The sequence below is a fragment of the Pinus tabuliformis genome, chromosome X (assembly GCF_031772625.1).
Source record: "Pinus tabuliformis cultivar Carrire ecotype Pingquan chromosome X, CPIR1, whole genome shotgun sequence".
Classification (NCBI taxonomy): domain Eukaryota; kingdom Viridiplantae; phylum Streptophyta; class Pinopsida; order Pinales; family Pinaceae; genus Pinus; species Pinus tabuliformis.
The window spans coordinates 164206328-164350506 of NC_142308.1; the positions used below are offsets into that span (position 1 = coordinate 164206328).

Sequence of the window (144179 nt, forward strand, 5' to 3'; positions counted from 1 at the left end):
GATACGGAAAGCGGCGTGTAAGAGAGAAATCCGCCACTGTTCTCTATGACAGCATTGATAGTAGTAAGGATTTGGGCTGGTTCAAGGTTTAAACAAGATAGGCGAAAGTGGAGAGATAGGCCTCCCATCCATTGTAAAATCAAGCGAAAGACCACAAAGGGAAGAATGAGAAAGGCAGGGACTAATGAGAGCAGGGAAGGATGCTAGACTGGGCAGGATAAGAGCATGAGCACCCCTCGAGAAGGTGATGAACAGAAACAGTTGGGTATGGAAAGGAAGACGGGAGGGGAGGAGGTGAAATCTCCAGAACAGAGTTATCATATTCAAACAAGAAAAGGCGGAATGGGGAAAGTGTGGTTTCCAGAGGACAAGCAACCAGAAGAGGTAAGGAACCGGGGGAAGAAAACAAAGGGGTGTGGAGGAGAAGGATTCTCTGGAACCTCCTCCAGTATAGCAGGCCAGGATAGCAAGGTAATGGGTGAAGATAAAGATGGTCGCCCAGGACGGGGAAGGGGATGCAGGGGCAGAGAGAGAGGACACCACGCTGGAAGCCAGGAACAGAGCTCCCCATCTCCGGTTGGAAAGTGTCTAGGCAGGAAAACGTTGAAGAATAAGGTCCAGGAGGTAGAGAAGGCGTACAATGAGGAAACTGATGCGGACATTCGAAGGATAATACAGGATTTGGAGACAGTGGCCATGCAGGAGGAATCGGACCCTGAAATGGAGGATTGGGAATACCTGCTGCCAGACCCAGGAAACACCAGAGGCCACATGTCTTTATATAAGCAGGCCCTTCATGTTTATTGGGTGATGAAGAGATTGCTGGCTAAAGCAATGGAGCAGGTGGCTATGGAGATGGTAGAGATGTCTCAGGGAATTCCGAATCTAAAAAGAGAAATGAAAAACCTTCAGGTAACTCTACTAATGCAGGATAGCAAGCTCGAGGAGATCCAACAATAGTTAAAGAAGATAGTTCCTGGGACAAAGGAAGAAGACAATCCATTTGGAAACATGGTAGACTGATTCCTTTAGCTATGTATAAGGTTTTCTTAGATAGATTTCTAAGAGCTGGCTCTCCCTTTTGGTCATAGATCTTTATGTTAATAGGAAACAAGATTAGTCTCTTTAGCTGTTTAGTACATTTGGCATGGACAAGCAGACTTATCATTTTTTGTTTTTGGATGGCCTATAAAAACTTAAGATGGCCAACAGACCCGGTTTCCCTTCAGGGCGGGTTGAGGTCATCGAATGCATGTATATGTTTCAACCCGAATTAATAGAAAATGAAAGGTCCTATGTTAGCTTACAAAAAAAAAAAAGCCTCAAGAAAATCAATAAGACGTTTGTGGATGAACCTTGAACAGACAAGTAACCCAAGAAAACGGTTTCTCGACGAAACTTCTAAAGGGCTAGGTCACATGGTCCAAGAAACACAAGACTCACTCAATGAAATCAAAGAGACAGTACCCTAACCAAAAGCAATTAAAACAAGCTAATGAGAGACAAGAAACAATAGGGGATAAACAAGATTGATGAATTCAGGAGGTAAAGTTGTAAAAACAACTTTACAGGAATCATCGCAAGTGTTACATTGACAACTAGAGACCATTGCAAGTGCTACACTGACAACTAGAGCTGTCGTCGCTGTTGTTACACAGATAACTAGAGCTGGTCGCGAAAGTACACCTATTTTCCGCGATGATCTGATTTCAAGAGTCGTCGTGGGAATTAAACTAGTAACCCGAGATCGTCGCAGGTACAAAACTAGAAAATGGCGACGATGTCGTGACTATTAGGCTATCTTCCACGATGATGCTAAAAACACAGACAAATGAACAAGAAACTCCCAAACAAAAACCAGTCAATCCAACAGACAATAGAGGGATTTCCCAGATCGATCTAGGTGACCCAAAAGACTGATTGTTAATCCTCGAAATTCAAGAGAGACCAAATCAAAATCAAAACAAGAGCAAACAAGAGAAGAACATAGGACAGACTCCCCAGCGGAGTCGCCAATTTGTGATGCAGGAAAGTATTCCCTCTGCGGATAGAGGCAACCCCTCTAGCCCTATAGTGGGTCTAGTCACAAACAAGGACAGATCAACAATAGATTTCCTTAAACAACCATAGTTGGAGGCCTACCTCAGCCGGTGGTCGATGGAGTTCTGTTGCGCTGCTCCAGCTTTCGCTTCCTTCTCCTCAATGAGTGATCAACCTGAAACAATGCAAAGGAAATACAACAAATGATCTATTTATTCACAAAGTCAAGAAGTCATGAGCTATCAAGTAAATTACATACAAGACATAGGAAAACATCATTGGTTGTATTAATAATGAAATAAGAGAAAGCTTACAACCAAAGTCTTAACGCCGCAAGCCTTCTCAAAGGGATCTAGCCAGCATGTTCTTCAAGCATTCACTCTTTGAAGATGGATCTCCCAACATACAAAGCTCTCTCTCACTCATAAGTTTTACACAAAATTAAGGGCACTTCACAACCTTCCACAAGCTATCAACAATCCCACACTTGTCACACTCACACCAGCTATCTAGCAAACTCACAAACACTAACAGCACTGCTCAATCCAAGAATTTACCAACTAGCCAACTAGCAGAGCATAGCAATGGTGAGAGTTTAAATAGGAGAAGGAGTCTCCATGAAAGGTGGAAGAGAGAGCTTATCCCCAAGGAAGGTAGCACAATTGATGGAACTGCCATACCAGAGAAGGAAGGGCGACACAACCTATGCCAACAACCAGGTCTGGAGACATCCAGAAGGCCGACTGTTGGAACGAATTCGCCCAATCTAGATCATCGTGAGTGCATAACAGATCCTTAGCGCTGACATCGCTAGTGAGCAATGTAGCTAGTCAAATCATCGCCAAAGATAATAAGTCTCCTTGCGCTGGAGCATGAAATCGGTCCGTCGCGGGAATCAGATGTACTTCCACGCTGGAAGCGTGGCTGGACTATTTACAAGCACTGTTCATCGCGTATATTAAGCCCAGAGTCGCGATGAGGCAGAAAACTTTAGGAAAAGTGGGTCACTTGGCAGCACAAGAGAGCATTTGTTCAATATGAGCATGTTTGACTTGGACACATGACACAGTAGAAAGACTGGGGTGAAGGCAGTGACAAATTACTGTGTAACAATCCCCGACAATTTATTTATTAACCCAAATAAACATCGATTTACCGAAAAATAAAATCATTGGTATTTTAACTTCTAGAATTAAAAATATGCAGTGGAAATAAACTAGAGAGATCTGTTATCACTCTGATAATTCTTTTGAAGGCAGAAGAAAGAAAAACCAAAGGTAACCACAAACCACTTTTGGAGATCAGGACCTAGCCTTCCTGATGCTCAGAGAGGGCTCTCTCTTTATAATTTAACTTTGTTTTAGTTAAGATGATTTTAGGCTAGTTATTGCTTGCACTTGGGTTTTGTTTTGAAAATTTGGTGGTGGGATCACTTTACTTAGATGGACAGAGTTTTGGCTTATACCATTGGGCTATGGAGTCGGATGTCTGACAAACAAGACTGGATTCAGTTCTAAAAACAGGGTCTACAGGGCAAGATAGATGAGTTACTGTAGATCTCAGAGGCTAAATGGTGAATGGCTTCAAATCAGATCCAAGGAGCAATTAAGGGTTCCCTAGACCGGACTTTGGAAGGAATGAAAGAAGTCAATCGGGATGGGAGAGCAATTAAGGGTTCTCAAATCTGGGTATCAGAAGAAAACATGTAAATAAATTACTGTGCAAAATAGAGTGTAATTAAACAAATTCTGAGTGATATTTCCAGTTAATTCATTTAGATTTTAGAACACATTTAAGATTATGAAAACACATAAGAAAGGTAAAACAATCACACAAAGAAAGTACTTCACTGCAAATGGCTCATCTCATGAATCCTGTAGCGAAATGCTTTTATTACTTGCTCCAGTCTGTTGACTTGAAAATGGTACAATCACCCTTAGGTTCAAGATCACAATAACTCTACAAATGTAAAATAATCCCCCATAATACTTCAAATTTTGAAGTATTTATACAAAAATTTTATTACAAAATATTTCAAACTAATTTGAGAATTAATCTAGGAAAAGGAAAATATATTCTTGCAAGAAGATAGAGACAACTATTGAATTGTTTCATGTTGTCCCTGTTATTTTGGTTTTGCTGGCTATTATGCTTTGATTTTTAGCCCTTTATGCTAGTAGGCTGTTTGGCTTTCACGCTGGATAGTCTGTTTGACTTTCATCTTTCATCTGATACTCTTTCACCTGATACACTTTGACTGTGTTGACCTATCTTCATCCTTTTACCATGCTCATTTACTTTTTACTGTACACTTATATTTTTACTGTGCTTTTACTACAGTAAATCATAAAGTTTTTGTCATGTTTCTTCATCTAGTAACTGGATGTTGAGCATTTTCCTATATATCTCATTAGCCTCTGTATATTTGGCAAAAGTAGGCTTATTAATAAATAAGTGTTTCACCTCATGCTGGAGGTAAAACAGATTTTCAAAAGTTTGGTATAATACTCTGCCAGTTTGTATACCACTCATTGATGAGGTATTTGCCTGTTCTCTGGCTACTTTGGGAATGGGAGACTCTCAATTAAATTGAAATTAATCAAATTCTTTCAATTATTTTAAGAATTTAATGTTCTTTCTTTAAAGAGAGGGTAATTCTTGGTTCTTGTTCAAATACCTGGAATTTACAGTCGGGGCTGCAACTGGTTTTCAATTGGGGTTTGCAGAGGGCTTCGGCAGCTAGGATGGTGTGCAGTGGTGGTGTCGGAAGGCTCTGATAGTTGATAGTTGGTCACAGAAGTTCGGAAGGTGTAGGTGCTTCAGAGGTTTAGCGGTGCGATTTGAGCGAAAAAGGGTGAAAATGGGGGTTAGAAGGCTTTTAACAGTGAACGGTTGGAAAAATGGCGGGGAAAAAATGTTTTATGAATAGTGTTGGTTTTCACTTTGGCGAGGAAGTGGTTTTGGAGGCCATCGCACCGCTTATGGGGGTCGGGCAGTATTTTGCCGGGGGAATGCAATCTATGCGAGAGGCCGACACGTAAGCAAATGGGCCTTGAGAAAAACCACCCATATCGTGTGCTCTCAGGCTGTTAAAGGTCAGACATCGCACAAGCGCGATATGGACGATAGCTGTTGGATCTAGGGGTGGATGATCGGACGACCATCGCGTGGGAAAGTTGTGCGGTCGGGTGATGGGGCGGAGGTTAGCGGGACCCATGGGTTTTAATTACGGTTTAGAGTAATTAACCCATGTTTAAGTGCGGATTAATTAAACTGCAGAGTTTTAGGGGTAGCGGGGTTAGTTTACCTCACCAGGGTGGCGGGTTAAACTCGAGTTTAGTTGGGAAAATGGTTAAGTGGCAGAGTTAGTGAGGCGGGGGTTTTAGAGTTAGGATAAAGGGTTTATAGGGGTTTTGGTAATTATTTAAGTGAAAACATGATTTTAAAAGGGAGGAAAGGGGTTTCACACTTAGGGGAATGGATTTTAGGAGTAATTGACTAGGGAAATGTGTGAAACTAAGGAGTAGGAGTAAAAATGAGGGGGAAGGGGTTTTCATAAGCCATGAAGGGGTAAAAGGGAAGTTAGTGAGTATATAGTGGGGGTGAAATGCAATGAAGGGGGAGTTAGGAAAATCAGCTTATGAGCATGCTTTTTTCATTGATATCTGCTCCTACACACTTGAAACACATAGTTAAGTATGATAGTAGTGCTTATGCTCCAAATGACTTATATTTCTACAACCTTTCTTTACTTACCTTTTTACCTACCCTAACATTTTTTCTTCACTTTGGTGGGTGCACTTAAGCTAGCAAACCCTTTTCTTTCCTTTTCTTTTATAAAACAAACTCTTTACTTCTAACCTTATATCTTCCAAGGGCTCACATTAAGCTGATAACTCCTTTTATTTCTCTACCTATCTAATGATCTGCCAAGATTGAACTGTTTGGTCAGATTTTTATTCTCTAACTATAAACATGAAATTCAAAGCATGAAATAGTCAAGATTAAATAGTTTGACTATCATGGGTTGTGGCATATAGGACAAGTTGCACACAACCATTATTTAAGACATTAATAGTAAAAAGTAGTGGCACTTGGACTTGCACACTTTCATGATCTGTTTTTTGTTTGGGGTTCATGTTTTTTCATTTTTTTTTAATCTTTTCTTATTTTTCTTGTCCTTTGATATTTCTTTTAGGACATACCCTCTTTACATTTTTTATTTTTAATATGGAAAACATTTGCAGAAAGCAAAGGTATGTACAATATTACAAGAGTTAACCTCAGCCAATTGAAAATTATGAATCCTATCACTATAGGACTCTAACAAGGTCAATCACACATTGCAAAATTAACTAACCCACAACAATTTCCTGTCATTTCATTATCTGAATAAACTGAGTTTTTTCTACCCACAAACATAAAAGGAAAAATACAAAAATGGAACCTACAACTTGACTCTCATAGAATGAATTCAGCCCAAGTAAATCAGCCTCTGAATGAAATCAACCTGAAGAACTTGGCCTTGAACAACTCAATTTGTTCCCTCCAACAACTAGACCTGCGCCCTGCCACTAAGGTGCATTGGAAAAATCCCCAACACTCTAGCAACTCGACCTCCTCCATATAAATACAATATCTCTTTGGCAACTCAACCCTACAATCTCCTCCTACTCGTCCTCCCTAGATTCACACAAACCCACTCACACTTCTCCTTCTCTACCCACTGGTCCACTAAGCCACTCACACTATTAACAAATCACTCTCTCTTTGTGATGACTTCTCACAACTTGTGTTCTTCTTCTTGTATCCTCACCTTGCTAGGCTTCCTTTATAATCTTCATCAAGTTCAAATCCCTAACCTTGCGCTCCCTTCTAGAACCATCCTTGAGATCAACAATTGAGATTAATTACAAGTATCGAGTTCAAACCCCTAACCCCACGCTCCCTTCTAGAACCATCCTTGAGATCAACAATTGAGATTAATTACAAGTATCGAGTTCAAACCCCTAACCCCACGCTCCCTTCTAGAACCATCCTTGAGATCAACAATTGAGATTAATTACAAGTCACTTAAATAATTAAATTATCTGTCCTTTGAAAATAACTCAATAGTCCACAATAATTAATTTTATTTTATTGTTGTAGTTTTCATAAGTTAGACTTAGGAAATAATACATAAATCACTAGTAGAGGCAAATAATATCTTCCACATGCTAAGACACCAAGCTGATGCAAAAGATCTTATGATGTTACTACTCACATCAACATGTATTTTCACTAAATCACATCCATAGCCCACCTTCACTCATGTACAAACAAATATATGTGTATGTGCATAAAGGGGGAACATGACACATTGTAATATCATTTCATGTGTCCTATTTAGATTAAGGGGGGAGGGGTGTGGAGCGTTGAGATTATTTGTGTAATCATCAGTTATGGCCACATGTCAACCCAATATGTTGGTAATTGAGGCTCTTAATGGTAGACATTTGGGTAGTTAAATTCGTTGCATTTTTTTGTTTTGCTTTTGTTTTATAGTTGGGGTCTATGCCTTTGTCTTATGGTCCCAAAACCTCCTCTTCAAAGGATGCTTCCATTTTCAAAGGAACAACTCCCTTGTGCACAACTCAAGTTCTCATTCATATCATCCCACTTAAGCGATATCAATAATTCTTTTGTTCGAAGACACCTATAGTATTATGTGTTCTAGTTGTGGTGGCTTTCTCTTAGTTATGGTTAAATTACCTCAATGAAGTCATATTATGTGAGCTTTCATGTGATATATGTTAAGTGTTGTTATTTTTTTGTATGTTGGATTAGAGTTTACTAGAGAGAACATCATAAATTCAGTATCTCTTATAATCTCAATAATTATTTACACTCACGCGCTCTATAATTGAATTTGGGGGAGATGTTGCCATGTAGTTTTACATGACACGAGATTTAAAAAAATACTCACATTAAAAGAATACAAGTCCATTTATGTTTTTGAATTAGAATTAGAAGTAAAGAAGATTGTTAGTTTTACAAAATGGCAAAAATAATAAAAACAAGATTTAATCTTGATTACAAGTTGGTCACAAAAATAGTAAAAAAATGTTTATTTAATTAGTTTGTAATAAGAAGATTAAGGGATACTTATTTATGTTCATAAGTTATTAATGACAATGACCAAAAATGTTTAGACTTTAATTGATTGTCTGCGAGGGTCTCTACATTCTACATTCTAGTATGGGGGAGATGTTGTCACAAAAGTACCCACATGGATCAAATTTCTCAAGATACAATTTTTTTCAATCATTAATTACTCTTTGTTTAAGATGGATTTATATTAGTGTAGGTATATACACATGTAGTTCTTTAGTTTTTTTACTATCATAAAATGTTATGTAACAACATCTTCCCCATACTAGACTCCAAAGCACCTATCAGTGGAATCAACTATGAATAAAGTCTATTTTTTTTCTTCGTTGTCATTAATAACTTATGAACATAAATGATGAAAAAAAAATGACACTTTAATAAATTTAATCCCTCTGAGTGCTTTATATCGAATCCATGTTTAAGATGGATTTGTGCTCGGTTTTTTTTGTTTTTGTTTGTTTGTTTGTTTGTTTTAGTTATGTAGATAAACAATTATTTATTTTTTGTTTATATTTTTCCTTTGTTTGTATGTGTGTGTGTATATACATATATGCTTGTCACCTAAATTATGTTAGGTGACAACATTCCCCGAGTTGTAACTAACTATGCATAGAGTAATCTTTTTTATTCATTGTAGAATTAAAAATGGTGTATACATATATATACACACACACCCACCTCATGAATATAGATACATATTTCTTAACTGGGCTTGGAGTATGCCCTAAAACTATTTTTTCTTGGTGTTACACAGTAATTTGTCACCATTGGTCACCGTCCCTGTTACCCCTTTCCCGTACTTTGGAGGACTCATTCCGGGACCTGTGAGCAGTGACATGACTTAAAAACACTTGCATTATGTTCCCCTAAGTATGGACTTCATGTGCCCTGAAGACACCTCCTGCAAAATATCCCTGAAAAGTGCCATTTTTCCACTAGCGCGGGTCCACAGTGTACTACCCGCACCAATGAAGGAGATCCTCAAAAGAAGGCGCGCCCATTGGCGCTTTGTCTTAGAGTTATACCCGCGCCAACCAAGTTTGGAAAAGATTTTTACACAAACGCGCGCCCGGATGTTTTTTCCCTTCAAGTCATGAAGTCTTTTGAGGATAAAGCTAATCTTCTAGATGTCGAGATTCATCATCTATCCCTTACATCTATCCACAACGGCTTTTTGGAGATAATGCCAATCCATAATGGGTGTCTTGATTCATTGTATCTTCTTCCCCTTCTCCATCTATAAAAGTATGTCCTCATGCATTTGGCAAGCTAGTTTTTTGAGTAGTAGTGATAACGCTTGTCTCGAGTGATAGTAAGAGTCTTGAAGTATAGGGAGGTTATGCTGCCAGAAGTCTGAGCTGTGTAGTCATAATCAAAGAGAGAGAAAGGTCTATTGCAAGACATATGTAGCTGCTCGCCCAGCCAGAGGAGAGATTCAACGTCAGAACTTTGGTTGTATTTTTCTCTGTTGATTATTCATTAATAAACGACTATCATTATGGTTCCGGTCTTATTGTTCATTATGATGATGTTTGATCTATGTCTTTTCTGACCGATGTATAGTTGTATTTAGTGGATTTTATGCTTATATTCGCTTCGTTCTTTGCATGTGCAGGTATCCATTCGCGGAGATCGTGAGGATCGTGACTTGCCGGAGCAAGGGAACGAAAGTATCAACTCGTCTTCGACACTAGCGTTGGACTCCAGGTTGGTTCTCATAATCCACTTTCAATTTGCAACTAGGAACTTGCATGGTAGCGTTAATTGATTGTTGCTAGACCCATTTTGGGCTAGTGGGATCGCCTCTGTCCGCAGAGGGGATTTACCTCTCCAACATGGAGGAATGTTTTCTATGGAGTTTTTAGCTCTTATTTATGTAGGTCTTTTGGATGATGTGATTGTAATGCCGTCAGACATCTGTAAAATGTAATGTTGTCCTTGTTTTCAGGTGAATAAAATTACGATTTTTTCTTCAGGAAAAAACTATTAAAATTCACTTGTATTTTTATTTTTAAATAAATAATTTTATTACTATTATTAATCACATATAGTAAAATTAACAATTTTATTTTGAATAAAAAAATAAAATAAAAATAAAAAATAAATAATAATAATAATAATTTAAAATTGACTTATATTTTTTTAAAATGATTTAAATTAACAATTATTTTTAAGAATATCTCCTTCACATTAGATTATAAAGTGCCTCTCAATATAATAAATAAAAATAATAAAAATAAATAAATCTATACTTAACAACCAACTAACTTAAAGAAAACATAACGAGCATAAGTTCTACTTTAAAGACAACATTCTGGAAGAAGTTGCGGATTACAAATACCTCAAAATTGACTTCAACAAAAATCTAAGCTGGAATGGTTGTAGAAAGAAAAGAACTTTGGGGGATTGGAAAGCATTTTATGCTTTTCAAAATAGGTGTAGAGAGACAAAGTTGCGGGACAGGAAAACCACTCAAACTCTTTTTGGGCTTCTGGTTATTTCGGTGATTCTCTATGGTTGTGAACTATGGGCCAGCAGTACATCTGACATGAAGTGGAGACAAATTGAGAAAATTCAGAAGCGTTTGATTACAAACAAATTCAAGATTAAAAGTGCAGTTCTTTATGCTATATTGTTAAGTGAAACAGGGACTGCTCCTATTGAAGCAATTGCTGTGGTGCGAGTCATAAGGTATTTAAAAAAAATTAAGCAAATGGAAGAGGGTAGATAGCCTAATGTTGCGTTTAATGACAGATTGTGCAAGAGAAAAAAATCTTGGATGCAACAAAATAACAAATGGTTTAGTAAATGGGGTATTTGCTTAAACGCGTGTCCCATAAACATCAAAGAGATAAAAACTTTTATTATGTAAAAGTTCCACAAGCATACTTGGGATAAGGAGCTAGGAAGAAAGAAAAAGTACTATTTTGAAGTGTTTAATCCCACTCATAGTCATCAAACCAAAAGCATACATAGAGGCCAATATCTTTTGGGGAGCCAAAATTCTTATTGCTCAGTTAAGGATTAATTCTCATCAACTCCGTTGTGAAACAAGGCGCTAGAAAGGGCCAAAAGAAGTGTGGGAGGAAAGAATATGCATTTTTGTTCTTCCGGAAATTTAGTGGAAACAAAAAAAAAAACATTTCATTTTAGAATGTGAGGCCTTCAAATATAACATGGAAAGTTATGCAAATACATTGACAGCTAGCTGTTGGGATAATCTATTAAGTGAGGGGTTTGTTGAGAAGTTCAAAGCATTTCATTTTGTTGGACACCTAATCCTCAATGGGTTAGTGTGGAAGCCGAATAGACAAAAGGAGTCCAAGAGACCTTGGGATGTGAAGCCCAACGGTCACAACATGTATTATAGATGTAAATAATTTGTTAATAAAAATTGTACTCTCATGTTTTATCCTTCAGATTCTCTCGCTGCCCATGTGTGTTTAACATGGTATCAGAGCAGGCGTATTCCTGCCCTGCATAATTTCTTTGAGCCATTTGTTTTATGGTCTTTATGAGCAGGTCCTATTTTTAGTATTCCTGCCTTTGTAACTCCTTGTATCAGTCTTTCTGCCATATTCTCTCTCTGCACCCTCTGCTCTCCCTGGGCTGTGCATAATTTTCCTTTCTGCACTCTCTGGGCTCTCTGCCATAATAATTATCTGTGCCCTCTTCTCTGACCGACCTTTTTCACGCTCCGCTTCTCTGCTATAATATCTTCCTTGCATAATACCTTCTGGACGTTGCCAGAGGCGTTGGAGGAATTGTCAGTCTTAATCGTTGGAGGCAGACAGAAGAATCCTAATCCCTGTCTTGCTGTGAGTGTAAAAAAAAAATAAAAATCCGAACCCATCTCTGTATTGGAGCCCTGCTGCTCTTAAATAAACAAGATTTCTCTGGTTATTTTTTTGGCTTCTATTACTTTGCCTTCAGAGACCAATCGAAGTGTTTCCCATATCCCTCAAGAATGCGCGCCTGAGTGTGTTGTTGAGAGTGCCGCTGTTGAGTGTGTTGTTGTCTTGATAATCGTGCTTTATGTGCAGCATCAGGATCAGCAGATTTTAGTGCCAAAATATGGGATGCGTTGACAGGAGATGAGTTGCATTGTTTTGTGCACAAGCACATTGTTCGAGCATGTGCTTTTTCTAAGAGCGCAAGCCTTTTACTCACTGGAGGACATGAGAAAATACTCCGTATTCACCTTGTTCTGATGAATATGTTCCAATGCCTGCTCTACAATATGAGAGTGGCTGTTATCAATATCTTCAATCAGTTCATTAATAGCCTCAATTACTCCATGCTTCAATTTCCAGCTCCTTGAGTTTTTGTCAGATTTGCTTTTTCCTTCAGACTTGCCTCCTGAAGAACCAGTGAGAGGAGCAACTACTGGGCTAGGTATAGATTCTAAAATATTATGTAATGAGGGAGCTCGCAAAGCACTTCTAGATGCAGCAGCAAGAGCAGCTGCAGATAATGCCGAATCTCAATAAGTGCTTTGAAGAGATGAATGGGAATCCTTCTCCTGATTAATTTGTCATGGAATGGATACGCATACATCCAGAGTCTTTATTTCAAAGTCATTCTCATTGCATCACTTTCGCAATTGATTCCAGGAATAAATATTATTGTTAGTATATTTAACCTTTTGTCAGAAGTGTTTATGCTCAACATCTAGGATTTGAGTGTGGAGACTTCCGTGAACAATTTTCGGAGCAACATTGCTACAGTAGGCATGTAGATATTGCTTGAGTGATGGAGATGGAGCAGGAACAGTCTAGTTTCTTGAACACTGGTTGCCTGAGCAGTCTAGTTTCTAGAACGCTGCCCCATTGAGGTTTGAACGTTGCATATGTTAATGCAGTTCTTATATTTACGATGTCTTGTGTATTACATTGAACGCAAGATGTATTGATCACTGCCCATCCATTGAACGCTGAAATGCGTTAACACCAGAGTGTGTTCCATTCGCCATTAACCCTCCACGCTGCTCGCTGTTGGGTAGACCTTACTGCCTGTTGGAATACCCCTACCATCTACTGTCCAAGAATAATGTTGTCCAAGAACACTATTGTTCTGGTGCATTAACTCGATGACTATGCTTGGTGCCTTTTTAATATTGGATTCATAATTTCTGCGTTGACTTCTTCTTATGAAGTGTGGAGTTCTCCTTATGATGTGCATGGAGGAAAGGATGACTGGTATTATTAATATGATTTATGCTCGCTGGGTCTAAAGTTGATATCAAATTAAAATTTTGAAGTTCTTCCACAAGTATTTGTCCAGCATATTATATATTTACATGAGCCAACAACAAGGAATGCACCACCTCTGCTGGACGTAGCTGTGATACCCTTCTGCGTGGAGTTTATTCTGACATTGTGGGGGCCATGAAACACTGTACTGTTGACTAATATAAGCCAGAGGACTAGCACTGTACAGTTTGCTAAGTATTTGGACATGTAAGGAGGTCTATCACTGTTGTTTCAGCGTGCTAGAGACTCATTCCAATGCCTATGACCTGAGCAAGTGTTGGAGCAGCATTCTGGGTCTGAAAGTCCTTGCTGGAATTTACTCTCATTGCTTATCTTCATTGCCAGAAAGTGGCAAGATCAGAGAATATTGATTTACTCTCATTGCTTATCTTCATTGCCAGAAAGTGGCAAGATCAGAGAATATTGATTTACTCTCATTGCTTATCTTCATTGCCAGAAAGTGGCAAGAACATAGAATTGTGTTATAATTGTTGAAGTTTTGATAGCCATCATTTCTGATTTAAAATTGAAGGAGTATTTGAAGGATCCAAGCAAGTTTGCAGTTGCTGCTGCCCCAGTTATGGTATTAAAACTCATTATAGTCTCTGTCTACATATATATGCATTGATTCCTTGATTCATTTGTTGCACATTTATAAAGGATATTGCTGTGTACTGTGAGTGGGTATTACTTTTCTGCACTGAGTAGTAGTTGTGATCAGTTTTTAAGGTGTAAATATGACATTGAAGAAAAAAAAATGGCTAGAATCAGTGAAGTATTAGAGTTCCTCAAAACTCTCATATTGTCTACTAATCATGAAACATTAAAAGTCAACAAAGTTTCTCTCACAAACATTCAAGTCTGTCTACAAAATGCACAAGAGAAAATTGATTTTTTGCAGCTTGAAACTCAGCTACAGCAAGAAGAACTAAAACAGAGGAGTCATTCTGAACATGTTTTTGTTCAGAACATTGAGACTGCAACCCATCAGAAGCAAGTCAATAATGTTACAGTTGGTTCAGATTTAGTACCCAATAAAGCAGCAGTTGTACATGCAGATGTAGAAACTCAGTCTGCACTTCCCAAGCCCATCATCAGACCTTGGGAACAACTTGTCCACAACAAGCACAGAACTGGTCTTGGATATGACAAGGACTTGTCCTTTCATATTCCAGACTACGCCAAGCCCATTCAGTTTCAGAGTGCTGGATTCCTTCATGACAGTTCACCTGCTCCTCATGACAGTTCACGTCCAGCTTTTCCAGACTCTGCCCCTCTTCCATAACAACAACAACAACAACAGATTGTGAAATGCCAACACTGTGACTGAGTTGGCCATTTGGAAGATCATTGTTTTGATCTTCATCCATGTAAGCACTGTCATAAAACCACCCATTCTTCACACAGATGCTTCATAAATAAACGTCCTGCAAGAACAAAGATTCATCTTGGATGGATCGCTTCTTGGCAATGGGCATCAACAGCCAAGAATATATTCCAATCACATGTCAGAACCTGTTCCAGAGTATTGAACAATCTTGCAGTTGAGTTTTCTCCATCATCTCACCTTGTATCTGACAGGGGGGGAAATGATGGTCATCTACAAGCTTCAAAGCCACATCAAGCGAGCCTGAGCCACAACCTGCCACACCAGCTTCAGAGCTGTAGCCAGAAACAAAGATGCCCCTGAGCATGCCTCCAGTTGGTAATCTGGGACACTTCCTCTAGCAGAAGACTTCAGCTTCTTGCTAGTTTCAGAATAATTCCAGGAACAAAATTGAGAACACTTCCTCTAGCAGAAGACTCCAGCTTCTTGCCAGTTTTGGAAGAGTTCCAAGAATTTCATTAAGTATTCCAGAGTTGTTGGTCATCCTTAAACCATCACAGGTTGAGACTTCCTTTTTCAAGTTGAAGTTCTCCCTTTTATGCGAGGTGAGATCTCCCTTTCATGGTTGAAGGTTTCCCTCTTCAAAACAATAGGAGCACTTCCTCTAGCAGAAGACTTCAGTTTCTTGCCAGTTTTGGAAGAGTTCCAGGAACTACACTAAGCGTTCCAGTGTTGGTGGTCATCCTTAAACCACTGCCCTTTATACCAACATTTCATAGTGCACATTCAACCTAGTGCTGCCATGCATTTTTTGCATATTTTGTATTACAGCTCTCTTCTTGGACTCATACATAACCCTTCGGATTAAGGGGGGGGGGGAATGTTGGACAGCTAATCCTCAATGGGTTAGTGTGGAAGCCGAATAGACAAAAGGAGTCCAAGAGACCTTGGGATGTGAAACCCAACGGTCAGAACATGTATTATAAATGTAAATCATTTGTTAATAAAAATTGTACTCTCATTTTTTATCCTTCAGATTCTCTCGCTGCCCATGTGTGTTTAATGAATTTGAAGCTTCACATAAAATGGCTAAATACATTAAGCAGATGAAGAAGCAATCTGTCCCATGAGCTAGCTTTAGCCTCGTAGACGTTAAAATAATTTCTTCTTTCTTTCCATACCTATTATTTATCAAATACAAAAAAAATCATTTCATATAGAAAAGATCATAAAATTTAAAATTTATAATTTTAAAAATTCGATAATTTTAAGTAATCCATAAAACTTTCACATTAATGCATCTATAGCATTGTTCCATAAAAATTCTATATCTTAATATTTGATAATTTTAAATTTAGATTCAATATAAATGTGTAATCCATAAAACTTTCACATTAATGCATCTATAGCATAGTTCCATAAAGTGTGGGAAAAAAATATGGCCATAGCGTTCCTCCGTTTAGCCCCAACCGGTTCTTCATAACTCTCATCATCGAAAGAGCCACCGCCTTACCCCAAAAGGAAAAACGGTTTTTGAAGTCAGGTTTGGAAAAGCGAACGAAAAATAGAAGGAAGACTATTGAAAGGGTTTTTGAGACTGCTATCATTTTCTTATGACGCCTAGGGTTTAACCATAGCATCGGTCGATTCCTGCTCGGAGAAGCAGAAGCCTTCGCCAAACATTTTTTTGAAAACGGGCCGGTGCCGTTGTCGCCATGAAGCTCGTCAGGTAATTAGTTTTTCTTTTCAAAACTTCCTTGTTTATAATTTTTAAACATGAAAAAAACCCAATTTTTTTTTAATATGCACAGTCTAGACTGCGTATAACAAGGGTTTTGAAGAATTTCTCAACGCACCAGCACTCTATATGTGTGAAAGGTGCGGTACTTGATAAGAATCGAAGAGCAAGCACTACAGATAACAGTTGGTTTAAGCCTGAATTGTTCGTACTTTATTATAAATGTGTTAACTATGCTTGCTTGTATATTTCGAGTGCTTGCTGTATGTCTCTTTGCATTGGCATTTCCTTCGAACTTGAATGTATTGGCGTCCCTTCGAACTTGAATTGCTCTGTTATTTCCAAAATGTCCACCTTTTGTCTTTCAGCCACGCAGCCTGAAAACCCTAGACGAGTTTATTGTTGTGAAAAAGCGATAAAAGATTCCTGTATCAGTGGAGCTTCTCAATCAAGAGAAAATTTGTGTGCGCGCGCACGCGCGTCGAAAAATGTACCCCAAGGTCAGGTGTTACACTACATAGTACGTTCTTTCTTTGGCCTAGACGAGTTTATTGTTTTGTGAAAGACTGGTCAAAGTTTTCTGTATCAATGGAGCCTCTCTTTGTGCGCGCACTCTTCGGAAAAACTCGCCTGGAGGTCAGGGGTTGCACTACATAACACTTTCTTATTTCGGCTCAGGCGCCAGGACGGAAGTGTATATATTCTACCAAAATTTCCAGTCTCACACGCGGACCGGTCCCTTTTTTGACATGCCATTTAGGTTGGGCACATCACAGGGAGAATGGATCCAGTCTTGCACGCGGACCCGTCCCTTTTCTGACATGCCATTTGGGTTGAGCATACCACAGCGAGAATGGAACCTTTGCGGAACCAAAGCCTAGGTGGCATCTGTTTTATATTTTGCTATAAACAGCAATGCAACTTATTATATTTCTTTGTACGTTTTATAACTTCAATATCAAATTTGACAGGTTTTCTGCCTGGCCTTGTTCCTTTTTTGGACATGCCATTCAGGTTGGGCAGATATCGGTGAAAATGGAACTCTGGTGGATGGCTCTATACTCCATCATCCTCACTACTGAGCCAGCAGTATTTGTTTTATATTTTGCTGTAAAAGCTAATATAAGTTACTAAACATCATAGATATTTTATGACTTGATATTATTTCAACAATTAGCTTATTAAAATAATATAGAAAGCAAAAAATAATAAATAATCGACATCAGTAAACATAAATGAGCAAGAATATTGATCAATAAAAATACATGTATAAATTAATCATGATAACATTCATTTATCAATGACACGATTAAAATTTATACATTGTAATTAGTTTGCAACTGCAAATTGCAAACAGAAATAACATCAAATACTTATATTATCTACAAAATTTCACAAAATTTAAACAAAACACTAAGAATTAAAATGATGTCCATAATGTCAAATACTTGTATTCTCTAAAAAAATTCTCAAAATTTAAAACATAATCAGCATTTGAACATACAGTACAACTGTAAATTGCAAAATGAAGCAGATTGTACATTTCAAATTTCAAAATTTGAAAGTTCTAAATCATCACGTGCACATGGCCTAGTAAAGCCACTAGAATTGTGATCATCAAGCTCATCAATACATGGAATTCCATCACTAGGCTCATCTAGTGAGTCACCATCAATGCTGATATTTTCTTCTGAACATGGAATAGGTTCAAACCATGGTCAAGAGGAACTAGATGCATCTTTGGCCACATTGCTCAAGGCCACTTACAAAATATTGCGAATATAACAAGGTCTTCCAACATTATAGGTAATAATTGGTTTTTTTTTTGGAGTTAATCTGGTTAAAGCTACTCCAATTCCTTTCAGAAGGAGGGACACTTGATCGTTGGCTCAAAACATGAATGGCAAAATGTTGCAGTATAGGTGAGTCCAATCCATAAAACTGCCATCATCTTCTTAAATGAATATTGGTCCTATCTTGTATGGCACTATTGCTTCCAAATATCCTCCTCTAAGCCTTCTGGATCCTTCTAGATTTAGAGCCAACCATTCAAGAACTGCATAAAGACCCCTCATGAATTTTGCATCATTATTTCTTTCTATCCCAAACATTGTAGGGTCCAAATAACAAGTTGTTGCATCCAAAGGGCTATGCAACATCTTCCATTTATTACCTTCCATATTTCAATGTTCTCATTTTTGACATTATTAAAAGATTTTTTAATCTCATGAATTCTGCATCATTATTTCTTTCTATCCCAAACAATGTGGGGTCCAAATAACAAATTGTTGCATCAAAAGGGCTATGCAACATCTTCCATATTTCAATGTATTAATTTTTGACAATATGAAAAGATTTCGCAATAGCTTCCTTAACATGATCCATGTTCTCATAAACAAAATCCATGGAAGTGGTGTCAGTATCAACCATGTGAAGCATATCAATAATTGGTTCACATACTTTCAAAACTGTCACAACACTTTCCCAAAAAACATTCCCTAAAATCACTTGCTCCAACTCTTTCGCTTTAGCTTCTTTTGAAAGGTTTGCGTTTTCCCACTAAATGCTGCATATAACACTTTTTATGCTTGTTTTTTTCTCAACTAGTGTTTTGAGAGTAACGTAACATTGGCAAATCTAGTGTTACAGGGCCTTAGAAACTCTCTAGATGCTTGCTTGCCATACATGTTCAATGCTAGTTGATGGTTAAATATGAAGTGAGAATTTTGTTTCCCCTTTTGAACCGCCTTAGTAATCCAATGGAACTTTGTTAAGCCATTCAACAAGAAGTCAAGACAATGAGCAATAATAGGGGGTTCAATGTATTTTTTTTTTGTATTTATCCATGATTATCTTTTTAGATCCCACACAATATGAGACATTGTTAGGTACTTCTTGGACCACACATTCTTCCCTAACTTCAAGAATGGCTTCCTCTAAAATCTTCAAAATGTATTCAGAAGACTTCATGTGCTTGGATGCGTCAATTGACTTAAAAATAATACCCCTTTAGGGCAATAAACAGAGATATTAACTAGAGGCTTATGAATTATACCTAACCAACTATCTCATAAAATGTGCACCTTATTTCTTTCCAATACTCTTTGATCTTCAACAATCTGCTTCTTGCCTTTTCTTTTGACACTCTTAAGAAGACGTTACCTCATAATCTCAAGACTGGGAGGTACACATCCTTTCCCTAAATGTGTTATCATCTTACCTGTGATGGTGAAGTAAGGGCTTTTGGACACACTAAATGGGATTGTAGATTAAAAAAACATATCAACCACAACATTGTCAACTTCTTGCTTTTGTATGTGATTCCAAAGTAATTAATGTTCACTGGTTCAGATGAAACTCTAGTTCTAGCCATGTCTAAAGAAAATTTGAAAAATGAGTTGTAATTCATTGAAATGTGTTGATGTTTGTCTCGAGTAGGTAGTTCTACATAGGCCTAAATGCCTAGGCATGTAGAAGTCGCCCACAGTCTTCTTAGATACTTGATCGAGTGTGAGCAAGACGTTTTTGTAACTTAGTGTAAGTTAGACTTGGGAAAAATACATAAGTATTATGTTGGCTTGTTGAGGTAAAGTAAACATAGGAAAAGTAAATTATTTACTTCAATGATTATGTTTCTATCCCAACCTTTTATCTCAAGTGAAGCGAGGTCTAACCTTGATAATCACTTTGGAGAGTAGGGATATGGATGTAGTTCAATGTAAAGTTATAAAAGCAAGGCTAGGGAGAAGGAGAGGACACCATGCAACAACACAAGATTGGGAGAGGCATCTTAGTGAGTGTTTTGGGTCTGAGGAAGGGGCAACAAGGAGATCCAAATCAACCAAGTAGGGTTTGATTAGCTGGATCAGATCCGATGTTGTATGTAATTCCTCAGTTGGGCCATCTTCCCATGAAGGGAGCATAAGTAAGTTCAGAACTTGATGAAGAACTTTGTTTGGGTAGAATCTATTCTATCATATTTGTGATTGAGATTGGTACTGTTTGCTTTTTGTTGAATTTATTTGGTTAATATCCTAGTTGGTGCTTTTATTCAGTAGAAGTAAATTTGCTGAGAACTAATTGTTAGTTTGCTAGGGTATGAAAAACTAACATGGTATCAAAGTGTAACCTCTAAAGAACACTAATCTCTGTATCATAGGTGCCAGATTTGTATTAGATTGCTAGGGCTAGGTTCGATCGTGATTGGATGAGACTGATTTTTTTTTGGAGTCAAAGTAAATTGGCCATAAAATGCCTGAAGCAAATTTTCTATTTGGTGGGCTGAAATTTTTTGGCTGAGTTAAAGAAAGAAAGGAAACAATTTCTTTGTGGTGCAAGGGGGCCTTAGCTAACAAGGGCTAGGATGATAAAAAGGGGGTGGGGGCGTTGTGTGGTGGTGGTTGACACCTAGTTGCTAGTCAGTGGAGAAGGCTTTGCTGCGAATCAGAATGCACAATTGCAAAGGGAGCTAAGATGAGACCACAAAGAACATAAAGACGACAACTCCAACTAGGAGCAGCTGTGAGAACCAACCATTGAGCAACCACCATCAAAGTGGCAAATAATGCATAACTGTAACGACAGGCAGAGTATTGGAGCGAAGGCTACTGTGACACCAACAAATCGAGTGAGTAGATTTGATTTACTTCGCCTCAACAATTTATAAAAACCCAGAAAATATTTATCTCAAATATTTATGAAATTGTTGATAAATAAACACATTGGTATATCAACTCGAAAAATAAAATTAAACGAAAATAAAATGGAGAGATAATTCACACTACAACAACAAATTTGTACCCAACGCAATCTTCCTTCATATTAAATTTCTCATGAAAATTTGGGCCTATACCCATAAAGAATACACAAAAAAATACAATTGTTGGGAACTTGTAAAATCGACCCCATTGGGGAAACTGGACTTGAGGAAATCGACCTTTGGAAATTGACCCTCTTGAAGAAACTCAACCCTATAGAATTATACTTGTCTCACTAACAAATCGACCCCCCTTTCTTCTCACCTTGTATGGCCCTTGCGCACTTGAGAAAATTGGTATCTTTGGATATTTCGGCCTCCACAGTTTGACGCTCCTCTTAAGCAACTCAACCTCCCTCTTTCATGAACTTTGCCTCCTTGATTTTCTTTTGAAATTCCCTGTTGCACTTCTTCTCACTTCTCTTCAGTTTAGTTAAGCATCCTGCTTTGGAGAAATTGCTACCTCCACAACTGTGTGTCTTCACCTCCCCCTTAGGCTTAGTTTATAATTTCATTAAGCCAAAATCCCTACCCGTAATATCCTAAGTGATCAATGGCTAGGATTAAATCCTAAGCCTCACTTGAGATCAACGGTTGAGATTATATCTATTATTATTATTAAATCCTAAGCCTCACTTGAGTCACTTAAATAATTTTATTATTTATCTTTAGAACTTTGGCCTAAATAGTCCATAATAATTGATTAGATCAATTACAATATTACTGTGCGTTTCTTAAGTTAACCTTAGGAAAGAAATCATAAAATCTCTTAGTCCACCAAGCAAGCACCTAAAGAGATAGTCAAATATCTTCTACGTGCTAAGACACAAGCCATTATAGAAGACCTATTGAAGGCTACAAAATCAACACTTCTTCCTAGCAAGGAAGGGATTCTCCACCACCCCCAACTTATCTTTATAAAACACAAACTTCCCCTTCACTAGAGGCTTGGTGAGGATATTTGCTACTTGCTTGTTTGTGGAGATGTACTGCAATCTCCCAACAACTCTTTAAACCATGTCTCTAATGAAGTGGTATTTAATCTCTCTGTCATTGGACCTATCATGAAACATTGGATTCTTAGATAACTTACTGCAACTTTGATTGTCACAGTGAATCATAGTGGGCCCCATCCTAAGACCAAATAATCCTATGAGCATCTTTCGAAGCCATATGGCCTCACAACTCGCTAGAGTTGCCATCATGTACTTGTACCTGCTCAGCTAAGAGCCACTGAGTATTGCTTCTTGCTATACCACGAGATCATAGTTGATACCAAGCTAAAACAACATGAAGTACTCTTCCTATCCATTGCATTCCTTGCCTAGTTTGAATTTGTGTAGCCCTTGAACTCCACTCCACCAACTCTGACATACCTCAGCCTATACTCCATTGTATCACGAAGATACTTGAGCACATGCTTTATTGCAACCCAATGAACCCTCCTTGATTCCACCATAAATTGGTTGAGTGTATTCACTGCAAAGCAAATATATGACCTAGTGTTGAGCATATACCTCAAGGACTCGATCAACTGTTTGTACAAGGTGGGATCCACCAACTCACCCTTAGCTTTCTCAAGTTGGTAATCACAGGTGTATACGATGACTTGCAATCCTTCATCTTGAATCTCTTTAGAATTCAACTACGTACTTGCTTTTCCCCAACAAAATCTCTCCTGGTTGTTGCCACACCTCCAATCCCAAGAAGTAGTGCATGAGCCCAATATCCTTCTTCTGGAACTTCGAAGTTATGTCCTACTTGCACATCCCAATCAATATCTTTAATTTCTTCAAGAAGAGAACGTCCACATAGAGACTAAGATGAGTGGCTCACCCTCAACAAGTAGATAGTATATGTTTGAGTCTGTCTCACTCTTGGTGAAGCCCAATTTAGGTAGGTACTCATAAATTCTGGAGTACCATGCATGATGTGCTTGCTTAAGTCTGTGTAAGTCCTTCTTCAATATGTAAACATGGGACTCCCTACCATGCAACCTCAAAGCCCTAAGGCTACTCAATATACACCTCTTCCTCGTCACCCCATTAGAGTATTCACATCCATTTGATGTATCTTCCATTCCATTTGTGAAGCAATAGAAATAACTGCCATGATAGATGCATATCTGGCGATAGGAGCAAATGTCTCCTTGACACTGCCATTCATTGCATGCTTGATCTTGAAGATGCATTGAGAACTGACCATTGACTTCCCTTCAAGCCTCAATACTATCTCCCACACATCGTTCTTCATGATGGAACTATACTCTTCCATCATGATATCTCTTTAAACTTGTTGGTTTGTTGCCTCCTCAAAGGTAGAAGGCTCAAAGTCACTTATGCTGCTCGTCAAGGCCAAATAATTGTAAAATCTGGTTGGTGTTCTACCTCCCTTGAAAGTGCTGCTAGGAGCGTCCACATTCTCCTCAACATCTCTCAATGTTTGCTTAGCCCATCTCGGCCTCCTCCGGACAAAGCTCAAAGGAACATCTCGCTCCTCCTCCTGATGTGAAGGTTCTGCTCGTTGTTTCTAGTTCTTGCTCAACCTTTGGAGCCTCTCACTCCTAATCCTTTGCCACTGGTGGATTTGTCCCATGTTTATTCCTTATGGTCCTACCTTCCTCAGATCTGACATCCCTATTCTCCACTATCTTCCTTTACCGTGGAATGTAGACCCTATAGGCCTTTGAAATTTCACTGCATACAACAAAAATGCCCCTTTGATGAGGGATCTAATTTAGCCTTCTTCTTTGAAGGAATGTGGACATATACTAGACGATGGAAGATGCATAGATGACTCACCTCTAGTTTTAATCTTGTAAAAGCCTCCTTAGGAGTCGTCCTCCATTGCCCTGTGAGGACTCGTGTTCTACAAATATATCGCTGTATTACATGCCTGCACCCATAAGAGCATAGGTAGATCCTGATCATGGATCATGGCCTTGGCTGCTCCGACTATACTCCTGTTCTTCCTCCCTACAAAAATCCTTAAATTCGTTGGGAGGTATACTTGCCTCTATTGTTTGATCTTAGGACCTTGATCTTCTTCCCAGTTTGGTTTTCTACAAGAGCTTCAAACTCTTGAAATTGATTGAAGATCTCATCCTTTCCCTTTAGGAAGTAAATCCATGCCCTCCTAGAATATTTATCCGTGAAAGTGATAAAATAATTGCAGCCCAAGATAGACTCCACTGACATAGGACCGCAAATGCTGGAATGCACCAAATCCAACACGTCCTTGGGCTCGATCTCAGTGCTAGGAAGTGCTACCTTGGCTTACTTGCCAAGTGCACATCCCTTACACACACAATTATGCTCTATAATGAACTCCAAAAAACTAATGACCATCTCTCGTAATAGTGGTAGAGCCTTGTAGTGTAAATGTCCCATTCTCCTGTGCCAAATCTCACTCTGGCCGTCATTGCTATGTATTAGGGCTTTCATTGGTTGCCCTCTCAACAGATACATGTTATTCTCTCTACTGCCTATAACTCGCCTCACAGTAGAATCAACCCATTTTGGCTTGATAGATACCTCACCTCTCGTGAAACTGACCTTAAGTCCTCTGTCTTCTAAGGCTGAAATTAAGAGTAAATTCTTCACCAACCCAAGTACATCGGCCACTTCTTTCACCTCCGTAAGACTCCCTGAGTCCAGCTGAAACTATATGTTGCCAATTCCCTCTATTGCATACCTGGTTTTGTCAACAAGCTCCACATGTAGATCTCTGTGCATCTTGGCCATATTAGTGAAGATATCATGAGAACCCTGTTGAAAAGTGTAACTAGGTTCAGTCTTCATAATATGTAATTATGATTTTATGTAATAGATGAAAAGAAGAAAAATAAAATTATTGTAATGTTTGCATCATGGTTTTCATGAGAAAGAGTTTTTGTTTTTAGTTGAGGCTCCCATTGAGAGCTCTTAGGGATATTGTCATCTAGTCATAAAAGTCTAAAGAGTCATTGTCATGTAATGAAGGCATGTTACATATTGTAAGGAGTCATACTTGTCTTTGTAAGTAATCCTCCAAGACCTTGTCACTAGCCCTCCCTCAAGTCGGCCTACAATGAAGGGATAATTTTAGAAAGGTGAAGTCGACCTACTCTAAAGATCATGTTGGCCTAAACTATCAGGAACCAACGACTATATATACTCATGCTTGGCCTTATTTGGAAGCAAGCAATTTGGTGAAGCATGTCTAAGAAGAAGTGCGAAAATCATACTAAGAAAGAACCTCTAGATCAACGAAGGAGGAAGAGAAGATAGTGAAGGAGAGGGCCATCATTGGAGGACTATTTTTGGGTCAGATTATCGTCACACGTACGAGAAATTGCAGGTCTGAAGTTGGCAAGGATAGACTGAAGTTTTGTAGTCATACAAGGGTGATCGAGTTTGGGAAAAGACTCCGCTCAAGGAAGCCAAGTAAGGAAGTGAAAGGAATCTCCCTCTTGAGGAGACTATCCAAGGAACAAAAGTCATCTAGGGTTTTTGTTGTAGGGTTGCAGAGCTACAAGAAGAGGCCCAGAATCTGAAGGAAGCCGAGAAGAAGAAGTGGAAGAGCAACGTTGAAGAGGAGGCTAGTGACTTGGTCTTGGGAGGACTCTAGTGTAAAGGGTCTTTGTCATGGTCTTGGTATTCATAAATTGAAGGTTCTATAAGAGGAATTTTGTTTGGGTTTTCCTCTTAAAGAGTGAGAGGTTTTTGCCCTGGATGGCAAGCCTATACACTGTGTTTTTTGTCTCTCTATTGTTCATGATTTGTTAATTGTCTTGATGATCATAATCAAGAAGTAAGATCATAACCAAGAAGCAAAAAGACTATCACAAGCAATTATCATAAGTAGAGATATCACCTAACTATTGATGCCCTAGATTTCTCAACAAACTTGTCATGTGACGAGATGCCCCACTATCCACAAACCGCACCCCACTATCCATCGCCTATAGTCTACCAGACTACAGCTCGATGTCTCCCCACTTCTTCTCAAGTGGTGCGTGTGCATTCATGGCACAGTCATCGTTTGCCAGTACTTCCTTCTCTGCCCTTGCTGGCGTTGCCTTAGTCTCAGAAGACTCTCCCTTACTCTTCTTCCTTGGACACTGGGTCGCATAAAATGCGATCCAACTCCCCACAGTGGAGGCACTTGATCTTGGAGAGATCCTTCTTCTTCCGCTTTTCCTACTTTCCCTCAGATGCTAGGGCAACATCTTCCTCCTCATGCTTGACTTTGATACCCTTGGCGCTGCTACCCGTCTTCGATTGTCGTCTGATTTCTTCTTGGCGAAGAGCAGCCCACATCTCATCCCAAGGTGGAAGTGTCCCTTTGCCCAGTATACTCTGGACAATTACCTCCTAGTCTTCTGAGACTACATTCAGGGCCGTCCTCACCATCAATTCTTGATTCGGCGTGGCTTCTATAGCAGTGAACTGATCTCAGATCTCGTTCAGTCCTTCGAGGAAGGTGTCAATCGGTTCTCCCTTCTACATCTGATACGACCTCAGCTGATTTTCTAGTAACATTCTTCTCTGCAGAGAAGTATGTTGGTACAATTTCTTGAGGGCCTCCCACATCTCATATGCTGTTTCCTTCTCGGCAATGTGGTACTACATGGTCCTTGACCCTGTCAAGGATGATGCTCTTGGCCCTCGCCATTGCCTCCTCGTACTTGTCGTTATCATTTGGGTCAATTGGGATAGCTATAATCTTCAAGGCAAAGTTCTTGACACGATTTCTGTCAAGTATGAATAAGATTCTGGCCTTCTAGACTGCGAAGTTCGATGCTGCGTCCAGCCTGTCCTGGTCTCTTACTCTGTGTAGTGCCATGATGCTCTTCTACTTTCCTCCTGGAAGTTCTCGATCTGACTCCCTCTGAGTCTCGATTCCCCTCCTGGAAATCGGGAAAATCCTTTTGCCGATGTCGAGATGCCCCCTACAAGGATTGTCTGTGTAACCACACTACTGATATGGGTTTCTCGTCTAGAAACCCTCAATAGCAACTCCCTCCTCTTGGCCTTGCTTTGTCAGGTACTGTTCTGACTACAGTACCTCACCAACTTCACTCTGCAATATTCCCACAGCCTTCTAAACCTCAACAATATGAAGGTGAGAGCTCCTAGGATTTGCGCAATCCCGGCACCAACAACTTGGCCTCCTTAGCCAACTGCGTCAGCCCTCCTAGCTTCTGCGTGGCTCTGCGTGAGGCTCCCTTTGCCTCCCTTAGCCTGTGTGCTGCCTCTTCCTGGCTCAGCCTTGATGACGCCGGCACTGCGTCGCCCTTCCTTTGTTGCTGCTCTGCTAGAAACAACTTCTGTCACCTCGGGGCCTGCTGATATTGCTCTGCTTGGTTGATGTCTTCAGTTCCCCTGTGATTTACAACCATGCTCTGATACCATGTTGAAGTTTCTAAGTCTACTAGTTAGAAACCCTCCATGCACTTTGCTTATTTATTCCTACCTACTTGTTCCGTTATTTAACAAGTTATTTACAATGTAAATACTGAAAATAAACACTAGTGCATGCTCAAAATTTTACAGATCAACCACTGAAGGAAATAGAAACAATCACACCAAATGACACCGTTATTTTTGGACCAATGTCCCCGAAAAAACCCAATGCGGGAAAACGGTGTAGCTATCTGAGGGTTTTCTTATTAAGCAATTCAGAGTACAATCTGGGTGCCAAATCCGGCTTACCCAACAGAGAATTTCCTTGGCAGTAGTACCTCTCAGTCTGAGACAAATGTCCTTGTTGAAACACTAGATAAACCTTCTGGTAGCTATTCAGCTCCAATTTGCCCCAGAAACCTCAGAGTCTGCCTTTTTGGACTGCGTCAGCCTCTCTATGCCCAGCGCTGGCCCTGCGTCACCCTGAATGGGCCTGTGTTAGCCTTAGGAGGCCCTGCGTCACCCTTCTGGCCCTTTGCATCAGCAACGCTGGCCTCTCTGAAGCACTGCGCAACTCTCGACTGCATCTGCGTGTGCCCTGGATGCTACTGCGTCACTCTCTCTGGCTCTTGCGCTGCTCTCCTGGCACTATCTTTGCCTCTGTCTCTCTGTACTCAATGCCCCTCAGCTGCAACTCTGATCACTGATTATATCTCTCTTAGCAAACCCTGCTCTAGAGAATAGAATGACTGATCACTCTGGTGTGTTCTCCAAGTGACCCTCAAGTCCCCTCTTATACTTTTCTCGTTGACATATCAACCGCTGAGATTAAGTCCCTAGTCAACGGCTAAGATTAGATCTGGCTTGGTCCATGTCTTTTGGACCATTCTAACACAGTTTCATATTAATCCACATTAATATTTTAATTTACCTAAGTTTAGACTTAGGGACTCCATTAAAAATATTAATATTTTAATAACTTTTGAACTGTTTAGAATCTGCCCAAACCTTTTCTGGGTATTGGAGATCTCATGTGCCCCAACCTCTCCACCAAATTTCGTGGCTAGAGCACATCCGATGCTACCCCAAATCAACGCTCCCTCTTAGCGAGGAGTGTGCTCTAGTAATGCTCCTCATTGAGTATCACCCTAATCATCTGGCATTGGTCCCTGTGCTGATGCTAGGCCTGCTGCCCACTATCCTCTGCACTGCTGTGTTCTGTACAACTGCCCATGGTTTTGCCACTGCCACTGCTGCATTTGTACAACAACTCTCTTTGGATCTGTGCTGCTGTTGGTCCTTTCTCGCAGCACTGCATCTGCATTGCACCTCCTCTCATCATGTTGCATCGTGCTGACCACTGTTGCATTGCAACTCAGTTACTGAGAAGTAAGTAACTGATCTCCCAACTCTGACCTCCCTGTTGGGCTAGAGACCCTCCTAATGTTGAAGCTCCCTCTGACGCTGACAAGTGCTCCCTCTTTGACCTCTGCGCTGCTGCAACAACCCCCTACATCTCGCACCATTGCAACCCTCTCTATGCCATCCTGCACTGGTGCAACACTCCAGTGCCTCTCACACTGTTGCAGCTTGCTAGCCTTGCATTGTCTCGAGAATCTTGCACTGTAGCTCTCTCATGCCCCTCCATCCACATCCATCTCCACCCACATCAGCCAGTCCTGCTACTCCTCTTCGGGGCTCCCATAGCAAGGTCTAATCCAAGAGGTTAGGTACCTCGAGGATCCTGCCCTTCATCGTCTGCAGTTTGTTGGACTACAACTCGATGTCTCCCCACTTCTTCTCAAGTGGTGCGTGTGCACTCATGGCAATTTCATCGTCTGTCAATACTTCTTTCTCTGCCCTTGCTGGCGCTGCCTTAGTCTCGGAAGACTCCCTTACTCTTCTTCCTTGGGCATTGGGTCCCCACAGTGGAAGCACTTGATCTTAGAGAGATCCTTCTTCTTCCGCTTTTCCTGCTTTCCCTCAGATGCTAGGGCAACATCTTCCTCCTCCTGCTTGACTTTGATCCCCTTGCTGCTGCTACCCATCTTCGACTGCCATCTGATCTCTTCTTGGCGAAGAGCAACCCACATCTCATCCCAAGGTGGAAGTGTCCCTCTGCCATTGAAACAAAGGTGATTCACTCCTTCCATGAATTGAAGTTTACAACCCTCTCCTAACTGTCTTCGTATCTTAGTGTTGAAGATACCATATTATAGCCACAAAACCCTCGTTGCAAAATAAAAATTTTGCTGTCGTCAAAATAGTTTGTTGCTGTAAACCCTTGTGATATCTAATCTCTCCCACAAAGCTTCTATAGCTTTGATACCATGTTAATTTTTTTATATCATATTTGATTTACTTTGCTCGACAATTTATTAAAAATTCATAAAACGTTTTTTCTTCAAATATTTTTGAAATTGTTGAAAATAAACACACTGGTATATTAACTTAGAAATAAAATGTAGCTGAAATGAAATGGAGAGATAAATCACACTACAACAACAAATTTGTACCCAACACAAGCTTCCTTCATAGTAAATTTCTTAGGAAAATTTGGGCCTAGGCCCACAAAGAATACATAAAAAAATACAATTGCTAGGAACCTGGAAAGTCGGTCCCACTAGGAAAAATGGCCTCTGGAAATCGACCCTCTTGAAGAAATTTGACCCTGGGGAATTAAACTTATCTCACTGGCAAATCAACCCCCTTTCTTGTCACCTCGTACGACCCCTGTGTACTTGAGAAGATCGGTCTTTGTGGATATTTCAGCCTCCTCCACAATTCGACCCTCCTCTTCATCAACTTGGCCTCTCTCTTTCCTGAATTCAACCTCTTTGAATTTCTCTTGAAATTCCCTGCTGCACTTCTCTTCACTTCTCTTCAATCTAGTCAAGCCTCTCGCTTTGAAGACAATGGCTTCCTCCACAACTGTGTGTCTTCACCTCTCCCTTAGGGTTATTTTATAATTTCACTAAGCCAAAATCCATAACCCTAATCTTTTAAGTGATCAATGGGTATGATTAAATCCTAAGCCTCACTTGAGATCAACAATTTAGATTATATCTAAGTCACGTAAATAATTTTATTTTTTATCTTTAGAACTTTGGGTTAATAGTCCACAATAATTAATTAGATTAATTATTGTACTCTTCTTAAGTTAACCATAGGAAATAAATCATAAAATCACTTACTCCACCAAGCAAACACCTAAAGAGGCAATCAAATATCTTTTGCATGCTAAGACACCAATCCAATGTAAAAGACATTTCGAGGCTACAAAATCAACACACACGAAAGTTAGTAGGGCAGTAGTGAGGAAGTTACAAATGTATAACTTAGAGCGTTGGGTAGCGACAATAGATATTCTTGAGTGTGGGTAGAGGTTGCAACAACCCAACAAACGAACAAAATTGGGGACAGTGGTCGGGACAACATATAAGATAGGCCGTGCACACAAATCTCGACAAAGGGCTTAGCTGACAAGGGATTGGTAGCCAACTGTTGGTTGGTCAAAGGGTACCATGTGGAGGAGGTTGTTGTGTACTCGTTGGAAGGTACATGTCGAGTTGAGGGTATATGTCGGCAGGCTTGCAACCGTAGTATATAGGGCCTAATGCATAGGCAATAGGATTCAGTGGTAGAGGGACCATAGATCGATAGGACATCGCTCAGGTAGCAGCTAGGACTGTATTTGGGGTCAACCCAGCTAGTTGAGGGAGACTGTCGAAGCACTGTTGGAAGAGGTGGCCAACAACAAGGTGATAGTGAGATGTGAGGTCTAGGAAGTAGGGTTAGCTGGTCATGCTGTGTCAACATGTGGGTGTCACTAGGGGGATAAGAAAAGAGTTAGCCTAGCCTCAAGAGTTGTGTGGACTATGGCAGATAGACCCTGAATTGGCACATGTAGCACAACCAATAGTGGCCAACAAAGCCATCGTAGCCAACAGAAAGGCCAGAGGCATGGTTGGGGCTCACAAGAGTTTTGATACTTTTGATTGGTGAAGGTCAACCCTTGGAGGGAGGGAGGGAGATCTTATTGATGAGGGCGTGGTAGAATTCTTAAGTGATTTTTTGATGGCATCAATTGATCTGGGGTTTGAGGTAAGAGTAAATCTACCAGATTCAAATAGGCTATGGGATGACTTCAACTAGAAGGAACTCTGGGAGAAATCCTTGTTTGAAGGGTAGTAGAAGAGTGGGGATGATGAGAACCTTGCCCTTGCCGGTTAGATAATGAGGAGCAAAGGTTCGAGCAGTAGGGGTGAGGAGTCAAGCTCGCAGCCGAAGATGAAACACTATGCTTCACAGTGTCAAGTATTTCACTTGTCACAAAGACTAAGGTCAAGTGTTTTTCCTGTCATAAGATGGAACACTATGCTTCACATTCTTTGGAGAGGAAGAAAAGGGGAAAGGGTACACAACTAGCTATAGCTGTGTTGCCATAAACTTAGGAGGAGTTTGCTAGGAATTTTGAGACAAAATTCGAACTTGTTTCCTACCTTACCTCAGGCACATTACCAATGAGTGCGTGGTTGCTAGATAACAAAGCTACAAGGCATATAATAGGAGCATGGGAACAATTCGACAACCTGACTAAGTGGGACTCAGAACTGCATGTGGAGTTTGGTGTTGATGCCAAACATGCAGTTAAAGGGGTTGGAATAGTGATATTCCAACTTGAGTGAAGAGGCAGGATGGAAGTGAAGGACGTGTTGTGGGTGTTGGAACCTATGTTACAAGGTTCGTCAGACTTTAACCTTGAGGTTCGAATTTTGGCGAACCTTAAATTTTTTTTGAGGTTTGGGAAACCTTATTGAAGCTTATAACCATTGACCAAGTCCACAGAACTCGTAACTTCATGTCACAACTCAAGCTTGTAATTTATCCTTGTAGTTTCCATGTCCATGATAGCATTTTTGATGTTCACTGATATTGATTTCTTACTATTTTATCCTATAATCAATTTTAAATTAATATACACACACACACACATGCACGCGCACGACCCTAATGGTGAACCTCATAAAAAAATTCGAACTCAAACTAAACCTAATCATTGCCAAACCCGAACTCGAACCCAAACCATGTGACGTTGTGACGTTGGTTGGAACTTAGATGGAATTTTCTCTCAGACTCCATGATGGAGAAGGGGTTTTGTGTTGCTTTTTAGGATGGGAAGGTACTGATTTGACCCATTAGATTTATCTCTAATGAGGGACATGTCATAGGAATTAGAGAGAGTAACATGTATAGGTTGAAGGGACAACCTATTCAAGCAAAGGCATGAAGCAAAGTAGTGACAAAGAACAAGGAGCAAGCAACTTCAAAGGTTGAGTAGCTTAGAGGGAGTCAACCTTTAGGTTCATGAGGGGAGTAGCAGTCAACGGATCCCCCCAAATTCTTCAAGAAGGTCTCTTGGTATGAGATGACATTATGGGATGTTCAGGAGCACGAGGCTTCTAGCAACCATGCCAAGGACAATTAGATTTCGAGGTTGTTTCTAGAGCAGAGGGCATGGAAGGCTTATAGTTCAAAGGTAGTAGCCAAGGTAATAGATGCGAGATCAAAGTTAGTTCCACGTGGAAGAAGTACTTCCCTTGCGAAGAGGGAGTGTTGATGTTTGTAGCTCGAGCAGGCACTTTTACGCAGGCCCAAGTGTCTGGGTGTGCAGAAGTCGCCCACAACCTCTTCAGATACTTGCTTGAGTGTCAGCAAGATGCTTTTGTAACTTAGCCTAAGCTTGACGTAGAAAAACACAAATATTATGTTGGCTTATTGAGCTAAAGTAAACTTAGGAAAAGTAAATTATTTACTTTAGAGATTATGTTTTAATCTCAGCCCTTGTTCTCAAATGAAGTGAGATCTAATCTCAACCGTCAATCACTTTGTAGATTATGGTTAGGGATTTAGCTCAATGTAAAGTTATAAAAGCAAGGCTAGGGAGAAGGAGAAGATACCATACAACAACACAAGATTGAGAGAGGCATCTCAATGATTGTGTTGGGTCCGAGGAAGGGGCAACAAGGAGATCTAGATCAACCAAGGAGGGTTTGATCAGCTGGATCAAATCTAATATTATATGTATTTCCTTAATTGGGCCATTTTCCTAGAAAGGGAGCCCAAGTAAGTTCAAAACTTAAGGAAGAACTTTGATTGGACATAATCTGTTGTGTCGTTTTTGTGATTGAGATTGGTACTATTTTCTTTTCTCTAAATTTATTTGGTTAATACCCTAGTTGGTGCTTTTATTCAACAACAGTAAATTGCTTGGAACTAATTGTTGGTTTGCTATGGTATGAAAAACCAACGCAATCTCTTTTTGCATGCGTCATTCTTGTTTTCTTTCACTTGCTTGGTCTTTCTGTTGTTGTCATAATCTTTTACAAGTTTCTCCTTGTGTTCTGCGGACACATTTTTGCAACCTTCAACATTGCCTCCTCTACCATTAGTGATAGAAAGTAAGTGGTCACTCACTCCAGTTAAAGACCCAATAATCTGAGCACAATATAATTTGCATTTCAGATGTTGGTTTCCTAACATGCCCATCTTGTTTCTCCACGTGTTTCCATCCTTTTATTGTTGATTTTTGAGGTGCCGTGATAAATGATTTTACTTTTTGTTTGCATATTGTGATTAAATAAACTACAACATTTGCAAAAGTCAATATAAAACTTGGGGCTAAATGTGTATGGGACTACATCGTTGAAATGATTGAATTTAGAATAGAACCTCATGGGAAGGAAATGTGCATTGTTTTTCTAGTCTCTAGACAAAAAATGGCAAATTAACAATGAAGAAGTTATTATAACATCAAGGAATGTACTATAATAGAGAGATAAGTCATGATTTTTCTTTCATTTTTTTTAAAAGCTAAGACTATAAAAGGCTTGGATATGAATACTTTTATTGCTAGTTTGGAACACATCTTCACGTGATGTTTTGTCATCCAAACGTCCACATATTATTGAGTCTTGACCTTTGGCTATATGCATAAATTTAAAAAATAAAACACCGCTTGGTAAATTTGAAAAGTAGAAATGGAAAACAAAATGGTAAACAGTAAGTGGAATCTTATTCTTGATGTGTTGTTGAAATGAGAGTCAACGTATTAAAAAGACAGAAGAAATGAGGGATTAAAACTTGAAGGCTGACCCAGTGGCAAATTTGAGAGTTGAGACCCTTTTTTGTGACCTTTTGAAGACTGAAATATTTTCCCGAATTGAGTTTGAGTCATGTACCTTCTTTTTGTTTTGTCGACAGTTTGACAAATTCTATTTTGAGTTTGAGAGGGTATAGCAAAATGAAACACAATCCAACACTAGCAGGATTACAAGTTTGAGCTAGAGAGGGCCTGGTAGAATAGAACACATTTGATCACTATTAGGGTTTCAAACTTGAGCTAAAGAGGGCGTAGTGATATGAGGGTTCGAGTGAGAGGGCATGGTGACAATAACAAATAGTTGAGGTGGTTCGATTTCATGACAATATGAAAATCATGTTAGAGGATCTAGGGCAAAGTAGTGTTGTGGTTATTCTCCTAGACTTGATAACAATTTGTGATGCACTTTTACAATTTATCGTCTTCTTCTTATTAATGTGTGTGTTTCATCAAACTGCTACCAAAACAAAATAACAAGAACACAAAATTTGGCTCTTTGTCTGGGACAAACCCTCTCCACTCTTGAGAGGAAAACCCTTTGTAAGATTTCTCTTATTCAAGCTTCTTATTTGAACAACTGCCAAACCCTAGACCCTTGACAAGGATATCCTTCAAGCATGAGTCAAATCCTTCCTCCTTCTGTGCTGTCAATTCCGGGACATCTTCCGGCACTTTGTCTTCCAGCACTTTGTCGTCTAGGTTAGGAAACCCTAGAATATTAGGGCTTCTTTACTTCTTTATAGATAGAGGCTTCTTCTTTTTACTTTGGATACCTTGTAGGCCTAGGTATACATCTGAATGAGGATATTCATGCTGCTGCCTTAAACTGCTGCCAAACCCTTCCTGCACCTCGCATGTGTGACTGTTTCTAGCCCTAGAAACAGTCCTATCTTCCTCGGTTTTGTCTCTCCTTCCTTCGTTTGTGAGGTTACCTTCAATGCTGGAGTAGGAGGCCTTTGTAGGCCTAGTTACTAGCCCAAACCCTAAAGAATATATTACTGCAACTTCACTGCTGATCTGGCCGCAGACTTATCCCTTATTCCTTTGCACGTGTGGCTGTAGCTGTTTCTTATCTTCGCTGTTCTATCTCCTTAACTTGCTGCCCTTGTAGCCTTCTTCCTCGTCTTATCTTCGTCCACCTTTTTCTTCCTTTTTCCTTGCGGATTTCAGAGATGAATTGATGTCCTTTTGAGGAGTGGACAACCTCTATAAATAGAGGTTTGTCCCTCCTATTCAAGCCAACATGACTGTCCTTAAAGCTGACTTGACAGTTTTGCTCTATAATTCAATTTTACCCATCGTTTTGCTGCTTGTAGACTTCGCTGTTGCTAGGAGAGGATTTGACCATGCTTGGAGGTGTTCCCGTGACCTTGTATGATGACTTACATGATGTATCATGCCCTCAAAGGGTCTTATCATAATTACATTTTGACTTTGACTCTCTAGAAGCACTTCAAAATGTGCTTGACCTATTTTCAATGAGCAAGAAACTCATTGACAAATAATACAAAAATAATTTCTCTTTTCTTGAATAAGTACAAATATCAAAATTACATTTATGAAGACTGAAACTAGTTACATTTTCTCCAACAAATCACTGGAGCAAGTTTCAAGTTGGAGAGGGTGCAATGTAATGAAAATGTTTATGTGGTTTGGTGGGAATGAAAAGACTGTGCGACACAATGGGGATGTTTGTGATTCGATATTTTTTCTAATCCACAAAAGGTGAAACTCTTACCTCAAACCTATGAAAATATTGAACAGATTCAATATGCATGTGTTTTGAGATTATATTTTGAAAAGGAGAGGCATAGATGATTTGATACGTCAATAGTTTCTGTAACACTTAATGCTTTGGTTGAGGTATTCCATGAGAACAATTGACATTATGGATAGAACTCTTTAGAATTTCCATGACATAGATGCAATAAGGTTTCTCATTTTAGATTTTATTTGTTATAATTTGAATTAACATAGAATTGGGAGTAAAGCAAGAAAGTGACCATAGAGTCTACACTAGTTCAATTCTTAACCCACATTTTGGAGCAAACAAGACTTTATGATTGTTCCCATGCTAGATTTTTTTTTGTTTATTATAATTCTAATCAATATATAATTGGGAGTAAAGCAAGAAAGTGACCATATAGTCTACACTAGTTCACTTCTTAACCCTTTTTTTGCCAATGAGAATTTAATGTGCTCATTAGAGTTAGTAACAAATTTGACAAGATTTGTACCTGCCTTATCCATTTCTGGACATGCCATTTGGGTTGGGCAGACCCTCACTGAAAATGAAACCTTGGTAGATGTCTCTACTCTACATCTACCTCACCACCAAACCAACATTTGAGGGTATTTGTTTTATATTTTGCTATAAAAGCTAATGTAAGGCACTAAACTTCATAGGCATTTTATAACTTTAATATTATTGCAATAGAAGTATCTGCAGTAAATTAAACACTTTCAACATTCATGTGTCTTGGGATTATATTTTGGAAAGGAGAGGCATAGATGATTTGATACTCTAGTAGTTTCTGGAACACCTAATGCTTTGGTTGAGGTATTAAATAACAATGATTGACATTATAGATAGAACTCTTTAGACTTTCTATGAACTAAATGCGATAAGTTTTGCCATGTTAGATTTTGTGTTATAATTCAAATGAATAGAATTGGTAGTAAAGAAAGAAAATGACCATAGAGCCTACACTAGTACACTTCTTAACTCTCTTTTTGAAGCAAATGAAAATTCAGGATTGTGCTTATTAGAGATGGTACGTTTGGTTCTTGACTATATAGCTAAAGTAAAAATTTGTGTCTCATTTGATTTGTTTCTTTTTATGTTAAAATATGATTTGGTAACCATACATATCATTCTATTATTAGACTTCAAAAATATGGATATTTTTCTAGTAATGAACAGGGATATTTAGGTGAAGGTTGAAGCGAACAAAGTTCCTTCTTAAGATTAATTACTCCAAAAAACTTGGAATATCAAATTATCCATTAAGGATATAAATATTATATTAAATATGTGAATAAGAATAAGAATGATAATGATAATGATTTACAATGAGAACAAGAGGCTTGCTTATATATCACGCAAGCGTCTCTTCATGGAGAGTCATGTCCTATTAGACATGCCTCTTCAACCTAATTATTATCTTAACTTAACTATTATTTATGATTATTATCTTTTACATTATATTTATATTATTTATATATTTTATTCGTTACATTGCCTCCTTCCTCAAAAAGCTTTGTCCTCAAAGCTTGTCGATGAAAAAAAGCTTGATTTCTTTTTCGGCTTTGAAAGTCTTTCTGTTTTGGAATAGTCATCCTTGTCGATTCAAGTTGATATGATCTTTTTAATGACAAACAAAATTGTCGCACCGAAAAGGGATCAGACCATCCCAGATTAATCTTCTGTATAGCATTCTGATCACTGGAATTTTGTGACGACTTGTTAGCATAAGACTGGATTGAGATTACATCACTATTATCTGGAACATCAGTTTGTTGTTTCGGTTCTGACTTGTTCAAATATGTAGCATGGTTGATTCGTCTATTCTCATGATTCGGATGCCGATATGGAACCTTTTTTGTTTGATTTTTCCTTACTGGGCATGCGACAATTTTTATACTTTCTTCTGGCGAAGATGTTGAGTTTGTTATGAAACATTCATTGGGGATGTTCATCGTTTGAATTGCAACATCCATGCGTGTCTTTTCTTCAACTTGCTTGTCTTCTTCCTGAGTTGTGACATTCACTGAATCGGTATGTGTTGTTTTGTCATCAACTTGAATTCCTACATTTGATGCTTCCTTCTTGATAAGTTGTTGTACCTGGTTTTCTAGTGACTTCTTATCCTTCTTTAGTATCTTAATTTGCGTCAGCAATTTTTCACTATGCTTTTTAAGTCGAGAAACTTCTTCATTTTTGTCAATAGTGATTTTGTCAATTTCATTTTGCATATTTTGTAATACTTTTTTACCTTCTTGAGAAATTACTTTTGAAATATCCGATATATCTTCTGGCGTTACTGAATTAGGTTTCAGTGTAACATCTTGGAGTGTTATTTTCTTCTTTTTGTAAGAAAATGTTAAAAACTTTTTCTTAGTATTTAGAATAAAGGAACCTAGAGTTTTCATCCATGGTGATCCCAAAACAATGTCACTATCGTTAAAAGATAGGGTTTGCACGGTGAATTGTGAGGTAAAAGTATAATCTCCAATATTTAGGTGTAAATTGCTTATATCGTATTGTTTGCCAAAAAAATTTGTTTCAACTATATTTGATTCAGGAATCACCAATTGATTAGCACATTTAGGACTAACATAATTACTTCTTTCAGTAGGACTGATAGAGATTATGATGTCTCTTCCTGCGAGTGATCCTTTGATGTTAAATAGTGTGCGAACACATGTACTACGGGTTTCAGGAAACCTTTCATTACTAGTCTCCATTTTTCCCTTGATGTTTTTACGTAAACAATATGTCAACTGGAGCTATTTTTATTATAAAATATCACTTATTTCTCCTATATATATTTTTCAAATATTCTCCTCTTCTTCTTTTTTTGGTTCGCTCTTTTAATAAAAAATTTATATAATAATAATTTATATATATTATAAAATTATAATTATATAAAATTTATATATACTTTTTTGAGACCCACTTTTTCTTTTATATGTAACTATATAAGGCTTATATAGTATCCTTTTTTATAATTATAATAATATTTTTTTCTCGGAAAATTTGGATGAGACGTGACTCTTGGTATGGTCACAATCTTTAAATTTGAACGATTAAAATTATTTAGATCACACTTTTTTTTTCTCCAATGTTATCAAAATATCTTTTACTTTTAAAATACCATGGGCTATTACCATGGGTTGTTTTTAAAACCTCCTGTAAAAAGTAATATTTACCTTTCACGTAAGAGCTTTTGTATTCTTGTTTCTTTAACTTTTAAAATACCATGGGCTATTACCATGGGTTGTTTTTAAAACCTCCGTTAAAATGTTCTCCACGTAAAAAGTAAAACATATTCCTTTTGTTTTTTGTTTTTCTTTTTTTCCTTTAACTTTTTAAAATACCATGGGCAATTACCATGGGTTGTTTTTAAAACCACGGGCTTCTCCACGTAAAAAGCTTTAAATATACTTGGTATGAGATTTTGTATCCGTTTTGTTTTTTTACTTTTTATTTTCTTCTTCTTTTTTTCATTTATTTACCTATATTTTTTTGGTTAATTTTTTTTTTTTTAATGGCCAAAGGCCTAAAAAATGGAGAATCTCCCAATATATAGCGAAACGCTTCAATTATGACAGCAACAAGGTTGATGATAGGTTGATAGCCAAAGGCCTGGTGATCAGCCAAACGTGGCTCTGATACCAAATGAAGCGAACAAAGTTCCTTCTTAAGATTAATTACTCCAAAAAACTTGGAATATCAAATTATCCATTAAGGATATAAATATTATATTAAATATGTGAATAAGAATAAGAATGATAATGATAATGATTTACAATGAGAACAAGAGGCTTGCTTATATATCACGCAAGCGTCTCTTCATGAAGAGTCATGTCCTATTAGACATGCCTCTTCAACCTAATTATTATTTTAACTTAACTATTATTTATGATTATTATCTTTTACATTATATTTATATTATTTATATATTTTATTCGTTACAAAGGTAGACAAATGCCTCTAAGGAGAGGCATGGAATTTGTTTTATAAACGAATTAGAAATGGGATGTCAACGACTTCTAAAAGGACATTATAAATGAGGGGTTTCCTTTTGGGAAATAAAAAGAGGACCTGTTTGGATAAAGCAACAACCTATGTGGGCTCTTTTAGTAACTTTAGAGAAGAGCCTTCAATAGAATCCTTGTTAGATGGAAATAAATTGAAGGATAAGAAAAACGTGTGAGCATATTGTCTATCAATAATTGAAGGATAAGAAAAACATGTGAGCATATTGTGTATCAATAATTGAAGGATAAGAAAAACATGTGAGCATATTGTGTATCAATAATTGAGGTTGATATTGGTCTCTCCTTTTGAAGTTTTTGATGGGGAGGCCTCACACTGCATTCTCAATTTTAGTAGAATTTGAGGTGTGAGGAATGGATCATCCCCAAACTGTATGTTTGTGCCCTCCAAATTAGCATCAAGTGAAGTCATGTGGGCTGGATTCAAAACATTAATAGTCATCACAAGGAAGAAGAACAAGAAGAAGAAACAGGAGAAGAAATATTTGAATCTTTGATATATGTTTGAGCATATGTTCACTTTTTAAAGATAAGTTCTTCAAAAGATTTATGAGCAATAGATGTATCCAGAGTCCAAGAACTTGTGCTAGAGATAGGATAAGTATGTTGTAGACTAAGGTACTATCTCATACTAGAAGGGGAGTATGAGCTTATGACCTAAGTCCATGGTATTTGATAAATATCCAAGTAGAAGCACACTTTGTCAATCTAACATCTATGGATAAAATATTTAAAACAACCTCAACAGACCTCAACAGACTTCTTCAATCTGATATCTGTGGATAAAGCATATAAACCAACCCCAGTGGTTGGAAAGTTGATTGACGAGGCAAGCAAAGGAAAATGAATTTATGACAAGGAAGAGATTTTACTGAGTTTTTCATTTTAGATTGTGAAGGATTACCTATAATGAAGAACAAGAATTGCATGTAAAGAGAGAATAACATATAGTTGTTCAAGCAAGAGATAAGTTGGCTTTGGAGGAGGTTGTAGTGGAGATATAAAGTTTGTGTTTTGAACTATGAATAACACCATGGCAGAAGTACTATGGTTTGTGAAATTGGTTGTATTAGAAATGATGCACATAGGGTTAACTTTGTATAAGCTAGAGTTGGGGAAGGGAACGTTGAAGAGGACAAGACAATGTTGAGAATATATTCACCAATATGATCTGATATGTCATAGATGTGTAGATGAGGGCTTTGTCGATAGGAAATTATCATTTGGACTCTTTGTAAGACTTCATGATAAATATTATTGAATTATTCGTTTATCATATGTAAATCAAAGAGAATTTGCAATTGGTCACTTTGTTTAGATGTTGAATTATAGAATAGCTAGGTTTGTTAAATTTCCTTGAGCTTAACAACTTGGCCAGTTACTATCTAGCAGACTCGTCCTAGTAATATTTAATTATTATGCAGATCTACTAAATAAAAGACACAACTGGGATCTTAACAAATTAGTACAATGGAAGCAAAAACAATATACCAATCTCAATCACGTGCGCACAAAGATTTCCTCCCTTCAAATCAGTTCCTCTTTCAAATAACTTCAGAACTTACAAAGGCTCCCTTCATGGGATAATGTCTCTTTGAGGAAAATACATACAACGATCAACATGGAATTTGATCTAGCTGATCAAACTCTTGATCTGTCATTCGATTTGTTGGCTGATCTGGATCCTTCCCTTGTTGCCCCTTGCTTTCTTCCTTAAACCCTGCACACTTGAATGAAAGTCCTCTACCCAATCACCGAGATCCGACTCTTACTATGTCTTGTGCTCAAGATTTGTTTTTTTCCTTTTCCCTTAGCCTAGCATTCCTTTTATAAGTTTGAATTATTGACTGAATCCCCAACCCTAACATCGAAAGTTATTAATGATTGGGATTATTTCTCAACATCACTTGAGATCAGTGGTTGAGATTCATCTAATTCACCAATGCATGTAACCTTTGCATTTCATTAGATTAACTCACTTCATCTCAATGTTTTTTTTGACTTTAACGGTTAGATTTTTATTTAAAAGGCGGCAAAACAGCTGCCGCTTGCTTTTACATTGGATTGAGTTTCTCAATTTCATTTCTCTCTGAGTTCATGAAGTCCACGATTCCATGATCAATCTTTGATTCAGGATCGCCTTTTGGAGAAGCAACGCTGTGTCTCTGCCGGAGGGTTCTTTACCTTGATGTTACCAGCTGTCTCTGACAACCTGAGTATGCCTTTCTGGAGCCTTCCTCTAACTCTGTTGCCAGAGGAGCGAATCGGATATGAGCAATTTCCACTTGGGAGTATGAATATCGTTTTCCATCTCTAGTCTTCATTCTAACCTTCCAGCGCCTTGCTTTTTGCCAAAACAATTTCCCCTGGAGCAGAGAGAGCCGTGCGAAATGGGCAGCTGTCCGATTGAATGTACAGAGCCTGGCGTCAAAATTTTGCGTTGCTGAAACACCACGAGCGGCGTTGCTGAAACACCAGTTTCAGCAACTGATAAAATAACTGTGTTGCTGAAACACCATTTCCAGCAAGCGAATTTCTGGGTTTTCTGTGTTAAATCAGAATTACTGGTTAATCCGATTATGGGATGATGCAGAGAGAATCTTCCAAGTTGACTGATAGGGTTCTTTGGCTTCTGGCAGCTCCAAGGTTGGCTTCAGAATCAGCTTGAGTATTAAGCTGCCTCATAATGTGGAAGAAGGAGATTTTCCGAAACTTAGCCAGCATGGGTCTTATTTTCTTTAGAATTCGGCCTAAATGGATCTGCAACTGATTCGAAGGAGAATTCATTGCTTGAATGATGAGCCGAGAGTCTCCGAAGACCGTCAATGTTTGAATGTTCCGTTTTAGAGCCAGAGTCAGCCCCTGCCACAAAGCTAGAGCCTCAGCTCTATTATTTGATTCGATTCCCAGACCCCAATGGTACTGGAGTAAAGTAGACCCATCGGGTTTCAGCAGCACTCCACCTCCACCCGCAGCTCCTGGATTGCCTTTAGAGGCCCCGTCGAAGAAAAGACAATGGTCATCTAGTGCCGATCTCCACTTTAGAAATTCCTGTTCTTCCAGACGGATTTCCCACTTAGCATGGCAGGTGGTTGGAATAGTAGGGATGGGTTGATTATTTGGAACGATTTCTTTTAGCCACAGCTCCTCCTCATTGTCCAGCTTTACTTCATTCCTTAGGGTTGGCTTAGCTTCCAAAGTCTCTCCCAATAAAGCTTTAATTTTGGATATAACATTGTTTACAGTGCAGATTTCTCCTCTGAAGATTCTGTTGTTCCTTTCCAGCCATAATTTCCAACATATGTATTTAGGGGTCCACATCCAAGCAGTCCTAAGGAGGTTTTTATTGTTGGTGCAGATTGGAGGTAGCTTGGCCCACTCGTAGAACAGGGATGGCACACTTCTTGGTAGCTCAATCTTGTTCGCCCTTGAACTCAGGACCCCTTTCCAGACTGCCTTGGCAAAGGGGCACAGCAGCAACAGGTGATCAGCTGTTTCTTCCTCTGATATACATAATGGACATCTGGAAGGCCCTTCCATTCCCCGTTTTCTCAGGTTGTCTCCTGTGAGAATACTATTATGAGCAAGAGTCCAGCAGAAAAAGTCTATTTTAGGGAGAGAAGGAAAGTTCCATATGAATTTCCATTGCGTTGGGTCTGGAGGGACATTCGGGACAGCAATTAAACTTTTGTATCCTTCAGCTACTGAGTAGGAGCCAGTATGGGAGCCCCATCCTCTTTTATCCTTGGCTGTTGCTGATAATGGTGATTTCCCTTGGAGATTGTCTAACAGTAAAGAAGCTTCAGATTGCAAATGGTGTGGTACCTCCCCGAGATTCCAGCTGTCTCATCTTCTTTCAGCATCCTCCGTCCAGTTGGTTATGTCCCACAGAGTTTCCTTGTTGTTGGAATGCAGCCATAGCTTAATATTTGCCAGGCCTTTTATATGATGAAGAGGCTGGTCTCCAAGAATCTGATCATTCCAAATTCTTATTTTTTTCCCATTACCTGGGATCCAATAGAGGTTGGGGCTGAAGTTGTCCAGAGCAGCGATACAAAGTTTGGATATTGGGGAGCCTCTGGAATTTTTTGGAGGAAGATCAAGACATCTCAATCGTTGACCTTGAAAGTATTTCTTCCACAACACTTTCTTGCTCCAGCTTATTTTCCCTGCCACAATATTCCACAGTATTTTTGAGCCAAGAGCGAGATTTTGGGCAGCCAAGTCTCTAATTTGCAGACCTCCTTCTATGAAAGGTTTCTTAATGGTATCCCAATTTACTAAATGAAGCCTTCTTTCATTGTTTTTTCCCCCTTCCCACAGAAATCTTCTCAGCATACCATCCATTTTACTGAGAAAGGTTTTGGGGGCGAGGAGAATAGAATGCTGAAACAGAGGCATGCTTGTTAAGACAGATTTTATAAGGATAATTTTCCCAGCAGTGTTCAGCCAGGAGGCTCCCCAGGCATTAATTCTGAGTTTGAGCTTGTCCAAAAGGGGCATCCAATGGGAGACTTTGGGGATGGATCTGAAAATTGGGATCCCAAGATATTTGAAAGAATCCCAGTCTTGACAGATTTTCATTTCAAGAAGCCTAGCTATATCAGCAAGGTTTTTAGCTGAGCAATTCCAGCCATAGATTGTACTTTTTGAGTAGTTAATCTTGCTGCCGGATGCTTCCTTATAGATGTCCAGTTCCTTTTTGAAAGAATTGGCCGAAATAATACTCGCTCCACCTAGTAGCAGAGTATCGTCGGCAAATTGAGCATGGTTTATTTCTTTGACATTTTGCACCATTCTGAGACCTGGCAGAATTTGGATTTGCTGACAGTAGTCGAGCTGGAAACTCAGCACTGAGGCTTGTATGGCATAGAGAAGCGGGGACAGCGGACAGCCTTGCCTTAATCCCCTTGAAGCTGTAAAAAATTCAGTTGATCTTCCATTTACCAACGGAGCAATCCAAGGAGAGGCTATGCAGGCTTTCACCCAATTTGTGAATTTTGTTGAAAAGCCCATTTTTGTCATAACTGCAAACAGGAAGTCATGCCTCACCCTGTCAAAGGCATTAGCCAGATCTAGTTTTATTACCATTCCTTTCTCTTTTCTCTGGACACTTGAATGTACTGCCTCTTGAACCAGTACAATATTATCCAGTATCTTTCTCCCTTTGATGAAGCCTCCTTGGTTCTCCGGTATGATGTCCGGCAATATATTCTTGAGGCGCATGGATATTATTTTGGTAATAAGTTTATAGCTAGTGTTACACAACGAAATGGGGCGAAATCTACTGAACTCAGAAGCTCCTTTTTCTTTCGGAAGCAAAGCCAGGAAGGCTGAATTGGTGCTGCCTCCTATCTTAGTACAAAATTGGGATTTCCTTACCATTCTCAGAAGGTCTTTGTTGATAATTGACCAGCAAGACTGAAAGAACCTGGCAGTGAACCCATCAGGCCCTGGCGCTTTATCCGGATCCATGCAATCCAAAGCTTTCTTGAGCTCATCCATGCTGATCGGGGCAGTCAGCATATTATTGACGGGGTCTTGCACACAGAAGGGGATCAGATTGTACGGATATGCTTGGGGATCTATAGGCTGGTAATCAGGAGCTGAATAGAGGTCTTTAAAAAAGGAGAATGCTGCTCTCTTTATGCCCTCAAAATCATTAACCACTGTATCTTGGAATCGGATTTCTGAAACATTTTTGTATTGCTTTCGGGCTTCGGCATGCTTGTGGAAGAAACTAGTATTTTTGTCGCCGGCTTGTAACCATAAGTTTCTAGATTTCTGTCTCCAATACTCCTCTTCGTCCCTACTGGCTTTATGAAAGGCTTTTTGTAACTCAACTTCTTTTTGGAGCAGACTTTGGGTAATATCTGAATTCTCCATTGAGGATTGGAGGGCAGCAAGATTTTCTATAGACTCTTTTCGATTGGCAGCAGGAGTTTTCAAAGCTTTTGCCCATTCCTTGAGCTTTCTCTTAAGAGCCCGCAACTTTTCTTCCCACACGAAGAAAGGGGAACCCTGAATTTTCCGGTTCCAGACTTCAGCAACCACCTCATTGAACCCCTCTTGCTGAATCCATAATGGGCTAAATCTAAATGGAATGGGTCCGAGAAATCTATCCACGGAAAGCTCCAGACTTATGGGTTTGTGGTCAGAGGTGCAGTTGGGCAGAATTTTGGATGAGGTCATTAGACCACTAGTGAGGAAGGAGGTTTGGACAAGGAATCTGTCCAAGCGAGCTGCTATATGGCTGGGACCTAGTCTTTTATTAGACCAAGTATATTTCCCAACTGAAGGTTTGATGTCCTCCAAATCCCAATCGTTCATGATGTCTTCTACCCATTCTCTGGCAGGGTCCCTTACAGGTGAACCACCTTTTTTCTCTTCAGCAGCTAGAGTAACGTTCAGATCCCCTGCAATAATGATATTTCCTGGATTGTGCAAAACAAGAAAGGACTGGAGCGAGTCCCAGCAAATTTTTTTCTCCGATGGCAAGACTGGAGCATAAAGGTTAAATAAACTTACTTGTTGACCAGAATCTTTGTGAAGGAGTTGAGTGAAAATCCAGTGCTGGCCACTTTCTTCTTGAATCAAGTCGTATTTGGAGCTGTCCCAGAAGGAGGCGATCCCACCAGAGGCACCTCTAGCACTGACAGCTCTTCCAGGGCCTTTGCGCCAGAATGTTTTGCTGGAATGGAGGAGAAGAGAGTCCTCCATCTTTGTCTCCTGGATGAGAAGGATTTCAGGCATATGCAACCTTACAATGTCTTTCAGGGCCTCTTCTTTCAGCCTGCTACCTAATCCTCTGCAATTCCAGGAGACGTATTTCATTATTTACTGGAGAGGGGGGGAGTGGCTCCTTTTGGAGCCTTGTTATTCTTGCGCCCGGATCTGGTATTCATCATTCCCTTGAGGGTTTTCTCGGAACCTTGGAGAACATCCATGTAGGTTTTCTCCTCTCTTTGTTTCTTCTTGGATTTTCGGCCCCTGGATGTTTTGATAGGAGAGATTTGAGAACTGTCTGATTCAGATTCTCTTTCTTCTGATTCTTCTCCTGATTCAGAGGCAAGACTAATGTGCTCGTCATCGCCTGCTTTTCCCCCTTGATCTGCCTTGGTTAATTGGGGATTTGATTCTTCTTCGGATTCTTTCCTTTCCTTCGGCTGACCTTCAGTTTCTTCATGTTTCTCTGAGGCCTCCCCCTTCTCAGCTGTGGATGGGCCTTCATTTGAGACTGGTTTGGTTTTGTCGTTGGGCTGGGGATTTCCCTTTGATTCTGTCTGCTTCTTCTCGTTTGGCTTTGAGACTACCTTTCCTTTTTTTATTTCCTTCCATCCTTCTTCTTCCTCTTTGTCCCCTGATGGTGCTTTAGGGCAGTTTCGTTGAAAATGGCCATGTTCATGGCAGATCCTGCATTTAAATGGGAGTTGCTCGTAGTCCAGCTTCTGGTAGTGATGCCAATCTCCCACTGTCAGCTTGATAGCTTCCGGTAGCCCAGCTTCGAGATCCACTTCCACGCATATTCTGGCGCAGGTGTATTGGCCCTTGTTATCAGCTTTGTCGATGAATCTTCCCAGTCCATTTCCTATCTTTTGCAGTGCTTGATAGCTCCAACAGTGTATTGGAAGATTGGGGAGCCGAACCCAAACAGGGACCTCCTTTGGGACATCGACTGAGGGGTCAAAGTCGGGTGTCCATTTATTCAGAAAGAGACCTTGGTTTCCCATGAAATATGGGCCATTTCTGAACACCAAATCTCGGTCTTCCTTGGTAGTGAATTCAAAGATGAAGTAGCCCCTTCCAATCGGGTAGCTGATCACATTGTTTGGGAGCAGGGGTCTCCAGTTTCTTTGCACCCATTCATCAGTCGATTTGGTTGTTGGCCATCGTCCCATAAACTGCCCTACTAAACCTCTGTCAGCCAGGGCAAGGGCGATTTTGATTGTCTGGTCTTCTGGCAGAGCAATTTCTGGAATTTCTTCTAATTTTTTGATAAACTTCGGAGCTTCAGGCTGCATTCGTTTTTTCCCCCTTTGCGTAAGGATCTTCTTGAAGGCTTCTGCAGGCGAAATCGGAGGGGTGGGAGAGGGCTCCGCACCCCCTGGAGCAGCCATGGCGGCGGCAGCTGGTCGCAAACCTAGCAGAACGCATTCCCTACGCGCGCGTTTTGGAATCAACTCACTTCATCTCAATGTTACTAGACTTGGAATCGACAATAAATCAGCAAGGAATATTAGTGGCAAGTGATTTGTGCTGTTGGCAATTGATTTGTGCTGTTGCAGCAAGGAGTAGAGCATTTTGGCAGCGTCATGATCAAGTCTAGGCCCTAGTATTGATATGCTATTCATGGTAATGTTAAATTCTTAAAGTAAAAGTGACATTCTCCTTAATCTTCATTTTCATCCTTTTACTTAAATTTTTAACATTACCATGAAATGACTCAGGATGTTTGAGAGTGGTTTCGGCCTCATTGGATTTCATATGGAGAAAGTAGAATTTTGGATTTCATTCAAAATCCAGCAGACTTATCAGTTTTTTAGGATTTTAGGATTGGGGGATTGCAATGTTTCCTTTGAATTTTGTCATGTATTAGGGTATGGAACTCGTTTATTATCAAGAGCACCAAACCAAAAGCTTCTGAATATGTCGCTCCCGCTCCCGTTTTCGCTCCCTCTCCCTGCTTTCGCTCCCGCTCCCAAGTAACACTGTTCCTGATGATATGGGTCTGGTCATCATTGTTGAGTTGGCATTGGCCAACATGGATATCAATGATCCAGTGCTAGAGCCTGTTAGATTTGATGACTTAGAGGGGTCAACCTCCATACCAGCAGATGCAGAGGTGACTATGGATATAGGGGAGGAGGAGGATGCAGAGGAGAGCAGTGGGGACCATGATGATGGGGACAGTGATGCTGATTCTGATGCTGATTGATGCCTTGAGGCTTGTATACTTGTAGTTGTTTTATATTTTCTATTTCTATTTGCCATTGGCATTGCACCAACACTACCTATGTAACACATTTTGATTTGATGACTTAATGAGAAAACTACAATTGTCAGTGTGTTTATCTTACTATCTTGTAGTTGTAAATTGTCTTTCAGTTATGAATTATGAATCATGATTTAAATTTTTAATAGATTTATCATTTATGTGACCAGTGCCACTCACATTTATTTGAATTTTGTATGTACTATGCATGCTAATAGCTATAGATGAAGATCTATGTTTGAAATCAATAAATTTGTATCATTAATTAAAATTTGTGTAAGAAATATGATAATATCTAATTTTTAATATATATATATATATATATATATATATTTTTTTTTTTTTTAATAAAATTATATATAACGTGTCCTAACGTGTCCTGTTCCGGGGGGTCAGCGTGTCCGAATCTGACACCACGAATCTCGAATCCTACGTGTCCCGAATCCCCATGTCAGGTGACTTAGGTTACATTTATATGAAGCAAAGGTGGTTTTATATTCCTTGAAAATAAATTTTTATCATTTGCTGATCTCATTTCATCATCATCCTTTAGTGGATGAGCAACCTTAGCTGGGAGGATGTTGATATATTGCTGACTACATTACATAGAATTCTAACATGGCATAAATTGTAATAACAGACTGATGAAATGACGAAAATTATGTTATAAAGAAAGAATAGTCACTAATATTCTGATATCTTCTATTTCTTATTTTGTTTTTGACATCCAACATATTATAAATTTCACCTTACTTCATGATGCCATTGTTGGTAGACTATGTGCACCTCTTGGTCAGTATTTCAATACAGTAAGAGACACACATCTGAGCACAGGTCTGTCCTCAAGTCTTCCACAGATGACTGTCTCAGGTCCGAGGTTCCAAGCTGATTGTAATCCGAATTGTTATTCCTCCACAGGCTAATAATATGAGTCCTCCAGGTCTGTGTTTCTTCTTTGGTTTCGAGGTGAGGTCTCTCTTCTATAGATAACTGTCCGAGCCCTGAAACTGTCACTCAATTCCGAGTACTTCACTGTATACTTGACCGAGTAGCAACAGGTTCAGGTCACCAAAACTGAGCTTCCTTAGATGATTGCTCTCTGTCCTGAGCTCCTACAGGAGACTCTCCACAATTCTGAGCTCTTACTGTCCAACAAAACCAAGTTTCTAACTAGTCCCAATAACTGAAATGCCCAAACTGTGAACTTCTTTTAGCTCTCCTCGGCCTTCTCGCTTCAATGCTCCTTCTCTGAATTCCTGTGATGTTCTTCACCAAATTCGATAACTGAAATAGTGAGTTCAAACTCATATTTATACACTTTTTGACCTTTAACGAAGAAACATATTCCTTGGAGGTGAGGCCGACTTGCACAAGTAGGCTCATGTCGGCCAACATTCAAAATTATTATATTTCAACTTGAAAAATCATTTTCTCTCAATCTAAGAGGAGTTAGAAGGCAAGTAAGGGCTTGTTGGAAAGGGGAAGTTATCTTCTACAAGCCAATGCCAATTTCATCCTTAAATGAGGTCATTTTTCCATCAATAAAATTACATTTGTGAATTGTTGCCATTATTTTTATTCATGTGTTCTTTCATGGTAGCTCTTAGGGTCTTATCATAATCTAGGGCTTCTTCTTCATAGACTTAGGGCTCCAAGTGTGTTCTTCATTAGGATTAGGGCTTTATCTTATTTGCCAACCAACATAGGGCTTCATATATCAAATATTAATTCTAGGGCATGTGCTTAGGATTAGTGCATCTTCAACAAAGCTTGGGCAATGCATACAAGGGCTAGTTATTAGCTTGTCATTATTAATGACTGAAATGGCTAGCTTCAACAATGCAAACATGATATCATAATGACAATATTGCTAGGGCTTCGTTATGGCAAGCGCATCTAGAATTTCATTAATATACTCATGCACCTAGGGTCAAGTCAAGTAGTTAGGGTTTAGGTCTCCTATGGTTTGCACAATATATATGTTTAGATTTTGCTTAAACAATTCAACTATGATGCCATCAATGACAACTTTATTCAACAATATTGTTAGAATTATAGCATTCTTAACTCCCATAGCTTGGCATCTCAAACATCTCAAGATATTGGGACATCTGTGCTTCATGTAGTGAAACATAAGAAGCCAAAAACTACCAGCTTGTTAGACTGAGGGCTGCTGAAAGAGTCTTCAAGCAAACAAGTGTGACCAAAAAGACAAAGGAATCTATAGCTGATAAGGGAAGCTCACCAATTACTAATGTGCACAATATAGGGCATAAGGGTAAGTATCCATGGCTTGAACCATCAAAACCCAAGATAGATAAAAACTTTTGTAAATTGAATGGTTTTATTGGAACATACGTGAATGGTGTGCGTGAATCAACTTGCCGTGTCGGTGGAAATCAACTCCTATTAAGCTATTGTATGCAAATACGAGAATTGTAATATGGAAAATTTCTTCATAATTTGCTAATGAATATTGAGTCAACTTCTAGAATATTAAGAAGGTTCTAACAGTTTCTTGATCCCTGGTATTACCTATTGATGCAACTTAGACGTGGAAAAACCTGGGTTAGCGGTTTTTAAAGGGTCTGTTGTTCTAGACCTTGAGTTGACAGAATTTAAGGCTAAACAAGTTTTCATAACAAAAAAGGATGGAACTCAGATACCATTGTTCAGTAAGAAAGATGTTCCTCATTCGACCCTATTACATGTTTATGGGGTTTTTTAACATCAACATTATCCGAAACTTCCATGATGGTCACTTGATCATTTGAAGGCATTTATGGGCAGTTTTTGCAATTGCAAATATTCGTGTTGGCAGTGAATATGGAGAGGAGCCAAGGACTGTTACATCCCTTTTAAAAGAATATGGGTGGTCTAAGGGATATGAGTCAATTAAGAGGTCCTCATTCGTGAAACCAGAGGGACAAATTTTGCAGTAGCTGAATGTGCAATTGCTTGAGGACAACCAATATTGGGAAGGGGGCATTGTAATGTTCCCTACTAATTAATTGCCCAAGGGAGGACAAGGTAGCCTATCTAATCCTATAGACTATAGTCAATAATAAAGGGGCAAACCCATTATCCAATGCTTTTGCGGCATCATTCGGCAAATTGGGATAAGTGGGGGAAAACTTGCGAAGGAAGCTAGGATTGGAGCTAAGTGGAGGGAAACTTGTAACCCCTCAGATTAAAATAAGGAGAAGAGACCCCAAAGGGACGTCTGTAAATAAGAGAGAGGAGAATCATTATTCTCATCATGGTTGATTAGATATTTCTATTTTGTGAGCTGAGGCTCTGAGGGTTTTAAGGCCCCTTTTTTCTTTGATTGGTTTCGGTGGTGAAAGTTCCACTCTAGCTAATACTCTTTCTTTCTCTCAACTATTTGGCATACTCTTCTGTGGCACTTTTCATTGGGTTTTTGATAAGCAAGGTATAAATATGTGGGTTATTTGCTTGAAAAGACAAACTATGGTTTGTGGCACAAGACTGGGGCAGTGAGGCAATTTAAGGAGCAACAAACTAAGTTCATACTGTGGAAATTCGACTAACCCCGAATCCTATTGCGGCAATTGATGTTATTTCTTCTATTTGTTAATTTAATTAAACAAATTATTTGTTGTGTGCTACAATAAATATTGAAACAAATACACTGCAACCTTCACAAAACAAATATAGCAGAAGAAATAAAAATGCTGGAAGAAATAGATGCACACACACAAAATACATCGTTATTATTGGACTAAGTCCCTGGAAAAATCCAATTTGGGAAAATCGGTGCAACAACTGAGGGTTTTGATATTATTGTAGTAGTGAAAAGTACAATCTATGGATGCTTAAACTATCCATCCAAACAGAGAAATAACTGGCAATAATAACTAGTGAGAAAAATTTCTCACTCCACAGGTGATCCAACATTGACCTCAACTCGAATTGGGATGCTCCTTGCTCCCTATGCCCAGTGACTGCGTCCCACAAGTTCGGAACTGCGTCTCCTCTCACTGTCTCGTCAACTGCTGTCTGGGAAATTGATACTCTTTGCCTCTAGACCCTCTACCTAGCCTCTAGCTCAAAATTTCTTCTTCTCCCCAGCCAAACGAAAATCTCCCCAAGAGGGCTCTTTACTGTCTCTCAAATGCCTCTCTGTAATGTACTCTCTGGATCGGAAAACTTCCTCCGACTTCATTATCTCTACCCCTCTCTCACTGCCTCGACCTCATTGAATCACTTCTGACAACACACAACTGCTACTTTGGAAATCGATATCTCAGCGAAATCGAACTCTGCAAGTGTGTTCTCCAAGCCCCATCAACTTTCTTCTTATAACCCTCTTTTGAGACTTCAACGACCAAGATTAGATCTTAATCGATGGCTAGGATTAACTAGAAGTCGATCCGTGTGAGTTTCTAGAAGATTCACACCAAAACTTAATTAATTCTGATTAATTAGTCATATTCTCTAAGTTTAGACTTGGGAAATATTTAAAAAACGACTAATAATCTAATTAAGTCATCTCTATTTGGAATTTCTAGAAACGATTTCTGAGTTTTGGAGATCTCATGTATTCTATTTTCTCCACAAAATTTCGTGGCTAGAACACATTCGATGCTAGAAAAACTAACACATACCTCTATTTGAGGCAACGATCTTCATCCTAACACTTGTCTGTGGCACAATGTCTTGATTGAGAACAAAAATAGAGCAACAAATTTAATTTCGTGTCACCACAACCTGACTGAGGACAAAACTAGGGCAACAAAGTTCATTTTGTGTCATCGCAGCTTGATTGAAGGCAAAATGAGGGCAACAAAGTTCATTTTGTGTCATCACAACTTGATTGAGGGCAAAATGAGGGTAGCGAGGTTACTTTTGTGGCATTGCAGCTTGGTTGAGGCAACTTTAGGGCATCAAAGCCCTTAATTGAGTAGCAAAATGATTGTTATGGGCATTAAGTTATGATTGGGTAGTTCTAGGGTAGTGGAGCCCTCATTTTGAAACATGACAATAAAGCAATTTTTGTGATAGCACATGGATCTAAGACATTCCTAAGGTAGCAAACATATTTGAAAGACTAATTTTGGTGGCAACACATTAATTTTGGGCTAAGAAGATAAATGTAATCCAAATAGGCAATGGGGGTGAGTATATTGAGAAAGCGTTCACAGAGTTTTATGCCAAGGAAGGAATCAGGAGAGAATGGACAACTCCATACAACCCGCAGTGGAATGGGGTTGCAGAAGGTAAGAACATAGCCATAGTTGGAGCAACAAGGGATATGCTATATGTTCAAGATATGCCTAGATATCTTTGGGCAGAAGCATGTAACACGGTAATATACATTCAGAATAGGGTCCCACATAAATTGTTGGGAAAAAATATGATAGTCGAGGAGGCATTTACAGTGAAGAAGCCAAAAGTTGATCATTTTAAGATTTTTGGTAGTGTTGCTTATTGTCATGTTCCTACCGAGAAGCATACCAAGCTAGTTTTGACTGCAGAGAAAGAATATTTTGTTGATTACAACGAAACATCTTGGGCATATAGGATCTATATTCCATGGATTCAGAAGATCACTGTGAGAGGGGACACTAAGTTTCTTAGGAGGAGAAAGCCTTCAATAGGTCTCGTGAGTTGCCAACAGTTGATCAGATTTAGTGGAAGAAAGCTCCAAGGGTTGAACAACAATCTCAAGCGTAAGGCATAAGTACAAGTACAATGACTAATACAAACACTTGTTTAGGTGTTGAGGAGAGTTCACAGAATATATGAGCAACAACATGATGAGGAGTATGAAGATCCACCCACTTCTGTTGGTAGGAGGAGCCGCAAGGTGCTTCAGATAATAAGAGGTGCTTAGGAGTTTGTGGAAGCTCGTAGATTGAGCACAAGGGACAGAAGACCACCAGAGAGATATTCAGGTTACATGGCGTTGATGAGTCAACTCATTGATAGTGAGCCTTCCAACTATCAAGAAGCTCAACAACAACAGGTTTGGTAGGATGCTATGGTGGAGTACAACTTTGTCATGAATAACGATGTTTAGGAGGTGGTTCCTAGACTGTTGGATAGGACAGTGGTTGGTTCTCGCTGGATCTATAAGATCAAGCACGTTGCAAATGGCAACATAGAAAAATTCAAAGCCAAGTTTGTGGTTGAGGGATTCTCTCAGAAAGAGGGAATAGATTATGAGGAGACATTTGCTCCCATAGCTAGGTATACTTTTGTTAGGTCTGTGATCTCACTTGCATCACATATGGGATGGTAGATTCATCAAATGGATGTCAAGACAACAATATTGAACAAAGTCATAAAAGAGGTGTACATCGAGCAACCATAAGGGTTTGAGGCATACAATAGGGATACACACATAAAGAGATTGAAGAGAGCACTTTACGAGCTCAAGCAAGTTCCCAGGGCATGGTATAGTTATATTAACAACTACTTGCAGGCGGTGGGCTTTGTAAAGAGTTGAGGTAGATTCTAATCTCTACTATGTAATGGTTGGAGGTGAATCACTCATTCTTGTTTGTATGTGGATGTATATTTGAATGGGTCATCAGGGCTCATAGAAGACTGCAAGAGGGACCTAGTAGCAGAGTTTGAGACGAAGGATTTGGGGGCCGATGCACTATTCTCTAGGATTAGAGGTGTGGTAGGTAGATGGGGAAATTTTCCTTAGTCAAGGGAATATCTTTTAGAGATCTTGAAGAAATTCAAGATTTTGGATTGTAGACCCATGTTTACACCTATGGTAACTAATTGGAGGAAAATTGATGCACCAAAGCAGAAGGTTGTGGACCCCATTCTATATTGACGATTTATAGGATCTCTTATGTGTTTGGTCAATACGAGGTTGTATATTTGCTTTGCAGTCAATTCTCTTAGTCAGTTCATGGTGGAACCAAAGAGAGCGCATTGGACAACAACAAAGCATGTGCTGCGATATCTGTTAGGTACAATTGAGTAATGGGTTGAAATATACTTAGGGCAATGGTGTCAGGTTGATTGGCCACACTAATTCAGACTGGTAGGTAATGCAGTGGATTGGAAAAGAACTTCAGGGTGTTTTTTCACCATGGGATTAGGGGTTGTCTCTTGGTACAATAGGAAGCCCTAGCTTGTAGTAGTCCTTAGCTAGTTTAGGGTTTGATTACTTGAGCCTTTGAGCCTATTCCATTTTTAAGGTATCTTTTCTAGCCTATATATATCGCCTTGGGCCATGTGATTAGAAAATTCTTATTGGTGAATACAGGGAAGCCTTCCTTGTGAATTTTTACCGAACAGCAAGAGGGAGATTGATGAGGTGGCAGTGGCAATCTTTCCTCATTGTTGCCATAGGGTCCAGCCCTTGCCTTGTGAGTTGCCTTGCAAGGCCTGCGAGATTTTGCAGCAATGGGTCCCAACCTTGATACTTCTCAACTACTTTGAGTAAGTCCTTTTTGATTTGGCTGGAGACCCACCAGGTCTGGTGCTTTGTCTAGATGCAGCATGAATACAATCACCTTTACTTATTTGTCACTGATCTGTTTGAAAGAGGTCTCAATTTCAACTTCAGAAATGATCTTATCATCTTTGCAATATGGCACAAAGCCTTCCTTTCTCCTTGGAGACTCGAGGTTTTGTCGTGAGATTCTTGAAGTGTTCCAAAGCAAGATTGGAGATTGCTGAGAATCAGTTGTTTTGCCTCTGTTAGGGCTAGTGATCTCAGAGACAATTTTTTAACTGTTTTTCCTGCCATTGAAATCTTATCCTCTGGGTCATAGTTAAGAGACCAATAGTTTGGGTACAGGGCATTTGAGCCCATAAATTACAGTTATTATCTAAAGATTTTATTTGTCCTTTGGATGGAATCCAAACTGATACTGCTGTTAGAATCTCATCCTCTGGGACAAAGTGAAGAGACCATTGGTTTGGGTACGGGTCACTTCAGCCTAGATATCACTGGCCACCTCTAAATATTTGTCAGTCCTTATTGAAGAGGAAGGAGGAATATCCTTTCCCACAGTGGAAATAAGTTAACAACTAATGAAACTTTGATCCTGCAGTGCCCAGTAGATGTCAATCCATGGTTCTAAGACTTTCAGACTTGGCCGAGTACTATTGAATTCAACAATAAGCACATTCTTTGCAAATATCGGTGCTGTGCCACTGCTTATTAGGACACTGGAGTTCACTATCAGTTGGGGTGAAGAATCAAGAGTCCATTCTCTTGACAAAATGTGGTGTAGTAGGTCCATTTTTTGATCTTCACAGTGGCATCTGCTAGGGTTTTGAAGGTAGCTGTGGCTTGAGTGTAGATATGGGAAAGGAGCTTGAATTCCCTCTAGCAGTAGCAGATATGAAAGATCAGAGCAGAAGGCCAGGCTTTCGATTTTTTTGCTTATCTTCCATCCACTGGTTTGAGCATGCACGCTGCTTGAGTTTCTAATAGTATAATTCATAAAATAAGATGCATTGGCAGTTCCCATGGCATTCTAGTGATGGACACTATGGATGGAGCTGGATTAAGAGGCATGGATTAGTATGATAGGAAGTTCTGATAAAGAGTGTGAGTGTCAATACCTCTAAACTCAAATTTATGCTAGAGTCCACACATTTTCTTTCTTTTGTTTCAGGTGTTGTCTTTTAGCATATCATTCTAGAGGCTTTTTATTGAGATTCTTAGGAAGTACATAGCAACATGTTGACTGTGAAATAGAATATATACATTGTGCCACCAAGTCTCCTATTAGATTTATGGTTCTGCCGCAAGTTTAGCCATCTTCTGAATGGGATTTAATATCTCAATTGAATCTAGTAAACCAACCTTGGAAACACATCTAAAAGATGGTGCTTAAAACTTGCCTTGAACAATATGGCGGAGGGTATCCTTCTTGATCATTTTTTGATAAAATTTTCTATAAAGTGTTAATATTGAGTTTTCTTAATTTTAATTTAGTTATTATGTCATCAAAATAACAAGAAGGAGAGCTCTTTGATGCCAAAACATATGACAACTTAAATATGACGATAAATTCAGATGCTGATACATTACATATGTTCCTAAAACCATTTGATATGGATTGATAAGACCATCCTTGTTTCATCTACAGGTTTTTGATGAAGCTGAACAATGAAACAGTGTCTATTGAGCTAAAGAATGGAACAGTAGTCCATGGGACCATTACAGGTTTCACTTTGAACTTTTAGCTTTTCGTAGATTTAAGTAACATAAATTTTCTTGTTTGTGCATTACTACTGTGATGTTTAACAACTTCAATTCATCAGCCAAAAAATAATGTTTTCCATTTATCTTTGTATTCTCGAATCTCAACCACCATATCTGTTCTCAAGGACACTGACCTAGAGTCTAGACCATCACTGCGGTCTTGCATGAACATAAAATCAGTAAATGGAAACAAATGTTATGAACTAGCCAATACAAGTGACATTTGCTGTGATGTGTGGGTGCATGTGTAAACAGGCGGATACACTGTATTGGCATATTGGATTAGTTTCTCTGCCTTTAAAATCTCCTCTAAATTTTTCCTTTACATGTCCAAGGGAGTGGCCATGGATGGAATTTCCAATAAACTGTTGTGTTCTTCAATTGTAATTTTGCAACAAAGTCTTAAGCTGGTGGGATTTTCTAGCTTGAGTTGAGTGGATCTAATACTTGTCATGGAGTTAGATACCTGTGTCTTCTTGAGGAAAATTGGCTATCACAGAAATTCTGTTTCTTTTTCAATTAGAATTTATACACTAACCACATGTAGTTCCTTGTTAGATGTGGCCTTGAAATCAAGGGTATTTGTAGTTTTGGTATTAAGCAGGATGCTTGCACCAATGTAAAGGCTGTGACTGGACATCAATGTTATCAGCTGGCCAATAATAGTGACTTGAAGTGAATGTTATGAACTAGCCAGTAAGCGTGACTGGAAGGCAATTTGCAAACTAAACAAGTTAGGCGCAGATGTGGCCAAATTATTTGTTATCTTTTCTGTCCTATAGATCATCATTATAACTGCAATAAAGTGTTTGTGAACTGAATTAAAGGTCTTCCTCAAGTTCTCAGAGCAGTAGCAGGCTATTTAATTGTTTCTGTATATCCTCTTCAAGAATAGTTGAAACTATTTACTGTTAAAAAACCGTTGATCAAAACCTGCCTGAGCTTTTCCATTATTGCTGCACTTTCTGGCAATTGTGAGAACCTAAGTTGCACGAAAGGCTGAAACATTTTGGAGTTTCCGAAATGGGTACTTTTAGAAACGTCACCTTCCAAAAATGGAATCAAAATGTCAGCTGAAACGTCATATATATATATATATATAATATATATATCAATAAATAAGTGAATAACACATTATCTTTGCAAGAAAAAAGGGAATAAGATCCATAGATGACAATTTAGAAGGAAAAATAAGTCTATATTAACTCTCATAGATGATTACATGATGGTCGAGTTTCGGTCGAGTTTCAGTGAAGTTTCGGAGTTTCGGGTACGGGTACGGCCTGAAACGTCGGGTTCCTAGAAGTTTCGTGCAACATAAGTGAGAATGTATCCAAACTCTAGATTCTATCTAGTATTATCACATGTAATTTTGCCATTGCATGCTGTCTCGTAATGGTTCTAAAATTTCCAGAAAGAGTCCGATGTATTACATGCTATGCATATGGGATGATTGTTGTGAGAGGTCCAGGCAAACTACTGAGCAAACCACTGCGTTGAATAAATTGCAAATTTGGCCAAAAAATGATACATGTGTCAATATTTTAAGAGTTTTATTTATGGTCCTTCAATATCTGCAGACTTGTTGTGCTGGAGCTGTTAAAATCTCTATTCCAGCAACCTATGTAAATTAATTCCTTATGATTTTCTTACTGGAAAATTAATTTAGAGTGAAATTTTCTATAAAATACACTTGTTGGAAATTTAGCTGGAATTAAAAAACAGCGGAAACTATAGGAAACCACAGACATTACTACCTTTCAAATATCAGCTTTTCGTTAAAATGACTACAAGCTTATAAGGGCTCCCACACTGGGAAAATAGGCCACTGAGAAAAGAAGAAAAATTACAGCAAAATCTCTCTGCTCTGGTGCACTGTGCAGCCTGTATGGCCCTGCCCAAACCTGATGTAAAATCCCATCTGCTGCTGCTGAAATCAGTCTCAGAAATTTGTATGGCCACCCTTCTCTTTTGCAGAGTTGTACAGCCTCCTGAAGTTGCCTCCACACTTGTTGTGTACAATCCTTTAATTTCTGAGAGCTGCGTTAATCTCCTTTTGCCGCTCATGCTGTTTCTTCCTTTTTTTCCTTTGTTTTGTTGTTGTTGTGACTAGGGGAATTGGCAACTGGGCTGGGCTCATACTCTTGTGGCACAGGTCAATTCTGTTTGCTACCACTATAACCCCTAGGTAAATCTGCATGTGCCTAATACATGGCTCATGGGCTAAATCAGGGGAATTTGAACCTTGGATCACATACTTTCCATAATACTTCATAACAGGGCCATTGCTAATTGAGCTGCCACTAGGGCTAATTGAAATATTAATTATATATACATGTTCTGAACATAAATATGCACAAAATAAATATAAATATAAATAATAATGATAATAATAATTAATACAATATAACTAATAATTATGAAAGGATGTGTCCTTAAGGACATGACTCTTTATGAATGGGTATTCCTGCTTAGGTATATATAGGAAGTCCCAATTGTACTCTAATCATTATATCATTTGTACTCAAACATTATATATGTATATATATTATTTAGTCATCCCTAAGGATATTCTCATATTCGAGATGTTCTGAATAGTGTGTGAGTGAATTTTGTTCGTTTCATATGGTATCGGAGCCAAGTTTTGATCCTGGGCATTGGCCGTGCAATTATCAATCAGAGTTTCTCTGATTTGCTCATGTCATTGACCACAAATCAACCCTTGTCCACTTAAATTTCTGTGAAGAAAAAATCATTCCGCTGCAAGCTCAAAGAAACCAGTAATCAAAATAAAATTTGAGTAAAGATAGAAAACTTAAAAGGGGAAAAGAAAGTCAATTTCCTGTCCCCACAAATCAATTACTCCCTTACTTACAGTCATTATCGTACAAGTCAGCTGTAGTCAGTTTGAATTTGATCATATGGTTCAGTTGTAACTGCCATTAACCATATGGTTATACAGTAAAACAATTGATTGTGAAATTAATTGCAAAAAATAATCACATCATTCAAATTGCTCTATCTGTATGGATACATCCATACAAAAAATACGTTTAGCACAAATTAAACCGTACAAGCCATTCATTGCTCTTACATCCAATCATTCATACGAATCTGTTGCAGACTTTACAGTCCAATGACCATTTCCATTAAACAGGCAATCTTCCATACAGTTCCATCCTTACACATCCACCACCCAACACGCCTCTTGTCTATACCCAAATAGCCTTTAATTGAACCTGTAGCAGCGCCATAGAGAAATTGCATATACAACCAACAGACATAAAAATAAGTATCTGCTTACCATTACGACAGGTGAATGAAAAAAAACTTATCACTAACCATTATCACTGCCAAGAAGAGTATAATATCATCAGTGTGGGTTGTGACAGTGGGACAAGTTAGAGGAGACCTAATTAAAGTTTCTGAAATTGTTCAAATACATTTGCCCAAGCGACATGTGTAGTTGTGCATAAGTTGAATTGTCACACTACAGGGTATTTTTTTTTCCAGAATTAACTAAAAGTTGAGGCCCTATTATAATTAGTGTAATATAGAATATATACAAAAATAGTTGCAATTTCAGTGGAGAAAGATAATTAAAAAAAGGATAAATTTTATTTATATAAATGCAATCAAAATGAAATGCTACCTCAGATTACAGCTTTATCCATGGTTTGGATATTTGTGATATGCTACATTTGGTATCTCTAAGCATTTCATGGGGGGACAAATCATCCTATATATATATATATATATATTAAAAGGAAAGTTTACTTTTCAAAAAAATAACACGATAAAAAAGGTAATAAAGCAAAGCATATTATTGTACTCACAGGTGGTCACGAGTCTTGTAGTGTAGACTGGAGTTAAACGCAATGTTGCCTCAAGTAAAAAAGTGAGAAAATAAAAATAATAAATCAATTCAAGTGTCAAGAGGAATCAAACCTCTCGACGTGCAAACATTTCTTCAAGTTTTGCACTAAAAAGGAGGTTTGCATCTTGAGAGATTTGATCCCTCTCAGTGCTTGGTAGGTACAGAGTTAATATGGAACTGTCCTGGTACATCAGAAAATTAAACCCTTTATATAAATAAGGCATGATATGTATTTAATAGATGAGAAGTTATAAATGAAAGCAAGAGAAACACATGGGGAAATAATTTTAACTTATAAAAAGGATATTCAAGATTATATATATATTGTGACTAATGGAATGACAACTACACTGATTTTGTACTCGCGTGAGAGGGGGTCAATTCTGATCTCTACCACTACAATACCTAGGTGCATATATATGCCCCTACTGCAAACACGAGTAGTCCCGTCATAGGGGGTTGATTTCGACCGTTACCACTACAATGCCTAGGTGCCTACATATGCCCCTTCTGCAAACACGAGTACGCCTGTGACAAGGGGTTGATTCCGACCGCTACCACTATAACGCCTAGGTGCCTAGATATGCTCCTTCTGCAAACACAGGTAAGTCGAGGGAATTTGAACCTCGAATATCTTGGTATTGTTGAATGGTGTTGTCATTGATGTCCACGTCCATTAATGAATGCTCTTAATATTTGTTTGGATTACATCAAATTGGAAGCTCGAATGGAAGGACGGTTGGAAACCCTAGTAGCCCCACATTTATTGAGGTTTTTGAGGATGAATATCAGTGAATTTGATCTCAGGATCATTGTCAATAGATGCCCCTCGTCAAGCCGATCCTAGTGGTATATGGCACGCCACGAGAGTCTTCTCGGATGAAGAGATATCCCAGTGGAAGACTCTAACCCCACTCAGTGGATCAAAACCCCAAAAGAGGTGATGTGGCAAAAGTGAATTTTATTTTCTAAGGGTGATGGTCCAATATCTTTAATTCAAATCATGGAAGTTTGAAATTTATCTTAAGAGGGAAGTTCATTTTTGAGGGGAGGTTAAATTTTGGTCCAACATTTTATTAATGGTCCAAAGAAAATTAGATCATGGACCAATATTCGCTTGCCCAAGGCAAATTAAATTATTCTTCACGATCAAATAATTAACATTTGGTCAAAGCGTTGGTTGTGGTCCAAATCAGTTAAGAAATTTCTAGACGACTGGGGCTTCTTCTTTAAGGTCGACTGTCCTCATGTGCGCTCCGCCTAATTTATATAAGGGGTCTACAAACACACATCAAATTATTATCGAAGATATCTAATGATCTGATATTCGCTATGAAATTCTTGTGTAGGAAGTCTGAAAGACAAAGGGTTTTGGTTTTTGATATCTTGGGATAAGGGTTTCGTCTTGTCTTATTTTACAGGGGCTTTATTTGCTACAGACCAACGAAGAAGCAGTGAACTGTGACCCTCCCTTTATGCTCTTGTCACATCTGTAAATGAAATTCGGTGGAGGCATAAGAGTCATATTTTTTATTTGAATCTCGACTTTCTTTGTGAGCATTTATGGACATCTAGGAAGGGCACCCAATAGTCTATAATTTGTGCAAAAGGATTTGTTCATTTGTCGCAAAATCAAGTGAAGAAGAGTGGGTATCTCTCTAAACCAGCAAAGAGGTATAACAATGACCAAATCAGGCATGCAGATTGTGGTATGGTTCAACCCTGGTTAGGGTTTATTTTAACCAAGCGAAGGAGCTTTCTCGTGAACTATTCGACTCTTCGTAAAGAGGACAAAGGGTAGTTGATGTAATCAATTTCCTGTTGCAAGAATTAAGGTGAATACATATAGAGCATAGATCTAAATTCACCCTAAAGCAACTATGCCTACCGTGCACCTTGGAATCTAATGTTCTATCTATAAGGGTTTTTGTTGTGATCGATTTGCTTGCACTTGAAGGTTGGGTAGGGAAATTTTGAATGGTACAGTGGAAGCATGCGTCCAATACAATGTGATGAAATAAGGATCAGTCCAACACAGTGTGATGTGAGAAGGATTCAAAGCTCCTTGAAATAAAGATTTGAAGCAACAGTTGAAGTTCAACATTCGAGAAGTACCCTGATTTACGCTGAAGGTTGTAATCAAAGATTCATGGGATACGCTGGGCTCTCAAGGTCAATTTTGGTCAACTCCATTGAATAGGTATTTTCCTTGACTGGTCGAGTTTCGATCTTGAAAATTCAAAAACTTCATATCAATCTCCAAACTCTTCATCTTCGGCTCGCCAAGCATTTAAGAGTGTACACGTAAGAACAAGCTCTGGAAGGTACACTGGACAAGGTTGTAATGTCTTGTTGAAGATTGAATAGGAAGTAAGTATTTAAAGAACTGTTGTATCATATTTATTAATATCGAATGACATAGGACATTGAGCTCTGTACGGGCCAACACCGTGAACAAATCGAAGGTTGTGTGACTGGTATTATCGCAATTGTGAGACACCGAGTCGTATTATCTCCCAACACAATTCAGAGTGGTGCCCACCATGTGTATGAGGTTAATATCTACCTATGGAAAAATCAATTAGCTCGATCAACGCTATAGGAGCACTTAATTGCTCATTGCGCCAAGACGTTTATATACTTGGTTCATAATAATTTTGATTTGTTGCATTCTTAGTGCTTCTAGTGACTTGGTCAGAATCAGATGGTGTTTTTGTAGAGCTGGCATTGATTTCCTGTCAAAATTGTAGAACATGCCCTGGAATTGCAATATTGTCGAACAATTAATTTAAACTATTATTTTGAGTTTTTGAAATCATTATTGATTTGAATGGGAAATTGGAAGATACTGAGTGATTAGGGACCAGGGTTGAGAAGCAAATGTAGCTAGACATGTTTGAACTTGTACTTGATGGCCAAAATAAGTATTAGAAGTAAATGAGCATGTTGTAAATGTTTTGCTCACTTGAAACGAACTAAGCAGTGTTGAGGCCAATGATTTTGTTGTTCACAGATAGCAGTGGTATTGACACCTAAGGTTTGACATTGTTATTTGCCAACAATGTGTTGGACAATAAGGAATTATGCTACTTAGGTTTTGAACTTGAAGCAATTGGTTGCAGTAGAGAATGAGACATTGTTTTGTAGAAAAGCAATTGAACAAAGGCTGATGTATTTATGATGATTACCATTGCAGTGCTGAGCAGTGATTTGATAAAGTTTGATGTTTGATGCACAAGCAAATTTTGATGTGCTGATTGAGCTAAGGAAGATTTAATTGATAGAGAGTGTATCACAATATTGTAGTTTCTTTGTATTGATTTTGAGCATGGTTGGATCCAGTTTGAAAATTGTGAAACGTTGTCCGCCGACTAATCAGGGTGGCAGGGTGGTGGAAGGCATGAGAGTGGAGTCTCTTTCAGGTTGGAGCTTGAGAACACTTCAGGGTGACAGGGTGGTGCTAGGGTAAGTTGTAGCTTGTATAGGGTGTTGGAGCGCCTGTCCAGTTGCAGCGGGTAAACAAGGTGTTGGATCATCCCTCATGTTGGAGCTTCTATACCTAGAGCGTTGGATCATCCTCTCAGTTGCAGTTGGTAAATAGGGTATTGGAGCGTCCTATAGGATGGACCCTGTAAATTAGGGGGTTGGAGCCTCCTTTAGTTGGAGCTGAAAACTTGATGTAAATCTTTGAAAGACAAATATTAAGAAGCGTTTGGTGGTTTTTGTCCTGGAGGGGTTTCCACCTAAAAAAGTTGTGTCTACTATCTTGATGATTGTGCATTATTGAATGGTGTTGTTTACTGTTCATATGCTATTGATCTCTGCTGATGAAATATCAATGATAATTACTGCTCTATAAAGTTTAAAAATACTAATTGATAAGAAATATTGATTCACCCCCTTTTCAATATTTCCAACAATTGGAATTAGAGCAGGTTCCTTCTGTAGCAGCTTAAAAGCTAGAAGGCAGATGTAAAAGTGCAGAGATGGGCAAATCAAAGAAGCAAGTCGCTAAGCATTCAAAGGAATCAAAGGGAATTCTAGGTATTGAAATAGTTTAAGATCCTATTACCGCTGATGAAGAGAAACAGGCTGGTCCAATTCCTATGTTCAATGAATTAAGTTTTTTATTTTGGAAAGATAGAATGGAAGCTTATCTGCAAGCTCATGAATATGATGTATGGCAATTTGTTGTTTCTGGAGACACAGCTATTGACGAATATAGAAGGTAGAATACGAAACCCATGAATGTCATTCTTAGTACTTTGTCAAACATTGTAAAAGCGTAAGTTGATCGATGCTCATTAGCCAGATGTCTTTGGAAGAAGCTTCAAGATCTCTATGAAGGTCAAAAACATACAAGTAAAGATAAAGATGTTGATAATTGTGCAGATCTTCATATCAAAGAATCTGACAATGATGATGAAGAAGCAGTAGAAGCAGAGGTGGAAAAAGAATTTTAATTAGAGCCTTAAAAGAGTGGAAGAACACAGAGAAGGAAAATCACACACTCAAAGAAGTTGCTCTTTTGAAATTCCAAGTGCAGGGAGTAGAAGGGAAAGAGAAAGACCTGACAAGACAATTAAAGGAATCTGGTCAAAGGTACATATCTAAAGTTGATAAAAAATGAAAACAACTAGATACATGTTCAACATAAATTAACAGACTTAGACAGGAAAATGAAAGGCATAAGGAACAAATACAAGTTCTTAACAGAGAAGCAAGAAAGGTCATTCTTCTAAAGCTACAAGTAGAAGAGGCAGAAAAAAGAAAGAAATTGTTGAAAACAAATTTTAGGAAGATCTTTCTCAAAAGCAAGGAGAACTTGATGTTGCCTTATCTGAAATCAACAAGCTCAAAGAATGGCAAAAGGAACACTTGTAGGTTATTGAAAGGAAAGATCAAAAATTGGCTCAGTTGAAGAAGGCAGAAGAAGTAGCTCCATGTGATGAAGGCACAAGCTCTAAGTCCCCACAAAGCAAGATTGATGAGACCTCTGATAGCAGGATCCGTCAAGGGCCAAATCAAAATGAAGGACAAAAGAAGATTAAAAATGTTGTGGCTCTAAGTAATGTTGAAGGATTCAAGGACGAGGATCAACAAAAGGTTGTACCTCCTCTAAGAAACAATGAATGCAAAAGATCATCCAGACAAGATAAGTCATCCAGGTACGTTAATTTTTTAATGCTTATTGTTTTCCATGTACTAACTTTGGACATATGGCTAGGGATTATAAAGCTTATGACATGCACAATTAACAAGGGCATTATCAAAACCCTAGAAGTAAGGTTGTAGGAACTCAAGACAGGTACTTCAATGATTTTGTCAGCCAAAAGTATATGCCTGTCACTCCATTCAGGCCAAATGTTGAATGCTATAAATGCCATAACTATGGACATATAACACATGATTGTAGGTACAAGATGGAACCTTTCATGATGGACAACCCTAATATCAGGTACAAGAAGGCTAGAAGAAGAAAATAGATGCAAGAAGACCAAGCAAATGAGAAAGTCTTAGCAGTTATGCTTTCAGGTTTTGTAGAAGCGAAAGGTCATGATGAATCTCCAATGGAAGATGTTGAAGTTCAGGATAATCTGACCGAAGAGCTAGTTCACACATTATTCTAAAGATTCAACAGGTTGATTCCTTGTTCTGTGAATGTTGAGAAGGGGGAGTCTATGTAGCAACAATTGTACTTTTGAAGATCTCTCTTTCTAACAGATATGAAGAAGTCTTCATTCAACATGATGGGAAACTTCAATGGAGCAACAATTTTCGCTGGCTAGTTGATCCACATTGACAGGTACAATTTGTTTGAAGCATAACATGTCATAACATGTTTATGAGAGATTTTTCGGCGTAAATCACAAGATCTATCATTTGTCGACACGTTTCAAACCAGCCAATGTGGTTCATCGTCAGGACAAGTTGAAGAACCAGATCTAGCTTTGCATGTTAAATAGCTTGAGCAAACCCTCCAACGGCTAGCTAGGCCAACGGCTAAAATGGACTAGGGTCCTAACCTTGAACATAAATATATAAATACTATAAATAATTTAATTTAATAGGAAGTTAGTTGTAATAAGGGACTAAAATAAATATATGAATAATTTAATTTAATTGGTTGCTAAAAGGGATTAACAATTAAATAAATACATAGAAACTATAACTATTAGAATAGAATGTATAATTAATTATAAAAAGAGTCAATAATAAATTAATAAATACATAGCAAAAATAAATAAGGAATAAAACCCCTGAAAAACTAACCAAAAAAAATAAAAATAAATATTAGGTTGAAAAAAATAAAGAAATAAATTTTAGGTCAAACAAAAAAATAAAAATAAAAATAAATAAAAAAATAAAAAATAAAAAAATAAAAAGAGTCATTAATAAATTAATACATACATAGCAAAAATAAATAAGGAATAAAACCCATGAAAAACTATATAAAGAGTTTAAAATTGGTTTAAAAAAATAAAAATAAAAAATAAATAAATAAATAATTATAAAATAAAATACATTAGAATAAAATCATAGAAGAAAAAAATAAAAAATAAAAAATAAAAAATAAAAAATAAAAAATAAAAAATAAAAAATAAATATTAGGTTTAAAAAAAAATTAAAATAAATAAATAAATAAATAAATTACAGACATAATCCGAAAAGGGAAGGAGGGGAGGGAAAGGAGGAGGGGTGGAAAGGTAGGAAGGGACTAGGAAGAGAGAGCAAGGACCCAACATCTATTAATTTTCCAACCATCCTCTCTATTGAGATTGCTCGGCCTCTTTTCAATTTCCAAAGCTTCCCTAAATTTCCGATGATGGAACTGAGAAACCCTAGCATTGACACTAGCTTCTTCAATACAAACATGATGATTGGGTTTTTCCGCATGTTCAGCTAAAGCCGAAGACTTTGATCTCCTATGCTTAAGGTCAGTTGCGTGTTCACTAATCCTTTCATTGATGGAGCGGCCTGTCTCACCAATATAGGGGGTCCTACAGGAACAAGGGATAATATATACCCCTTTCATATCTTTAGGGTCGATAGGATCCTTTGCTGATCCGAGGGACATACGAATGGTGTTAAGGGGCCTAAAGGTTACAGGGATACTATGCATCTTGAGAATCCTTGCAATCTTATCAGTGGTCCCTTGCACAACATAGGTTGCAATCTTATATGTCATAACATGTCAAGGGGAGATAGATTGTTTATTGCAACATGAATTGATCAAGGCATTTCGAAGCAGATAGGTATCTCAGAGGAAGATAGAGGAAATCATTTCGTCAAGGGGAGCATAGGCAGGTTACAGGTTCACAGGGGGAGTGTTGCCATTAATGACAAAGGGGTAGATCGTTGATTGGTGTTGTCATTTATGTCAACGTCCATTAATGAACACTCTTAATATCTGTCTAGATTACATCAAGTCGGAAGCTCCAATGGAAGGATGGCTGGAAACCCTGGTAGGCCCACATTTATTGAGGTTATTGAGGATGAAGATTAGTGAATGTGATCTTACGATCATTGTCAATACATGTTCCTCGTCAAGCTAATTCCAATGGCATATGGCACGCCATGAGAGCCTTCTCGAATTAAGATATATCCCCAGTTCAAGACTCTAACCCCACTTAGTGGATCAAAACCCTAAGGGAGGCGATGTGGCAAAAGTTAATTTTGTTTTCTAAGGGTGATGGTCCAATATCCTTAAGTCAAATCATGGAAATTTGAAATTTATTTTAAGAGGGAAGTTTATTTCGATGGAAACTTAAAATTTGGTCCAACATTTTATTAATGGTCCAAAGAAAATTAAATCATGGACCAATATTCGCCCAAGGCAAATTAAATTATTCTTCATAATCAAATAATTAACATTTGTTCAAAGAGTTGGTTGTGGTCAAAGTTAGTTAAGCAATTTCTTGACAACTAGGGCTTCTTGTTTAAGGTCGATTGTCCTCATATGCATTTCGCCTAATCTATATAAGGGATCTACGAACAAGTACCAAATCATCATTGAAGATATTAGATATCTAATGATCCGAGAATCGCTATGAAATTCTTGTGTATGAAGTCCGAAGGACAAAGGGTATTGTTTTTTGATATCTTTGGACAAGGGTTTCGTCTTGTCTTATTTTACAGGTGCATTCCTTGCTACAGACTAGCGAAGAAGCAGTGACATGCCACCCTCCTTTTATGCTCTTGTCACATTTGTAAATGGAATTCGGTAGAGGCATAAGAGCCATATTCTTTATCTAAATCTTGACTTTCTTTCTATGCATTTATGGACTTCTAAGAATGGCACCCAAAGTATATACTTTGTGCGAAAGGATTTGTTCATTTGTCTCAAAATCAAGTGAAGAAGAGTGGGCATCTCTCTAGACCAGCAAAGAGGTATAACAATGACCAAATTAGGCTTGAAAATTGTGGTATGGTTTCTCATGAACTAGTCAACTCTTCGTAAAGAAGAAAAAGGATAGTTGATGTAATCAATTTCTTGTTGTAAGAATTAAGGTGAATACGCATAAACAAAGGTCTAAATTCACCCTAAAGCATCTAGGATTGTCGTGCACCTTGGAATCTAATGTTCTATCCATAAGGGTTTTTGTTGTGATCAATTTGGCTGCACCTAAAGGTTGTCAAGGGCTTTAATTCTCTACTGTCGAATATGCATCAGTGGCATTGCTCCTAAGGCACAATAGTAAAGACTTTGCAACAATGAGGTAGGGCAATTTTGAAAAGTATAGTGCAAACATTAGTCCAGTACAATGTGATGAAATAAGAATCAATCCAGTATAGTATGATGTGACAAGGATTCAAAGCTTGTTGAAATAAAGATCTTAAGCAATAGTTGAAGTTGAACATTGGAGCAGTGCTTTGATTTTCGCCGAAGGTTGCAATCAGAGATTCATGGGATACACTATACTCTCAAGTCAATTTTTCGCCGACCCCATTGAATAAGTATTTTCCTTGATTGGCCCGGTTTCGATCTGGAAACTTCAAAAACTTCATATTGATCTCCAAACTCTTCATCTCCGGCTCGCCAAGCATTTAAGAGTGTACACGTCAGAGCAAGCTCTGAAAGGTACATTGGACAAGGTGCTAGTAATGTCTTGTGGATTATTGAATAGGATGGGTTTCGTTGAAGAGGAAGTAAGTATTTAAAGTGCTGCTATATTAGATTTATTAAGATCAAATGATGTAGGATATTGAGTTTTGTACGTGGAAGTACCGTGAACAAATTGAAGGTTGTGATAGGTATTATTGCAGTTGTGAGACACTGAGTCCTATTATGTGCCAACACAGTCCAGAGTGGTGCCCACCATGTGTATAACATTGATATCTACCCATAGAAAAGTCAATTAGTTCGATCAACGCTATAGGAGCACATAATTGCTCATTGTGCCAAGACCTTTATACACTTGGTTCATATTAATTTCATTTTTTTGCATTGTTAGTGCTTCTAGTGACTTGCCTATAATTAGATGGTGTTTTTGTAGAACTGGCATTGATATCAAATTGTAGAACATGCCTTGGAATTGCAATATTGTCGAACAATTAATTTAAACCATTGTTTTGAGTTTTTGAAATCATTATTATTGATTGGAAACTGGAAGACATTGAGTGATCAAGGTTTAGATGCAAATGCAACTAGACATGTTTGGATTTTTACTTGATGGCTAGCATAAGTATAAGAAGTAAATGAGCATGTTGCAAATGTTTTGCTTATATGGAATGAACTAAGGAGTGTTGAGGATAGCGATTTTGTTAATGACATATAATAGTGGTATTGACAACAAAGGTTTGACATTGTTACTTGTTGACAATAGGCTTGACAGTAAGGATTTATGCTACTTAGGTTTTGAACTTGAAGCTAGGGTTTGTAGTAGAGAATGAGACATATTGTTTTGCAGAAAAGTAGTTGAACAAATGCTAATGTATTTGTGATGATTACCATTGCAGTGATGAGCGGTGATTTGATAAAGTTTGATGTTGATACACAAGCAGATTTTGATGCATAGATTGAGCTAAGGAAGATTTGATTGATAGAGTGTATAATAGTATTGCAGTTTCTTTGTATTGATTTTGAGCACAAGGGGATCTAGTGTGAAAATTGTGAAACATGGTCCGCCCACTGATCATTGTTGCAGGGTGGTGCAAGGAGGAGGGTTGAGTCTCCTTCTGGTTGGAGTTTGTGAACACTTCAGGGCAGTAGGGTGGTGCTAAGGCAAGTTGGATCCTGCACAGGGCATTGGAGCGTCCATCCAGTTGCAACTAGTAATCAGGGTGTTGGAGTGCATCCCTCGGATTGAAGCTTATAAACCAGGGCATAGGAGTATCCTCTCAGTTGCAGTTGGTAAATAGGGTGTTAGAGCGTTCTACAAGTTGGAGCCCGTAAATCAGGGGGTTGGAGTCTCCTTCAGTTGGAGTTGAAAACTTGTTGTAAATTTTTGAAAAACAAATATTAAGAAGCGTCCGGTGTTTTTTGTCCTGGAGGGGTTTCCACCTCAAAAAATTGTTGCCTACCGTCTTGATGATTTTTAATTGTTGAATGGTGTTGTTTACTGTTCATATGCTTTTAATTTATGTTGATGAAATATCAATGATAATTATTGCTATGTAAAGTTTAAAAATACTACTTGATAAGAAACACTGATTCACCCCCTAAGTGTTTCCAACTGGCACATAACACTTAATTTTCATGGCACTTGTCAATTGAGTTGCCCCTATATATATATATATATATAGAGAGAGAGAGAGAGAGAGAGAGAGAGAGAGGAATTATAAAAGCGAAATCGTGATCTTTGAGTTCATTAAAATTTAAAGGTTCTAAAGTTGTTAGAAAAAGTTAGAATGAAAAGAAGTAATTAGAAATTCAAATAACCCTATGTTCAATATAATTTAAAAGTAAAAAGGAGAGCAAATTGATGATGAAGGAAGGAAGATTATCTTATAATAGTTATCCAATTGCAGAGTGGAGTTTATTGACATTAAAAGTGAGCATCCACGGAAAGGAGATTAATGTTGTTATTAGTGTGAATGACAAGGAAAATTACTTAAATATTAATTTGGCAAATCAATTATCAATTTCAGAACTAAATATATGTGAAAAGGAAGATATTTTTAGTCAAGTAACATTATGAAATTAAGGACTTGCAAGTGACTAATGGCGATTATGGATGTATATCTCAATTTAGTGTTACAACCGTGTATAAAAAAGAGATCGACATAATTCTTGGGTTACCATGGTTGTTTGGAACACTGGGTTTCTTCATATTAAATAAAAATAAGGTAACTCTTCAAGATATTACATTATAGTACTTTCATCGAATGACCTAGAAGATATATTAAAAGTTCTTAGTTAAGAAAGTCAAAAGTAATATCAAAGGTGCAAAAAGAATTTAACGAAATTATCATGGATGAAAATGACGAAATTTCAATTTTAAAAGATCACATTCAAAAATTCTTGAATTTCCTTGAAATTTTGCTTGTTGCTTGAATGAACAATCTACAACTACTTTTCTTTTCACCAAAACACATAACTTCTCAACAATAAAAACAACAGAATTAAACACAGAGATAAAGACACAATTACACGAGACATAATAATTTTCTAGGGAAACCCAATTGCGAAAACACTCTTCTTTGTTGTAGTATTCTAATTTGATAGAGACTGTGCAATATGATTTCTTACAAGGCAAACAGTGACCCAAAGAACACACTTGTCCTCTCTATACTAGTTGGACACACCTTGCAAACTATTAGCCTTTGCTTGGTTGCTTGCTTGCGCCAACATAGGCAAGATTTCTTTGTGCGCAGGTTGCCTTTTTCTTAGCTCCAGAGGCCCCCTATTACTTAGGACTAGACTCCTATTTCCTAGTGCAAAATTGCAACAAGGAAACTCTCTACAATACTGCACACCAACTTCTCTAATGTACACTCACAACAAGGAACTCTGCTCACACACAAACTCGTGCAAGACAATAATGAATCAAGGATGTGCCTTCGTCCTCCCTTTATGCTATTTGATCATGCTATAATTGGAAAAATTATAATTAGACAATTACAAATTTGGAACTGTAGTTGTGATTGACTTGGTTAATTGAGTTTGAATTGAACTCTCTCCAATCATGACTTGGAGTTTATAACTCGTCCTTGCCTCAATCTAAAGTGAAGCTCTCAACTCGTCTTATCCAAATTCAAACTGCCACTTTGGGGACCTAGTTAATTGACCCTCCAACTGTTGAAAATGTAACTAGCATCGATCTTCATAATTGTTGTCTAGCTCATGACATGATGTAATTCATATGTATTTGTTAAAAGAAGAAAATAAAATTATTGTAAAGATCAAAAGAAAAATTATTTTTATAAAGCATGGGTTTCATGCTTATTCTATTATGTTTCTAGGTTTAAGCACCCATTGTGTGCTCTTAGGGTTGAGTCATGAGTCATTGTCCTTGTCATTATGTAATAAACCCTTCTTGGGATTTTTGTATCAAGAAAGAAATTTGTATGTGTCAAAATTATGAGTTTACCCTCCTCCACCAAGTCGGCCTCATGAAGGGAACTCAACCTCACAAGAAGACTATATATAAGCAGTGCATTCAACCTATTGAGTATCCAAGCAAGACAAGTTCGATCTGCAATCCTTAGAAGTGCGAAGACAAGAAAGGAGTGAAAAATGCTTGAAGAAGAAAGAAAAAACCCTGGCGACGAAAAAAAACGATTTTCTCTTGTTTCAAGACCACATGTGCGAAGGTTTTTTGAGTTGCAGAAGAGGCCGAAAATCACAGGTCTGTAGTAGAGGCTGAAATTTTGATGTAGGAGGCCGAAATCTGTGATTGAAGCAAGATTGAAGAGGGTTGACTCTTGTTGACTAGAAGCTGATTTTTGTTATCTTGAAAGGGCTTTCTTGGGAGGTTGACTTGGTGGATTGGAGGTGGTCTTATTGTAGGTCAAAGGGTCTTGGATGTCTCATTTGATTTGGTTCTTGAAGATTAGAAGAGAATTTTTGGGTTATTCCCTAGAAGAGGGGTTTTGCCATGGCTGAAAGCCTACATCCTGTGTCTTTGTTGTTTTGATCTTCCTGCACTTATGTTTTGGTAATTGCTTGGTGATAAAAAGATAAATGAAGGCATACAAGAAGATAATAAGAATACGAAGAAATCACAATTAATTATCAAAATAAGAAAATCTTTCTACCTTTTTGATTTTCTAACACCAACTCCATGCATGAATTTGCTAACTCGATCATCTCCATGAACTTGTTCTTAACAAAAGGAAGACACCTCGTGGTCTTTATTAACTAGGGCACAAGTCATGAAGGACCTTCTCTCACTACCGTTTTCAGTAAATTGGAAATAGCTCATTGTAATTGAAGTCTAACTCATGAAGGCAACTCAAGGTCTTCACTCGCTAAGGCACAAGCCATAAGACCTTGCTTGCTACATTTTCGATAGAAATTGCTTATACAAGTCAAGAAGATCAAGGCTTTGAAGTATAAATTAGAACAAGAAAAGGAAGATCTCGAGAAGAAACTCAATGTAGGCCTATTAGAACAGGTTGAAGAGAATTCTTGCTTAAAGGGACTTAATCAAAAGTTGTTGGAAGAAGTTAAAATTGTTCACACCTAATCATTGGGATTGGTTGAATATATGTAAAATAGTGTAAATAGAAAATAAGGAGAATAGGAATATGAAGAGACACTAGGAGATGAAGCCCAAGAGTCTCTCTCTCCATGTATATATCTATGATCAACCTTAATGGAAAAACACAATTCATTTGAGGAGTTACCTCCTGGCTTGACATGGTATCAGAGCATAGGTCCATTTTTAGACTTGTAACTCCTGTATTTTACCAGTTTTCTGCTCCCATTTAGTTAAATGCTGCCTGGAGATGTTGAACACATGAGGGTGCCGAAGGTTTGATGCGTGGAGGAGCTGTGGTGCGGTGAGAGTCGAACAAAGGTGCATTAAAGCTCTCCTGTGCGAATGGTATGTCGATATTTAATCACCATGTCTGTGTTATGAATACGCTGGAGTGTTGGAGTGTTAGTATATATAAAGAATTTTTATGCATGGTGTTCCAACTCAGCTATTACGTTGAATGGTGGTGATTGTTATGCGCCCGATCGCCTCCTCCCATACGCTCTGGTTAATACCACAGTTAATACCGCTCCCACTGTAAACGCTGTTCGATGGCCGTTTGACTCCTTGCCTGAATGGTATTTCGTTGCCTTGTCTGCAAGTATCATGTTGAATGCATATTACAGTTATACCGCCATACCAGATTTCTTTGCGTTGAATTCCATACGTTGGATACCATACTCCGATACCATTGCTTTGTTAAGGTATTACATTATTATCACTGGTGCCATTCGGTTGTATCATGTTAATCTTCTCACAACACAATATATCACTTTGTCTACATTGGTATATTGCCCGTTCACCCATCTCGTCCCCCGGTTATATATCTCCGAGGTATTAGAGTGCTAAACGTTGTCTGCCATTACGTTGAACGCTATCCCCCATTACGTTGCCCGCCTGTGCAACATACGTTGAACGCTGCCTGCCTGTTCAACATACGTTGAACGCTGCCGGACTGTCCATGCTCTACTCTTGAACGCCGATCATATATTACGACTCTGCCACTGGTCAACAACCACATAACGTTGAATGGTTGTCATATATATAACATTGCTTCGACTTTTGCCTCCCGTATTGTGGAGCTCAACTCTTGCGACATAACACGCCACACAGTTAATACCTCCCCCATATACCCCCTCCTCCATACCACTCCTCCCCCATATAACCCCTTCCCCAATAATACCTCTATCATATTGCAACCAAAATTGTATTTTTTCAGAATATTGCTACTACAGTGCAGTTTTTTTTTTTTTTTACATCAGCAGTGCAAATTTTTTTGTTGTTGTTGTTGTTTTATGTTATATAATATTGGCAACAAAGTACATTTTACACAATATACATTTTTAAAATGCATTCATTGATATCTATTGTTGGAGTAGTTCTCTTTGGAAAAGAGAACTATCCTGAATGGTAAAGGAAGATAAAACACACTCTCATTTTCAATGAGTTGTGGAAAGGAGTTTGTGTAGGAGAAGGAGATAATGGATCTGCAAAGCCCACTTCAGATAAGGAGATTTCCATATGGGAAAATAAGAACAACAAGGCCTATGCTTTGATTGCAGCATCTGCAAATGAAGAGGTGAGTCGCCATATTTCACCATTTTCAAACGCTGTTGAAGCTTTACAAAATTTGAAGGAATTGCATGACTCACACCCTGAACTTGAACTTGTCCAATTGATGATTAAATTGTTCAGTCTTGAATTGAAAAATGATGACTCTCTTGCTTTAGCATCAAAAGTAAGATCCATTATGCATGATATAAAAACCACTGGTGTTGAAATAAACATTCCTCTCATAGCTTATGTCAAGGCACTATATCCCACTTATTCAAATTATCTTGAGTCACTGCAAGCAAGTGGAAATCTCAAGGAGATTACCTTTGACTCCCTTGAGAAGAAGTTTGCTGAGAGAGAGAAGGCTTTTGGGAAGAAGACAATTCCTCAGTCTTCTGAAAAAGCTGTGTCTTGCACATAGAGAGAAGAATCATGCACAAGATTCTTCTAGAGGAAGATGTGGCCGAAGAGGAAGAGTAAGAAGGAATTTCAAAGGCAGGGGGGGGCAAACAGTTCCAAGGAGAAAAGTCTGATCTTCATTACATACATTGCAATAGAGATGGACATGATGCATCCACATGTAAGTTTCCTTGGGACAAAATTGAGTAGGAAAGAAATGAAGCCAAAGATAAAACCAATGACAAAGGGAAAGGTAAAGCACCCGAATCCACTCACTATGTTGTGGCACATTGCAATAATGGAGTAACTGAAGACTTATTTAATGCTTCACTTGCTTCTTGGAAAAATGATTGGTTGCTTGATTCAGGGGCAACTTGCCACATGACCTTTAGAAGAGATTTTTTGAAGAATTTACTGACAATGATGATGGAGCAGTATACTTTGCAGACAAATCAAAACTCAAGCCATCAGGGCTTGTCATAATCATGCTCAAATTGCCTTGTCTTCCAGGCTTTCTTCTGCATGATGTTCTATATCTCCTATAGCTGAGGAGAAACTCGTTGTCTTTGGTCCACATACCGCCAACAAGGACACTCCATTCATATGTTTGATGGCAAGGTTGAGGTCAGAAAAGCATCAGATCACTCACTTGTCACGACAAAGGTAGAAGAAGAAAGACTTATGAAGCTGCAAGGAACCTCTGTTTGTGCACAAAACTTCTCATACAATTCTCATTATGATGAAGGTACATTTCCATCAAGTCTTTTATGGTATGCTAGATTTGGACACTTGAATTATGACAACCTTCGTATGTTGAAGAAAAGTGGTGTTACTTTGCCTACAATTCCTAGGAAACTTAAGCAATGTGATGCTTGTATCTTAGGAAAGCACATTAAACAATCTTTTCATGATTCACATTCCAGAGCACATAGAAAACTTGTACTTATTCATTCAGACTTATGTGGCCCAATGCTTGTTCCTTTTGCAAATGGAAATAAATATATGATGACATTTATTGATGACTACACCTGAATGTGTTGTGTTTATTTATTGAAGAACAAATTTGATGCTTTTCAAACATTCAAGAACTTTCATGCATGGATTGAAAATGATGCAAAATCTCATAGTGGCTCTATTTGTACTTATAATGGAAAATAATACACTTCAAATGAATTTGAAAATTATCTTCGCCAACAAGGGATCAAACATCAAACAACTATGCCTTATAACCCCCAATAGAATGAGTAGTTGAAAGAATGAATAGGACAATCTTAAATATGGTACGTTCGATGATGTTTTTCAATAATGTAAAATTGATGTTTTGGGCTGATGCAGTGCTATGTGTTGTGTATGTAAAGAATAGGTGTCCAACTAATGCTATTAGAAACAAGGTTCCTTATGAAATGTGGTATGGCCACATTCCTTCGTTAAAGCATCTCAGGGTTTTTGGTTCCACTTGTTATGCCTTGATACCTAAGGAACAAAGAAACAAACTTGGTGCAAGGAGTCGTAAGTGTATCTTCTTGGGGTATTCAAATACCTCCAAAGCATACTGTCTCTATGATGAAGTATTCAAATACCTCCAAAGCATACCGTCTCTGTAAGGAAGCTAATAACAAGTTTGTAGTATCTGGAGATGTAATATTTCTTGAATCATCCAAGGCTGACAATGTTATTAAGCGACAACTTGATTGCTTGGATATGTTCAGACGTGCAAACTCTTTTCAACAATTAGATAATGAGATTCCACATCTTGAAGGGGGGATTCCTATACTGGATCAATCTGTGGAATCTTCTTCTAAAGCACTGTCATTCCTGCATGAATTTCTAGCCATTGATCCAAATGCCACTTTGAGTGATGTGATTGACAGAATTGGGAGACTAAATCTTGGCTCAGCGCCAACTCAGTCAACTGAGCAGCTTGGGCCATCTCAAAAAGGTCCTCCAAAATGGTTGACAAAGACACTTGAAAGTGTTCACCCTGATCAGTTTGGAAAGACAGGAACAACGAGCTCTACTAGACAGAATGGAGATGATGTAGACGATTCTGATTCACCTGTGGATATGGATGTTTCTTATGATTGTTAACTGAATTTGTCTACAGATTTTGAACCAACTTCCTTCAAAGAAGCCGCTTCTCATGATGAATGGAAAGAAATGATGCAAAAAGAGTATGATGCCTTTGATAAAGAACGACACTTGGAAGCTGGTTGATCCTCCATTGTGAACCATACCAATAGGCTGCAAGTGGGTCTACAAGAACAAGTATAATGCTGATGGCTCACTTGACAAGCACAAAGCCAGGCTTGTGGCAAAAGGTTTTGCACAGAAGGAAGGGGTCGACTATGAAGAGACTTTTGCCCCCATGACAAAATGAGCTACCATCCAAACACTCTTTGCCTTTGTAGCACAAAACGGTTGGAAAATCCATCAAATTGATGTAAAAACTGCTTTCTTAAATGGAGATCTGGAAGATAATGTTTTATGTCCCAACCAGAAGGATTTGTTGTGAAGGGTCAGGAACATAAAATATTTAAGCTTGTAAAATCCTTGTATGGCTTCAAGCAAGCACTGCGAGCCTGGTACGAGAAGTTAAATGAGCATCTTCTAAAACTCAACTTCAAACATTATGATCTTGATGATGCAACTTTATTTGTCAAGAAAGTTGGCAAAACAATTGTATATCTTGTGGTGTATGTAGATGATCTTTTGATGATAGGGAACAATGAGAGCTATATTGCATCCATAAAGAAGGAATTGAGGAAAGGTTTTGAAATGACAGACTTGGGGTATGTTCACTACTATCTTGGTATTGAAGTAACTCAACATCCGAAGTTTATATTCCTCTCTCAGAAGAAGTACATTGGAGATCTGTTGAACAAGTTTGGCATGGCTGAGTGCAATCCTTTGACTAATCCAATGGAACAAAACTTAAAGCTCACATCCACTGAAGGAAAAGAATTTGAGGATGCAACAAAGTATATACAACTTGTAGGAAGTCTCAACTACTTGACTACTACCAGACCAAACATTTCATTTGCTGTTGGAATCCTCTCCAGGTTTATGCAAAAGCCTTGTGAGGGACATTGGTCTGCTACAAAAAGAGTTCTAAAGTACTTGAAGGGAACTCAAGACTTTGGACTTAAGTATACACAGGTGGGAGACTTCATCTTGATTGGATACTCTAATTCAGATTTCGATGGAGATAAAGAAACTAGGGTATCTATTTCAGCTTATGCTATAAGTCCTAGATCAAGAGCTGTCTCATGGAGGTCACGCAAACAATCAGTTCCAGTAGATTCCATAACAGAGGCAGAATATGTGGCAGCGACTGAACCAACAAAGGAAATTGTGTAGCTCGGGAAAATTTCAGAAGATTTGTAGGTGAAACAAGTGCATTCAACTCCACTTATGATTGACAACACTTTTGCAATAAAGTTGGCCAAGAACCCAAAGTTCCATGATCGAACGAAGCACATCAATACAAAATACCATATGATTCGACATCATGTTGAGGCCAAGAGAATCCATCTATGACATTGTTCCACAACTGAGCAGATTGCAAACATCTTCACCAAAGTGCTTGGAAGAGAAAAGTTCGAAAGATTCAAAACGATGCTTGGACTCACCAACATCCCTTTAGATTAAAGGGGGGGCAGGGGGGGGGGGGGAATGTCTAATAATTGGGATTGGGTGAATATATGTAAAATGGTGTAAATAGAAAATAAGGAGAATAGGAATATGAAGAGACACTGGGAGATGAAGCCCAAGAGTCTCTCCCTCCATGTATGTATCTATGATCAGCCTTAATGGAAAAACACAATTCATTTGAGGAGTTACCTCTTGGCCTGACAAAAACACTAAAAATGAAAAACATGAGTATTAAAACATAAAAAATAAAGTCAATGAATTAGACGCTGAAGAACTTTCATGTCTTTGACATCATAATCAAAATCTGCTTGCATCAATTAATAAAACTGAAAATGATAAGAAACCATTGGAGAACAAATTAGAAGAACTTATCACGAAAGAAGAAGTTTTCAGAACTAATAGTACAAGTTGAAGAGAAGAGAACGGATATTGATCCGATATTATAATAATTTAGAAGGATGCAATTGAAGTGAAAACATACTTTGATGTTGTAGTTCTAATGATGAAAATTCAAAGTGAAGATCCTACGATCAACCAAACAACATTCATGTGTGAAAAAAATCATATATCTAAAGTAAATCAAGGAATTGCCACAAGCATGATAAGCAAATTCATGTCACAAGAACTCCATATCGACATTCAAATCTTAAGAGCAAGCATCTAAATCAGTCATTGTATCCATATCACTCAGGGCAAAAACAACTGACTTATGTTTTGAAGAATAGTGATGTCAGCATAATTAAGTCTTATGATAACAATGTATTTTTGGTATCAAATATGTCCAATATTTCACATAAGATCGAATTGGGATGGTTAGATCATTTTTTAGTTTGTACATTTTTGCTGATCACTCAGAATTCCATATCATCTTGTATCATCAAAGATGACAACTCCAAGAATTGGGAAAGATGCGAAGCGATTACAAGACATATCAGGGCTTTTTATCAATATGATTTGAGGACAAAACATTTTTAAGGAGAAGACAATATTATGAACATAAATATATATAAAATAAACATAAATAATAATGATAATAATAATTAATACAATATAATTAATAATTATGAAAGGGCATATTCCAAAGGACATGACTCTGTATGAATGGGCACTCCCGCTTAGGTATATTTGGGCCTCTAATTGTATTCTAATAATCATATGTGGGGCTCTAGTTGTATTCTAATAATCATATCACTTATACACAAACATACATATATATATATATTCTCATGTCTTAGATATTTTGAATATTTAGTGTGTGAGCGAACTTTGTTCATTTCAGTATGTAAATTTGTAATTCTTAACTATATTAACAAATTTTAGTGATTTAAAGTTAATTCACAAGGTTATGGCTATAGGAATAAATAATTATATCTATACATTAATGCTTAATTATTATATTAATTAATCTATTGATATAAAGCTTTTTTATTATTGTTTATTTTTTTCTGCAGAAAAACAGAGCAGGTCTACCCGGAGGGACCAAACCCCCTGACCAAATTAGTCCAAGCCTAACCTCCCAAGGGCGTCAAAGAGAATTGAACTCGTTACCTCCCAATGGCAAGGTGCTTTATCTATTGGTATAAAGCTAATTTAGAAAATTATTGATATAAAGTAAATTTAAAAGGTTATGGCTATAGGTTATAATTGAATGTGTATAATTTATTAAGTTTGTCTCTTTCGAGGATGCATAACAATCAAGACCTAAAATCTATCATGTTGCAAAACCCATCTACGCTTTCTATGTCAACATTCAATAGTTGCACAACCTATGTGCACTTTACAAGAAACCCTTAACCTTGTATTTTGATGCCGTGGAGCTAGATTCTGTTTGTATTATTCAATAGTATGGTCAATTTTGAAGATGTCATTAAAATCCAAGGAATCTAGAAGCAAATGAGTTATAGCTTGATACCTAGTGTGGCCAATTTTGAAGTCATCCTCGATTATTCTGAAGATGTCCTTAACTATTTCACAAATTTTTAAATTTTAGAACGCTAGTGAAGTTGTAGAGCGCAATATAGGCACAATTTTGTATCCAATATGGGGATTCGGTAACAAAGCTCAAAATGAACTATGATTTGAATTTTGAAGTTCATCAAAAATGAATTTAAGTGAATCGCATGAAACTTAAGTGAATTTAATGTCAAATATATTCAGGTTTAAATCAGCTTATCAGAACCAAACCGTTGACTGCATCAGTAGACCCCCTGAACTGGGAACTGGTAACAAAACTGGACCAAAAATTGGTCTACCAAAAACACATAAAATATTCAAGTTTTAAAGAAAAACATATATATTCATGCGCATTCATATGAATCCAAACCATTTATACACAACTAAACAAAGGTTCTCGTTTATATAGCATGTAAGTGTGCACATAACCAAAATAACAAGGAGTGAAATCCGTATCTGAACCGAAAATACATTAATGAATAGGAGCTAGATGACCTCTGGCAGGCAAATTTTTTTATGTTACAACAAATACCTACATATCATCAAAATAATTGCCTATATTGGAATCTTCGACATCAATATCACCCTCTAAGCATTAAAATAAGATAGAAAAAGCTTAGCATGTCAAGTCAATATTTTGTTGAGTGATGGATACATTTTTAATAGGGTCACTATAGAAGAGTTCGACATTCAATACCACTAACATCAAGGTACATTGAAGGCTTGGTGCTTTTGATTAAATGTTTGTTCCATACCCTTGTACATGTCAAAATCCAACGGAAACATTGCAATCCCCCCCAATCCTGAAATCTTGAAAACTGCTAAGTCTGTTTGATTTTGAGTGGGATCTAAAATTCTACTTTCTCCATATGAAATGCAATGAGGTTGGAACCACTCTCAAACATTCTGAGTCAATTTAAAATAATGTTAAAAATCTAAGTAAACTTAGTTTACTTTAAGAATTTAAAATTACCATTAATTACATAGCTTTAATAGGGCAATATGGTCAAATATTAGGCTTTCTCACTCATAACTCGTTGGCTTTTAAAAAAAGAATAGCATTCAAAGGGTCCTTGGTAAGATTGTACAAAACCGACCGGTTTGGTACTGAATTGGCGATTTCCATTTACTGGTTTGGATTGGCTTTCCCTAAAAAATAATCAGACCGGCCAGTCCAGTCTGGTTTGGTCCGTTTTTGATAGCACTGATTCAAACACATTGAGCTAGATCACAGGTTTTTTCATTTGGCTTTGTGAATAACTGGAAAAAAGGAAAATAAAAAACACTCAGAAAACCATAATATAATGTTCTATGGTGTTAGGTTGCACTTTTTGGTTAAAGTTCACCCAATGTCAAAACCTGAAGGTTAAAATTTGGTGATTCCTGTGAGCTACTTTGATACCATGTGTAATATGCATCCCAACAGTTTTAAATCTGTGACAAAACTTGTAAAGTAAATAATTGTGTAAAATCACAAATATATAAGCTATGATTTTTTTGTTTGTTTGTTTGTTTTTTATATTTTTCGCTGTTTACTGGAAATAGACTGGCTCTTTGTATGATTTCTGCCTCTTCATCCTTAAATTTTTCAGATGGTTAGGTACAAGTATTCAGTTATTCATTAGAGTGATCTCTCATGTTGATAGATAATTTTCCAGAGAGATATCTTATCTTTCACCTGTCATCCTTGACTGGTCTTATGATTTTTTTTTCTCTTGTTGATTAACAGAGTAAATTGGATGGGTTATGAGAAAGACGCCACCTGATGAACAAGGCCTTTTTCTTACCTCCATGCCTAAATTCAAGGAAGCTGTTTGTTTTTTGCCCTTGCGATAAAGGTTGTAAGAAGTGCTTGATGCATATCTTCCAAACTCTCTTTCCTGTAACGATCCTTGTTGACATGCCATAAGAAATCACGAGGATGTTTCGATTGCTTCCAGTGCCCAACCGTTTTGAGTTATTTCATTGAAGCATTAAAATTTTCCATTTTCTTCCACTCATTTTCTGTTGAATTTCTGCAATGTTGGTTACGGAATTATGGATATGTAAACAAGACATGTCACTCACAATATAACATTGAATTAAAGTTTTTTGTGCTGAATATAAGTTTTGAGATTCCTTTTCTGGTTGCGGCATTGTTTAAGGTGGTTTGGTCTATAGTTTGTTTTTGTGTCCAAAACACTGGAACTGCTCTCTTGAATTCTGAATGGCTCATCTTTTATTGGTTTGTGTGTTTACTGCTCCCTCCTGGCACAATACGGTATGGCTCGATAAAAGACAAGAATTTCCTGAAGTTACATATGTTTTTCTTCCTTTTCTTTGTGACTTATAAATGGAAACTCTATCTTGAAACAGGAGTTGACATAAGTATGAATACGCATCTGAAGACGGTGAAGCTTACACTCAAGGGTAAGAGCCCTGTAACACTTGATCATCTGAGTGTGAGGGGCAATAATATCCGCTATTATATTTTGCCGGACAGCTTAAATTTGGAAACATTATTGGTGGAGGACACCCCCAAAATTAAGCCAAAGAAGCCAACTGCTGGTATGCAACCATGATTCTGTCGTCGTTTTTTTCACTACAAAGTAATGCAAGTTCAAAGTGTGCTACTTCTCCCATTGACTTTTCATACGATGCATCTGCTGATTTTGTTTTGGGTTGTGTTTGTGTTTTTTGTTAATTTACAGGTAGAGCTCTTGGGCGTGGACGTGGTCGTGGGCGTGGTAGGGGTCGTGGGAGGGGGCGGTAGTTCTGACACTTGTTTTAGAATTGAATCACAGAGGGAAGATAAGGCTCTTGGTGGAAGTATTTTTGATAGGAAAATTTTTAGGAGCACATTAAACTGGAATACCTTGTTCTTTTTAAATAGAATCTCGTTCTCTTTACAAATCTTACAGGGTATGCTTATGATAGATGAAAATTCTGTTCTGTTCATTATGACTATTGTCCAAGGTCACTGTTCTTGTACATTGTTCGAGATTTGTGGTAATATTGGTAAACGTTTTGTTGATTGGTAGGTTTGTTTGAGTGTCACTCAAAAGATACAATGATATTTGATATTGAACTTTTGCTATTCATTCACAGCAGTGTCTTGTGTTAAACATGTGGCAATAAACTGAACGCTAATCCTCAAAGTTACTCTAATTGCTGGTACTAGTGTCAAGCAATCTGAAGGCAATTCACTTTTTGCTAAAATGTATAATACTCCTGTATTAAGAAGTTCAATCTATTTTCTACATTATAGACAAATTTGAAAGGTGATTATACAATTGGCATTTCTGCCATTAATGGCTTAAGGTAGAGTCTCCTTTTGAAAATAGCATCCTCAATGAATTTGGCCATCTTTAGTGGTTCTGTAAGAGATCTCTCTAGAAATGAATGGAAGTACCAACTTTAGTATTGGAGGATGTTTAATTTCAAATATGACAGATTTGATTGTGAGTTTTTTTTTGGCTCACACCTGCATAGCTTGCGTGAAAAATAACAAGCTATGCACAAATTTTGTTTTGATTTATAAAAATGTATTTTGCTTTTACTGGTATGGCGAAAGAATTAGCTCCTTCTTCAATGATTTCTTATCACCTAAATTTTATCATAGCATGTTTACATGCGATTTTATGAGATAAATTATATGATCATCAATGTTTTGCAGGTATGCAATAGTCCGTGCCCATCTAAATCCAGGTCTGATTTGCAAGTTGCAAACCCACGCACTGGGTACACACAAGGTCGATATTTGAAGTTTGAACTTGAGATATGTAACCTCGAGATGTTTATTGGATTCGATTTTAAATGAACTCGTGTAAAGTCCGGGGCCTGCTACACCTCAAAGTTGAGATATGTAACCTCAATTTGCTAAGTGGATCTGGGTTTAGATGGGCTCGGCCAAATGTCCATGACGCACTGTCTAGATTCAATCTCAATATATTATACATATGCACTCACTCAGAGTTAGTGGATTAAAACCTTGCCTCCACGAAGGCTGTGGATTGTACCTCGTTTCCTCCTTTTCGTTCAGCAAAAAAATTCATTCATTATTAATGTCAAATGAGAAACAATGGAATTTATATGTGGTGACCAATTATTGGATGTTTGTTTTGGCTTTTAAGACGAATGTGGAATTATTAGTGGTAATAAATACCATTCTTTTTCGACAGTGAACAAAACAAAAAATATATTGCTTGAACTTTCAGTTAAGTAATTTGGCTTTAAGAGGAATGTGGAATCATTAGTAAGATATACTATTTTTTGATTACATGTTGATTTTACAGTTGATTATAGGTAGACATGCATAATTTATTAATAATTTTATGTCTAGGTATAATTAATCATTCTCTCTATATTTCCTCTTTGTTAAAGGATTGGAAAGTGCTACTAAAGTGTGGTATCATGAGTAAAACATACTATTTTTTATTTTACTTGTACATTTTCACTCTTCCTTTTTGATATATTTTCCCTTTCCTTCTTTCTTTAATGCAATTGGAAAGTGCTATTATTTATACATTTTCAGTCTCTTTTGATATATTTTCCCTTTCCTTCTTTCTTTAATGCAATTGTAAAGTGCTATCAGGCGCTCTAAAGAAAGAAATTTCTTTAATGCAATTAGAAAGTGCTATCACGCTCTCTAAGGAAAATTGGGAACTGTCCTTTTCATTATTCATTTTTTTTCTTCATATAATTCATAATATTTAATATATTATTTTAAATAAGTTTGAGGATATACGTTATATGTGGTTATTTATTTATTTATTATTTTATTTTTTAAGTTTCATATTTTTTTTTATAAAATAAAAGGTTAAATCTTTTAGGGTAATGTTCATAATATTTAATATATTATTTTAAATAAGTTTGAGGATATACGTTATATGTTGTTATTTATTATTTTATTTTTTAAGTTTCATATCTTTTATAAAATAAATGGTTAAATGTTTTAGGGTAATGTTAGAAATTTTGTAAAGGTTATACTACTATTTATTTTAAAATATAAAAAATATGAAAGTATGAAGAGTATATGAATAATTATTGGGAGTCCAAGAGATATTAGAAATTAAATTCAATTATTGGGAGTCCAAGAGATATTAGAAATTAAATTCAAAGTTTGTACGTCTTATTTATATTTGCATCATTTTAATAAAATGGTATTCCATGTTTATCCTTTAACCTGGTTGCATTCTATAAGAGTTAAACAATTTTTGATTTCAGGATGCTCATTATAAATGTGTTTTGCCATGCTTATGATCCTCCTTGAGTTTATCAAATCCTCCCTCTATTGTTTTCTAGATATTGCTTGCTTCTCTTTATTCTTTTATGTGTCTTATCTCCCTTGTGCCTATATCCTATCATCTCGTTGATTTTCAAGTGCAATAGATACACAAATTTTTGAAATATTGATAATTATTTTGAATGATATAGTTATTTTTTTAAACAATTTTAATTTATCATTAAGCAATTACACTCGAGAAATTCAACCATAAACCATAAAGGTAGTAGGATCACAATGCAGAAAAGAGAACACAAAATTTAACTTGGGAAAATTCACTTGGGGGAAACCCCAACAACCTTTCCTTACAAAAATTCTTTAGTTCAACAAGATACATCTAATGTGGTTAGTCAACTATGACATCAAATTTATCAATAATCTATGGTCAAACTTGGTCTCCAACACTCAAGTCAATTTTTTTCCCTTTAAAATTTGACCCTCTTAGATATGCCCAGAATTTTGGCCAGAATTTTGGCCTGTCCAGAATATGTTGCCCAAAAGTCGACTACAATTTCGGCCTAACCAAAATATGTTGCCCAAAAGTCGACTACAATTTCGGCCTAACCAAAATATGTTGCCCAAAAGTCGACTACAATTTCGGCCTAACCAAAATATGTTGCCCAAAAATGTTTAAAAACATGTGCAAGCTAGAGAGATGATCTTTTGTTTTTCTTTGTCCTTCATTTGGATGACCAAAATATGTTTTTCTTTTGTGAGGTTGAATGATGCTTTTGAGGAGGTGGAATGCCCTTATATAATGTTATACCTTCTCAAATGGGCACGTCTCTTTACTGGGGCTGACTTGACTTGAGGAAGAAGCGACTTGACTATTTAGGAGTCAAAAATTCAAAATTCTTTCGTTTAAATTCGACACTAAGAACATGTCTTACAATGATTTTTTCAAGGGCTAAATAATTGAAATGATACGAAGAACATGTCTTACAAATTCTTTATACATTACAAAGACTAAAATATAAATTATGAAGATCAACCATAGTTACAAAAATTCAACACATCACACTCTCAGATGCCATTTTGTGCCCACGGTTTTGTGCTATCCTCGTAGCCTCTGCTTGAAACACTCATTGTAGCCTATGCAAATAAGTATGTAATATTATGATCTTTCAAAGTTCAACGATGAAGTTCATGGTTCTCAAGACAACCATTTCTCTTGCTACAACATGAGATTGAAAAGTTATAGATTACCATAGACAAAATGCATAGTGAATTGAGATGAGATTGACGCAATTAACGTTGGCCAATGTCTAGAGTTGAATTTAGAAAGGGGTCAGATTTATGAAGAATTGGAGGATAAAAATGTAAGCCTAATAGATAAACTTGATAAGGAAATTCATACTCTAAAGGCTCAGATGGAGGCTAGAGTATGATGTGATCAAACACTTTAAAGCTAGAATAGTATTTGTAACAGTTGTTTGCTTGGGGTTGTTTCATGTTCTTTTGTGAATTTCATTACTTACTTTAAAGTCTTATTAGGGGCCACCTCCAAATCCTTTGGTGCCTTCTACAAGACACCTTGTAAGGATATTTGTAATAGTTTGAGTGTACATGGAAAGTTAGGCTTATGTAAAAAGGAAGAAATAAATTTTATCAAATCATACTTGGATAGAGCCTTCAAATGTTGTTTAGATGTGGAGAATTTTGATTATGTTTGGAAGCTTTGCCATTTCATCTAAATTTGCAGTGGCTTTTCATTGGTGATAGACTTATAGCCATCTAATTAGGCACACATATGACTATTACAAAGGGTTTAAGGTATCTCACATTCAGACTTGAAGATCAATTCACATTGAAAATCAAGAATATCGGTAACTTGCAAATAGTCTCTTGTAAGATTAATAGTGAAATTGCTTTGTAATTTGGTGTGTTTTTGGTAGAAGCCAACACCCTCATTGAGTTGGCCACGTGGAGAATCATAATTTTTCATTTTCATTCTTGTGAGCATTATGGAAACATTTTTATCTTCCGACTGTGTTTTATAGGAGGGAATCGTACTGGTGATTGACAATTGGGCTTCTAGTTTTCAAGTCATATCAATCATGTACAAGCGAGCTTGAGCCACAACTAGAACCAAAGCTTCAAAGTAGAGCCAAAGTGAGAATTGTAGCTAGTGTCAAAGCTATGAGTGTAATTCCATTTGTGGCCTTCCTAAAACCACCATTTAGTAAAAGACTTCAACTTTTGGTAGCCATTGGGTTTGTGGCCATCCCAAGACCAACATATTCAAAGAGCACATTCAACCATTGGGAGTGGTCCTTCATTTGTCAACTTTGACTCACGTACACCCCTTCGGATTAAGGGGTGAATGTTGGAAACCTAATATATAAGGGTTATGGAAGTATTCACTCAGGAACATGAAAAATCCCTAGGGAATGTGAATCATCATTCAGAGTCCAGGAGACCTTGGAAGTTGAATCAAAAGGTCATAGTCGTGTAGTTGTATTATTTTAGTAAGTTGGCATTCTATGACTTGGTTTGTATTCTATTAGGAAAGAGAGTTTTGTAATATATGACAATTTAAAATGTTTTATAACATTTTCACATTTATTATAAAAGAAAAGTTTTTAATGTCCCAATTACACATAATAGGTGGAAAAGCCTTGTAATAGCAAGGTAAATCCAACTATGATTACATATTGATATGTTATGGTTTTTATTTCAAAACTTTTGAAGTCCCATATATGTTGAAATTTATCCTTATCCTTGTTGATTTTGTTGACGGTTATCCTTATCCTTGCGGATTTTATTGAGAGTTATTGATTTTGTCCAAAGGGTTTTCTTTTGTTGAAGAGGTTATTGGTATAACATCGAATGTAAATGTTGTGCTATTGAAGAAATAAAAAATTGGGCTAACTCAACTCAAAATTCCTAAGAGCATAGTGTAAAAAACAAATTATTGAATTCCCTGATGCCACAACACTTATAGATACATAAAAGACTAAATAATATTGTTGAAGGGAGGGGGGATTATCATGATCATTTGAGGAAGGGCTCCAATTAGTGGTTTTGGAGGATCTTTGATGGATGGCTCCCATCCATCTTTAGTGTTAGGAGGTTATAGATCAATCACATTATAATGCTTTTCCTTAAAAGTAAGTGGTGTCATATTGATGGAAATTGTTGCCTTTTTGCCCCGATAGGTGTGTGATGAAGCCTCGAAAATCGGGTCTACAACAAGGGGGCTTCCCACCCGGTCCGGATTTTGAAAGCAGCTCCTTTTCTGTTTGGGATGGTGGGTCCGACTCAGGATAATGGGACCAGTTTGCCAATTTGTTTGTGATGATGATAAGAATTGATGTTTCTTTTCTAAAGATTTCTAAATAGAATTCTTTTAATCTAAATCTAATCTAAAACATGCAATTTTATTTTAATGAATGGAAAAATTTAAAATCTAAAACTATCCCGGGATTAACTCTTCACTTATGCGATCTAAAATAGTTTCTAACAACAATCAGTAATAAAGATCACTCAATTGCGACAAGAAAAGGATTCATTAAAATTGAATTGTTTCGTATAAGAAATTAGCCGAAACAATTTGTAAGAAGCATATTGCATAATAAGTTATTCATACACTCAACATAAACAGAATAGTCACCACCATACAAAAATGCCAAATGATAACTCAAACATTCAAGCTTTCATATATAAACAATCTGAACATAACATATTACTTGACACATAAGCAGAAATCATTAAGAGATAAAAGTACCATTGATAATAAGTCTTACTCATAAGCTTCAGCGATATAGATTTATCTTCTCATAATTCAATATCTACTAAGAGTACAAAAGTGCATTTCAGTAGCAGATATTCAATACAGATATCAATAAATCTCGTTCCATCCATTTATCAAAACCTCCTCAGAGGGTGCAGCAGTGCATGTTCTGAAGAACTTTTTTTGAAAAATTTCTGGACCCCTCTCTAAATGCATGAGAGGGGTTTAAATACTACTAACTAAAGACTAAAAATAGTTTATTACAAAAATATAGGATGCAGTTTAAATGACCGTCCTTATCTAAGGCAAAAATAAATCAAAATAAAACTAAAACTGTATCTGAAAATTAACTATGCATCTGTTCTCTTAGATTGCAAGCATCCGACATCGGCTTCAGGAGTGTCAGTTGGCCGACCTTCGATTTTAGTTGTCCTGCGAAAACAGAATCTGCAAGCACTGGCGTTATCTTCTCGATGGAATTTGTAAGGCATTTCAGAGTCATACACTGACTGTGCGGTTTCACCAAGTGTTGCTAGTAAGTATCCCAATTTAACTTGGTTAACTTTTTGATTGACTCTGCCTTTTCTTCAGCTTTCTGTCTCCAACTTGTTTGCAGTTGTTGTGCTTTCAGGAGAAATCCTGGAGCAGTTTTTGATATCAGGTTTTCTCTATGCAGATTTTCATTGACACAGTCAATGACATCGCTTGCTGTTGTCGCTGCTTCTTCTGTTGCTTGTTTTGCCTTTTTGATCTACGCATCCCACTTGTTGAAAACATTTCTTTGTGGGATTCATTGATCTTGAGCAACCCTGCTTTCTTGCCTTCCTTTGATTCCTGCCAATTCAAATAATCAGAAACTTTCTTATCAATTAAATCATAATCAAGTCGCAAATCCACGACTTGACTTTTGATTTTGTCGCTCATCTCGCAGTGAGAGCTCCATTGCGATATCCTTTGGTAGAGTGTCTCTTGCTGTTGCAAGAGTTGGTCATTCAAGGCAAGGGCTTCTGAGACAAATTTTGTGACTTTGGGGTCATCTTTATGCATTTCTAACATGGTCTGTAATTGATGTTCCTTTTCGGCCAGACTGCTTTGATAACCTAGCTGCATCTGTTGAAAGTCCTATTGTAATTTCTCCAATTTTTCTTCTGCTTCACAGTTAGCACTGGTCTGCTGTAACTGTTGCTGCAAAAATATGATTTTTTTCCTTTTTATCCTTAAGCAATAGCTGTACTTTGGATGCTTTATCAATAGTAGCAGAAGCATACGCTCCTGCGATCTGAGATAACTTAGTTAAATTCTCTGTAGGGTCAATGGTGGGGTCTCGCCAAAGGACATCTAGCTGCTCTGCCTCAGGTGAGAGCACGCTGTCTAATTTTCATTTCTTTCTCTGTCTTCTTACCACTGCTTTGTGCTGTGGGCTGTAAAACACATCTAGAGGAGGGATTTCGTCTATCTTCAGCATAATTTCAGATGATGAAGCTATGGGAATGTACTTCTTTTCTGGAGCATTGACGACTGTTTCAATGACCATTTCTGTCATTGTCTGTGCTGTATTCTTAGGTGTCTCCATGTTTTGTTCCTCGGTGTTGATCAATTCATTAAATGTTTCCCACTCTTTCTCCAGCTCTGTTCTTAATGGCTTTGTTGGTTGGATGAGGGGAGCGGGAACCTTCACCTGTGTTGGCGACAAAACTTGCTGTTCTGGGTTCTCTTTAGATTGGGCAGTATCCCTGACTGATCCTTCACTTTTATTGTGGTCGTTCTTTGACCATCTAGACTGTTCTGGTGATTCTCTTCCAGACTTAGATTTAGACTCTTCTGGCCCCGAGCTTCCACTTATACTGATGCTCGGAGTGGTTTCTCTTAATGGTTTTAAGCACAACTTGTCTAAGGGGAGGTTTGCCAATCTTCGTTCTCTGTAGAGTTTGAACTCTTGGAATTCTGCTGGGCCAAACTAGATTTGGGCCATGTGAAAAATGTCTTGAAGTGTGCTCTTCTGCTAGAAGATGTCGTCAAAGAGATCATCTTCTTTAGTGAACACCTTTATTTTAACAACTGTAGTAAAATTCTTTATTACATCAAAGGGATAAAACTGTCTCCCTGGGAATTTAAACAATCGTAGACTCAACATGTTGTCTACTTCTCTGAAAGCATGACCTAAATCAAACAATGCAAAAACCCCACAGGCCACAGGGAATTGCGGCCAGATTGCCTTTTTCTTGTCTTTTAGTTCTTTGCTCATTCCTCCAACCCTGCAGGTTTGGTAGTCTATTTCACGGGCCATTAACTTGTCAGGAACATACAAGGGAAGTACATGAGGGGAGGCAATGCTTCCGAATACTCTGATATAAGTGAAAAGCTGTTCTCCGAACCATCTTCCGATAGGGAGAATATCAATTTCAGCGTCGAGAGAAAATCTTGGGGCGTCTTTATTATACAACATTTTGTAAATGGGTAGCATAACTCCATGGCAGATTCTATAAAAATATGGGGTAAACTTAGAATCCCACAGTTCCTTATGGTAGACTTGAATGGGCAAGGGATTCTGTATTGTCCATTTCCAACCCATGAGAGGAAATCTAGAAACAAAACAGATAGCATCCATGACATAAGCAACTAAAAATAAAGGAGGATAAATCCTCTGAGAGGGAGTCCTTTTAGATCGATAATTCCAAATAGTGAAGACTAAATTATCAGACAATTTTTGAGCCCAGTCCATAATAGTGGCGTTGGTAGCTGCATCCAGTAGGGGTAGCCACTCGGTTGAAAACTTGTTGATATCAGGCCTTCCAAAAAGCCTACATAGCATTGCAGTAGTGAAACAATACGGAGAGGAGAGGGAACCAATACTGTACATACCATGTTTGTCCTTTTTTAAAGGCTCTTCCTTCGCTGATGAGCTTTTGGTGCATTCTGCCAAATCTTCGTTTTCCTTGGCGAATTTTACCACGAACTGTTTGTTATAGCTAGCCTGCGGCTTTGGTAAATGATACATGCGTCTTAAATTCTGTGGGGTAAATGACCTAATAACCTCCTGGTTTCGAGACTTGAATTGTCTGTCTATTATATCAGCGTCGTCTATTACCCATTTGACCATATCTGTATAGGAAAGTATTTTAGGCCTTGCTACTATGCGGTGCAGGAATGAGCATGCAAGTTCAGTGAGTGATGCTTCATATGACCCGTGTGCATCCGCTGTAACTGTAACTTCCATAACTCTCGGGTTTTGTTCCTCTAGTAGACTATACATGCCTTCCTAAGTGGATATGCTGGCTTCTTTGGTATAGGTGGTGTCTGTGAATAAGGGCATCATCTCTATTTTCTCAGTAACCAGAGCTTTTCCCTTCTTTCCCATTACGTTCTGCACACTGCTCTGTATATTGTTCTGCTTGCCGCTCCTACAAGTTCACAAGGAATGAATAATGGTAAGTGATAAGGTGACGGGAAATCTCTTAATTATGAAATCATATCAAATATATCACCCTATGTGAAACAACCTTTCGATTAGATCTAAATCTTTTCTCATTAATGACCATCAATAAACCATTAAGTTGACATTAATGCCCATAACTCGATATCAGATTACACGAAATATTTTATTGAACGATAAGCCTTGTTGATCTGCGATTTTGCGATTTGCTTCGCAATATCGCAGATCGCCATATCGCTAATCTTTATCGTTAACAATCATTTGTTTCATTATGCGACTGGGAGATGCGATTTGCGAGATGCTTTATCGCATATCGCAAGATTGGGATATTTTATCTTTGGTGGTGCTGCGACATATGAAAATTGCGATATTTGATGAGTCTGTATGGCGTGTGATCTCACATCATCGCGTTTTCACAATTCTGAAAGTTTCTTTATAAGATGTCCTCCTTTACCCTTTTGCGATGCGATGTTTATTATTAAGAGAATGATTTTATTTGAGACTTATCATAATACTTAAGATTTTGCCTTTGCGGATGTTTTTCCTAAGCTTATGATAGTGTGTTTTATTCCAAGGGAATCTTAAGTGCTAGTTTTTTATTTTTATTTTTTAGAAGGGTCCCCATTTATTTAGTTTTATTACTAATACTAAATAAAAAAGGGGGGATTTTTGCTGGCCACAACAATTGGCGATTCACTAGGAAGAACCAGTTATCTCTGATTATCTTCTGAATTTTCTAAAACTTCCAAAACAGAAAAGTTTTCTGGAAGATCAAACTTTATTATAGAAATATAAAGTGCATAATTCTCTTTGCCACTAACAATAGTTTGTTCTTTCCATGCTAATTCTGATTATTTTCTTCCCAAAGCTAGTCATTGCATTTACATCAGTCACTACTTGGTTTATAAAGATAAAAACAAAGACATCTCTGTAGATCAGTTTTAAGTATGCTCATTTGTCGTAGGTAGAGCCTCTGCTGCCAGCAGGGGTTTATAGCCTTGACAAGGTTACTAGTTACCTAGCAATGATCCTGTCTCCTACTTTGAGAAGTATACAATTTTCAAAGATAAATCCATATTCACACTTGTTGCTTTCATTTTCTTTTAATCCTTAAAGAACAATGTCTTGGTTTGGTGGCCAAATTTTAACAGTGCCATTCACTTGATTTATAACTTTGCTGAACAAGCTGGCTCGTGATGAGACCCCTTGTCTTTTGATTGCAACAATCTTGAGTCATTGCCCTATTTTGGTATGCAGTTTTGGAAATGTTTGTTAGTTATAATCTCTATGATCATGATAAGCCGACTCTCGATGAGACCTCTTATTCTTTAAGTTTATAGTGCATAGTTGGATTACTCTTTGAAACTTGTAATTTCCTAAGTGGGGAGGAAGTCATTGGTTCCTTAAGAATAGCCATGGACGATAATTATAGAGTTTTTTGAAGACAAATTTTCTACAGAGAACTTTCTTTTTGTTATTGATGCTTTTCATGACTGATATAAAACAAATTCCCACTAAAGGTTGTTTTTATCAAAATTCGTAAGGTTGAAACTAGTAAAATTTTTAGGCTTGTAGCATTTGACTATATCTTTCAATAATAATGATTAATTTTCTAAATCAGTTCTATTTATACAAGCGAAAAACAAAATTTAAAAGAAACACTAATATTTTTCGTGAAATCCAAAGGTAACCATTTACAACCTGTTTTATTATCAAAATAAAGCTATAAACAATAATTTACAAAAATAGAAGAGGTCATCTTCTATGGAAAGTATTTTTTAAGGATCTGCCCATTAACAGGTAAAGATTCTCTTTTCCCTGCTAAATCTTGCAACATGAAAGTCGATGGACCTATGACTTCAACAATTTGGAATGGTCCAAGCCACATCTGTTGGAATTTAGAATGTTTTCCTTTTTCTTCGTGAGCCTTATCCCATTTCAATACTAAATCTCCAATTTGAAAATCCTTCCTAGATACCATGTTTGAATCGAAGGAAGCCTTTACTAATGCTTGATGATGAGCATGTGTAATTTTAGCTTGTTCTCGCTGCTCTTCTAGCTTAAGGATCTGCAATTGTCTTAGTTGCAAAGATGAAGAAGGTGTTTCTTCAATGAATTGAATTAAGGCTAAATAAGGAATTTCTAGATGATTTGGTAGAACTACTTCTTTCCCATAAACTAAATTAAAGGGAGAAGTGCCAATGGAAGCCTTTTGAGTTATTCAGTCTGCCCACAGAGCATACATCAAATATTTGTGCCAATTTTTATGATTATGATCAATAGTTCTCTTAATGATTCTGATTAGGTTTGTATTTGTTGATTCAGTCAACCCGTTCCTTTGTGGGTAATAATTGGCAGAATACTTAAGCTTAAAACCTCTTTTAAGTGCAAATTCAGTCATAGCATTGTCAAAAAAATATGATGCATTATCAAACATTAAAGCAGAAGGTAAAACAAACCTGGTAATTATGAACTGATCTATGAAATCAATGATATGTTCAGCATTAGTTGTCTTGAGAGGCATTGCTTCTACCCATTTAGTAAAATAATCTGTAGCTGTAAGGATGTACCTACGCTGTTTAGAAGAGTGATGAATGATCTCACCTATTATATCGAACCCCATTGCTCAAATGGTTGGTTGATATTGATTGGTTGCAATGGCAATGATGGTTTCTTTTGTCTTCCAGCAACAGTTTGACAAACTTGACATTTCCTTACATAGCTATGTGCATCTTTAAATAGTGTGGGCCAATAGTATCCTGCGCGCAAAATTTTGTGAGTTGTTGCATCTCCTGCATAATGTCCACCTGCTGGTCCATCATGGAGTTCCTGCAACACTTTTTCTGCTTTAGATTTCTCAAGACATCGAAGAAGAACATAATCATAATTCATCCTGAAAAGTACATCGTTTACAAGCTGATATTGCTTAGCTTTCAATCTTAGGGCTCTTTTCTTTGTATAATTCAGATTTGAAGAAGCATGTCCATTTTTCAAATAAAACATGATATCAACATATCTCGATTCAATATCGTTTGGGCTTACCTCATACATTTGTACCTCTTGATTAGGAGATGGTATTTCTGATAAGCGATGCTCCAACCAACATCTTGCAAAAGCCTTAGCCTTTTACAATATTTGCTGGCTTGATCTCAGCGTCATATTCTTGTAGGGCAGTGACCCAATTTTCTCTCTTTTCACCCACGTCTTTCTGCACCAAGAGATTTCTTACTGCTGGAAACGACAGTATTATCTTTGTATGAGTTTTAAGAAGAAAGGGTCTAAAATGTTTGATCGCTTTGAAAACAGCATAAGCTTGTTTCTCAACGTCAGAATAATTTAATTCAACACCTTGCAAACTTGAACTAAAGAAGGCAATTGGGGCTTCCGCTTTGTCTTGATTGGCTTGCGTGAGTATTGCAACATCTGAATTCTCAGAAGCAAATGTATACAAAATGAAAGGATCAGACAAATTTGGAGTCGCTAGGGATGGGGCATTAACAATTGCTTGCTTAATTAGATTGAACGCTTCATATTCTGTCTGACCCCATTTAAAGAGTGAATTTTTCTTGATCATTGTTTGTAATGGTGAGACAATTCTTGAAAAATCTGGGACAAATCTTTTAACAAAATTAATTTGGCCAAGGAAGGATTGCATTGTTTTCTTATTATGTGGTAAGGATATTTCGGAAATTTCCTTAATCCTATCTGGATCAATATGGATTCCAGATTTAGACACTATAAATCCAAGAAGTCTTCCTTCACTTAATGCAAAAAAGGACTTTTTTGGATTAAGTGAAATCCCATACCTTTGACAACGTTGGAAGATCTGCTTTAAGTCTCTGAGGTGATTACTACGTTTTTTAGAGTATACTGCTATGTCATCCAAGTAAATCACCACTGATTTATTTACTAATCCCTTAAATGCAATATCCATGGCCCCTTGAAATGTGGTGCCAACGTTAATCAACCCAAAAGGCATCTTTTGATATGCATAAGTAGTCCATTTGGTTTTGAATGTAGTTTTTAACTGATCATCCGGATGGACCAAAATTTAGTTGTATCAGGAAAAACCATCTAAAAAGGACATCAATTCTGATCCTGCAACTCCTTGCAATATTTGTTCCATAGGAGGCAGAGGAAAATTATCCTTTTGGTAGGCTTTGTTAGGATTTCGAAAGTCAATACAAATTCGAATGTCTCCGTTTTTATTTCTGACTGGAACCAAGTTGGAAACCCATCTAGAATGTCGAACGGGAAAAATAATTTTGGCTTTCAACAATTTATTGAGCTCAGACTTAATCTGACTTTCTAGATTATGATGGATCTTCCTCAGCTTTTACTGGACAGGTTTTTCATCAGCTATCATCGGGATAGTATGCTGAATGATTGAAGTGTCATAAGTCTTAAGGTCATCATAATTCTAGGCAAAGACACTTTTATACTATTTCAGGAGTCAAACAAAGGCTAATTTTTCTTCTGGGGCTAGACCAAGACCTAAATTGATATTCTGTGGCTTAGTATCCATTCCTAGATTTACTAATTCATAGTTCAGAGTTGAACTCTGAAGTTTTGAATTGGTAGACCTTTTGAATCTGTCTTTCAAATCGTATAGGTCTTCTAACTTGACTACAGATTTTGGTATTGCATTATTGGTGCTCTCTTGTTGTAACTGCTTGTCATGTTGGTCTTCGTTAATTATCGGATTAGTGTCATGAAACTTACAATATCAGGGTCATCGTTAAAAATTCTCCAGTTGTAACATTATCAGGGATGGAGGGCCTAAAGATTAATTCTATTGAGAATCTGTCTGGGCTATACTCTTATGAGGGAATTAGCTTGGAAGCTACATTAGCTAGGAGGTCGGCACTAGCATTTTGGAGTTTGAGAATGGATGAAATATTGAATGCTATAAAATGTTCAGTCAGGTCTTGTACTAAAGATTGATAATGCTTTAAATGACCTGATAGACAATGTATAGTATTTCGTACCTGTTTAATAATAATCTCAGAATCTCCAAATACTTGTAGATACTTGATGTCTAGTCCAATTGCTTTGTACAGCCCTTGCGCTAAAGCTTCACATTCTGCAGTGCTGTTTCTGCAATCAAACTCGAGTCTGTAGGTTAGCATAGTTTTATTCCTTTATGGACTAACTAATACACATCCTGCTCCTGCTCCATCATTAGACTTAGAACCGTCAAAAAATAATTTCCAAAACAAAGAGTTACTTACAGGACTATCTACAAAATTAACGCATTTAGAACTGTCTGTTTGAGAAAAGTTTTCTACTTGAGACAAAACATAATGTTCTAAATAAGGTGAAGTATGAGCATTAAAATTTCCTAAGAAAGAGTCAACAGAATAGTTGCCAATTATATTGCTGCTGTATGCTATAGGTTCATTTTCTCCTTCTAGTTTTGTCACTATGTATTTTTGATATCTTTCTCGCTCAACCTTTATTTGATTTGGTTTACCATTATAAGGGAGCCCCGTGTGTGACCAGTGGGTCGCAAAGTATCCATGGAGCTTTTTAGACCAATCCCTGCTAAGAATTAAACCATAAAATTCAGGAATGTCCGCGACTAAGATATCAATGACTTGACATACCTTTGGATTCGATGAGAGCCTTATGGTCACTTGATTTAGTTCACCAATTACTTCAACCTGCGATTGGTCTAGCTGAACTATGCATACTGCAGATTTTTGAGGTTGGACGTTTAACTTTGCACAAATTGTTTTAGGCAAAATATTAGATGAAGCACCAGAATCTACCAAACAATTATGCAAATTTTTATTGAAAATTTTGTAAGTAAGGAGGAATGGGGGAGTATGGGATTTTGACCTACCTCCAATTAAAGCAATATCATTTGGGTCAATTTTATTTTCCATACTAGTTGGAGGTCTTCCCATCTCATGAGAAGCTTGCGAGATTATAGCGACAGGAAGAGGTGCAACAGGTATTGCATGTAACTCTTTCAAAAGTAATTTCTGTTGATGTTTTAATTTGCTCAGTTCATGAAAAGTAATGTTGGCCCTAGTCTTCTTCATGTATTCAACGATATTATATTCCATCTCATCAGAAACGATCAATGTTTTAGATGGAGTTGATGAATCGGATTGGATTGGGCTTGTTTGAGTCGCTTTTGGTGATGATTTCTTACCTGCGACTTTATCCTTGGAAATCGAGCTTGCACTCTTCTGTTTAGAACTAGGCTGTGGAGGATCAAGTTGATTTCTACTTCTGGTACTGACTAGTGATGCCTCTTGATCCTCTTCGTCTGGAAGAATGAAGTCCCACATTCCCTGTAGCTCTACAACTTCATCTTCATCAATAGGTTCTTCATTGGACACTTCTTCTTCTTCTCCTTCAGATTCTGCATTTGTTATAGCATTGGGAGGCTTTGAATCAGTTGAAGGATTTTTTCTATAAGGCTTGTAGGGTTTCTTAGAAGAAGTCTCTGCTACTTGTCTTTTAATGTCAACCATTTTGTTAGACATGGTTTTTAAAACTTTCTGCAATCCTTCTAAATCAAATGGGTCCTTTAATTGCTTTTTCTTAGGATCATCTCTAAAAGTAACCTTCTTAGATTTTCTCTCATCAACAACGTTTTTCTTTTCTAAAGCTAAGATACGTTTTTCTACCACTATCGCTTCCTTCATGTTTTCAGCTAATGTTGTCTTGGCAGCCCTATCAACAAAGATTGTAATGTTTGATGGTAAAGCAGATATGCACCATTCACTTCGAATTTCTTTGCTAGGCTTGGAAGTGGTAGGGATTTTATTCAAAAGTTTGTTGAAACGCGAGTTAAAATCTTTGATAGGTTCTCTTGATTCAGTCTTAAGATTCGATAGATCATTGATCAATGTTGCTGTAGACCTATCATCACGAACTTTGTCAAGAATTGCTCTTGGAACATATCCCAACTAGTAATGGATCCTGATGGTAATGAAAAATACCAGGACCCAGCTGCTGCTTGTAAAGTATAAGGAAAAAGTCTAACAACAACGTCTTCATTTGTAACCCCATTTAAATTTATTGATAACATAAAGTTATTTATGTGTTCTTCTGCTAGCATGCCTGCTTTAGGGTTAAACTTGGGTAGCCATTTCTCAGGATGAGCAGGTAATTGTCTCAAGGGCGCATGCATTGAGACTGCCCCTTGATTGTTCCATGGGTTTTGAGCCATCGTTTAACTACTAACAGAGGAAAGCGGAGATGAAGTTCCATGTGGTAGGGATGAGGATGTTAAAGTTCCAGTACTCTGATGAACAACAATGTGAAGTGGAGGGGTGGATGGTTGACTTTGCAATGGAGATGATGGAATGGATGTTGATGATGAAAGAGTCTCACTATCAGATCCTTGAGGTGTCTTCCTTGCTCTTTTCCTTTTTGGTAGAGGTAATTCGGTTGGTTCAATATCAAACTTTTCACTCTGTAATCTGGTAAGAGGATGAGAAGGATTATATTGTGAAATCACACTACCTTGAGATAATTCAGATTTCTGCGGTGATATGGAAAATCCTTGAAGTTTATGTATCAAAAACTCAACTTCAAGGGATTCAATAGTATATTTATCTGAAATGTTCGGGTTTGCGGTAGTGGTTGTTGTTTTGTCAACTTCCCACTTAAGATTTAAAGACTCGGAATGCGATGGAGAAGTCGGGGGAGATGTTGAGGGCGATTTACTCTGAAAATTATTTTTAGATTTAGATTTACTAGCCATTCACAGTTCATGCCCTCCTTCTAGCGCCAATTATGTTGAAGCCCCAAAAATAGGGTCTACAACAAGGGGGATACCCACCCGGTCCGGACCTTGAAAGCAACTCCTTTTCCGTTTGGGATGGTGGGTCTGACTGGGGATAATGGGACCAGTTTCCCAATTTGTTTGTGATGATGATAAGAGTTGATGTTTTCCTTTCTAAAGATTTCTAAATAGAATGCTTTTAATCTAAATCTAATCTAAAACATGCAATTTTATTCTAATGAACGGAAACATCTAATTCTAAAACTATCCTGGGATTAACTCTTCACTTATGCGATCTAAAATAGTTTCTAACAGCAATCGGTAATAAAGATCATTCAATTGCTACAAGAAAAGAATTCATTAAAAATGAATTGTTTCGTATAAGAAATTAGCCAAAACAATTTGTGAGAAGCATATCGCATAATAAGTTATTCATACACTCAGCATAAACAAAATAGTCACCACCGTACAAAAATGTCAAATGATAACTCAAACATTCAAGCTTTCATATATAAACAATCTGAACATAACATATTACTTGACACATAGGCAAAATCATTAAGAGATAAAAATACCATTGATAATAAGTCCTACTCATGAGCTTCAACAATATAGATTTATCTTCTCATAATTCAATATCTACTAAGAGTACAGAAGTGCATTTCAGTAGTAGACATTCAACACAGATATCAATAAATCTCGTTCCATCCATTCATCAAAACCTCCTTAGAGGGTGTAGAAGTGCATGTTCTGAAGAACTGTTTTTGAAAAATTTCTGGACCCCTCTCTTAATGCATGAGAGGGGTTTAAATACTACTAACTAAAGACTAAAAATAGTTTATTACAAAAATATAGGAGGTGGTTTAAATGACCGTCCTTATCTAAGGCAAAAATAAATCAAAATAAAACTAAAACTGTATTTGAAAATTAACTATGCATCTGTTCTCTTAGATCGCAAGCATCCAACATCGGCTTCAGGAGTGTAACTAAAACTATATCTAAAAATTAACTATGCATCTGTTCTCTTAGATCGCAAGCATCCAACGTCGGCTTCAGGAGTGTCGGTTGGCTGACCTTCGATTTTAGTTGTCCTGCGAAAACAGAATCTCCAAGTGCTGGCGCTATCTTCTCGGTGGAATTTGTAAGGCATTTCAGAGTCATACACTAACTGTGCAGTTTCACCAAGTGCTCCCAGTAAGTATCCCAATTTAACTTGGTTAACTTTTTGATTGACTCTGCCTTTTCTTCAGCTTTCTGTCTCCAACTTGTCTACAGTTGCTGTGCTTTTGGGAGAAATCTTGGAGTGGTTTCTGATATCAGGTTTGCTCTGTGCATATTTTCATTGACACAGTGAATGGGATTGCTTGCTACTATCGCTACTTCTTCTGCTACTTGTTCTGCCTTTTTGTTCCGCGCATCCCACTTGTTGAACAACATTTCTTTGTGGGATTCATTGATCTTAAGCAACCCTACTTGCTTGCCTTCCTCTGATTCCTGCCAATTCAAATAATCAGAAACTTTCTTATCAATTAAATCATAATCAAGTCTCAAATCCATGACTTGACTTGTGATTTTGTCGCTCATCTCGCAGTGAGAGCTCTATTGCGATATCCTTTGGCAGAGTGTCTCTTGCTGTTGCAAGAGTTGGTCATTCAAGGCAAGGGCTTCTGAGACAAATTCTGTGACTTTGGGGTCCTCTTTACGCATTTCTAACATGGTCTGTAATTGATGTTCCTTTTCGGCCAAACTAATTTGATAACCCAGTTGCATATGTTGAAAGTCCTGTTGTAATTTCTCCAATTTTTCTTCTTCTTGACGGTTAGCACTGAATTGTTGTAATTGTTGCTGCAAAAATAGGATTTTTCCCTCTTTATCCTTAAGCATTAGCTGTACTTCAGATGCTTTATCAATAGTAGCAGAAGCATAAGCTCCTGCGATCTGAGATAACTTAGTCAAAGTCTCTGTAGGGTTAGTGGTAGGGTCTCGCCAAAGGACATCTAGATGCTCTGCCTTAGGTGAGAGCACGTTGTCTAATTTTCGTTTCTTTCTCTGTCTTCTTACCACTGCTTTGTGCTGCGGGCTGTAAAACACATCTAGAGGAGGGATTTCCTCTATCTTCAGCATGATTTCAGATGATGGAGCTATGGGAATGTGCTCCTTTTCTGGAGCATTGACGACTATTTCAATGACCATTTCTATCATTGTCTGTGCTGTATTCTTAGGTTTCTCCATGTTTTTTTCCTCGGTGTTGATCAATTCATTAAATGTTTCCCACTCTTTCTCCAATTCTGTTCATAATGGCTTTATTGGCTAGATGAGGGGAGCGGGAACCTTCACCTGTGTTGGCGACAAAACTTGTTGTTTTGGGTTCTCTTTAGATTGGGCAGTATCCCTGACTGATCCTTCACTTTTATTGTGGTCGTTCTCTGACCGTCTAGACTTTTCTGGTGATTTTCTTCCAGACTTAGATTTAAACTCTTCTGGCCCCAATCTTCCACTTATATTGATGCTGGGAGTGGTTTCTCTTATTGGTTCTAAGCGCAACTTGTCTAAGGGGAGGTTTGCTAATCTCCATTCTCTGTAGAGTTTGAACTCTTGGAATTCCGCTAGGCCAAATTGGATTTGGGCCATGTGAAAAATGTCTTTAAGTGTGCTCTTCTGCTGGAAGATGTCATTAAAGAGATCATCTTCTTTAGTGAACACCTTTATTTTAACAGCCGTAGTAAAATTCTTTATTACATCAAAGGGATCAAACTGTCTCCCTGGGAATTTAAACAATCGTAGACTCAACATGTTGTCTACTTCTCTGAAAGCGTGACCTAAATCAAACAATGCAAAAGCCCCACAGGCCACAGGGAATTGCGGCCAGATTGCCTTTTTCTTGTCTTTTAGTTCTTTGCTCATTCCTCCAACCCCGCAGGTTTGGTAGGCTATTTCACGGGCCATTAACTTGTCAGGAACATACAAGGGAAGTACATGAGGGGAAGAAATGCTTCCGAATACTCTGATATAAGTGAAAAACTCTTCTCTGAACCATCTTCCGACAGGGAGAATATCAATTTCAGCTTCGGGAGAAAATCTTGGAGCGTCTTTATTATACAACATTTTGAGAATGGGTAGCATAACTCCATGGAAGATTCTATAAAAATATGAGGTAAACTTAGAATCCCATAGTTCCTTATGGTAGACTTGAAGGGGCAAGGGATTCTGTACCATCCATTTCCAACCCATGAGAGGAAATCTAGAAACAAAACAGATAGCATCCATGACATAAGCAGCTAAAAAGAAAGGAGGATAAATCCTCTAAGAGGGAGTCCTTTTAGATCGATAATTCCAAATAGTGGAGGCTAAGTTATCAGACAATATTTGAGCCCAGTCCATAATAGTGGCGTTAGTAGCTGCATCCAGTAGGGGTCGCCACTCGGATGAAAACTTGTTGATATCAGGCCTTCCAAAAAGCCTACATAGCATTGCAGCAGCGAAACAATACGGAGAAGAGAGGGAACCAATACTGCACATACCATGTTTGTCCTTTTTTAAAGGCTTTTCCTTTGTTGACCAGCTTTTGGTGCATTCCGCCAAATCTTCGTTTTCCTTGGCGAATTTCTCCATGAACTGTTTGTTATAGCTAGCCTGCGGCTCTGGTAAATGATACATGCGTCTTAAATTCTGTGGGGTAAATGACCCAATAACCTCCTAGTTCCAAGACTTGAATTGCCTGTCTATTATATTAGCGTCGTCTATTACCCATTTGACCATATCTGTATAGGGAAGTATTTTAGGCCTTGCTGCTATGCGGTGCAGGAATGAGCATGCAAGTTCAGTAAGTGATGCTTCGGATGACCCACGTGCATCTGCTGTAACTGTAACTTCCATAACTCTCGAGTTTTCTTCCTCTAATAGACTATACATGCCTTCCCAAGTGGATATGCCGGCTTCTCTGGTACAGTTGGTGTCTGTGAATAAGGGCGTCATCTCTGTTTTTTCAGTAACCAGAGCTTTTCCCTTCTTTCCCATTACGTTCTGCACACTACTCTACATATTTTTCTGCTTGCTGCTCCTGCAAGTTCACAAGTAAGGAACGAATAATGGTAAGTGATAAGGTGATGGGAAAGCTCTTAATTTCGAAATCATATCAAATATATCACCCTACGTGAAACAACCTTTCGATCAGATCTAATTTTTTTTCTCATAAATGACCATCAATAAACCACTAAGTTGACATTAATGCCCATAACTCGGTATTGGATTACGAGAAATATTTTATTGAACGATGAGCGCTGTTGATCTGCGATTTTGCGATTTGCTTCGCAATATTGCATATCACAATATCGCAGATCGCCATATCACTAATATTTATCGTTAACAATCATTTGTTTCATTATGCGACTGTGAGATGCGATTTGCGAGATGCTTTATCGCATATCGCAGGATCGGGATATTTTATCTTTGGTGGTGCTGCGACATATGAAAATTGCGATATTCGATGAGTCTGTATGGCGCGTGATCTCGCATCATCGCATTTTCGCAATTCTGAAAGTTTCTTTATAAGATGTCCTCCTTTACCCTTTTGCGATGTGATGTTCATTATTAAGAGAACAATTTTATTTGAGACTTATCATAATACTTAAGATTTTGCGTTTGCAGATGTTTTTCCTAAGCTTATGATAGTGTGTTTTATTCCAAGGGAATCTTAAGTGCTAGTTTTTTTATTTTTTAGAAGGGTCCCCATTTATTTAGTTTTATTACTAATACTAAATAAAAAAATGGGGTTGTTGCTGGCCACAACAGTGTGGTACCTTGGTACCACGAATACATGATAGATATGTGCGGTAGCACGGGGTAGGCCTTGGCAGTAGCATGGGGTGTCTTGAAAGAGTATCACTTCCTGAGTCACTATCTACTAATGTGGTCGCCTATCCAGTGGGTTACCACTTTTGTAACACGTCTATATCTCTATCTCTTCGGGACTTTCTCCAATAGTTTTCCCTTTTATGATGAGGTTTTTCGCATCTATACTAGAGGAAAATGTTGGATCCCATTTAAAGGCTTAACATTGAGAGCTTTAATATTCCTTTGAATGTGTCAAATGTTTTGTAATTAGTGGATGTTGCATTGCCTTGATTGTTTTGGATTATCCTAACATGGGGTACCTTCCTACCCATCTCTCTTTTTGAGCCAACTATATGGTGTTGCAAATGCACACCAATGTACGAAGTGGGCTTGGGTTTCTCCTTATTTGTTATGATTGGTGCCTTTGACAAGGTTTATTTAGAAATACGATGTGAAATGAAAACACATGATATGCACACACTTAAAATGAAGTTGATTGTACTTTGGAGTGTATTTCCTGAGTACTTCATTTAAAACCAAAATTGTTTCTTTGAGAGAGAACATGGCCCAAATCCATTTCCATGCATAACCTTGTGAAGTGGCTGAATGATCTGAAACGTAAAGAGATTGAAACAATTCTTTTGAGAAGTAACGATTTCAAGGGAATTCTCATTTCAAAAATGTAGAGGGAGGTTTAGTATCCTTACCAAAATGGAATAGACAAGGAAATGGGATAGAATTGCTGTGCAAAGGCTACATGAATAACCTAGTGTAACCCAAGAACTTGGGACCTTTGTGGAGCATGACTTCTTTATCACTAACAATGGAAATATCCATTATGAGAAAACAATTTTCACAAGGATGTATGATTGTGCTTTGGTGTAAAAAGGGATTTTTTTATAAAAGAAACATGCATAAGTTTTGTATTAATGCAGTCTGGTTTGAAGGATGGAACCTCTTACATAATGGACAATGTTTTTAGGATCTACATTCAAAATTAAGCAAAAAGAGATTACTCTTATTCTCCTATGTCTACATTCCACTATTTTGATCACCCTATCCTTGTAAAGTCTCCAAAAAACACCTAATACTAAGATGAAATTACAAAGCATAGATTATCCAGAAAAATTGCTCATCAAGATCCACCCTTATATTAGGTATTTCATTAGTTCCATGGATTTCAAACGTAGGTTGAGAATAAACAAACTCTGCTTCAGACATCCCAAACTGTAGCTCCAAGCGCAATTCCTACTGAACACCGATGTCATTGGCTTCCTTTCTGGCCTCCTCGGTTGGGTGCGAGTCTGAAATAATGGCCAAATTTTCCATCTTGGCATTCAACAAATCAATCACCAATTGCAACTGAACCATTTTAGCTTCTAACAAAGTTGAGATTCTCGTTGAGCAAAGAAAAATGCTCTCTTGATTAAGTCAATTGCATTTTCCTCCCTCCTAGGTATCAAACTAATGAAAAAATCCATGGAGGCTGATAGTTTAGTTAAATATAAATTACAATTCTCGCTTTCGGCACTGTGCAAATTCTCCATTAGAAACACCACAACACTTTCTCTCAAATCACCAAGACGAGATGAGAACTAGTCGATCCACTCTACTACATTAGAATTATGCCATCTCCTCTTATACCCAAGCTATTGAGAAATATAGGGCATTAATAGTTAGGTGATTTCTCTTTAATTAGTAACTGCTTGTGAGTGCTTTTTACAACTTTCGATTAGGATCTTCACTTTAGTTATTAATGTTCTACTTCATCAAACAACTACCAATGCATGAACATAAATAGACAAGAGACATAGAATGTAGGCTATAATCCAGGGCCAAAACCTCTCACTCTTTGAGAGGAAAACCCACACAAATTCTTCTTATAGAGATTCCAATTGACGAATAGCAAGACCAAGACCCTTGACCTATTAGCCACTCCAAGACCAAGACACTAGTTCTCTTGGCTGTCTTATGCTCTTTTCTTCTTCTTGACTCCTCTTCCACTTCGACCTTCTTAGTTTTTAGACATAGTTTCCACTGAGACCTCATCATTGACATGTCACAAAGATCTTATTTTTGTGATGACATTGAGTCCTTATCGATTCCTTCATGCCATGGTAGTACCAATCCTTTCTCACTGTTGAGGTACTGAAACAAAGTTACAGTGATAGCTCCAAAACAAATTGTGGATAGACTAAGATCATCTCCTATACTGACATAGTCACCAAACTGTGATATCAACGAACTATGGTGGCACTGAGACATATCACTGCAATGTCACCGAAATACTTTTCACTGCAATCTATCTGAACTTGTCTCTTTACTTTTCAATGTAATTGTTATCCGAATCTTAGAGGTAAATCTGAACTTCTTGACTGTGAGATGGCACCAAATTTATTTCTCCAATCCTGTACCCTTATCCGAGCTCCTTCACTAAACTTGCCTTTGCAATCTATCCAAACTTGTCACTGTAACTATCCACTTGAAATTTTAGAGAGATGTCTGAACTTTTGTCTCTGTGGAATAAGCCAAGGTGCTTATTTATAGTAGTCTTCCTATGAATATAAGTCGGCATGAGAGTTCAAATAGTTGTCTCTCCATATGACATGAGATTGCATGAGTTTCTTACTTCAACTTGAGGCCGACTTGAAGATGTTAATCAAGGTTGTCATTGATGTCAATATGGCATTGGCCGAGATAACACGTATTCTTGAGATGCTTGGTTCCAGATGATGATGCGGTACATGTTGAACAAAGTCTTGTTTGATGAAGATGCCATCAATGAAGATGTCAAGCCACCAATGAAGAAATCTTAAGAATTCCTAGAACTAACTATGATATTGCCAAGTGTCAATCATGTGCCTTATGAAGTATCTAATATACAAGCCCTTGATGACATATGGAGGACTACACTTGATGAAGGTCTTGATGACATGGTTGGAGACTATATGATGACATGGAGAACCATTTGATGACATGGACAATGATTGGAGACATGAAATGAAGGACTTGGAAATCAATTGATGGATGCTGCACTATGACATATGGATGACATATCACTGCACTATTATTGGATACATGATGCTACACTATCATGATGACATAGATGCTGGATACACTATCTTGTTTTCCTAATCACCTTCTGCACATAAAAAAAATAATTCAATGACAGTTACAAAGAAAAATAAATTTTGGCATCTTGGAGGCAGCCTATCAACATGGATCCTACACCATCTTAAAGAGGATTTTTTCCTCTTTCTAATGAACCCTTACTTGCCCCGAAACTCCCAACAGTTGATGAGATAATGATTTTTTAAGCTATGAAAAATATAATTATTTATGAGCCAACCTACACCTTGGCCTACTCATGTCAGCTTACTTCAAGGGACATGTCTCTTCGTTGGAGGACAAACTAGTATATATTGACGTCTGAACTTATCATTCTAGCTAGAAATTCGGTGAGCATTTTAGAGAACATTTTCGGTGAAAATCACAGGAATTCAGAGTGAGACAGCAAGGAGACCGAGGAGGATTTTTAATCACTATTTGGGCATTTAAGATATCTCCTATAAATTCGGATTTGCAGTTGTGAGTATTGTGTGTGGACAACATTGCTGAGGGTCAGATTTAGGACAATCCTGAGGAAGTAAAGGCTCAGATCTGTTGAAGAATTTACCTCAGAATTACAAGGATCTGTCACCTATAGAAGCTTGGAATTTATTGGTATCTCTGCTGTGATAACCCCGGAACCTTACACAGTCACCAAGTGCCTCAGACTTGTGGACTAGTCGACTATGGAAGCTTAGAACAGTTCGGATTTGTGGCAGCTTTATGTGCTACCCATGGCACTAAACATCTTAGATCTGTGGAGCAGTGTTGCTTAGAGCTTACCATTGTGTTGGACAGACTTGTGTACAATCACCTGGACAGACCTGGCATTTACACCTCTATCTGTGGTGAACTAACACATGAACAATTACACCTAAATTGGCTCAGATATGTAAGCAGTCTTGTATTGTGACTTAGACCTGTGTGTGGCAGCCACCTGTGAGATACCTCACCTCAGACTACAACAAATTTGTGACAGGCAGTGAACAATCAACTTTGGAGGTCATCATTACAACTCTCTTGTAGAAGGAAAAACTTGTGGGCAGTATACAACTGTGATAAGCTTGGGTTTGAACAAGGTTGAAGTATTCTTGAAGGAGCATTGTTTTGAAGATCTTGGAGCATCACTTGAAGATCTCCTCAAAGTGAAATTTGAATATTGATCTTGGACTGGGCATTGGAGCAACACCTTGAAGCGTCCTGGAAGCCACATGCAGCAATGCATTAAAGATTAATGAAGATATTTTGAAGACACCCTTGGAGAGTTCTTGGGGCAACATATTGAAGATACTTTGAAGATTTCTTGAAGACATTTTGAAGGTACGCCTTGAAGATCATGATGTATTAGTCATCATGATGTGACTTGGAGATTTTGCTTGGCTATAATGAAGAGCAATGGTGACACCTTATATGAGAAAAGGTTGTCATTGATTATGTAGTGTGGAGACTATAGTGAAGCTGAAGATTGACAGGGCTCGGTGAAGAAGACTTTGGGAGCCATAAGTTACTACCAAACATATCTTGACAAAGTATTGCAGTGGGTTGGAGCCTCGAAAAGACAAGGTTGGTGCCTTGGAGGATAGGGTTGGAGCCCTAGGGGATCAGTGTCCTCAAGGAACCATGTCAGAACCTGTACCCAAGAAGGGTTGGTGTCCTAGGGGTTGGAGCCTCTAAATGCAAGGTCAGGTCCTTAAGAAGATAAGGACGGTGCCCTAGAGGCCAGAGCCTCACAAAATACCAAGTTGGTGCTTGGCAACAGGTTGGAGCCTGGGAGATTGAAGATAGGTGTCTTCATCAAGGGTTGGAGCCCTATATACATTGTACTTGATTCATTGTAAATATTATATTAATAAAAGCATTTATTCCTATTGTTCATTTTTTGTTCTAAATATAATTGATCTAACTGGTAAAAGTAACAATTGAAAAGAAATACTGATTCACTCCCCTCTCAGTATTTCCAAAAGAAGAGGAGAACTTTATGCTTGTCTTGGAGGGCTACTAGACCATTCTATTGACTCATATACATTTGTAACATGCCCAAGAAGGGTTCTTCACACTTGACATTGACTCTTTTTGAACTTAATAACAAATCCTAAAGGCTCTCAATGGAAGCCATCTAAAAATAAAATCTCTTTCTCATGAAACCCATGAAGCAAGCATTACAATAATAATTTTATTTTTCTCCTTTTCATCATTTACAAAAATCCCAATTACATGTCATATGAAGACCGAATCTAGTTACAATTTTCAACATTCCCTCTTAACAAGGGAGGTATTCACAATGGTACTTGGTCATTCTCAATCTTAAGAATTTCTCATAAGAAGAATTAGATTGATAACCCGTATGTATAACATCATATCAACCAAAATTCTCAAATAGCAAGGCCTGATTAACAACTTTATCTCTCCACAAGATCTGAGATCAATGTTGGCGAGACCAATGATTTATAGACACCCTAAGAATTTTCTCTCTTGGAACATACCCCACCCGGTTCTCAGGGTGTGTTCCACCAGGAATATCCTTATCTTGGATTCCCAGTCCTCAAAGAATATCGATCCTCTATGACTATTATTATCTTGGATTACCTATCTCATCCTCAAAGAGCATCAAATGCCAGATGATTACCCAATCCTCCATTATGTCTTCCCAAGTGAAGACAAGAATGATGTGTCTATCTCTCCCTCCCAATTAGGGAGGACATATCTATTCCACTAAAGGAATGTACTCATTCCTATAGAAGGAATGTACCTAAGCTCCCTCTTGGCTTCATAATTTTTGTTCCAAGTAAGAAAACTTGTTTCCAGGGTCCCTCTTAATTAGGGACCTACAACAACTCCTCTGGTGGAGATGATGGGATAATCAACTGCTTGAAGAACTCTTTCTCTTGATGTCATGAATTTCTTCTTTGTCACAAAGTATTCATCTTTTGGTACTTCTTCATAGGGCACATACCATTCATCACTTTCAACCATGAGTCAGTCATGTCATCATTCCTTTCATTAGAAAGCGATCCATCAGTGTACATCTGGCCTTGCTTCATGTCATGAAGCCTTCTTCATACTATCTTATTTGGAAGGATATTACATCCTTCTACATGGTCCGCTGGGAAGACATCCACAGTTATTCCTTTGGCAGTCTTGCATAAGCCCATCCAAATATTGTCCAAAAATAAGAAATGAACACTTAAATAAAAAATTACTTTTGTGATGGTCTTTCATCATGACATCTTCCATTTTTCATTAAGGATCATACATGTTGACATATCTCCCAAAGATATCTATTGTCAAGGGTCTCCATCTTTTTTAGACTTCCATCAAAGTCTTCATATCTTTCCGAGATATTTCCTAGTCAAATCTTCTAGTCCTTGGATTTTGATTGCCTTTTACATGGTTGCATAATCCATGATCTCTTCCTTTCTTTCTTCACATATTTCATTCCTAGGAACTTCCAATAAGAGTTCCTCTAATTACTGTCAACCACATCATTTTCATATGAGGACATATTATGTTGATTTCATCTAGTGTGACCCATGCCTTTTGGCATCTTTGATAGCAGGAGATTCCTTTCCTTTGATCATGCTTCTCAAGATAGAGCAGCGATCCATGTTACTTGCAACCGTACAACATGACTTTATAATATCGAATACAAGCATACATACCTCATTTTCCTTTAGGTCATCTAGGATTCTTTTAGCAGCTTCCTTGATTGAAAATAGCTTCAACCCCTTGATTTTCTTCATCTCTTATGTCATCATACCATCATCGCATGAATTCCACAAGTTGGAGTTCTCGATGAAACACTTGCTTCCTCTCTTGATTGGTGAACCTTCTGATGAAGATTCCATCAGAGAATCTTGAGGATCTTGCATATGCCTATCCAACAGGTGTTACCTTTTGACGTATGATGAGCCTTGTTCTGGATGACTTCTTTCTTTCCTTAAGTTTCTAATGAGGTTCCTATATCCTTCATATTTGACTACCATAGATTTTGTTCCAGTTGTCCTTCATGTTTCCCTATGGTGATGTCACGAGCTCTTGCTTCTAATGCTTTTCCTCTTTCTTGGACTTCCTTACTTTTAACTTCCTCCATTTCTTCGGTGAAATGGGATTCTTCTCCATATTTCTAGATATTTCCCTTCTTGAAATTAGGACAATATTTCCTGTAATGCTCATAGCATTGAATCTTAGCTATGTTCTTCTTTCTTTCCGACAAATGTTTGAGCACTTTTTTCCCTCAACCTATCTTCTTCTATCTTGCATAGAAACCACAAGTTGTTGAATGGAATAACTTTCCTATCCTCATAGGAAATTGTTACCTTGTTCATCAGTTAATGCATTTAGAACAAAAGAGATCATTTCCTTATCTGAAATCATCTCTCCCAGATCTTGTAGTTGAGATCTTATGAGGATAACCCTTTATCCTTTGATACCTTCAATTTGTGTAGATCAAATCTAAGTGATATGACCTTCTTTATCGCATCTTCAGAGAATAGTTCTACCGAATTATCATATATCTCTTTTGATGTCTCCAATCCTGCTACGAGGGAATCATTGATGGATTCCATAAGAATCTCTTGAGCACTTAGATCCTTTTCCATGTATTCAGATAGTACTTTACCTTAAGATGGTTTGGAGACTTTTCTAATGACTTCATTTTCTTCGAGGACTATTTCTATCCTCCTTTTCCATGCAAGGAAGTTGATGACCCAAACAAATTATAGATTGCTTGCAAAACGAAGTCATTTTATCAGATTTAGATTATAGAATAAAAGATACTTACTTGTAAAGTGAAGATAAAATCTTCAACTTGATCCCTTTGTTGATGATGATTGATGAATATGTCTTGATGCTCCTTGAACGATCTTCTTTAAAAATGAGGAGGTTCTTGCTTCAATGAGGGGGAGATTCCCTTTGAATCTTTTGAAGATGATGACAATTCCTTTAACCTTCTTTGGATAACTAGCCTTCAAGATACTTCAATTTCTTCGGTGGTGAATGAGTGCAGATAAAAAATGACTATAGGGTTTCAAATTTATCCAAGATGATGTGATATTAGTCCTAGAAATGGTTCTCTTGGATGTCTATACTTTGGGTTACTTTGCATTGTAGATCTTCTTCATCTTGATGAGGGCCTTTGTGGTCTTTTAATGATGACTTAGAGGACCAAAACTTTTGCTGGTGTAGACTTCTTATTCGATCTAGGGTTTGATACTTCGATGTAGATATTGACTTCACTTTGATGTCCTTCAACTTGCTTTGATGCATTTCTTGAAACTCGATCCTTGAGTGTCTCTTTTACTAGATGCCCTTTTTTCTTGACTTAGTTACCTTAGCTCTGATACCATGTTGAGAAATCTAGGGCATCAATAGTTAGGTGATCTCTCTTTAAGTAGTAACTACTTGTGAGTTCTTTTTACAACTTTAGATTAGGATCTTCTTCACTTGAGTTATTAATGTTCTTCTTCATTAAACAACTACCAATGCATCAACATAAATAGACAAGAGACACAAAATGTAGGCTATGAGTCAGGGCCAAAACCTCTCACTCTTTGAGAGGAAAACCCACACAAATTCTTCTTATAGATATTCCAATTGACAAATACCAAGACCAAGACCCTTGACTTATTAGCCACTCCAAGACCAAGACACTAGTTCTCTTGATTGTCTTCTGCTCTTTTCTTCTTCTTGACTTGTCTTCCGCTTCAACCTTCTTAGTTCCAAGAGATAGTTACCATCGATACCTCGTCACTGACATGTCACACATATCTTATTCCTGTGATGACATTGAGTCCTTATCGATTCCTTCATACTATGGTTGTACTAAGCCTTTCTCACTGTGGAGGTACCGAAGCAAAGTTACAGTGATATCTCCCAAACAAACTGTGGATAGACTGAGATCATCTCCTATATCGAGATAGTCACCAAACTATGATATCAACGAACTGTGGTGGCACCGAGACATATCACTGCAATGCCACCGAAATACTTGTCATTGTAATCCGAGTTCCTATACCGAAATACTTGTCACTGCAATCTATCCGAACTTGTCTCTTTACTTGTCACTGTAATTGTTATCCAAATCTTAGAGGTAAACCCGAACTCCTTGACTATGAGATGGAACCGAATTTATTTCTCCAATCCTGTACCCTTATCCAAGCTCCTTCACCAAACTTGCCTCTACAATCTATCTGAACATGTCACTATAACTATCCACCCGAAATTTCAGAGAGATGTCCAAACTTCTGTCTCTATGGAATAGGGCGAGGTGTCTATTTATAGTAGTCCGCCTATGAATATAAGCCGACATGAGAGTTCAAATAGTTGTGTCTCCATATAAGGTGAGCTGACATGACTTTCTTACTTCAACTTGAGGCCGACTTGAAGAGGATAACTTTGTGCTTGTCTTGGAGGGCTACTAGACCATTCTATTGACTCATATACATTTGTAACATGCCCAAGAAGGGTTCTTCATACTTGATATTGACTCTTTTTGACGTTAATGACAAATCCTAAAGGATCTCAATGGGATCCATCTAAAAATAATATCTCTTGCTCATAAAACCCATGAAGCAAGCATTACAATAATATTTTTTTTTTCTCCTTTTCATCATTTACAAAAATCATAATTACATGTCATTATGAAGACCGAACCTAGTTACACGTTTCAACACAAGGCTTGCTGACCTCTCTAATTCGAATGTCCTTCTAGCGCCTACAATATCGCTATGCTTCCTATGAAAGCACTAGACATTGGGATCTATGACAACGATTTCCTTCCTACAATTGATATCGGGATCCATTAATGCAATCGAGCTCGAGCATGTTTCTTGTACATGGAATGTAGAGCTGCTAATTCCTTGCCTTCACTCAAATTTATTATCATTTAGAGCCAACAAACATCTTTCCACTATCATATCTTGAGATATGTTGGCATTCCATAAGGTAACATGAAACACAATCGTTGCTAATGAAACATGCCTCCAATATAGTAGGGAAGTAAGGGAGCGTAATAATTTGGTTGCTGCTATGTTGATAGGAGGGAGGGAAGACATCCCATCCCCTTATTTGGACTATGACTTCAATAACTAACTCTTTCTTCGTACTTATCATGGTAATGGATGATGAGTAGGATTCTCCCCATTCAAAACCAATTCTCCTTGATCCAATGTGGCACTTATATTTTCCAGTGAGTTTTCCACTGAGTTGAGGTTCCTTTTAATGCAATAAAATTCCACATTATCAGAATTAGCAATTTGTAGACTAATCCTATGCAGAATGGGGATTTGAGGCTTCTATGAGTTCTCATTAATCTTGGCCACCTACTAGATTACTATCATAGAGTCACCAAAGACAGAAAGATGATGGATTTCCTTTGAAATTGCCAACTCTAATCCTTTCCATAATGCTAAATATTCATCTTGGTTGTTGGTTGATGTTCCTAGGCTCCAAGCGTATTGGATCACTCCTTCACTAAGGCTAAAGATAATCCCTCCCGCTCCAACCTCCCTGGGGTTTCCCTTCGAAGCTCCATCAAATAAGAGAGAATGCCTTTTCTTATCTTTCCTCCAATTTTGAAATTCATCAAGATCCATTCTAATTATGAAATATTTGTTTACCAAAGGTTTGAAATTGAAGATGCCAACATGTCTGGGAGGATGATCCAAATTGAACCATTCCCTTTTGCATGAAGACAAAACATTTAGATCCACTGGATCAATGCCTCAAGCCGAAATTTTCTTAAAGAGTAATTGAGTTGCTTTGAGGGCCAATTTAATAGTATTGGGACAAGAATTGTTAAAAATTGCATGATTTCGAGTAATCCAAATCGCCCAATAGAAATACTTCGGGATAGCCATCCAACACGCATTACCATTGAGTCTTACTTACACTACTAAGGCTATTTTTTACTTCACAACTCAAACATTTCTTGCCAACTCTCGGGAATGGAGGGGATATGAATCACTTTTTCCAGCGCTAGCTTCCATACCTTCACTATAAATGTACCTTCACTATAAATGGACAGTGACGAAATACATGAGGAATATTTTCTTTAGCCCCTTCACATAAGATGCATCGAGAGGGCCCATGAATGTTTCACTTTCTGAGATTTTCCGTAGTCAAAACTTTCCCGTGGACCAATTCCCAACAAAAGAGATTTATCTTGGGTAGTTGGTATTTGTTCCATATTCTATTCCATAACTGATCCAAAGGATTATTGGGGAAGTTTTGGATCAACATGTTATACCTCACCGGAATTGTATATGTATTCTTCTTGCTACATGCCTAGATGTGCCAATCCAACTTGGAGGTGTCTATGCAGGCGAAGCCCTTTAAAGCTTTGAACAAATAATTCCAATGAGACTGAAGATGAGGTGAATATCAGGGTGACCCCATCTAATCCATTGTGGTCTCATTGTGATATATCAACAAGCCTTGTGTATCCATTTTTTTCCATCCATAAGGCCAATTCCTTTACTCCGTGCTTTTCATTTGCAAGCTTAGTAGATGGAATCCAATCTTTCCAAAGATGAAGGTTTGCTCCATTGCCTGATTTCCATCCCAACTTTTTGATGATGGATGGGGCTACTGCTTTGCACAATTTCCAAGTCTTAGAACCCTACTCCGACCATATTTCTTGTTTTGGTCTAAGGAGGCGATTCTTGCGGAAGTATTTTTGGATGAAGACCATCTTTCACCATTCCTTAGAATAAGAAAGGAAATGCCAAAGTATTTTGGCTCCTAAGGCTAAATTGACTATCTCAAGATGTTTAATAGCTATCCCTCCAAATATTCTAGATGTTTAATAGCTAGCCCTCCAAATATTCTAGGTAGACGAACTGTATTCCAATTGACAAGGTCAAATTTATTTTCTTTATTCTTGCCTCTTTGCTGATGAAAATTTCTTAGCAAACACCCTATTTGATGTATTATACCCTTATGTGCCAATAATCATGATCTTATGTACACTGGGAGAGAAGATAGAACTGGTTTTATTAAGATTGTCTTACCTATTACATTTAACCATTGCGTGCCCCAAGAGTTATTTATTTTTTTATAAACTTCTATAGAACTTCCTCCCAATCATTTGCATTGGATTCCAAGATATTTAAAGGATTTCCACTCCATAATAAGAAGGAATTCAAGGCTCTGGGATATCTCTCTCATAATTGAATAAGAGCAGTTCCACCCATGTACATGGATTTTATTTTTGTTGACCACTCCCCTAGATAAATTTGTAAGCATTCAAAATCCTCTTGAAGTGAACCACTATTATCTTGGATGCTTCCCCAAGGAGGAGCATATCGTGTGAAAATTGCGAAAGGTTAACCCCCTTGATGTTTCAGGCTATCCTTAGTGCTACCAACTTACCTTCTAGCCTCGCTTTCTCCATATTTCTGCTAAAATTTTTAGCCATGAAAATATAAAGAAGAGGAGACAAAGGGAAACCATGTCTTAATATTTTGGAAGCAACAAAGAAAGAGGAAGGTCATCCATTGACCAACGATGCTATATAAGGGGATCAATACAAGATTTAATCCACTTTATAAATTCCTTATAGAATCCCATTTTCTCAAGCACCAAGAAGAGAAAAGAATGTCTTACCCTATCAAAAGCATTAACCATGTCCAGTTTAATCACTAATCCTGACTCACCAGCCTCCTTGCTTGAGTGAATTGCTTCTAGCACAATTACAAGGTTGTCCAAGATTTGACGCTTTTGCATAAAACCACCATGATTCTGTGAGATGAGCCTTGGGAGCAGCTTTTTCAGCCTATATGTAATGATCCTCATTAATATTTTATAAATTACACCAAGATATTGGATGAAATCTAGAAATAATCACCGGATTCATCTCGGGAATAAAAGCAAGAAAGGAGGAATTAATACTGCCTCCTATCTTCTCCTTTCTTTTCGTACTATTCAACATCCACATTAACTCCTCTTTAATCAAGACCCAAAAGATCCTATAGAATCTTATGGAAAAACAATTTGGACTCAGGGATTCATTAGGGTCCAGATCCCATATTGTAACAAGAACTTCTGACTCTATTTCTTTTGCGAGAAGTTGATTTTAAACCTCCGAAATGACAAAGGGTACGCATTGAAGAAACTCTCAATATTGGGGTAAATCAACCTCTCCATCCTCATGATATAACTTCTGAAAATGACGATTATCTTCTTGTCCAATGTCCTCGAAAGAAGTGACTTTCGAGCTCCCTTCATGAGCTATTTCTTTGACTTTGTTCTTGATTTCCTGAGCTTTTGATTGATTATGAAAGCATGTAGTATTTCTACCTCTCACTTGTAACCACACGCTTCTATATTTTAAATGCCACAACTCCTCCTGTCTGTTAACTGCAAAAATTTCCTTTGTTAACGCCCTTACTTTTTTAACATGCCATGGCTCAACGGTACTTTCTTCAACCAAACTTTGATGTTGCTCTAATCGTTTAATTAACTCCTTACGCCTTTGACCTAGAGGTTGGTGGCATTCCTTAAGCCATTTCCTTAAAGATTGGTTAAAAAATTTGAGCTTAGAATCCACGTAGAATTAAATCTGAAAGGGATCAGACCCAGATTCTCCATACGGTCCATCACTAAGGAGATTGAACGGTGATAGGATTCCCCTCGAGCCTTTATAGAGGAAACCCAATCTAATCCTTTTAAAAACCAACTACTATGGATAATAAACCTTTCAAACTGAGCTGCAATATCATTGTCTCCAGTTCTACGGTTTGACATGTATATTTACCATCTTTGGGAGGAATATCAACTAGATTCTTCTCACTGATTAAGTCTTCCATGCACTCCCAAAACGGATCTCTTACGAGAAAACCTCCACACTTCTCTTCAGATTTTAAAACAATACTAAAATCACCCCCGTTATGTAATTGTTGTTCCAGGGTTTTTCTTTAATAAGATTTAGGGAGTCCCATAACTCCATTTTCTCATTGTATTGCATTGGGGCATAAATATTGATTCATAGAAACTGCTCTCTCGTATCGTGACATGCAAGAAGAGCTGTTATCCAAAATTGAGTCTTAAAACAACCAATTAATTTGAAATGTTATTCAGACCAATACATACCTAAACCACCTGAAGCATCTCTTGAGTCTTGCGCAATCCTAATACTATGTCTCCAAAAAGTCTTAGCTGCATTATTAACCCCTTTTTCTTCAAGTTTGGTTTACTGTAGGAGGGGCATCCATGGAATCTCTTGTTTTAATATATCTTTAACTACCAGGGATTTCAAGGGGCTCCCCAAACCTCTTATATTCCAATACAATACTTTCATCATTTCTTAGGAGAGTTTTGGGAGGAACCTCCTACTTGCTCTGGGATATCTGCTCTAGTATTTTTTAATTTCAAAACTTCTAGGATTATTGGTTGATTACCTAACTTATCATTTTTCCCAACTTCCCTTTTATGAACTGTCTTCTTAGGTGGACTCCCCTACCTATCTTTTCTACTTTCTGTCTCATGGGAACTCCCATCATTCGCCAAAACAAGAGTTTGTGCCATATTTCGGGTGATAACCCTGTAGCTAAGGGGCCCTCTTTCAACATTCCCAGATTTTGGAGGATCAACTGTAGGAGGAGAGTTGCATTGGGGCTCATAAGGGATCAAATTCAATTGTGGGATCACTTGTATTCATTGGTAGGACCCTCATCAACTTTGTTTATTTCCCTATCTTCTTGCTCCTCAATTAGAGCTTCCTCTCCCGATGATCCCATGAATTTTTCATGGTTTGAGACCTCCTTACCATTACCTCCTTGATTCTGCATTACATTGAATGGATTTGTATACGTTCAAGCTCCATTTCTATTTTGAGCAGGTTGGTTCTTATCTCCTAATGGTATGTTTCTATTTCTGCCATGTTTTTTAGTTTTCCATTGTCCACCTTGATCTGCAGAGGTATCGAGCCATTTTCTTACAAGGGATCTTTTGTAGTCTCTTGCAAAGTGACCATATCTGTGACTGAATCGACATTTGAAAGGGATCTTCTCATAATCAAGGGTTTGGCAATGAGTCCAACCTCCCAATGTAGAATTTATTTTAGAGGGTAAACCTTTTTCCAAATCAACCTCTACACAGATATTAACACATGCGAACTTAGAGCCCTTGGATTTAGCCTGATCCATGTACTTTCCAACACCATTGCCAATAGGACTCAAACAATCATCGCTCTAACAAGAAAGCGACAACCAAGGGAGCTTAATGTTGAGATGTTGTCATGGATGGCAAAATAAGGGCCAACTCATCTTTAGAGAGGTTTTGAGGTAAAAAATGTACAACAAAAATCAAATTTATAAGAACCAATAGGATTCAATATGATGATGTCAACCATGAGGGGATGATTCACCATTTTTGGAGTAAAAAGGTAAAATGATAAAAAATAAAAAAATAAAAAAATAAAAAACAAAATTTTCAACTAGTATTTTTCACTTATCTCCTTACAATTTTACTCAAATTTCGAGAAGTAGCACTCGTTGGATGCATAATTTAATTTTGCATCCAAGGAGTACCAACGTTGCATACATTCGATGGATCCTACTACATGAAAAATGTGAAATACATGAAAAACACGATTGCAATTTGAGTTAAATTGTAGGGGGATAAGTTGAAAATACGAGTTGAAAAAGTAATTTTTTTCCCCTCCAAAACATGATGAGGTAATCTATTATTATTTTATTATTTTCAACTATTATTTTATAATATTTCCTAGGAGGCCCATTTTAGACCTTAATATTTCTCTAATGGGATGCTATGATCAGAAACTACACCTAAGGCACCAACTTGAAGTGAGCATTGAAGTGAAAATTAACATTGTCTAAAGATGTACTAAGTCTTCACTACTATAGTTACTCTTGCATATTCAATGGGTCAAGAAAGATAAGATTCAAAGAGACTACACAATGACCTTTATTGGATATTATTTATTTGCCTTCCCCACTTTGAGCATAAAGGCCAGCGTCAGGCATCTTGATGAATATCTTCTTTCAAAAACATTTATAACTAGGCATCAAATTACAAGTGATGATATTATTATATATGACGCTTTTAGTGAAGTCCCTATAATTACTTCCATATGAAATCTAACCCTATATGACGCCTAAAAAAAATTCAAATGAATACTAAATTTCATATACAGGTTGACTCCAATATATAGATAAGGTGACTTTACCAATAAACATGTCTCTTCAAAGGTCATACACTAGCCCTTGGGAAATTTGAGGCAAGGAGTTCGGTGAAGAATAAAGAATATTTTTGTGCCTGAGGGAGAGAAAAAAGTTAGAGTTTTAAGGAAGACTTTTTGATATTACTATTTTGATCAAGAATATGGCCCCTTGGAGCACATTACAACCTTGATTCAGTGTGCTAACTTTGGCCTTACGCAAAAGTAGTATTGGATCTGAGGGAGCCGTAGACCAGAACCCTGTGGGAGTTGATCTCGAACCTGTGGAGATGCAGGTATCGACCCTGTAACAACTAAAGGTCTTGGCCCTATAAAAACAAAGTCTCGGCTGTAGCAATAGACCTTTCCATGTGAGATTTGGTCTTGTTGTAGCTAAACCTAGTCCCCTTCTTGAATAGCTTTGGGCTTCTTTACAACAAAACTTTGGTTTTACCTTGGAGTAGTTTTAACCTATCTTAAGAGAAAATATTGACACCTCTTTTGGAAGATCTCTGGGCTTATTGAAACAAACTTTGACTTAAGAGCAATTTTTTGGGGCTTATTGGATCACTCTTATTGAGGAGACCTACTTGGATATTCCTCATTGCCATCATCTCCATCCATTTCTTCTACCTTCTCTGTCACTTATTACATTTCTACCTATAAAAGTGGATGGTGATGTGGTTCTTATTGCACCACATGATTCAAATGAGAGGGGTTTTTGGTGTTGGACAATTATTTTTCTGGTTTTTAGATAATTTTTTTGAATGAAAATGCTAATGTAATGCAAGATGACTGATGCATTTTTTTTCAAAGGATATGAATGCATAAAATAGAGAAGGAATCATTCAACGAATAAGAGAGTGCTTGCTTTTACACCCTCCCCAACAATGACGCCAAAAAGTGATGAGCCATAGTATTGCAACAAGAATGTTGCAACTCATAGGGATGGCAACTTAAATTACAACCTGAGGTTCATACAAACTTAAGAGGGTCCGACACTGTATGTGAAACAAACACCTTCCTATTACTAGTTTGACTCCATTTGATGCAAGTGAAAGAAGACAATGAAAAAACTTCAAATGAACAATGATATTAGTAAGCCACCAATCCTATGTTGCAAAAGGTAAATAACAATAAGCAAATTTATTCTACTTTTGTTGGAAAGTAAATCTAGACTAATTGCAGAAATAAACATTCAAGAAGAAAGAAATGAAGAGCTAAATGACAACCTAACCAAGACTAAACTCAACCAAAGTGGTCTCAGAGCATTCATAGACTGTAAACCTACTTCTACCATGAATTTGGAGTGAATCTATGCAATGAAGATATCAAAAACAATCTGCTACATGATTTCCATAGGATGTCTGTTGCTCGAGTTAACTTGCCAAATTCCCAAGAAAATCAAATGAAAATGATATGGGGTATTTTTTCTTTTATTAATTAGGATACACTAGGACTTCAATCCAAGTGGAAGCACTCAAAAACACCCTTGTCAACATGTGCTAAAATTTAGCAAAAAATTGCTCATCTAAAAACCACATATTCCAAAATGAATGAACTAGTTAACTTACCAAATTCCTAACATGATAAAGTGAAAATGCTATGGGGTAAATTTTTTATTAAGTAGAATGCTTTTGGGACTTGATACAAGTGGAATCAACTTGATTTATTAACACATGCCAAAATTTAGCAGAAATTTACTACTAAAAACTAGAAATTTCATAGCAGATGAACTAGGAAGTCGATTTAAGTACCCAAATGCTAAGCTAATCAAGTGAAAATGATGTGGGGTAGATTTTTTTATTAAGGTGATTGTTTTTAAGCTTCAATCCAAGTGGAATAAACTCTAAATAAGCTCATTGACACATGCTAAAATTTAGCATAAAACTACTACTATTTTGCTATAGGATACTTCAAGAAATTCCATTATTGTGAATTAGTAAACCAATTCAAGTAACTCAATGATGGATATGAATTTTCAAAGCTGTTATAAGGATGCATAATTCTTGTAACTATATAAATGACCTGCAAAACAACTTACTTCAATCATTTAACCAATCTATCCTACAACAAATGAAGCATGAATACTAAATGCAGAAATATGAAAATCAAGAATAAGAGATGTAAGTGAATAAGAAGTGCAAAAAAGATAAAGGGTTAGGTACCTGATATATTTATAGAACTAGAATGTAGAAACATTGTAATGATATGGGTTGATATCTTAAAAAAATATTTAAAAAGAAATTGTACAACAGGGCTTTGAGGCTCATAGGATGGCCAATCCCAAGGATACTCAGAGTCCTACGAAGAAAACCAAGCTTTAGAAACTAAAAATGGCACAAAAATTCATTATTAGAGTCAACCCAAGTACATCCTTGCTGGAAATGAAAGTAGGGCTACTAAATAACAAGTTTTCTCCACAAGAAGACTAATAAATACATACACATAGAGGGAAATTCAAATTGGTACTTGTACAAATTGACGGGAAAGCATCCTCCTTGAAAGGAGGTAAATTTCCCCTCCCAAATCCCTCAAAAAGTGGATATGGTTCCCAACAGTAAGAATATTCATTAAATGACAAAGAGCACATTCCTATATTTTCTAAATCATTGGAGCTCCATAACCTGTTCAATAATTTAATAATATATTGTTCATTTATTATCCAATTTGGTCCATCCTGTAGCAGGGAGCAAGTCCCTATATTATATCATTCAGAATTTACTCAATATTTTGCAAAAATAAATAATATTAGGCTTAAACCTATTTTGCAATTATAATATTAGGCTCAATATTCTGCAATTATCTCTAAACCTTCCTAATGAACACATTATAACTTAAAAACATGTCTTCAAATGCAAAGAGAAAGGTTATATGTGCTGAAGGATGGTCAGATGGGCCTTAAATTGTATCTAATTTGGAGGTCCATCATAAACTGTACATAACTAAAGCTTGTTGAGCAAATCATATACTGTGCACTGATTTTTATGATGTGATGATGCTTCACGTTTTCCATTTATGATTTAAATGTTTATAACTAACCAATTGTGAAATTAATGGAAATACCGGTTCACTCCACTCTCAGTGTTTCCAACAATTGATATCAGAGCAGGTCCTTCTTTGAAGCTTAACTGCTTGAATCCAAATCTGTAGCATTCAAAGTTAATTGGTTGGAGATTACAATCGGAGATAAGATGGTTGTTGATTCTAAAGAAGATGTTAATTCCCTCAAAGACAAACTTTGAGAAGTGGAACAAGATAGGGATTTGACCAAAAGTATGTATAATAGTCTTTATAGAGGACATGAAGACCTGAAGCCCAAGATGAGAAAGTATTACGATAATTAGATATATGCCATAATTGATATCAATGGGCTTGAAATTTAAATTAAAGAACTACAAACATCAGAAAAGGATCGGGAACTTGATGAAGAAAAGAAGGAAGTGGAGCATCTCAAAAGCATGTTGGAAGAGGAAAATAAGAGAGAAAACACCTTGACAAGCTAGCTCAAGGAAAAAGAAAAATAAAATAAATGGAATAAGCATGATAAACAACTTGGCAAACAAATCACCTCCTTGGAGAGGGAACTTGAGGAAGCCAAAAGGATTGAGGATGTCTTGAGAATTCAGATGAAGCAGAAGGAAGAAGACTGCATGAACCGCGAGAAGGAAATTTTCACCTTGAGAACATAAGTAGACAAGCTGAATGAGAGGTTGAGAAGTTCCCAGGTCTTGGATGACATTCTTAATTGCCAGAGATCACCACTTATCAAGAGAGGTATTGGTTATGTTGGTGGATCCTTATACTCCAAAGACGAAGACAAGCCACAAGATGAAGAGCAACCACATGTCAAGGAAGAAGAAAATTATCATGAAGAAGAAAAACCACAGGTCAAAGAAGAAAATAAGCCTTATGAAAAGAAGTCTCATGCCAAAAAGGAAGAAAATCCCAGAGTCAAGGTGTTTCAAAAATTAACTAAAACCGAAATCTGGAAGATCAATACCTCAAGAAATGAGGATGATATATTCAGAATGAAAAATCATCAAAGAAGATTCATAAGGGGAGAGAAACACATCCTTAGATACTCTCAAGGGAAAGATACCTACAATAGATCTTCACCCTATACATCTAGGTATACATGTACATTTTATAGTTATTGCTATGAATGTTCTAACTATGGACATAGAGCTGCAGATTGCAAGGGATATATCAAGATTATTGATAGAGGATTTTCATTAAAACCTTAGCCACATGTCTATTGAAATACAATACAAAATCCTATGTTCATATGACAACAAAAGGCACAATACCTTTGCTCCATTATTCAAACCAGATGTTGAGTGCTAATTATGTCACAACTTTGGCCATTTTGCACGAGATTGTAAAAGCAGCTTGACGTGGACCCTGTAGAAATAGGAGGGAAGGACATTCACCAGGAAAGGAGACACAACCACGAGGCTCAGGAAAATAAAACACATTTCACAATGAATGATTGTAGGGGGAGCCTATGTACTAGAACATATGATGCAACCAGAAAGCAAATTGTTAGGGGGAGTTTGTAGTGATAATGCAATAGTAAGCATGTTGTTAGGGGGAGCCACATCACATCGAGATATCATCAATAAAGTGAACCACCCATTTCCATTAATGTCAAAGGGGGAGAGAATATTGGAAAGGATCTAAGAAAATAAGCATGCAGCTACATGATGTCGATCAACACACCAAGAGATGTTTGGTATGTTGGCATCAATGACAAAGGGGGAGATTGTTGGGTCCTTAAAACAATTGTGAATTTTTAGCTCTATCTCATAAGCCTCCACGACTTCCTCTATGCAAGATTTTGACATTCATCTACTCGGACCTGTGACTTGTGAAAAGATTCTCAGATTTGTGGTTTAGCTCAGATCTATGGCTTAACTTGATTTATGTCTGTGGCATAAAAATAAAATTTCAAGTATGTGGTAGAGAAGCTCTAAACTATGATCAAGGTCAGACCTCCAAAGGCACAAATAACTGCTACAAAACTAGATAAACATCAATGTTGCAAACCTTAAAAGTTTGATCCTTCTTTGGGAGCAACTTGGGCCTATCCAAGGATTTTTCTAGGGTCATTTCATATGTTTTCAAGGTATTATGCTGAGACGTCTTGCATAGGTTGTGGTGGATCTGGAGTATAACTGTAAGATCACACTAAACCTCTTGACAGGGTAAAGCATACGAACTTTTATCATAGATCGAAGCATATGAACTTTTATCATAGATAGAAACATATGAAATTTCAGTTCAAAGACACTCTTTTTCTCATTGAAGAATATAACTAAGTTTGTTTTTCATAATTTTATCAAAATAAAAATTGTGTAAAAAGTAAAAAGAAGAAAAAGAAGAATTTATTTTTCGAGCTTGAGTTTCATGCTCAAGAAATTATTATTTTAATAATTAAACATGTTCTTCATGCTTCTAGGATTTGATGAATCAAAGAGTCAAAGTCCTATTTGGACCTATCGTAAAGAAAAATGAAATATATATATATTTTTCATATGTATTTTGGGTAAAATTCCCTCTAGAAGCCAAGTAAGTCTTGCCCCAAAAGACATGATTGTTCACATCCCTCTAGAAAAGTATAAATAGAAGAAAGTTTGAGCTCATTTTGGATATACAATTTGGAGCATCTGATATGAAATTTTGCAGAGATAGAGGAGGGACAAAATCTAAAATGGATAAGAAAAGAAGGGTTTATCTTTAGTTCAATTTTGTGGAAGTTTTGCCTTGACATATCCATTGTTCATGATCTATTTTTGAGGATATACATGTTGCTGGTATCTTGCTATTGATGGATTTGCTGAAGGAAGGTCTGACTTGGCATCTAGAGGGTTGGTTATGGGTGTTGATTATCTCATTTTGATCTAATTCTATAAAAAGAGAATTTTCTTTGTTTTCCCCTTAGAGGGGTTTTTGCATTGGCTTGGAGCCTATACCTTGTGTTCTCCGTGTCCTTGTGATATTCATGTTTATACATTTGGTAATTGGTTGATGAAAGAAGAAAAACATAATAAGATAATGCTAACAAATTCACAAGTAATTATCAAGAAAGGAGAAATTGAATTTAACTTATAAATCTCCCATTTCTCCAAAATTGCTCTCTCTTAGCGTCATTAACAAAATGATCATCATGGTGCTCTAAAGTGATACTCAAGCCTTGAATTCTAAGCACTAATCTATGTAACCCTTTTGTTTTGTAAGTGGTCAACGACTATGTTAAAATGGGTAGTAAAAGTAATTTGTATTGTTGAAGGCATCTTACATATATAGTTGATGTTCTCAAGAGGCTGGAAACATAGACCATTTCAAGACCTAACCAGAGAACCAATACAAATCAAGGATTTATTTGTTGTGGCTCAAATCTAAGAGGCATGTCCTGAGAATTTTTGAAGTTGAGGAAGCATTCATAGTCTTGTGCTTCAGGATCAACTTGAAGTATCTTTTGCTCTAGATCGGGAACAAGTATTGACCTAGTTCATGGACTCTAGTGGTTCAAATAGTAGTTATTCCTTCAAAGATCTGTGGCACGAATGGAGGAGAAATCTAAAGCAACAATGAAGGACTGATAAAGTAACTTAATCACAAGAATCTCTAAGACCAAAGAGAAAGTTTGTACTTCAATATTTGTCTAGTGCTATTTTCTACATTGGCATCCCTGACATCAACTCAAAATTTAGACAAAATATGACAAATATTGTTTGATAAAGATTGGATGTTGTAAAGGTTGCACACGAGAAGCTATGAAAGACAACTTCAAGCACATTCAAGCACAACAAAAATTTTATTTGCTTCAACACACCTAAGGTACGACACATACACAAACCTGAGGTATGGCCCATCTTCACCAAAACAAAAATTGAAGTTGCAAAAGGAAGTATGAGAATTGAAATTTGGCTTCCCACTGAAGTATTCATCATTAGTATAAGTGTTGAATAACTGAGAAAGTAAGTTTTTCTGAGTACTCCACATAAATTCCAAGTTGATGTATGTTTAGTTGTTGGTGCATGGTTGAGGACATAACACAAAATCTATGAACATCTACTGGAGTTTGTTTGTATCATTGAGCAGTATGTAGATATTGTATTAAGCAGAGCTAATTGTTGGTTGATCAGAGGAAGAATGAATTTATATTGGATCTGGGAGTGTTAGTGCTAAGGTTTCACATTGCTTGAGCAAAAGTAAACAAATATTTATGTAGCCAGGGTTTGAGGTTGGAGGAAAGGCAAGACTATTTATGACAATCATATGGATGTATGGTTGAGAGTCTTCATGCTATGAGTGATGGCATTATTGTCATTAATGGAAAAGGAGCAACAAAGAAGTAACAAAAAAAATATGTTGCAAGATATTGTTGGTAAAGGAACAACAAGAGAAATCAAGGTATTGAAAAAGGAATAACAAGAGAAACAAAGTATGTAGGAGCAACTTGGGAAGAGGAACAAAAAAGGAGTAGTAACTGGAATAAAAAGGTAGGAGCATCGTGGACAGAGGATAAGCAAGGGAGTAGTAGCAATGTGTGTACATGGAATTGAGCTGGAGATTTATTTCCATATGATTAATTGTTGTGTTTTATGGCTTGGGCACATTTGATAAGGCATATTAGTGTTGAGGAGGTACAAGGCATTGGAGATATGTTTTGTAGGTTGATTTGAAGGATGATGTAAAGGCATTTCATATGGCATTGGAGATATGTTTTGTAGGTTGATTTGAAGGATGATGTAATGACATACACACAGTTAATGTATGCACAATTGAATATATATTGTTGTTGGCATGTTTATGTTGATGTAGGTATTGTTATGCCTTGGAGAGCATATTGTTAAAGCTTGATTTCATATGATTGTTATGCTACAAAGGGTGTTGGTGAAAGGTTGCTTGTGTATGCATATGATGATTGAGATGTTGTGATACAAGGCAAAGGTAAAGACAAAGGAAAAGGAAAAGACATGTGGTGCAAGGGTATTTTAATATGAATTCAACGCTATATTAATGCATGCTATTTGAATATGATTAAATTCCTTTTATGTATTTTAATATTCAAGAGTTTTGGAATTGAAGAGACATTTTTGGAATGCAAAGAGACAAGCTTTGTCTTTTAAAATCCGCATGTGTGGAATACTAATAGCCATCAAAGCATGCTTATAAAAATGTGTGAGATTACAAGGATTAGAGAGTTAGAGTTTTTGGTGAATGTATGAGCTGATTTGAGTTGTTTATTACCTGACACATATGGAGAAAATGTGAAGAAGATATGAGGAAAAGAAGAAGTAGAGTCAGAGATGAAGACATGTATATTTATAGACCAGATAACCTACACATTATTTTCTTTATGTATCAGGGGACTATAGTCTCCTTTCAAATTGCAGCTTGATAAATAACATGTTGGAGCCTCTTGAGGTAGGAGCCTCCTGTGGGTTGTAGCCTGTAGAAAATTTATGGGAGTTGGAGCTTCCTTGCATGTTGTACCTTGCAGAAAAATTGAGGTAGTAACCTCATGAAGGTTGGAGCCTAGAGAAAAGAAGATGTAATAAAGGAGTAGGAGTTTGCCTTTGCATCAAAACAATATCAAATTCATGGTTTTCTCCCTTTATGGGTTTCCATTTATATCTGGTGCCCATATGTGTTGCTTTCATGTGCTTATGTGATGTTTGGGTTTACTTATTAATTTCTATTCACACATTAAATCTGTTGTTCATTATGTGCTAAACTACTCATTTAAAAAGTTCAATTAATGAGTTTAAATAAAATCAAATTAATGTCCATGAATGTACTAAATTGATTCACCCCCCTAATCTAATCAAGTTTTCATTAATTGGTATCAGATCTGATTCCTTCTATGTAAGTCTAACAACTTGAAGGTAGATCTGGTTGATTCATGGAATATCAAAGTTTACTTGTGCTTAGTACAACAAACTTTCATGAATGGAGAGATAAGGTAAAATATGAAATAATAGGTTATGGACCTAGTGTATGGAAACTAGTATGTGATGGTTACTGCATAGACTCTCCCTTTGTGCAATAACAATAGTGGAATTCTAAGGCAAACTGCATAACGTATAATAATCTTCACAATAAGGATATTGAGACAATTATAGATTTAAATTTTGCAAAATAAATTTGGGAAAGGTTACAACTCATGCATGAAGGAGACACTAGTAGCAACACTGTCGAAAATGAGAAGAAAAATAAAAGGAAGATAAATATTTTTTCTACTTTCTGTCTCATGGGAACTGCCATCATCCGCTAAAACAAGAGTTTGTGCCATATTTCAAGTGATAACCCTGTAGCTAAGGGGCCATCCTTCAACATTCCCAAATTTTGGAGGATCAACTGTAGGAGGAGAGTTGCATTGGGGCTCATAAGGGATCAAATTCAATTGTGGGAGCACTTCAATGTATTCATTGATAGGACCCTCATCAACTTTGTTTATTTCCCTATCTTCTTGCTCCTCAATTAGAGCTTCCTCTCTCGATGATCCCATGAAATTTTCATGGTTTGAGTCCTCCTCACCATTACCTCCTTGATTTTTCAATACATTGAATGGATTTGTATATGTTTAAGCACCATTCTATTTTGAGTAGGTTGGTTCTTATCTCCTAATGGTATGTTTCTATTTCTGCCATGTTTTTTAGTTTTCCTTTGTCCACCTTGATCTGCAAAGGTATCAAGCCATTTTCTTACAAGGGATGTTTTGTAGACTCTTGCAAAGTGACCATATATGTGTTTGAATCGACATTTGAAAGGGATCTGCTCATAATCAAGGGTTTGGCAATGAGTTCAACCTCCCAATGTAAAATTTATTTTAGAGGGTCAACCTTTTTCCAAATCAACCTCCACACAGATATTAGCACATGCGAACTCAGAGCCCTTGGATTTAGCCTGATCCATGTACTTTCCAACACCATTACCAATAGGAGTCAAACAATCATCGCTCCAACAAGAAAGTGGCAATTGAGGGAGCTTAATGTTGAGATGTTGTCATTGATGGCAAAGTAAGGGCCAACTCATCTTTAGAGAGGTTTTGAGGTAAAAAATGTACAACAAAAATCAAATTTATAAGAACCAACAGGATTCAATATGATGATGTCAAACATGGGGGGATGATTCACCATTTTTGTAGTAAAAAGGTAAAAGGATAAAAAAAAGAAAAATTTCAACTCGTATTTTTTACTTATCTCCTTACAATTTTACTCAAATTTTGAGAAGTAGCACTCGTTGGATGCATAATTTAATTTTGCATCCAAGGAGTACCGATGTTGCATACATTTGATGGACCCTACTACATTAAAAATGTGAAATACATGAAAAACGCGATTGCAATTTGAGTTAAATTGTAGGGGGATAAGTTGAAAATACGAGTTGAAAAAAATATTTTTTTCCCCTCCAAAACATGATGAGGTAATCTATTATTATTTTATTATTTCAACTATTATTTTATAATATTCCTTAGGAGGCCCATTTTAGACCTTAATATTTCTCTAATGGGATGCTATGATCAGAAACTACACCTAAGGCACCAACTTGAAGTGAGCATTGAAGTGAAAATTAACATTGTCTAAAGATGCACTAAGTCTTCACTACTATAGTTACTCTTACATATTCAATGGGTCAAGGAATATAAGATTCAAAGAGACTGCACAATGACCTTTATTGGAGATTATTTATTTACCTTCCCCACTCCAGGCATAAAAGCCAGCTTTAGGCATCTTGATGAATATCTTCTTTCAAAAACATTTATAACTGGGCATCAAATTAAAAGAGATGATATTATTGTATATGACGCTTTTAGCAAAGTCCCTGTCATTACTTCCATATGAAATCTAACCCTATATGACCCCTAAAACAAATTCAAATGAATACTAAATTTCATATACAGGTTGACTCCAATATATAGATAGGGCGACTTTACCAGTAAACATGTCTCTTCAAAGGTCATACACTAGCCCTTGGGAAATTTAAGGCAAGGAGTTCGGTGAAGAATAAAGAATATTTTTGTGCCTGAGGAAGAGAAAAAACTCAGAGTTTGAAGGAAGAATTTTTGATACTACTATTTTGATCAAGAATGTGGCCCCTTGGAGCACATTACAACCTTGATTCGGTGTGCTAACTTTGGCCTTACACAAAAGTAGTATTGGATCCGAGGGAGCCGTAGACCTCAACCCTGTAACAACTACAGGTCTTGGCCCTATAACAACAAAGTCTCGGCTCTATAGCAATAGACCTTTCCATGTGAGATTTGGTCTTGTTGTAGCTAAACTTAGTCCCCTTCTTGAATAGACTTTGGGCTTCTTTTACAACAAACTTTTGGTTTTACCTTGGAGTAGTTTTAACCTATCTTAAGAGAAAATATTGACACCTCTTTTGGAAGATCTCTGGGTTTATCGAAACAAACTTTGACTTAAGAGCAATTTTTTGGGGCTTACTGGATCACTCTTATTGAGGAGACCTACTTGAATCTTCCTCATTGTCATCATCTCCATCCATTTCTTTACCTTCTCTGCGACTTATTATTTTTCTACCTATAAAAGTGGATGGTGATGTGGTTATTATTGCACCACGTGATTCAAATGAGAGGGGTTTTTGGTGTTGGACAATTATTTTTCTGGTTTTTAGATAATTTTTTTGAATGAAAATGCTAATGTAATGCAAGATGACCGATGCATTTTTTTTTCAAAGGATATGAATGTATAAAATAAAGAAGAAATCATTCAAAGAATAATAGAGTGCTTGCTTTTACACCCTCCCCAACAACGACTCCAAAAAGTGATGAGCCCTAGTATTGCAACAATAATGTTGCAACTCACAAGGATGCCAACTTAAATTACAACCCAAGGTTCGTACAAACTTAATAGGGTACAACACTGTATGTGAAACAAACACCTTCCTCTTCCTAGTTTGACTCCATTTGATGCAAGTGAAAGAAGACAATGAAACAATTTCAAATGAACAATGATCTTGGTAAGCCACTAATCCTATGTTGCAAAAGGTAAATAACAATAAGCAAATTTATTCTTCTTTTGTGGGAAAGTAAATCTAGACTAATTGCAGAAATCAACATTCAAGAAGAAAGAAATGAAGAGCTAAATGACAACCTAACCAAGAATAAACTCAACCAAAGTGGTCTCATAGCATTCATATACTATAAACCTACTTCTACCATGAATTTGGAGTGAATCTAGGCAAGGAAGATATCGAAAACAATCTGCTACAGGATTGCCATAGGATCTCTGTTGCTCGAGTTAACTTGCCAAATTCCCAAGAAAATCAAATGAAAATGATATGGGGTAATTTTTTATTATTAATTAGGATGTACTAGGACTCCAATCCAAGTGGAAACACTCAAAAATATCCTTGTCAACATGTGCTAAAAATTAGCAAAAAATTGCTCATCTAAAAACCACAAATTCCAAAATGAATGAGCTAGTTAACTTACCAAATTCCTAACCTGATAAAGTGAAAATTCTATGGGGTAATTTTTTTATTAAGTAGAACGTTTTTGGGAATCAATACAAGTGGAATCAACTTGATAGAGCTTTATTAAAACATACTAAAATTTAGCAGAAAATTACTACTAAAAACTAGAAATTTCAGAGCAATGAACTAGAAAGTCGATTTAAGTACCCAAATGGCTAAGATAATCAAGTGAAAATGATGTGGGGTAGATTTTGTTATTAAGGTGAATGTTTTCAAGCTTCAATCCAAGTGTAATAAACTCTAAATAAGCTCATTAACATATGCTAAAATTTAGCATAAAACTACTACTATTTGCTACAAGATACTTCAAGAAATTCCAAAATTGTGAACTAGTAAACCAATTCAAGTAGCTCAATGATGGATATGAATTTTCAAAGCTGTTATAAGGATGCATCATTATTGTAACTATATAAATGACCTACAAAACAACTTACTTCAATCATTTAACCAATCTATCCTACAACAAATGAGGCATGAATACTAAATGCAGAAATAGGAAATGCAAGAATAAGAGATGCAAGTGAATAAGAAGTGCAAAACAGATAAAGGGTTAGGTACCTGCTATACTTATAGAACTATAATGTAGAAACAATGTAATGATATGGGTTGATCTCTTAAAAAATATTTAAAAATAAATTGTACAACAAGGCTCTGAGGCTCATAGGATGGCCAACCTCAAGGATACTCAGAGTCTTATGAAGAAAACCAAGCTTTAGAAACTAAAAATGGCACAAAAATTCATTATTAGAGTCAATCCAAGTACATCCTTGCTCGAAATGAAAGTAGGGCTACTAAATAACAAGTTTTCTCCACAAGAAGACTAATAAATACATACACATAAAGGGAAATTCAAATTGGTACTTGTACAAATTGATGGGAAAGCATCCTCCTTGAAAGGAGGCAAATTTCCGCTCCCAAATCTCTCAAAAAGTGGATATGTTTCCCAACAGTAACAATCTACATTAAATGACAAGTAGCACATTCCTATATTTTTTAAATCATTGGAGCTCCACAACCTGTTCAATAATTTAATAATATATCGTTCATTTATTATCCAATATGGTCCATCCTGTAGCAGGGAGCATGTCCCTATATTATATCATTCAAAATTTACTCAATATTATGCAAAAATAAATAATATTAGGCACATAATATGCAATTATCTCTAAACCTTCCTAATGAACACATTATAACTTAAAAACATTTCTTAAAATGAAAAGAGAAAGGTTATATGTGCTGAAGGATGGTTAGATGGACCTTAAATTGTATCTAATTTGGAGGTCCATCATAAACCGTACATAACTAAAGCTTGTTGAGAAAATCAGATACTGTGCACTGATTTTTATGATGTGATGATGCTTCACGTTTTCCATTTATGATTTAAATGTTTATAACTAACCAATTGTGAAATTAATGGAAATACCGGTTCACTCCACTCTCAATGTTTCCAACAATTGATATCAGAGCAGGCCCTTCTTTGAAGCTTAACTGCTTGAATCCAAATCTGTAGCATTCAAAGTTAATTGGTGGAGATTACAATCGGAGATAAGATGGTTGTTGATTCTAAAGAAGATGTTAATTCCCTCAAAGACAAACTTTGAGAAGTGGAACAAGATAGGGATTTGACCACAAGTATGTATAATAGTCTTTATAGAGAACATGAAGACCTGAAGCCCAAGAAGACAAAGTATTAGGATAATTAGATATATGCCATAATTGATATCAACGGGTCCGAAATTTAAATTAAAGAACTACAAACATCAGAAAAGGATCAGGAACTTGATGAAGAAAAGAAGGAAGTGGAGCATCTCAAAAGCATGTTGGAAGAGGAAAACAAGAGAGAAAACACCTTGACAAGCTAGCTCAAGGAAAATGAAAAATCAAATAAATGGAATAAGCATGATAAAGAACTTTGCAAACAAATCACCTCCTTGGAGAGGGAACTTGAGGAAGCCAAAAGGATTGAGGATATCTTAAGAATTTAGATGAAGCAGAAGGAAGAAGACTGCATGAACCGCGAGCAAAATTTTTTCACCTTGAGAACATAAGTAGACAAGCTGAATGAGGTTGAGAAGTTCCCAGGTCTTGGATGACATTCTCAATTGCCAGAGATCACCACTTATCAAGATAGGTATTGGATATGTTGGTGGATCCTTATACTCCAAAGATGAAGACAAGCCACAAGATGAAGAGCAACCACATGTCAAGGAAGAAGAAAATCATCATGAAGAAGAAAAACCATAGGTCAAAGAAGAAAATAAGCCTTATGAAAGGAAGTCTCATGCCAAAAAGGAAGAAAATCCCAGAGTCAAGGTGTTGCACAAATCAACTAAAACTGAAAGCTGGAAGATCAATACCTCAAGAAATGAGGATGATATATTTAGAATGAAAAATCATCAAAGAAGATTCATAAGGGGAGAGAAACACATCCTTGGATACTCTCAAGGGAAAGATACCTACAATAGATCTTCACCCTATATATCTAGGTATACATGTACATTTTATAGTTATTGCTATGCATGTTCTAACTATGGACATAGAGTTGCAGATTGCAAGGGATATATCAGGAGTATTGATAGAGGATTTTCATTAAAACCTTAGACACATGTATATTGAAAGACAATAAAAAATCCTATATTCACATGACAACAAAAGGCACAATACCTTTGCTCCATTATTCAAATCAGATGTTGAGTGCTAATTATGTCACAACTTTGGCCATTTTGCACGAGATTGTAAAAGCAGCTTGACGTGGACCCTGTAGAACCAGGAGGGAAGGACATTCACCAGGAAAGGAGACACGACCACTAGGTTCAGGAAAATAAAACACATTTTGAAATGAATGATTGCAGGGGGAGCCTATGTACTAGAACATATGATGCAACCAGAAAGCACATTGTTAGGGGGAGTCTGTAGAGATGATGCAATAGTAAGCATGTTGTTAGGGGGAGCCACATCACATCGAGATATCATCAAGACAATGAACCACCCATTTCCATTAATGTCAAAGGGGGAGAGAATCTTGGTAAGGATCTAAGAAAATAAGCATGCAGGTACATGATGTCGATCAACACACCAAGAGATGTTTGGTATGTTGGCATCAATGAAAAAGGGGGAGATTGTTGGGTCCTTAAAACAATTGTGAATTTTTAGCTTTGTATCTTAAGCCTCCACAACTTCCTCTATGCAAGATTCTAACATTCATCTACTCGGACCTGTGACTTGTGAAAAGATTCTCAGATTTGTGGTTTAGCTCAGATCTATGGCTTAACTCGATTTATGGCTATGGCATAACAATAAAATTTCAAGTATGTGGTAGAGAAGCTCTAAACTATGACCAAGCTCATACCTCCAAAGGCACAAATAAGTGCTACAAAATTATATAAAAATCAATGTTGCAAACCTTAAAAGTTGGATCCTTCTTTTGGAGCAGCATGGGCCTATCCAAGGATTTTTCTAGGGTCATTTCATATGTTGTGAAGGTATTATGTTGAGATGTCTTGCATAGGTTGTGGTGGATCTGGAGTATAACTGTAAGATCACACTAAACCTCTTGACAGGGTAAAGCATATGAACTTTTATCATAGATCGAAGCATATGAACTTTCAGTTCAAAGACACTCTTTTTCTCATCGAAGAATATAACTAAGTTTGTTCTTCATAATTTTATCAAAATAAAAATTGTGTAAAAAGTAAAAAATTATTTTTCAAGCTTGAGTTTCATGCTCAAGAAAATATTATTTTCATAATTAAACATGTTATTCATGCTTCTAGGATTTGATGAGTCAAAGAGTCAAAGTCCTATTTGGACCTATCGTAAAGAAAAATGAAATATATATATATATATATTTTTCATATGTATTTTGGGTAAAATTCCCTCTAGAAGCCAAGTAAGTCTTGCCCCAAAAGACATGATTGTTCACATCCCTCTAGAAAAGTATAAATAGAAGAAAGTTTGAGCTCATTTTGGATATACAATTTGGAGCATCTGATATGAAATTTTGCAGAGATAGAGGAGGGACAAAATATAAAATGGATAAGAAAAGAAGGGTTTATCTTTAGTTCAATTTTGTGGAAGTTTTGCCTTGACATATCCATTGTCGATGATTTGTTTTTGAGGATATACATGTTGTTGGTCTCTTGCTGTTGATGGATTTGCTGAAGGAAGGTCTGAATTGGCATCTAGAGGGTTGGTCATGGGTCTTGAATATCTCATTTTGATCTAATTCTATAAAAAGATAATTTTCCTGGTTTTCCCCTTGGAGGGGTTTTTGCACTGGGTTGGAGCCTATATCTTGTGTTCTCCATGTTCTTGTGATATTCATGTTTATACATTTGGTAATTGCTTGATGAAAGAAGAAAAACATAATAAGATAATGCTAACAAATTCACAAGTAATTATCAAGAAAGGAGAAATTGAATTTAACTTATAAATCTCCCATTTCTCCAAAATCTCTCTCTCTTAGCGTCATTAACAAAATGATAATCATGGTGCTCTAAAGTGATACTCAAGCATTGAGTTCTAAGCACTAATCTATGTAACCCTTTTGTTTTGTAAGTGGTCAATGACTATGTTAACATGGGTAGTAAAAGTAATTTGTATTGTTGAAGGCATCTTACATATATAATTGAAACATAGACCATTTCAAGACCTAACCAGAGAACCAATACAAATCAAGGATTTATTTGTTGTGGCTCAAATCTAAGAGGCATGTCCTGAGAATTTTTGAAGTTGAGGAAGCATTCATAGTTCTGTGCTTCAGGATCAACCTGGAGTATCTTTTGCTCTAGATCGGGAACAAGTATTGACCTAGTTCATGGACTTTGGTGGTTATTCCTTCAAAGATCTATGGCACGAATGGAGGATAAATTTGAAGCAGCAATGAAGGATTGATAAAGTCACTTAATGATCCAGGTCCGGGTGTGACGAAGGACCCTTCCAAGACCTTTTACTTTCGTGATGTGTTGAATTGCATTTTTAAAAGAATATTAATGAATACATCTGCATGCTGTAAAGAAGAGGAACATGACAATCATCAACACATGAAAACATAAGCCATTGATAATGGATTTCGTCCAGGAGGGACTACGTCTCCAGGCCCCGGTGTCAAGATGGTGTAGGCCGTTGCATTAAATGTTGTCAATAGTGATGATGTACATAGAGGTGATGTCGTTATCATACAAGGAAAAATTCCCTCACGCAAGAGTGGCTCCTAGAGATGTTCCACTACAGGAACTCTCGATCAAAAGGACTCCTATCAGTATGACGTAAACTCATGCACGATGAGCATCCCACCAACACGACATAAAAGGGATCTCAATGCAAAACATGCATGACGACAACATGAATATCCCATCAACATAAAACAAAGGGATCTCAAGACATAACATGGCGAATCATGACAACAAGTACATCGCGTAGATGATTCCGCATCACATCAAGCAAGGAATCGTAAAAACGAGTAAGAAATAGGATCCCACATCAAACATCAAGCAAGGACCTGTGCAACACAATGCATAGCAAAAGAAGTACATGAACACTGCATATACCTCACAACCAAGGGCCATCTGAAGAAGTGGATGTCAAATTGCTGAAGCTATTCGGACTATCGATCTCACGACATCAATCGCATGAAAATGACTGCTCGCACATGAATATTGACACCTGCACTCCACTTAGAAAAGTGGCTGGAAAATGGAATGAGCGAATGAAAAATCTGAACATACCATCAGATTTGTGGCATCGAATAGTGCAAAATCGACTGCCAAATTTCTGAATTATGAGAAATTGAGAATCTGGGGTTTAAGGAATCTTTTAGATTCCCCCTAGATTCCTCAAAGATTCTGCTCCATGGGTGGACTGGAAATCTGCAACTCCAAAAGTGAATTTGACTTCGCCATTGCTTTCCCTGTGGAAAACCATGAAAAAATATTGTAAACTTGACTATATTCCGACGTGGAGAAAAATTACCTCCTTGGTAAAATTGCAAGGATCATGGTTCCGCTCCCTGTTTTTGCAGTGGTAATGGTTCCACCTGCATACTGAAAAATGGACAAAAATGCATAACTCTGATGGAGAAACGGACAAAGCCATTGTGTTCGTGGCGTCGAAAAGTGCTGAAACAATATAAAATTTGTCAAAATCTGACAAAGTGAAAATTCGGCCCTCCTGCAAAATGCTGCCTCGAACTGCGTGCACAGCCTCCTCTTGTCTCGAAATCCATGCCCGCTCCTGGTTCCTCCATCCTGGGCGCACTGGGCAAATGACAAGTTTATATAAGATTTCTCCGGCAGATTAACCAATGTAGACAGTTGTGGTGCATTGGTAAGTTTGGGTATTAGTTGAGGAGGGGTCGGGTGGTCAAACCCCACCCCTCCTTTTTTTTTACACATTATAGTTTTTTAAATGAAAATGAATTTAAAAAGGGGTTGGGTCCGCATTGGGCGGCCCACCCCATGCCTTCTCATTGGCGTGCATGTGTTTTAGGTGGTTGGTTAATATTTATG

General features: G+C 37.4%; 1 protein-coding gene across 2 annotated transcripts; it reads left to right on the forward strand.

Annotated features, from left to right (window-relative positions):
- The first annotated feature begins 16212 nt into the window (after positions 1-16212).
- On the forward strand, positions 16213-86953 carry LOC149138969 (small nuclear ribonucleoprotein SmD1a-like). 2 transcript variants are annotated; one of them, XM_089453337.1, is made up of 5 exons: positions 16213-16498; positions 58677-58753; positions 85599-85707; positions 86225-86416; positions 86560-86953. In XM_089453337.1, the coding sequence occupies exons 3-5, from the start codon at positions 85635-85637 to the stop codon at positions 86619-86621; spliced, it is 327 nt and encodes a 108-aa protein (XP_089309463.1). In that variant the 5' UTR covers positions 16213-16498; positions 58677-58753; positions 85599-85634; the 3' UTR covers positions 86622-86953. The 2 variants fall into 2 exon arrangements, with proteins under 2 accessions (XP_089309463.1, XP_089309462.1); XM_089453336.1 differs by lacking the exon at positions 85599-85707 and having other exon boundaries at positions 16231-16498.
- The last annotated feature ends 57226 nt before the right edge of the window (positions 86954-144179 follow it).

Excerpts from the sequence above, each read along its gene's own strand:
- LOC149138969 (XM_089453336.1), top strand. Across the intron at positions 58,754-86,224 it reads AGTCCATGGGACCATTACAG|GAGTTGACATAAGTATGAAT; the intron begins GTTTCACTTTGA and ends ATCTTGAAACAG. Across the intron at positions 86,417-86,559 it reads GCCAAAGAAGCCAACTGCTG|GTAGAGCTCTTGGGCGTGGA; the intron begins GTATGCAACCAT and ends GTTAATTTACAG.